The 144179-nt window shown below is 43.3% G+C and overlaps 4 protein-coding genes across 5 annotated transcripts; all 4 read right to left on the bottom strand.

Moving 5' to 3' along the window:
• Positions 1–35724: 35724 nt before the first annotated feature.
• Positions 35725–68346, bottom strand: ASB9 (ankyrin repeat and SOCS box containing 9). 2 transcript variants are annotated; one of them, XM_060001783.1, is made up of 7 exons: positions 68253–68346; positions 60271–60350; positions 49709–49816; positions 45723–45873; positions 43676–43810; positions 42021–42212; positions 35725–35849 (listed from the first exon to the last, which is right to left on the bottom strand). In XM_060001783.1, exons 1-7 carry the CDS (start codon positions 68344–68346, stop codon positions 35725–35727), a joined length of 885 nt encoding a protein of 294 aa, XP_059857766.1. The 2 variants fall into 2 exon arrangements, with proteins under 2 accessions (XP_059857766.1, XP_059857767.1); XM_060001784.1 differs by lacking the exon at positions 35725–35849 and having other exon boundaries at positions 41989–42212; positions 43676–43782; positions 45725–45873.
• A 9580-nt stretch (positions 68347–77926) lies between these two features.
• On the bottom strand, positions 77927–102828 carry ASB11 (ankyrin repeat and SOCS box containing 11). The gene is made up of 8 exons (XM_069540381.1): positions 102636–102828; positions 100572–100577; positions 94013–94092; positions 88799–88906; positions 85482–85632; positions 82388–82522; positions 81087–81278; positions 77927–78516 (listed from the first exon to the last, which is right to left on the bottom strand). The coding sequence occupies exons 1-8, from the start codon at positions 102814–102816 to the stop codon at positions 78392–78394; spliced, it is 978 nt and encodes a 325-aa protein (XP_069396482.1). The 5' UTR covers positions 102817–102828; the 3' UTR covers positions 77927–78391.
• Positions 102829–106217: 3389 nt separating this feature from the next.
• On the bottom strand, positions 106218–120012 carry PIGA (phosphatidylinositol glycan anchor biosynthesis class A). The gene is made up of 6 exons (XM_060002774.2): positions 119978–120012; positions 117263–118042; positions 112686–112818; positions 111796–111928; positions 111432–111638; positions 106218–108566 (listed from the first exon to the last, which is right to left on the bottom strand). The coding sequence occupies exons 2-6, from the start codon at positions 117978–117980 to the stop codon at positions 108300–108302; spliced, it is 1458 nt and encodes a 485-aa protein (XP_059858757.2). The 5' UTR covers positions 117981–118042; positions 119978–120012; the 3' UTR covers positions 106218–108299.
• Positions 120013–125181: 5169 nt separating this feature from the next.
• VEGFD (vascular endothelial growth factor D) lies at positions 125182–142008 on the bottom strand. Its single transcript, XM_060002670.1, has 6 exons — positions 141690–142008; positions 137133–137323; positions 133600–133748; positions 132343–132443; positions 126369–126564; positions 125182–125788 (listed from the first exon to the last, which is right to left on the bottom strand). The coding sequence occupies exons 1-6, from the start codon at positions 141883–141885 to the stop codon at positions 125662–125664; spliced, it is 960 nt and encodes a 319-aa protein (XP_059858653.1). The 5' UTR covers positions 141886–142008; the 3' UTR covers positions 125182–125661.
• Between the last annotated feature and the right edge of the window lie 2171 nt (positions 142009–144179).

The raw sequence follows: 144179 nt of genomic DNA, 5'->3' as shown, positions 1-144179 counted from the left end.
ACATGGGCCTCTCACTGCTGCGGCCTCTCCCATTGCGGAGCACAGGCTCCGGACGCACAGGCTCAGCGGCCATGGCTCACGGGCCCAGCCGCTCCGCGGCATGTGGGATCTTCCCAGGCTGGGGCACGAACCCGTGTCCCCCGCATCAGCAGGCGGACTCTCAACCACTGCACCACCAGGGAAGCCCTGATGACATCTTTAAGTAACGCTTTCAAACTGCCTCTATGAGTCTCTGAATATCCAAAAAGTCTTTATTTGTCTTTACACTTGAATGGTAGTCTGCCAGAAGATAGAATTCAAAATTCAAAATCATATCCCTCAAGTTTAAAATATATGTGGCAAGAGGGAAGGGAAGAAGAAAATGAATATTTATCTAGCGTGGGCTGTTCCGCCAGCCACTTTCAATATGCTCATTACTTTACCATCATAATAACCCTAAAGTAGAGGTAGTAGTTGGCCACTTCACATAAGTAGAAACTGAAGCTCAGAAAGGTGTTCTCCTGCCAGAGTTACCCAGCAAGTGAGTGGCAGAGATACTTTTAGTCCAATGTTGTTGGACCCCAAAGCCCGTGCTCAGAGTCTAGATGACCGCCTTCCAATAGAAATATAATGCGAGCCACATATGTAATTTCAAATTTTCTAGTAGTCAAATTCTAAAATGTAAAAAGGTGGAATTCATTTTAAGAACACATTTTATTTAGTGTAATATATCCAAAATATTATCATGTTGGCATGTAATCAGTGTAAAAAACGGATCAAGGAGCTATCTGGCTTTCCTTCTTCCTACTCAGTCTTTGAAATCTGGTATGTCTTTTACCCTTACGGCACATCTCAATTTGAACTGGCCACATTTCACACGCTCCCTGGCAACATGGGGCTAATAGGCACTGAATCGGACAGCCCAGCTCTACCCCATGCTGCTTTGGAAAGCAAATACTTTCCAACACTGATAGAAAGGATCCCATGTGGGTGATTTTTTTTCCATCCCATTTTGACATGTGGAAGTCTGGGTCTCCATGGAAATCACTTTATGGCTTTTTTGTTTTTTGTTCTGCTGATTGCAGATACACCGCTAATTCCCCCTTGGTTCTCATCCTCACCATGTAGCACAGCCTCTCCTCCTGGTCTATGCAGCCAAAAGTCAGAAGCGCCTTCTTGAAGCCAACTGTTAATCCATTCAAAAGACAGATTAAACAGTTCCCCATCCGATGCCAGCTATGTGTATTTCTACACACGCCTAACTTCCTTTCTCAGGCAAGTACCTGGCCCCAGTTCAGGCAAGGCTTTTTATCGCCCTTGGGACAGCACTGGGGCTGGGGTGAACATTTGATAGCTTTCCTTTAGCCAATCCCCAACAGTGATATGAGAAGGAAATAACACACACAGAGCAATTTCTTTTAAATCTCCGAAGCATACACCATTTCACGTCTGTCTGCCAGCATTTCCACCAAAATTAATCTCCCAGGCCCCTCACACGAGCTCCCCAGAGCCTCCTAAGTCCAGAGTATCAACAACTTAGAAACTGGAGTTTTAAATAATAAAGGATACCTTCCCTCGATGGTGCATATAACAGGTTGACAGGCTGGAACAGTGGAGACTGGATCTCAGCATTTGAGAGCTCCAAAATGCAGCCTGACTTACATGTCAGCGGGCAGAGAAGAGCTGGGAAAAGCCCAGCCAGAAACCCTTGGGATCAACAGAGCACAGCTCTGTCTTCCTTAAGAGTTGTATGATCTCTGGCGAGTCACCCAGTGTCTCTACCCCTTACTTCCTTCATCTCAACCTGAGGACCAGAATGCCTACTCCATGGGGCCGTTGGGAAGATTAAAGGATCTGATATATGTATAAAGGTTCATTATATCCTCCCCCAATAAAAGTAAGCTGAAAAATAGCTTTTAAAGCGCTTACATTTTCTTTTCTTCACCTTTAGTGAGGTGTGACTGACAGATGAAATTATATATATTCAAAGTGTACAATGTGACGATTTGACATCCATATACCTGGTGAAAGGATCACCACAATCAAGTTAATTAACACATCCATCACCTCACGTAATTATCGTGTGTGTGTGGTGAGAATGCTTAAGGTGTACTCTCTAGCTGATTTCAAGTACATGACACAGTGTTATTAACCAGAGTCACAACGCTGTACATTAGAGCTCCAGACTTACTCGTCTTGTAACTGAAGCCTGTTCCCTTTGACCAGCATCTCCCGATCTCCCCTCACCCCTCAGTCCCTGGTAGCCAGCATTCTACTCTCTATTTCTACGACTGGCTTTTTCCTTTAGATTCCACATATAAGAGATACACAGTATTCGTCCTTCTCTGTCTGGCTAATTTCACTTAGCGTGATGTAATTTTTTAAAAAAATATGTTGATGCGAAAACAATTATCTTCAGGCTTACGTTCAAATGCTGGCTCTGCTGCTTAGTAGGTTGGAGACCTTGGACATGTTTCTTACTTCTCTAAGACTCAGTCTCCTGGACTCTAACCTGACAGTCAAGGTCTTGGTCTCACAAGGTTGTCATTAGAACTGAATAAGGCAACATATGTAAAGTACTTTGCACAATATGAACCACACACTGAGAGTTCCATAAATCGAAGCTCTTGTTATAATGGATGCATGGGATGTTATAATGATAATATTTCCTTCATAATGTTTTAAGAAGCAAAGATTAATTCTAACTGATGTTCCTGGAGGAATACTGACGTCACACACCAGCATACCTCAAACTCTTAGAGATACAATATTAATAATCAACTGGCGACCTTTGGATATAAAGGCATTTCATTTCTTTTGAAAGGAACTTATTAGGACATTGGTACCTGACACATGAGACCTTTAAGACAGCCTGACTGGGACGATGTAGATAGCACAATGCCTGGGTGGCCAGAGCAGCAGACAAGCAGCCTGCTGGAGTGGTCAGTGCACGTGGCACACCCTGTCCACATTCTCCATCCTCACAACCTGTCATTTGTCTCTATCTCTTCTAGTCTCTGAGTGGCATCTGCTCACATCGCTCAAGGTACGTTTCATCCTGACCCCTTAGCTCCTGATGCCAGCTGAACCCGTTTGCTCTGACCCTGCTTGGCCATTAGCACCATATGAGTCCTGGGTGGATTTCCCTTCAGCCTCCTTATTGACAAAATGGTATTTATTTCAGCAAATCAGAGGAAGGTTTCTTATTACCTGGGCATGCGGAAAGCAAGATGAAGGTGCTGCAGAACCAGAGAGATCTCATCACTCTGGCTTAAATTAAATTTGTGCAGCAAAGGAGCAGAAGCTGGCATGTGGCAACTGATTTCAATCTCTCTATCTACCCGGTGTTTTTCTGTTGCCCCCAGAAGCTCCGAAAAAAAAGTCAATGCCATTAGCCATGAAAATGTCTCTAGCAGAGGAGCAGCTTGTTAGGGGACAGTGACAGCAGGATGTACATAAAACGCCTGATAAAAAGCAGGCTCCTCAAAACAGAGGGCTTCCCCCGGGAAATTAGGGCTGGCACGCGCAGGAGTACGCTCCATCTGCCTCTGCTACTATCGCCTGCTGCAGCCACCTGTGACCCAACGTCCCTACCTTCTAATGTGCCTCAGGGCTAGGCTCTCGCAGCTGTTTACTTCTCTTTCACATCTCCTCACGTGTAATCTCACTTTTGTTCTCTCTTCTCCTGCCCCTTGTTCATTTAATTATTCAGTTGACAAATATCTCCTTTGCACGGAGAGACCCTGTTCTCCCCATTTCTCAAAACAGCCTTCTTGGTGTACCTGCATCAAAATCACGGAAGCTGGGCTTCCCTGGTGGCGCAGTGGTTGAGAGTCCGCCTGCCGATGCAGGGGACATGGGTTCGTGCCCCGGTCCGGGAAGATCCCACATGCGGCGGAACGGCTGGGCCCGTGAGCCATGGCCGCTGAGTCTGCGCGTCTGGAGCCTGTGCTCCGCAACGGGAGAGGCCACAACAGTGAGAGGCCCGCGTACCGCAGGAAAAAAAAAAATCACGGAAGCTAATAATCAAAGTGCATATTCCTAGGCCTCTTCCAAGCTCTGCTGAATGTGCGGAGCTCAGGGACTTGAATTTGTGACCAGACTTCCAGGTCGCGCTGCGATACGCGGGCAAGTGGGTAAACCATTCACGTGGAACTCTCTAGCCACGGAATTCCTTCCTCCTACAGCAGAATCCCTCCCAGCGTCAATGAAGCCTCCATAACGCCCAGTCCCTCACACCGTAAATGAGACAGGGGAATACTAGCTGCTTTAACAGACACATCCCTAAATTTGTGGCTTAACACGGTAATAGTTTACTTCTCACTCAGACAACATTTCAATGTACTATAACCAGTCATGTGGCTTTTCTCAAAGGGGTGATTCAGGACTCAGACCCCTTCCATCTTGTGGCTGCACCGTCTTCCAGGTACAGCTCCCAAAGTGCCCTCCACGGGGTACCCTCCATTGCAACCCGCTAGAGGAGGAGTACGGAGGACCACAGTGGGGCTTCTCCTGAGCCAGGCCGGATGTGGCATTTCCCAGGAACACTGGGAAGTGGTCTGACCACGTGCACAGAGAGCAGGAGATTTTGAAGAAAAGTTATCAGTCTCTACTTCATCCAGCTCATGTCAAGACAAAAGTTCTTTTCAGCACCAGCTGACGATTGCCATAAGCCTGCCAAGCGGAAGGAGCTACCCAAAGACTTGAGAACTTCAGCAAAATGGGCGGTAACTGCTGACACCGGCAGTATCCTCGCCAAAGAAGAGAAAGGAATCCATCGATTCAATCCATTCTCCCTCTACCTCAACCTCCTGCAGGTTACTGGGACCGTGCTGGGGCCTAAAGGTGAGGTGCAGTCTTAAGGTAAAGCTCAGGATCAGACATGTCAGGTGGCCTGAAAAAAGTGACCAGCTGGAAACCTGACCATAGCTAATCGATAGGCTAGGATAGAATATTCTTGACAGACAGGAGTATTCCGGCGAGGCCTGGTCACCAAACGCGTACAATCAAGAGTCTGTCACACTGATAGAGACTCCAGAGCAAATGCAAAGGCTAGCGCCTTGAAGGCTGTGATAACATGAGCAGATATAGTAACCGAACAATCGAAACTCATTATCTGAGCCCCTTCACTCTGGGGCTGTAAAAGGACTGGGAGAGACGTGAGACCTTGGGACACTGTGATTTCAAGGAAAGAAAGAAACCTGCGCCGGATGACTTTTCATCATGAGATGGGCACGTGGAAACAATGAGAAAGGCACCAGGGTGCGGCTGTTTGATGACATTACACACTAGTGTCTTCTGGGAGGAGTCTGTTTACATTTTCACTGGACTCAAAAAGATGCTACGGCTCCATTTTGGCAAGAAACAGGGGAAAATGGGCTTTATTTAAACCCCAGATGCGGTCCACATGTATAAAGATTAACAAACCATGCTCCACAGCTACATTTTGCCAGAAATGCAGAAACAGCAAAATATAATTAAAGCCTCAGACACACGTAAATCAGCATTGCCAGCTACTCAATTTCTTGGTCAACCTATGGTTCAAGACCTAAGAGTCCTTGGCCGTAGAGATGTATGAGACAAAGAAGGTGACCTTGGACCCTTCTCTGTAACAATACCTTACATTTACAAAGAACGCTACTGTTTTTAGAGCATTATCACTTTACTTAGCAGGGTGGTTGTAAGAACAAAATCAGAAGAGGTGAGAAGTAAAGTTTTATCTTCATCTTCTGTATCACCAGCATCACTATAATCCACAACAACGCCTCCATTTCACACATACATTTGTCCTTGATAATCTTTGCTGGAAATGCCCCTTCTTATTCTCCACTTCACCCCAAACTTTCAAAATCATATCCGTATTTAAACTTCCATTAAAACTTCCCTGATCCATTCAACCTAATTATTTCCCATGGAGCTTTTGATATTATATGGCTACCTGCTTATTTCTTTGCACCTTTAACGCTTTTATTGGAATATGATAATGGATGATTGAATAGATGGATGGATTTTTGAATGGATGGATGGAGGGGCAGGTCGATGGAGGAATGGGTAGGACAGATAGAAGAGAAAGAGCTATGGAAAGGTAGAAGGATAGGTAGTGTAATATTACAGTTAAATATGTGGGCTCTGGAGTCACTGTGAGTTCCAATTTCAGCTCTTTTATTTACTTGCTATGGGACCTTGGTCTAGTTACTCAACCACTCAAGTCCTTGGTTTCCTCATCTGTATAATGGGACTAGTAATATCCTCCTCTAATATTATGATTTGGATTAATTGAATTCATTCATGTAAAGTGCTTAGAGTAGCATTTGGTATAGAAAGCCCTCAATAAACACTAGGTGCTTTTATTTTGATACATAAATAGTGAGTTTAAAACAAAACCTACATACTTGGTTTTTTCCCATTTACCAGTCTATAAACATCATGAGGACTCACTCATGCTTTGTGTAAAATTTCAAACACACCCATGAGGCTATGAGCTCCTTGAAGCAGGGACTATGTTCTGTTCATCTTTTTATAGCCAGCACTGTGTCTTACACAGAAGAGAACTGATAGGTATTTCTCAAAAACAGGATGGAATGAATGACTATTTGTTAGATTTAACTCTTAGCTGACCTAAAGAGTACCAAAAGTAAATTTAAATTGTCAACTCTCTTCACTTTCCTTCCTTAGGAATACCACTAAAAAAAACGATCTAGGGAATATGTGGTATTTGTGGAAATTAATGCCTTTTACTCCAAAAACTACTAAAACTGGTTAATATTAACTAGGAATGAACAATATTGTTGCATCCTGAAGTAGATTCCCCGAAATAGCAGATGAAGCTCCCTGATGGCTTCTTGGAACTGGTCCTATTTCCCACAAGGTGTCACTGCAGGGTGAGGGCTTTCAGGAGGAAGGGCTATGAAGCCAGGATCTAGTACTAACTAGTCCTGACTCTTCTCTTCTGAAAAAGAATGAGCTCCTTTACTGGTCAATGGGCAGATGCTCAGATGTTCCCTGAAATTACTCACCACCCCTTTCCAACTGGACAAATGAACCATGTGGTTAAGAGATGAAACACGGATGTCTGGCTTTGATAGGATGAAGTTCAGGAAATCCCAGAGCTGTCAGGACTCAGGAGGGGATGTCTCAGTTGGGACCCCATGAAATCAGGGACTGAGACAGCTTATTTGAATGAGTGAATGGGAAGAGTGAGACATGGAAGGAGGAAAAGCCAATATTGGGGTGCCTTATCAAAGTCACTGCTGTGAGGAATGGGGGCTCCATTCCACCCCAAATCAGAGAAAATGACCGCCCTGAAGAGGAAGAGGTTAGAGGATTTACACATTAGCTTCCTTCCCTCATAGTATGGGTAGTCCCTGGGGGTACTTCCCTCATATTTCTGGGCTGTGCTTGTACAAGGGCTTATTCAGCTTCCAAGGTGTCAGAAGAGACCTTGAAGCAGTATGTAGAAAGGTGTGTGCTTGAGGTGAGGCCTTGTAAGGGCAAGCTGAGTCTAGATTTGCAAGGAACATTCCAACTCAACTGCAGCTGAAATCAGTGGTAGGTCAAGGAATATGACACAGGTTGCAGAGGCATCTTCCTTTCTTTTTGTTGTTAAATTAATTTATTTTTGGCTGCGTTGGGTCTTCATTGCTGCGCGCGGGCTTCCTCTAGTTGCGGCGAGCGGGGGCTACTCTTTGTTGCGGTGCGCGGGCTTCTCACTGCCGTGACTTCTCTTGTTGCGGAGCATGGGCCCTAGGAGCGCGGGCTTCAGTAGTTGTGGCACGTGGGCTCAGTAGTTGTGGCGCACGGGCTTAGCAGCTCTGCGGCACGTGGGATCTTCCCAGACCAGGGCTTGAACTTGTGTCCCCTGCATTGGCAGGTGGATTCTTAACCAGTGTGCCAACTCAGTTGGACGTCCCCAGCTCAGTTCTTTGACAGCCAAAAATTTGACAGCCAAAAATTTCAGGCAACTGTGCTAAGATGCTTCATAAATGGATCATTTCAGTGCTAATACAAACAGCGGTGCTCTTAAAGGAGGAGAAATTATTTGAATTACAGTGATTGCTTCATTCCTGTGAATTCCCTTAGCAGCGACACAATCTGTTCACCTAAAAGGGACTTTTGAAAAGCATCCCACGTTGCAAGGCTATGCTCGATATGATGAATAAATTCACCCAGAAACATCTGTTAAGGTGCAGCTTCTACAAGGAGGCAATGATTTCTTTAAGTGTAGTGAATTACATGGAAGTACTTATACAAATACTGTCCGACATTTGAAAATCTTATCGTCCCCCTAAAGAATAAATGGCAGCAATAAGGGAAACACGGAAAGCAGACAAGGATTAACATTTACTCAAGTATTAGATATTGGTGCTTAGAGCTGTTATTTCATTGGTGCTTAAAGGGTTATTTCATTTCATCCACATGATGACTGTTTGTAATTTCCTGAATGTGCTGTTCTCTTTCTTGTCTCTGTCATTTAACATTTCCTTTTCAACCTCTCCTCTGCCTAGCTAAACGTTGCTCGTCCTTTAAGACACAGATCAGATATCTCTTCCAAGAACCCATCTCCAACTCCCTCCAGGCACCTTGTTGGAGCTCCCTCCACATCCGGTACATACCTCTGTCTATCGCACTGCAATGCACAGTTTTCCAGACCTTGTCTGCTCCCCAAAGTGGACTAGGGGATCCTTGAAAATAGGGTCATTGTCTCTGTATCTCTAGCAACTAAAACAGGAGCTCTTCCTGAGTTTGGACCTGGAAATATCTGTTAGATAGATAGATAGATAGATAGATAGATAGATAGATAGATAGACAGATTAGATAGATAGAAAGATAGATTAGATAGATAGATAGATAGATAATCTCTGCTCTGGGTGTTCTTAGCCAGAAATCATGTGTTCCCTTTCACAGCAGTGCGATGGATAATTTTATGTGTTGACTTGACTGGGCCACAGGTAGGATGCCCAGGCATTTGAGTAAACATTATCCTGGGTGTGTCTGTGAGAGTGTTTCTGGATGAGATTAACATTTGAATGGGGAAACTGAGTTAAGCAGATTGCCCTCTATAACGTGAGTGGGCCTCATCCAATCAGTTGAAGACATAATACAACAAAAAGGCTGACTCTCTTGCAAGCCAGACAAAACTTCTCCTATCTGGCTCCCTTTAAGCTGGAACATTGGTTTTTTCCTGCCTTCAGACTTGAATTAAAACACTGGCTCTTCCTGGGCCTCAAGTCTGCAGGCCTCTGGACCGGAACTACACTATCAACTCTCTTGGTTCTCAAGTTTTCAGACTCAGACTAGAACTACAATATCAGCTCCCCTGGGCCTCTGGCTTGCCTATACAACCAAGTGAGCCAATTTCTTGAAATATATATGTGCATACACATCCTATTGGTTCTGTTTCTCTGGAGAACCCTGACTAATCCACATAGCTTTTTATTGGAGTCTTTTTAAAATGTAAGTCTACCACCAATATTTTACCAAAATCATAGACTATAAATTAAGATCACTGGCTAAGAAAATTCTGTCCCAAATCTCTAGGCAAATAGTGCAAAAATGCTATATATAGAAAATGTTAACCCTGGAGACACATTCACTTAAGTATTCATTTCTTATATGACTCAGGCGTTTTGGACTCATGAGTAGAGCACTACTGTACTCCCCAAAACTTCACCGTATTCTCCAGCATGCCGAAGAGCTACAAACCAAACCCCAAAAAAACCCCGAAACCCGAAAAACATCTTTAAAAATGCCACCTTCCTGAGCCATTAAGGAAGCATTATACGACAGATTATGAGCTGCAGTGTCACCTATAATCCTTAATTTTTTCAGTAAATTGTACTTTCCACTTCACAGCACCACACAGTACACAATTCCCAGCATCACTGCATCAGCGCCTGTGAGAATTCAGATAACACGGCCACCGCGTGCATGTTAATGAGGTATTTATGGTTGGCTCATCCTTCCTTCTTTATTTACTTGCACTGACTTACAGAGGGTTTCAATTCCATGACTTTAAAAACTGCATTGTTTTGTGTCCGTCGGCTTGATACAGGCTGGCATCTCTCGGGAGACAAGAGGATATTCATCATCAAGGATCCCTTTTCAGGACTTCCCTGGTGGTCCAATGGTAAGACTCCACACTCCCAATGCAGGGGGCCCGGGTTCAATGCCTGGCCGGGGAACTAGGTCCCACATGCCACAACTAAGACCCCGCACAGCACGCATGCGTGCATAAATGCATAAGTAAATAAATAAATAAATGATCCCCTTTCTCTTGGAATGATTTTCACCTTGACTTCTAATGTAATATATTTGCTTCATTGTTCTAACATCTCTAAAAATACAGTTGCTTTCCTGTCTGAGATGGATCTCGTTACCTTCCTCTCACCTATTAACCATCAACAATGGCAAATCAAATTCTTAGATCTTTTCTCTCAATAAAATTAGATTATATGTGTATCAGTCAGGGTTTGGCCACAAAAACAGAAACCACTCTACGTATTTTGAACAGGAAGGGATTTTTTCTTTGAATTTTATTTTTATACAGCAGGTTCTTATTAGTTATCTATTTTATACATATTGGTGTACATATGTCAATCCCAATCTCCCAATTCATCCCACCACCACCGCCCCCCCACCACTTTCCCCCCTTGGTGTCCATACGTTTGTTCTCTACATCTGTGTCTCAATTTCGGCCCTGCAAACTGGTTCATCTGTATCATTTTTCTAGATTCCACATATATGCGTTAATATACGATATTTGTTTTTCTCTTTCTGACTTGCTTCACTCTGTATGACAGTCTCTAGGTCCATTCACATCTCTACAAATGACACAATTTCGTTCCTTTCTATGGCTGAGTAATATTCCATTGTATATATGTACCACGTCTTCTTTATCCATTCGTCTGTCGATGGGCATTTAGGTTGCTTCAGTGACCTGGCGGTTGTAAACAGTGCTGCAGTGAACACTGGGGTGCATGTGTCTTTATGAGCAAGAAGGGATTTGCCATAGGGAATTAGAGGCTTACACAGCTCCTGGAAGGGTCGTAGGAATGAAAGTCAGGGAAACTGATCAGGAAGTATAGAAGTCACAGGAACTGCCACCAATGACCTCAGATGCCTGCAGTCTTAAAGCGGGCAGTTTTCAGGAGCTCATCTACAGCTCTTGTCACCTGCTTCCAACCACCACAGAAAGATAATGGCTTTCCAAACTGTGCTCTCGTTAACAGAATGAAACTGGAACCCTCATGGCAAGGGATCTGGGAGATGTAGTTTCTAATCTACGGGAGAGGGGAGAGCTCAGAAGGCCTGAGACCCTACTCCGTATCCACAGAGGATATTTGATACACTACGTGAACACGTGCAGTAAAACAGTGAAGTGCCAAGGCTGCAGAGCCAAGAGTTCGCTCAGCGCTGGTAATACAAGATCTGAGCAAGAGCATTTGGCAATAATAAGCAGGAATGAATGAGTGGGAAGAGTGGGACAGGGAGGGAGGAAAAGCCAACATCAGAGTACCTTTCCAAAGTCACTGCTGTGAGAAACGAGGGCACCATGTTACAACAAAAGCAGAAAAAAGTGGCCACCCTAAAGATGGCGGGTTGGAGCATTTATACATTAGCTTCCTTCTGTCATAGTGAGGGTAGATCCTGAGGGTACTTCCCTCATATTTCTGGCCTATGCTCGTACAAGAGCCTACTGAATTTCCAAGGTGTCAGAAGAGATCTTGAAGCAGAATGCAGAAAGGTGTGTGCTTGAGGTGGGGCCTTGTAATTGCAAGCTAAGTCTAGATTTTCAAGAACTGTCCAACTTGGCTGCAGCTGAAATCAGTGGTAGCCCAAGGAACATGACACAGGTTCCAGAGGCATCTTCCTTAAGAGATCAACCCAAAGCTTCCCCTTCCCTTCACTGGTTTCTTCCTAAAAGAGTGGCCATCTCCACTTCCTCACCTACCATTTGTTGCCAACCTCCATGATCAAATTTCAAACTCGATTAAGCCAAGTTACTGTTTGATTGTCGTACTGATGACTGCCATATCAGATGGTCACTTCTCAGTTCTTATGTTTGGGAGTTGTTGGTATAAAGATGGCATTTACAGCCATGAGCCTGGGTAAGGCCACCTGTAGCTTTATGGATCATTAGGAGTGTGGTGTCATTTTGCTTAAGAGGACAGAGACAGTGGACACCCTAGGTGGTGATTGATGGGATTCTCTGAACGTCCCTCTGAGCTCCACCGTCTGTTCTTCCAACCTAGAGAAGAATGACACTGGAAGCTGCTATTTTGTGTTCTGAGGACTCTTCTGTTTCCCAGAATCTCCAAATACTTTGCTAGAGGGTACCCTGGGCTTTCATGAACAAACGTCCGAGCACAAACAGTTAGCAGCTAGTAGACTCCAAGATGGTTGCATAAACGGATCATGGTTTCTATGGTGGGAAAAGGGACCACAAGAGGTGATTAAGGAGCGCCACTCATTACAAGTTTGCCCTACTTCACAATCTGCCGTAGGTCTGGTCGGAGTCCCAATACCATCTCCCACAACCCTGTAAAATGCGCTCCCTTACTCCTCTCCCATCATTTTCACTGTCCCAACATGGCCTTTCCTTTCCACAAGGCAAGACAGATCAGAGTTGGAATATTGTTTGAAGACCCATTTATCGAGCTGCGCCCAAGCCCTGAGAATCCGCCGCCACTGCGCAGGTTCCTGAAGCTGCCCTCGCCCCACAGATAGTTAAGACTTTATTGTTGATGTTTTCGTTAGGCAAGTAAAGAGTTTTTAGGCCCATCAGTAACTACGAACTCATCAAAGATAACAGAACTTAAGATCTGCTTTTAAAACTAATGATGTGAATGTTTTAAGACAAATGAAGAATTTGAAAAACTCATTTCTACTGTCTGACGTAAATTCATGTGAAAACAGAGAGACCTTCAAGATGGCGGAGGAGTAAGACGTGGAGATCACCTTCCTCCCCACAAATACATCAGAAATACATCTACATGTGGAACAACTCCTACAGAACACTTACTGAACGCTGGCAGAAGACCTCAGACTTCCCAAAAGGCAAGAAACTCCCCACGTACCTGGCCGTGTGCCTGACAGGGTCTTGGTGCTCCGGCCGGGTGTCAGGCCTGTGCCTCTGAAGTGGGAGAGCCGAGTTCAGGACACTGGTCCACCAGAATCCTCCCAGCTCCACATAATATCAAATGCCGAAAGCTCTCCCAGACATGTCCATCTCAACACTAAGAGCCAGCTCCACTCAACAACCAGCAAGCTACAGTGCTGGACACCCTATGCCAAACAACTAGCAAGACAGGAACACAACCTCACCCATTAGCAGAGAGGCTGCTTAAAATCATAATAAGGTCACAGACACCCCAAAACACACCATTGGACGTGGTCCTGCCCACCAGAAAGACAAGATCCAGTCTCATCCACCAGAACAAAGGCAGTAGTCCCCTCCACCAGGAAGCCTACACAACCCACTGAACCAACCTTAGCCACTGGGGACAGACACCAAAAACAACGGGAACTACGAACCTGCAGCCTGCAAAAAGGAGACCCTAAACACAGTAAGTTAAGCAAAATGAGAAGACAGAGAAACACACAGCAGATGAAGGAGCAAGGTAAAAACCCACCAGACCAAACAAATGAAGAGGAAATAGGCAGTCTACCTCAAAAACAATTCACAGTATTGATAGTAAAGATGATCCAAAATCTTGGAAATAGAATGGGGAAAATACAAGAAACATTTAACAAGGACCTAGAAGAACTAAACAGCAAACACCAATGATGAACAGCACAATAAATGAAATTAAAAATTCTCTAGAAGGGATCAATAGCAGAATAACTGAGGGAGAAGAACGGATAAGTGACCTGGAAGATAAAATAGTGGAAATAGCTACTGCAGAGCAGAATAAAGAAAAAAGAATGAAAAGAATTGAGGACAGTCTCAGAGACCTCTGGGACAACATTAAACGCACCAACGTTCGAATTATAGGGGTCCCAGAAGAAGAAGAGAAAAATAAAGGGACTGAGAAAATATTTGAAGAGATTATAGTTGAAAACTTCCCTAATATGGGAAAAGAAACAGTCAATCAAGTCGAGGAAGCACAGAGTCCCATACAGGAAAAATCCAAGGAGAAACATGCCACGACACATATTAATCAAACTATCAAAAATTAAATACAAAGAAAAAATATTAAAAGCAGCAAGGGAAAAAACAACAAATAACATACAAAGGAATCCCTATAAGGTTAACAGCTGATCTTTCAGCAGAAACTCTGCAAGCCAGAAGGGAGTGGCAGGATATATTTAAAGTGATGAAAGGGAAAAACCTACAACCAAGATTACTCTACCCAGCAAGGATCTCACTCAGATTCAACGGAGAAATTAAAACCTTTACAGAGAAGCAAAAGCTAAGAGAATTCAGCACCACCAAACCAGCTTTACAACAAATGCTAAAGGAACTTCTCTAGACAAGAAACACAAGAGAAGGAAAAGACCTCCAAAACCAAACCCAAAACAATTAAGAAAATGGTAATAGGAACATACATATCGATAACTATCTTACATGTAAATGGATTAAATACTCCCACCAAAAGACGTAGACTGGCTGAATGGATACAAAAACAAGACCCATATATATGCTGTCTACAAGAGACCCACTTCAGCCCTAGGGACACATACAGACTGAAAGTAAGGGGATGGAAAAAGATATTCCATGCAAATGGAAATCAAAAGAAAGCTGGAGTAGCAATTCTCATATCAGACAAAATAGACTTTAAACTAAAGACTATTACAAGAGACAAAGAAGGACACTACATAATGATCAAGGGATCAATCCAAGAAGAAGATATAACAATTGTAAATATTTATGCACCCAACACAGGAGCACCTCAATACATAAGGCAAACACTAACAGCCATAAAAGGGGAAATCGACAGTAACACAATCATAGTAGGGGACTTTAACACACCACTTTCACCAATGGACACATCATCCAATATGAAAATAAATAAGGAAACACAAGCTTTAAATGATACATTAAACAGATGGACTTAATTGATATTTATAGGACATTCCATCCAAAAACAACAGAATACACTTTCTGCTCAAGTGCTCATGGAACATTCTCCAGGATAGATCATATCTTGGGTCACAAATCAAGCCTTGGTAAATTTAAGAAAACTGAAATCATACCAAGTATCTTTTCTGACCACAACACTATGAGACTAGATATCAATTACAGGAGAAAATCTGTAGAAAATACAAACACATGGAGGCTAAACAATATACTACTTAATAACCAAGAGATCACTGAAGAAATCAGAGGAAATCAAAAAATACCTAGAAACAAATGACAATGAAAACACGACAACCCAAAACCTATGGTATGCAGCAAAAGCAGTTCTAAGAGGGAAGCTTATAACAATAAATCCTACCTCAAGAAACAAGAAACATCTCAAATAAACAACCTAACCTTACACCTAAAGCAATTAGAGAAAGAAGAACAAAAATACCCCAAAGTTAGCAGAAGGAAAAATATCATAAAGATCAGATCACAAATAAATGAAAATGAAACGAAGGAAACAACAGCAAAGATCAATAAAACTAAATGTTGGTTCTTTGAGAAGATAAACAAAATTGATAAACCATTAGGCAGACGCATCAAGAAAAAAGGGAGAAGACTCAAATCAACAGAATTAGAAATGAAAACGGAGAAGTAACAACTGACACTGCAGAAATACAAAGGATCATGAGAGATTACTACAAATATATGCCAATAAAAGGGACAACCTGGAAGAAATGGACAAATTCTTAGAAAAGCACAACCTTCCAAGACTGAACCAGGAAGAAATAGAAAATATAAACAGACCGATCACAAGCATCACATCTCTGAAATTGAGACTGTGATTAAAAATCTTCCAACAAACAAAAGCCCAGGACCAGATGGCTTCACAGGCGAATTCTATCAAACATTTACAGAAGAGCTAACACCTATCCTTCTCAAACTCTTCCAAAATATAGCAGAGGGAGGAACATTCCCAAACTCATTCTACGAGGCCACCATCACCCTGATACCAAAATCAGACAAGGATGTCACAAAGGAAGGAAACTACAGGCCAATATCACTGATGAACATAGATGCAAAAATCCTCAACAAAATACTAGCAAAAAGAATCCAACAGCACTTTAAAAGAATCATACACCATGATCAAGTGGGGTTTACCCCAGGAATGCAAGGATTCTTCAATATATGCCAATCAATGTGATACACCATATTAACAAATTGAAGGAGAAAAACCATATGATCATCTCAATAGATGCAGAGAAAGCTTTCCACAAAATTCAACACCTACCTATGATAAAAAAAAAAACCCCACAAAGTAGGCATAGAGAGAACTTACCTCAACATAATAAAGGTCATATATGACAAACCCACAGCCAACACTATTCTCAATGATGAAAAACTGAAACCATTTCCTCTAAGATCAGGAACAAGAAACGCTGTCCACTCTCACCACTATTATTCAACATAGTTTTGGAAGTTTTAGCCACAGCAATCAGAGAAGAAAAAAAAAATGAAAGGAAAGCAAATCGGAAAACAAGAAGTAAAGCTGTCACTGTTTGCAGATGACATGATACTATACATAGAGAATCCTAAAGATGCTACCAGAAAACTACTAGAGCTAATCAATGAATTTGGTAAAGTAGCAGGATACAAAATTAATTCACAGAAATCTCTTGCATTCCTATACACTAATGCTGAAAAATCTGAAAGAGAAATTAAGGAAAAACTCCCATTTACCACTGCAACAAAAAGAATAAAATACCTAGGAATAGACCTACCTAAGGAGACAAAAGACCTGTATGCATAAAACTATAAGACACTGATGAAAGAAATTAAAGATGATACAAACAGGGCCTTCCCTGGTGGCGTAGTGGTTAAGAATCTGCCTGCCAATGCAGGGGACACAGGTTCGAGCCCTGGTCTGGGAAGATCCCACATGCCGTGGAGCAACTAGGCCCATGAGCCACAACCACTGAGCCTGCGCGTCTGGAGCCTGTGCTCTGCAACAAGAGAGGCCTCGATAGTGAGAGGCCCGCATACCGCGATGAAGAGTGGCCCCCGCTTGCCGCAACTAGAGAAGGCCCTCACACAGAAACGAAGTCTCAACACAGCCATAAATAAATAAATAAATAATTTTTAAAAAAGAAATTGAATACAATATTTTTTTTAAAAAAGATGATACAAACAGACGGAGAGATATACCATGTTCTTGGATTGGAAGAATCAACATTGTGAAAATGACTATACTACCCAAAGCAATCTACAGATTCAATGCAATCCCTATCAAACTACCAATGGCATTTTTCACGGAATTACAACAAAAAAATTCACAATTTCTACGGAAACACAAAAGACCCTGAATAGCCAAAGCAATCTTGAGAAAGAAAAACGGAGCTGGAGGAATCAGGCTCCCGGACTTCAGACTATACTACAAAGCTACAGTAATCAAGACAGTATGGTACTGGCAGAAAAACAGAAATATATATCAATGGAACAGGATAGAAAGCCCAGAGATAATCCCACACACATATGGTCACCTTATTTTTGATAAAGGAGGCAAGAATACACAATGGAGAAAAGACAGCTTCTTCAAAAAGTGGTGCTGGGAAAACTGGACAGCTACATGTAAAAGAATGAAATTAGAACACTCCCTAACACCATACACAAAAATAAACTCCAAGTGGATTATAGACTTAAATATAAGACCAGACACTATAAAACTTTTAGAGGAAAACCACTGTTTGACATAAACCATAGCCAGATCTTTTTTGACCCACCTCCTAGAGTAACAGAAATAAAAACAAAAATAAACAAATGGGACTTAATTAAACTTAAAAGCTTTGGCACAGCAAAGGAAACCATAAACAATACAAAAAGATAGCCCTCAGAATGGAAGAAAATATTTTCAAATGAAGCAACTGACAAAGGATTAATCTTCAAAATTTACAAGCAGCTCATGCAGCTCAATATCAAAAAACCAAACAACCCAATCCAAAAATGGGCAGAAGACCTAAATAGACATTTCTCCAAAGAAGATATACAGATTGCCAACAGACACATGAAAGGATGCTCAACATCACTAATCATTAGAGAAATGCAATCAAAACTACAATGAGGTATCACCTCACACCGGTCAGAATGGCCATCATCAAAAAAACTACAAACAATAAATGCTGGAGAGGATGTGGAGAAAAGGGAACCCTCTTGCACTGTTGGTGGGAATGTAAATTGATACAGCCACTATGGAGAACAGTATGGAGGTTCCTTAAAAAGCTAAAAATAGAACTACCATACGACCCAGCGATCCCACTACTGGGCATATACCCTGAGAAAACCATAATTCAAAAAGAGTCATGTACCACAATGTTCATTGCAGCTCTATTTACAATAGCCAGGACATAGAAGCAACCTAAGTGTCCACTGACAGATGAATGGTTAAAGAAGATGTGGCACATATACACAATGGAATATTAGTCAACCACAAAAAGAAACGATATTGAGTTATTTGTAATGAAGTGTATGGACCTAGAGTCTGTCATACAGAGTGAAGTAAGTGAGAAAGAGAAAAACAAATACCGTATGCTAACACATATATATGGAATCTAAAAAAAAAAACTTGGTTCTGAAGAATCTAGGGGCAGGACAGGAATAAAGACGCAGATGTAGAGAATGGACTTGAGGACATGGGGAAGGGGAAGGGTAAGCTGGGACGAAGTGAGAGAGTGGCATGGACACATATACACTACCAAATGTAAAATAGCTAGCTAGTGAGAAGCAGCCGCATAGCACAGGGAGATCAGCTCAGTGCTGTGTGACCACCTAGAGGGGTGGGGTAGGGAGGGTGGGAGGGAGGGAGATGCAAGAGGGAGGAGATACGGGGATGTTTGTATATGTATGGCTGATTCACTTTATTATAAAGCAGAAACTAGCACATCATTGTAAAGCAATTATAGTGCAATAAAGATGTTAAAAGAAAAAACAACATTTATCACCCAGTCGCTCTACCGTGTGAGTTATGACTGCATTCAAGTTCCTTATTTGGATAAGAGCTAAAAATAATATTAACTAGGAGGATGACATAGGCACAATATATTATGATTGATATATGATAGATCACTATTCGGTGATAGTGTATCAATATTTTAGCATAAGATAACTGAACGAAGGAGTTCCAAGTGTGGACGCTTTCCTGGGTGGTACCAGAGCCTTGCTAGCCTTCCCTGATCCTGGCTGCCCCTTTTTATGCACAGGAACCATGAAAACAGGAGAGAAGCGAGTAGCTTCCATGAAGCAATCTTAAGTCCAAAGTAGAGTCGTGTTTGGAAGATGCGTCAGAACAGACAAAATGGTATACCTTTCCTTCCCTTCTTTCCCTGGCCACTTTGGTCCTCCTTTGAGACGCTCGTCTCTGCAAGCCTGACGCTACCAGGCAGTTCTGTGCACCCTTCTCTACGCCAGGGTTTCACACTGTTGGCTGCTCACGGTCTAGGCCAGGGTTCCCTGTGGTGAGTGCTGTCCTGAACCCTGTAGAATGTTTAGCAGTATCATCAGCCTCTACCCCCCAGACGGCAGTAAGTATCTTCAGACATTGTCAAACGTCCCCTGGGAAGGGCCTAAATACCCGCCAATGAAGGACACCCACAGGCCCAAGACGTCAGCGAACCCAAGAGGACTCCAGAAGATTCTAGTGCATTGCAAAGGATGGAGGAAGGGCTGCTGGATTAGATGTTGGATATAAGCACTGAATTTAGATGACTGCCAGATGCGGTTAGAACCCAGATCAATAACTGAAACAGAACCTGAGGGGTGCATAGTTCTCAGCCTAGAGGGTACGGCTGAGCAAGCCTTTTCTCTTTCTTTTTTTTTTTTAATTTTTTTTGCGGTACGCGGGCCTCTCACTGTCGTGGCCTCTCCCGTTGCGGAGCACAGGCTCCGGACGCGCAGGCTCCGCGGCCATGGCTCACGGGCCCAGCTGCTCCGCGTCATGTGGATCTTCCCGGACCGCGGCACGAACCCGCGCCCCCCGCATCGGCAGGCGGACTCTCAACCACTGCGCCACCAGGGAAGCCCTTTTCTCTTTCTTTAAGTGGAGGCTTCAGCCAAAAGCATTTCTGAATAGCCGAGCCCTATAAACAAATCTCTGGTTACCTGAGAAGCGAAAATCAGCAGAGGTGCAGGTTCCCTGCTGTGTTCACGCATCTCCTTAAGCTTTCATTTTACCCTCAGCAGTAATGTGCCCAATGCCAGTCCATTTGCGACCTGCTCATGGGGTGCAGTTTCAGATTCTTCTGCCTTCACGTTGTCTGTGGCCTCTTTGGGAACGCTCCCTGATTGCTCTCCAATCATTTCCCACCCCTTTCGAGAACATTAGGTATTAATTCAAGCTTGTCAAATCTTATATGATATATTCCATTCAGGAGATAATACCTCATCAACCTTACCTGGCACTGGAAAATTCAGCTTCTCAAGATACCAGCTGTTATCCTGGAGACCTCGCATATCTGTTTGGAACAGCTAATAGCAAATGTTCTTGCTGAGCTCATTTTTTATTTTTTGCAGCCAGTAAAGTTCTATCAATTATACGTAAAGTCTACCTCAGTGAATCTTACAAAATAAAGAAAATGAATCAATTTATGACGTGTAAGTCAAGTGCTTCTCTGTCATCGCCCTAAATAACAACAAATACAATAACACTACCGCACATACATGCAAGTTACAGGATTTTTTGGAAGACGTTTTCGTGTGAAGGCTATTGTTGCTTGGTTTCCAAAAAAGAAAACACTGGACTGTGGAGTAGTCTTTGATAAGGCTGGGGGCCCATCTTTTTGGATATCTAATCAACATGACACACATCCTTTTCGTTTGTTTTAATAGTTACCGGTGTTGAAAAGTCAATCCACAGAGGCACATTGTTACAAATGGAATTAAACTTCCACAGCTCATTTTACAAGGCGCAGATAATCTTCTCTCAAAGACATCAGAATTCTCCCGAGCTGTTTGTTTGTTTGGCTTTGTTTTGGTGGTGGTGCTGCTGGGTTTTTTTTTTGTTTAATTGAGGTGTACTTGACATATAACCTTATATTAGTTTCCAGTGTACAACATAATGATTCCATATTTGTATATACTGCAAAATGATCACCACTACAAATCTAGTTAACACTCATCATCATACATAGTTACAGAATTTTTCTTGTGGTGAGAACTTCTGAGATCTGCTCTCTTAGCAACTTTCAAATCTACTCCCTTAGAACTTTCTGAGTTCAACTCCAGTTATGAAAATAATCAACAGACAGGAAGATCGTGGTCATGCGCAATCTAGCAGCAGGTTAATAACTACAGGAATTTCAGAAAAGTGAGGAACAGAAAAGGTATTTCAGAATATTTGCAAGAACTACAGTGTGATACAAAAACATCTGGGAGATCTATGGATAGCAGTGTTAACAAGTACTGCAAATACTACTCTGGTTGCCTGGTTTGTTTGATTTTTTTTTTTTCATTCAGTGCTGACCTTTTACTTGACATTTTATTTTCTTTTATATTAGAGTATAGTTGATTTACAATGTTGTGTTAGTTTCAGGTGTACAGCAAAGTGATTCAGTTATACATATACATATATGCCTGAATCCTTAATTGAAAGAAATGCTCAACTTCAGTTAGAGGTTAATGAAAATATAGATTTTTTAAAATTCAAATTTACAGGTCTCTTGAATTATATCCAGAGACTCCTAGGTTAAGAATTCCTATTCTGGGGACTTCCCTGGTGGTCCGGTGGTTAAGACTTTGCCTTCCAACGCAGGGAGTGCGGTTTCGATCCCTGGTCAGGGAACTAAAATCCCACATGCCTCAGGGCCAAGAAACCAAAACACAGAACAGAAGCAATGTTGTAACAAATTCAATAAAGACTTTAAAAATGGTTCACAGCAAAAAACTCTAAAAAAAAAAAAAAGAATTCCTGTTCTAATGGACTGACAGAGTCCATTGCAACATGAAGGGAAAAACAAAGCAAAGTCCAGAAACATTACAAAGGCAACATGATTCAGATTTCCACCTGGTATCTGCTCCTTACCTCTTTGAGATCATCTACTAAGTTTTTCCCCATCATTTATTCAGCCTTGACCTCAGAGACCCCCTTGTGTTCCCCCTGAATACAATCCTGCCCCAGGGCCTTGGCATTTGCTGATCTCCCTGCCAGGGGCGGTGCGGGGAGCTGCCTTCAGATTTCTACATAGCTGCTTCTGTCACCACCCGGAGATTTTGGCTTAAATGTCACACTCTCAGTTAAGCTCTCCCTGACTTAATATTTAGAATTGCAGTCTGTTATAGGTTATTACAAGATATTGAATATAGTTATATAGTGCCCTGTGCTATACAGTCTTTATCTACTATATATATAGTAGTGTGTATCTGTTAATCTTAAACTCCTAATTTATCCCTTTTGTAATAACCTATGATGGAAAAGAATGTGAAAAAGAATATATATATGGATATAGACATATAGATAGATAGATAGATCTGAATCACTTTGCTGTACACCTGAAACTAACACAATACTATAAAATCAACTAGAGTTCAATTAAAAAAAAAGAATTGCAATCTGTGCTATGGGAGTTAATTGCAGCATGCCTATAACTAGCCTAAGCTGTCCTTTTGAAATAAGAAATGCATCTGTATGGCACTGACCTCTGGCCAAGGCATAAAACCTATTAATTAATCATGCTGCTGTGTGACCATGGGTTTGAGGACTTTGGGAAGGTTTGTACCAGCTTGTCAGCACTGTTTATTGACAATAGACATATTAACGATCTGCGTCTGGTCAGGGTGAGACCCTCAGAAGTCTCTGTTGTTAAAGCTGGTTACACAGCAGAAATATGCATAGGGAACCAGAAAAATATGAATAACCCCAGCCAAGACTCCGTTTGGGGTTCCCTGATTCCCAGGGGTGCCATGTACACATCTATGGCTCCTGATCAGAAAGCAAGAGTGCATCGTGCCACAGCCCTTACAGACAGAGGACGATAGATCCCTATGAATGCTCTTTTCTCTAGTGGCTATTCTTCTCCTGTAATAAACTCCAGATTTGTAAGCATTTCACCGAAGTTCCTACGTGTCTTCTTCAGCAATCAAACCCTGTTGAACTGTCACCATTAGTGCGTAATTCTGACCACGACTCTCCCTCCTGCTTGTCTGGTTTTCCTGTCTCCATGGCACTTAGCGTCCTCTGACATACTATATATTTTACTTATTGACTGTGTTTATCACATTAACATATTCATTGACGGTTCCTTTAGTATTAATTTTTACAGTCCTCTCGCTGGGGAACTCCATGAGGGTAGGGTTTCTGGTCCATGTTTTTTTTTTTTTTACTGCAGTATCTCTGAACCATAACACAGCAACTGTATTTATTATTTGATGAATAAAAGAATGAACTGAAGGGGACTTCCCTGGTGGCGCAGTGGTTAAGAATCCGCCTGCCAATGCAGGGGACACGGGTTCAAGCAAGCCCTGGTCCGGGAAGATCCCACACGCCATGAAGCAACTAAGCCCGTGCGCCACAACTACTGAGCCTGCGCTCTAGAGCCTGTGAGCCACAACAACTGAAGCCCGCGCACCTAGAGCCCGTGCTCCGCAACAAGAGAAGCCACCGCAATGAGAAGCCCACTCACTGTGATAAAGAGTAGACGCCGGTCACTGCAACTAGAGAAAGCCCGCACGCAGCAACAAAGACCCAACGCAGCCAAAAATTATAAATAAATAAAATTAAATAAAATAATTTTTAAAAAAATAAGATATATCTATATACCATATCTTCTCTACCATATCTACAATATTCCATTGTATATATATACAGAATGGAATACTCCTCAACCGTAAAAAAGAATGAAATAATGCCATTTGCAGCAACATGGATGAACCTACAGATTATCATACTAAGTGAAGTAAGTCAGACAGAGAAAGACAAATACCATATGATATCACTTATATGTGGAATCTAAAAAAATAGTACAAATGAATTTATTTACAAAAGAGAAACAAGCTCACAGACACAGAAAACAAACTAATGGTTACCAAAGGGGAAGGGCGTGGGGGACGGATGGATTGGGAGTTTGGGGTTAGCACATGCAAACTATTATATAGAGAATGGATAAACAACAAGGTCTTACTCTATAGCACAGGGAACTATATTCAATATCCTATGATAAACCATAATGGAAAGGAACATAAAAAAGAATGCGTATATATGTATAACTGAATCACTTTGCTGTACAGCAGAAACTAACACAACATTGTAAATCTACTCTACTTCAACCAAATAAATTTTTTTTAAAAAAATAATGAGCTTCCCTGGTGGCGCAGTGGTTGGGAGTCCGCCTGCCGATGCAGGGGACGCGGGTTCGTGCCCCGGTCCGGGAGGATCCCACATGCCGCAGGGCGGCTGGGCCCGTGAGCCATGGCTGCTGAGCCTGCGCGTCCGGAGCCTGTGCTCCGCAACGGGAGAGGCCACAACAGTGAGAGGTCCGCGTACCGCAAAAAATATATATAAAAAAATAAGCTATTGTCATTATGTTGCCTCCACTAGGTCAGGTAAAGCGTTTGCTGAAAGGCTCCTCTAAACTGAGCGCAGCCAAACGTCCAATACTGTCCTGTTAGTCCACATCAGATGAAAACAAGCTTCCTAACTAATTTCTGAGTCATTCTTTTCATGACTAACCAGCTTATTCAGAGAAGCTCATTATGCCACGACTCTCCACTTAAAGACAGACCTTTGCTCACTGTGACAAACCTAAGATGATGAAAGTTTACAGGGAAAGTCATCTGTTTGGATGAGTTCTTCGAGCATGCTAGAGTTGGAAGTCTCACATCAAACGAACGTTTTTCTCCCTTCTAAAGTAGCTGTCGCCACAGATGTAGAAAACAGGCTTATGGTTACCAGAGGGGAGAGGGGAGGGATAAACTGGGAGACTGGGATTGGCATATCCACACTACTATATATAAAATAGATAACTGATAAGGACCTACTGTATAGCACAGGGAACTCTACTCAATACTCTGTACTGACCTATATGGGAAAAGAATCTAAAAAAGAGTGGACATATGCATATGTATAACTGACTCACTTTGCTGTACGCCTGAAACTAACACAATATTGTAAATCAGCTATACTTCAATAAAATTTTTTTAAATAAAAATAAAAAACTTAGGGAATATAAAATCCATGATGCTAAAAAATAAACAAATAAATAAAAATAAGGTAGCTGTCTCCAATCTGGACCTAGAGTGGAAATCCCATGAGACACAGAAACCCACAGCATCAGGAAACTATCTACCAGCCTCACTGAACAACCAATTTGGCATCACTACCATGGTGGGGGATGCCTAGTAGAATGGCTGCCTTCCATCCACCGTTTATTGAACTAAAGGCAGAGAGCTGCTTATTCATTCATCAGAGGGAAAGGAGTCATCATTGATCAGGCGTGGAAAAGAGAGTCCGCGTAGAGCCTTGGAATCTGAGACATCAGGATTTTCACTGATCAAAAGCTTTCCACAGCTCTGGGGTAGTGTTTTCATAGTAGCTGGTACTAGTACACATGCTTTGTTCTTCCTTTCTTCTGCTGCTAAATCCCCCAACAGCAGAATACATTTTCACTAAACCCAATTAACATAGGAAGTGATTGGATCAGAAGAACTTATTAATAAGCCGAAGGGCACAACAGGGCCTGTCTCCATCAGTAACTGCCAGTAGTAGCTAGGGGCTCTGGAGGAATTTTTTTTCTTAACTTTTTTCCATCACTGCAGTTTGACAGGTTCGGAGCATAACTGATGCAACCACATTTGAAATACGTTTCTACAAACACCACGGTTAATGTCAGTTCTGGAAAACGTAGGGAGGAAAACGACCAAGGTGATGTTCTAGTTAATAAAAACCTTCTGAGGAAACCATGTGCACCTCAAATGATCACTCTTAGCTTTGTCTGCAAGTATCCCTAGGCTATCTTTGGGTGGCAAATAACCCCAGGGGCTCTTGCTATTCAAGTGTCAGTCCTTCCTAGTAAGACGAGAAAAGTGTATCTGTTACAGAAAGTGTACCTATTGACTCGCCTTAGTGCTGTTTGTTGACCGTCGTCCCAAGGGTAAAGACTGATCTGCATTTGAGCTGCTCCCTCCATATTGTTTTCTCCTTATGACAAAGGGTACAAAGGACGACTGGCCTGGGGAACACATCTGAATCCTAAAAGAGACAAGACAATGGACCCCCTTATGACCAAGAATCTGGCACTCAAGACTGTTTCAGTAATCATTTGGTTCTAAGGAATAGAATCTACTCAAGCTAGTTTAAGTGAAAGGACAAACATCTCATGGAAGAAGAAGCCGCATAGATTTCAGGTTCCACAAAGAGAAGGAATAAAAAAGATAATTTCAAGAAGCTTAACAAGAGGCACACATGAATATTTATTTAGTCCGGTGCCCCACCATTCACTTGACACAGATGACCATTCTCTGAGTCTTTGTTTTGCTTGATTCAAACTTTCCAGAGAAGGAATGTGAGTGACCCCCGGCAAACCTCAGATCGACTATTCTAGGAATGCTATGTTTGCCTGTCTCATTACACCGGGCAAAGCCATGTAGGCCAGTTTGCCATTCTTAAGACTAATAGCAAGGAACAAGGTAAGCTAGAACAGGAAATTGGTTGTGGCAGTCAGATCCACTAGCATCTTTGCTCAGTACCCTAACAAGCCACAGGGTAGTGCTACAGCCTGCGGTTTATGTTTGAGTAATTGGCAATCTGGATTTGCAACCTGATGAAATTTACCTCAGTACATTTCATACATTATAATCACCTACGCTGGCTCTGGCTTACATGGAAACATATATCCACGCGCAGAGTTAAAGTGGCCAGTCGTTCTGTCATTTCAACCATCCAATGGGTTGATTTCACTGTGGAAACAAAATATCTATTGAGTCAAAATGTTTGATCTGGTGACCAAGAGCAGACCCAAACTGAAAGGAACAGAAAGATTTGACATGTGTATGGCAAGATAAGTTATTGTGATATTAATTGTGCTTTCTTTTCACTGTGAGGTTAATATTCTTCACTGCTAATTCGAGTTCAGGGGTCGGCAAACTTTTTTCTGTGAAGGACCTGACAGTAAGTGATTTAGGCTTTGCAGGCCTTACGGTCTCTGTCACAACTACTCAACTTTGACATAGTGCCAAAGCAGACATTGAGGATATGTAAATGAATGGGTGTCACTCTGTTCCAATAAAACTTTATTTACAAAAACAGGAGGCAAGATGGATTGGGTCTGCTAAGCATTCTTTACCAGCCTCTGTTCTAGATCATTTCTATTCCTCCTCCCTCAAACCTCTAACTCCCTTTAAAGGAATATCGCCAGAGGATACAACCCCCCTCCCCTCCTTGCTACGGTCATCAACAAATGTCTGGCTTTTAGACCTAGCTCTCTGTCTCCCTCTGAATCTTTTATGCTTGTCGTTGTTCTTGGCAATTTTCCCGCTCATGGAGAAGGTAACTCACCCTATGTCCTCACTTCTCTGTTCCTTGTAGCCTTCAGTGCCAATGATCTTTTCCTTAACCCACCCACTTAATGCGCTCACTTTTTCATAGGTCTGTCATCTCCAATAACCAAACTACCTCCAAAATCTCGATTTCCAGCCTCTCACTAACAATCAATCCCTCTTGCTCTACATACCAATAGCTCTTTGACTCACTGAGGTCACTGGGACTTCCAACCCACTGGCCGTACCACTTTTTTACTGTCTACCAGCCCTGTCCTCCTATCCCTCCTTGCCCAGTTTACACAGCAACCATACCACTGTGTACTCCTTTTTTTTTTTTAACATCTTTATTGGAGTATAATTGCTTTACAATGTTGGGTTAGTTGCTGCTGTATACCAAAGTGAATCAGCTATACGTATACACATATCTCCATATCCCCTCTCTCTTGCGTCTCCCTCCCACCCTCCCTATCCCACCCCTCTAGGTGGTCACAAAGCACCGAGCTGATCTCCCTGTGCTATGCGGCTGCTTCCCACTAGCTATTTTACATTTGGTAGTGTATATATGTCCATGCCACTCTCTCACTTTGCCCCAGCTTACCCTTCCCCCTCCCCGTGTCCTCAAGTCCATTCTCTACGTCTGCATCTTTATTCCTGTCCTGCCCCTAGGATCTTCAGAGCCATTTTTTTTTTTTTAGATTCCACATATATGTGGAATCGAAACAGCATACGGTATTTGTCTTTCTCTTTCTGACTTACTTCACTCTGTATGACAGACTCTAGGTCCATCCACCTCACTATAAATAACTCAATTTCGTTTCTTTTTATGGCTGAGTAATATTCCATCGTGTATATATGCCACATCTTCTTTATCCATTCATCTGTCGATGGACACTTAGGTTGCTTCCACATCCTGGCTATTGTAAATAGAGCTGCAGTGAACATTGTGTGTGTACTCCTCTTAACTCCCTTGTCCCCCTTTCCCAGCAGGTCACCCATGCCAGGGCTGCACCTGAGCGCTGAGTGTGGCTGGAGGAGAAACACAATCATGACGACAGATCTCAGGTGGGTACTCTGCATACCCAACTATCCTACCATGGTTCTCTGGTACAGTTAACTTTTCCACTCTTGGAGACAATCACTTCACATCTTTTCCACCCTCTGACCTACAAAGTCGCCTTCTCCTACTCACTCTTCCTGTTTCATTGGAATAATAGAAACTACCTGAGCCTGGACTTCCCTGGGCTCTCGAACATTTATGATTCGGGACTGGAGGCTGGGATTCCCTAAAGGCAGCCACCTTTTGTGTTAAGTGCCCACTTTCCTGGCTTGCATTTCTGAAACTCACTGAGGGGATCATGTTAAGTTTTCCCAGAGCTTGAAGGCAGAAGACCTAGGGTGGAATCTGTTAACATGGGGAGACATTAATTCCCCCGAGCCTGAAAGGGGACTGTGGTCTGGGGGTGGGTGCCAGAAGCGTGCGCTCACGCCCTCTTCCCACGCAACAGCTTGCTGAAGTGGCACAGCGTTGAGAGAGAATCGCTACAGGGTGTCTCGAGGGAGGCCGGCTCTCAGGCACCAGGGCTCCCAGCCGCCATCTGAGCGTTAGGTCACCTGGTTGCCACAGAGCCTCCTGTATCCAAGAAACCACGTGGGACTGGACAACAAACATCATCAGCGCCCACCTCGACCTAAGACCAGGAGGCCCTCCTTGCATGTTCCGGGTACCATAAGATGCTTGAGATCTCTGCTTAACCCTTCAGTGGGGTCCATATTATGACTGATGCTGAATTTCCAGCCAGGATGAGAGTGGTTTGGAACCAATTCACTTGAGAATTGAAAGAAATGGGACATTTCTTATATCCTATGTAGAAGGGTAAAACGCAGACCCACTACATTTGAGCCTGTACAATGCAACTCAGAGGAAGAAATTTCCACCTGAGGCTTTCGGAAGTGCATTCTTAAGTCAAACACACAACATGTGAATTGATCAAAAAGCAGGATGCTACCGCCCCCAGTTTTCATGGTCCTAGCCCAATGTTTACAACGTAAATACTCAGGCATCCAGCACTTATCTTCTAACAGAAGTATCTTCCAACAGAGGTATCTTCTAAGCCAATGAAGCTTAAACACTTAAAACATCCCATTAAAATTCCCACACAGGCCTGGAGAACCACCTGATTTCACTGTACTTTAAAAATGAAAAAGCTTTTCAAAAGGGCATAGAAAGTTGGAAAAAAAATCTCATATCGCCTGGAGCGAGCAAAGAGACCTTGGGTGGGGAGGAGAGTGAGCGGAAATCAATTTCACTTGCTTCGGCCTCACAGTGGATTTTGTGAAGTAAAGGGTAGAAAATCAATCTTGGCAAATCAGTGAGAATTTATACACTTGACGGAGTCCAAAGGTCTCGTAGGGTGTATTAGACAGGAGGACGTTCTCCTCCAGCACATCATGGGGGATACGGCGTGAAGGTTGGGCCCTTTTCTGTACTGAGGAGAGCGTGCTAAGAATGCCTGCCGCATTCCTCGTCAAGACAAGTCCGTGGCGGAAGCCAAACCGGAGCGCAACCTCCTCAGCCCACACACTCTGAAGGGTGGGACCAGAGAAAGACACAGGAAGGCCTGGAAGCTCCTGTTCCCGACTCACCAAAACAAGCCTCCAGGTTACATCCAACAGAAGTCCCCCTTATCCTGCCTCTGATGGTGAGTGCCTCTGGCATTTGGGGGCTGCCAGGCCATCTGATAGAAGAGACTTCCTGTGACATCCCCAAGGAATCAGACAGGAAAGTAGAGTATGCAAGGGAAGTTGGCCAGGGGCCAGGAGGTGGACCAGTAGCAAACATAGCTGCGTGTTATAAGCATGTTACTTGGTTTCCCTTCTGGTTTCTATAAACGGTAGTGAAGTCTCCTGTAAAACATCTGCCTGGTTGCAACTGTCCTTCCTTGTCTTGGTCCCATTCGAGCTGCCATCACAAAAACACCATAGCCTGGGCGGCTTAAACAACAAGTATTTATTCCTCACACTTCTGGAGGCTGGGAAGTCTAAGATCAAGGCAGCAGTAGATGTGGTGTCTGGTGAGGACCAGCTTTTGGCTCTTAGATGGCCATCTTCTCACTGTGTCCTCACATGGTGGAAGAGGCAATAGAATGCTCTGGGGTCTCCATTATAAGGGCACTAATCCAATCATGAGGGCCCCATCTTTATGACCTAATCACCTCCCAAAGACATCACCTCAAATACCATCACATTGGGGGTTAGGATTTCAACATATGAATTTTGGTGGGACACATTCAGTCCACAACATACCGAGATTTATAGAAGCATCGTGACAGCCAGTACAAGGGAGAGCCGCACTCACCCACAGGCAGGCATGCCAGTGACCTTGTACTTAGTGAGCAGGCTCCAGAGGGAATGGAGGCAAGGCTGAGAAGTCCCACTTCTTGGCCCCACCTAGCCCTTCCTTCATCATTGCCAAACTTGTTGATCTAGGCTTGATGTGATTAAAGGAATTATGTGGTCCCTGACAGTCCTGTATGACCTGGGGGAAGTTACCTGACCTCCCTGTGGCTGTCTCCTTAGCTGTAAAATGTATATCACAGGATTACTGTAAGTATTAAATGACTTGATGCTTGTGAAATTCTTAGAGCCACGCCTGATATAGAGTAAGCACTATATACATGTTTGATTATATAACAAAAACAATCATTATCATGTTATTATATATCGGACCTCAGATAAATTGACACAACATTGATGGTTATTAGCCATTAGTAGGTATGGTAGGCAGAATTCTGAAATGGCCCCCAAGATTCTGGGCCCCTGGTGTACACACTCCTTCTGCTAGTTATTAAATTAAACACTAATCTAGGTGCTCATTTGAAGGGATTTTTCACGTGTAATTAAGGTCCCAAATCAGGAGATTATCCAGGTAGGCCTGACCTCATCAGGTGGGCCCTTTAGAAGCAGAGAATTTCCTCCAGCTGCTCACAGCATAGGAATGCAGGGAGATGCACTCCACGGCCTGGAAGAAAGCCAGAATCCATGTTGTGCACTTCCTACGGAGGGGACCACATGGCAGGGAACTGTGGGTGGTCTCTAGATGCTGAGAGCAGTCCTCAGCTGACAGCTAGCAGGCATGAAAACAGGGACCTGAGTTCCACAGGTGCAAGATACTGAATTCTACCAACAACCAGTCATCTTGGAGGAAGACCCCTGAGCCCTGGATGAGAACTGTGGCCTTAGCCAGCACCTTGATTTCAGCCCTGTGAGTCCCTGAGCAGAGAATGCAGTCACGCCATGCCTGGACCTCTGACCTACAGAAACTATGAGATAATAAATTCATGTTGCTTTAAGCCACTAAGTTTGTGATACTTTGTTATGCGGCAATAGAACACTAATACAGCGAGAGAAAAAAAACATGCAGAACTCGCAAATGCACAGCCAGACGATGTTGTTCAAAGCCCAGACAGCTTCCCCTCCACCCTGCCCATTCCAGATAACGATTTTTCACTGACGAAATCAGTACCAAATACTCTCAGTTCGAAAAAAATTTCCTTTGCCACGCGGGGTTTGGTCCCCCGGGAAGGCATTGCTCGCCAGCATCACTGGCAGGGCAAGGCTGACCCACCTGCTTCAAGACGCAGCAAGTCTGGGGGCTCCCAGGCTGGTTCCCGTGGCTGGGGTAAGAGTTGGGTGATGTCCGATCTAAACCCGACACAGCCTCCTGACCTCATGCCGAGACCTTTGACCTAAGGACGTGGCTCCGCCTCCACTTCCAAGGCCTTCTGGGAAACTAAGCAGGGGCTTTAGGACCCAGGAACCAGAGCTCTGGGATTTCCTGAAGAAAATAGAAGGCAGGGCGTATAATGGGTAAGAGCTCTGGCTTCTGCATTGAAGTCTGGCTTCAGGCTTCCCTGGTGGCGCAGTGGTTGCGAGTCGGCCTGCTGATGCGGGGGGCGCGGGTTCATGCCCGGGTCCGCGAGGATCCCACGTGCCGCGGAGCGGCTGCGCCCGTGAGCCATGGCCGCCGAGCCTGCGCGTCCGGAGCCTGTTACTCCGCAACGGGAGAGGCTGCAGCTGTGAGAGGCCCGCGTACCGCAAAAAAAAAAAATCTGCCTTCACCACCTGTGACTTTTTGCAAATTCCTTTCCCCCTGTGCACCCCCATCTGTAAAATGGGGATACCAGAGTTGTGAAGGTTGGAAGGTAAGGCTTCTAAAACACTGGTGCGAGGGGTCTAGCCCTTAGCAAGCCCTCCAAAACGCGAGCTGTTGTTTAGCTGATTTTGTTGCTGATCAGGTCTTCTAAACTAGCCCTAATGCTGGGCTTTCATCACATTGTAAACGTCCACCCCGTGCCCCAGATCAGACAGCAGAGCACGTCTCGTTCCATTGTTTCTGAGCCCGAGTGACTGCTTAATGATTAACTACTCCAGCCTGGAACATGGAGTATCAAACCATGTCAATTAGCCCCAATATAAACGCAGAATAAAACAATCATCCTACGCTGGCCTCTTCTTGCCTTCTTCTTGTACCAAGTGGTCAGTGTTTCTACTGGATAAAACCAAGAGAATGTAGTAAACTTCCAATATGAGACTGGGCTACAAGAAATGTGTGGGAAGTTTGCACTCTTAAAACAGACAAAGTAATTAGCATTTTTAAAAGATGGTTTCACGATGCTAAAAATTTACATCCCTCATTCAGAAAGGTGGGGTTCTATTAAATGTCACCGAACCAGCTTTGATGATGGAATTTATGAGGCTGTGCCAGGTCGTGATGATAAAGCGTTCAAAGGTGTATATCACTTACAAATATAACCACATCTAGACTCATAAAAATAGACTTCCTATTTGAACAGCATCTTCTTTCTGAGCACTGCTAAGTGAAGTAATTTGAAATTTTCCTAAGTTGCAATGAGGCAGGTGGTGGTGGTATTTTTCCCATTTGTGCAGATGACCATCTATTATATGGATGTGCAAATTGGTTAACTGGCTGGAAGATCTGAGAAGAAAAATGCTGTTCTAGTACTTTTGTACAGTCCTGGGTTAAACTCAGAGAATTTGGCCAAGAGTAGATTAACATAAGCAACATTCTGTCCGATACATTTTCTATGAGAAACCAGGCTATTTAAAAAACAAACAAAAACAAACCTAGTGTTTTCAAAAAGAAAACTATAGCACAATGCCTAAGCTCCTTACTCCTTAGCAAATGATTCTCCCGGGGCTTCTCTGGTGGCGCAGTGGTTGAGAGTCCGCCTTGCAATGCAGGGGACACGGGTTCGAACCCTGGTCTGGGAAGATCCCACATGCCCGGAGCAACTAAGCCTGTGGGCCACAACTACTGAGCTCGTATGCCACAACTACTGAAGCCTGCATACCGCAGCAAGAGAAGCCACCTCAATGAGAAGCCCGCGCATCTCAACGGAGACCCAGTGCAGCCAAAATTAAAAAAAAAAAAGTTAAAAAAAAAATGATTCTCCCGACTAGAGTGTGAGATCCAGAAAGTCAGAACCTTTGCCCACATCTCCTTCACTGTGGCTACCCTGGTGCCTAGAATAGTGCCTGGCACTCACTAAATATGTCCTGAACAAATGACCTAATGAAATTAACTGAACTAGCAAGTGGTATGCTGTTGGTGTTCGTTTTCTGTCTAAATTCTGAGCAGTTAAAAATGTAAACATGATCAGACCAAGAAAGAAAAAAAAAAAGCAGGGAGGTGATATAAATTCACATTTGAATTTCTGAGCACACTGGAAGAGAAGAAAACCCAGTGTCAATGGAATTTACCACTACGAAGTTTTCATCCCTGCATGGAAATTTCCAGAGCCTATGTTGTAAACCATCTTACAATGGGTCATTTATGAGGAGGAACTGTTTTGCTTAAATGATTGTGTGCCAGCAGCGCCATCTTCTGGGTAACTAGTTGGGCATTTTAGAACAAAATTCTGGAGTCTTCTTTTTCATATAGCAAACTGAATTTAGAATCACAAAAAATTACATAGGAAATATCCTTACAGGTCATCTAGGCCATATGTCATCTTACAGGTAACGATTTGCCTTAAGTGGGTACAACATTTTCTTACTTTCTCTTGATCCAACGGAGCACCAAATTCATGTCTCAGCAAGAAGACAAACTACAGCCATCATTACTAAATTATATCACAGGTCTCATATAAACCAGAAACTGAAAGGCAGTTAAAATCCATTTGTCGAGCATCTGAACAGTGCTGTCGAATAGGAATTTCTGCAACAAAGGAACAACAGAACTTTCTGCGATGATCTATACGTATCTGTGCTGTCCAATACAGTAGTCACTGGCCATGTGTGGTTATTAAACATCTGAAATGTGGCTAATGACTCTGAGGAACTGGATTTTTAATTGTATCTAATTTTAATTAATTTACATTTTTAAAATAGCCACATACGGCTAGTGTAGGGTTTCTCAACCTTGGCACTATTGACATTTTGGGCTGGATCATGCTTTGCTGTGGTGGCTGTCTTGTGCACTGTAGGGTACTTAGCAACACCCCTGGCCTCTACCCACTGGCCAGGCATACCCTCGCCCTCAGTTGTGACCATCATAAAAGTCTCCAGACATTGACAAATACCCCCTAAGGGGAAAAATCACCCCTGGTTGAGAACCACTGGGCTAGTAGCTATTGCACTGAACAGCGCGGTTCTAGAAGATGCATGATGTGTCCTGAACAAGTGAACTAATGAAATTAACTGAACTAGCAAGTGGTATGCTGTTGGTGTTCGTCTGGTTGCCTGTCCTCACTGGGGGTAAGGGGACAAACTGACTTCCCTGAGTCTCAGGGTCTCACCTGGAGAAGGGGAGAGCATAGGACCCACCTGGTGGGGTTGCTGTGAGAGCTAAATTAGGTGAAGCGTAAAGCGTTCCCAGCTCAGGGCTTGGCACGATCAACACCATAGTTGTTATCTTAACCACCCTCTTCCAGGCGGCAGGGGGGCGGAGGGGTGTGGTGGAATTTTTCATGCCCTCCAACCAATAACACAAAAGTACTCAGTATGTTCCTTTACAAATAAAAATCTCCTTGAAAAAAAAATCTAGCCAAACTCTAATCAACCTGACTTTATTTTAAAATCCCAGTGGCCTCAACACTCGATAACGTTTGTCTGTCGTTTGTGATGCCATTCCCTTGACACATTTAAATGTGGAGGAGAAACCATTTCAGCTCCTCAGGGAGGCTGAGTCCGGTGATCTTATGATGCTGCTTGATCCCAAAGCACTTCCAAATTCTAAGGCGGCATAACTGCATCAAAGAAGGGGGCCCTGGAGAAAGATGATAAGACAAGTCACCCATGGGTTTCACTGATCTAAGACTTTTCCCTTCCTTCGTTGAAAGCATACAAGCTATGACACTATTATAAGGAAATAATATGGTGCAGCTTAAGACCATGTTCTGCTTTTTGTAGGAGGCATTTTTAGGCCATGTTCTCTCTTTTCTGGTATCTCACTGAAATGAGTTTGCTAGGTTTTGATTTAGAACAAAGACCTTCAAAGCTCAGTCTCACCAATGGAGGCTTATGGGAGCTAATTTTGGAATTACAAAAGTATGGAAATCCCAGCAATGACACGAAAATCCATGTTTAATGCCTTTCTTGTCTTTACCTTTAAAAAAAATAAGGTCATATTTCTGGATGCAAATACTTTTATAATTTAGCAGTTTTAAGATATTCAAATATAAGAAGCTATCAGTGAAGCATTAATGTTACCTGAAGTCATATTTTTTTGTTTTTAACATCTTTATTGGAGTTTAATTGGAGTTTACAATGGTGTGTTAGTTTCTGCTTTATAACAAAATGAATCAGCTATACATATTCATATATCCCCATATCCCCTCCCTCTTGCGTCTCCCTCCCACCCTCCCTATCCCACCCCTCTAGGTGGTCACAAGGCACCGAGCTGATCTCCCTGTGCTATGCAGCTGCTTCCCACTAGCTATCTACCTTACGTTTGGTAGTGTATATATGTCCATGCCACTCTCTCACTTCGTCCCAGCTTACCCTTCCCCCTCCCCATATCCTCAAGTCCATTATCTAGGTCTGCATCTTTATTCCTGTCCTGCCCCTAGGTGCTTCAGAACCATTTTTTCTTGTTTTTTTTAGATTCCATAAATAGGTGTTAGCATACGGTATTTGTTTTTCTTTTTCTGACTTAACGTTACTCTGTATGACAGACTCTAGGTCCATCCACCTCACTACACATAACTCAATTTCGTTTCTTTTTATGGCTGAGCAATATTCCATTGTGTATATGTGCCACACCTTCTTTATCCATTCATCTGTCGATGGACACTTAGGTTGCTTCCATGTCCTGGCTATTGTAAATAGAGCCGCAGTGAACACTGTGGTACATGACTCCTTTTGAATTATGGTTTTCTCAGGGTATATGCCCAGTAGTGGGATTGCTGGGTCATATGGTAGTTCTATTTTTAGTTTTTTAAGGAACCTCCATACTGTTCTCCATAGCGGCTGTATCAATTTACATTCCCACCAACAGTGCAAGAGGGTTCCCTTTTCTCCACACCCTCTCCAGCATTTATTGTTTCTAGATTTTTTGATGATGGCCATTCTGACTGGTGTGAGGTGATACCTCATTGTAGTTTTGATTTGCATTTCTCTAATGATTAGTGATGTTGAGCATCCTTTCATGTGTTTGTTGGCAACCTGTATATCTTCTTTGGAGAAATGTCTATTTAGGTCTTCTGCCCATTTTTGGATTGGGCTGTTTGTTTTTTTGATATTGAGCTGCATGAGCTGCTTGTAAATTTTGGAGATTAATCCTTTGTCAGTTGCTTCATTTGCAAATATTTTCTCCCATTCTGAGGGCTGTCTTTTCGTCTTGTTTATGGTTTCCTTTGCTGTGCAAAAGCTTTTAAGTTTCATTTGGTCCCATTTGTTTATTTTTGTTTTTATTTGCATTTCTCTAGGAGGTGGGTCAAAAAGGACCTTGCTGTGATTTATGTCATAGAGTGTTCTGCCTATGTTTTCCTCTAAGAGTTTGATAGTGTCTGGCCTTACATTTAGGTCTTTAATCCATTTTGAGTTTATTTTTGTGTATGGTGTTAGGGAGTGTTCTAATTTCATTCTTTTACATGTAGCTGTCCAGTTTTCCCAGCACCACTTATTGAAGAGGCTGTCCTTTCTCCATTGTATGTTCTTGCCTCCTTTGTCATAAATTAGGTGCCCATATGTGCGTGGGTTTATCTCTGGGCTTTCTATCCTGTCCCATTGATCTATACTTCTGTTTTTCTGCCAGTACCATACTGTCTTGATTACTGTCGCTTTGTAGTATAGTCTGAAGTCCGGGCGCCTGATTCCTCCAGCTCTGTTTTTCTTTCTCAAGATTGCTTTGGCTATTCAGGGTCTTTTGTGTTTCCATGTAAATTGTGAAATTTTTTGTTCTAGTTCTGTGAAAAATGCCAGTGGTAGTTTGATGGGGATTGCACTGAATCTGTAGATTGCTTTGGGTAGTATAGTCGTTTTCACAATGTTGATTCTTCCATTCCAAGAATATGGTATATCTCTCCATCTGTTTGTATCATCTTTAATTTCTTTCATCAGTGTCTTATAGTTTTGTGCATACAGGTCTTTTCATATTTGTTTTTATATTGTGCATTCAGAGTTGTCCCAGTGCTTCAACTCACAGGTGAAAAGTGAACTAGCACAAACCTTGCATGGGGATCCAGCCAAGTGTTTACATCTTAAGACAGTGATTCTCAAGAGGGGGGAGGGAGTATTTTGCTCCCTAGGGACACTTGGCAATATCTGGAGCTAATTTTGTTTGTCACAACTTGGGGGGGGGTGTTGCTACTACCATCTAGTGGGTGGATGACAGGGATGCTGCTAAACATCCTACAGGGCACAGGACAGGATGGCCCCCATCTGGCCCAAAATGAGCTTGAAAAACCCTGTCATAGGGTAAAGAGATGGGAAATGATTTCCCATCCCCAGCCCCTGCACTAAATTGTAATGGGAATTCCCTTTTGGTTATTAAAAACTTTTTAAAAGGCAAAGCTGTATACCTTCAAGAATCCCATAAAGCAGTAGCCCTCAAGCCTGACTGGGGGGGGGGGGGCGGGGAGGGCTTTAAACTCCACCCCAGGCATGTTGCTTCAGTTACTGTTGGGTGGGGCCTGTGCATCTGGTTTTTGTAAAGGCATGTGTCCCAGGTCACTGTATTGTGTGGCCAGGGTTGAGAATGCAACCAAAAGGGTACAGTGGCCTCTAACTTTGATACCAAGCAGGACCCTGTGGGACTCCAGGGCACAAAAGCCCTTCCGTGTCCCCCTTTTTTTTTTCCGGTACGCGGGCCTCTCACCGTCGTGGCCTCTCCCGTTGCAGAGCACAGGCTTCAGACGCGCAGGCTCAGCGGCCATGGCTCACGGGCCCAGCCGCTCCGTGGCATGTGGGATCTTCCCGGACCGGGGCACGAACCCGTGTCCCCTGCATCGGCAGGCAGACTCTCAACCACTGCGCTACCAGGTAAGCCCCCCCATTTCTTGATTACAGGAAATAGGCTTCATTCCGCCTCCCTGACCTTCCCTGAGTTCCAAGAAGCAGGTTCAAACCGATGCTAATTAGGGAATGGAGGGGATGCAGAGACAAGGGAGGAACAGTCAAGAGAAACAACAGTGCAGACTTGGGGCAGGGTCCTGGTTCCCCTCAAGGGACCCATATAACAACATATTTGAGCTGTTTAGCAGATGCTGAAGCCCCCACCAGGTGGGAGAAGTTAACTGCATGCTGCCCACAAGCACAGAGACCCCAGACCAGCTGGAACCAGACGGTTCCAACTTCACCACCAACCAATCAGAAGCATGTCCACGAGCTGATCACACCCTCCTTGAACCATTACTATAAAACTCCTCACCACCCCCTCCAGGTCGGGACACAGTTTTGAGGGCATTAGCCCGCCGTGGCCCCCTTTCCCTGGCAAAGTAATAAAGCTATTCTTTTCTACTTCACCCAAAACTCTGTCTCCGAGATTTAATTCAGTGTCAGGGTACAGAGGCCGGACTTGGCTTCAATTTCCTATAGCATCACCGCAAGCTACAGGATAAACTGGGTTGCCTCCTTCTCAGGTGATGGAAAACAAGGGGAGGTAGAAACAGACATATATACAAGGAAAGAAAGAAAGGAAATATTTTCAATCAGGTCCTCAGAGCACAATCACAAGGTCCCTGTTGAAATTTAGGGCACCTTCCAGATACGTTCAGTGTACTCAAGGCATATATTAATGAAGGATTTCCCAGTGTGCTCAAAGCATTTATTAACGAGCTGCAAAAGGCATAGTGTGGGGCAACTGAACTTAATCTCCTCTCACTAAGGCACCTTGAAGGAAGTTACTAATCACATGTGCTAGATACAATGTCAGGGTCAAGTGCCAGTATAAAGATGAATATAACCCAGATTGAGTTTTATTCATTGTTTTTCCTTCTGATTTTAAAAGAAATTAAAACATTTCTGCGGGCCCCTAAAAACATGGTGGACCCCACGCATTGTGCCATCTGTGCCCCGTCTATAGAGATACAATTTTTTGAAAACAAGAAATTGTCAAAGTACGGGCAGAGTTGCCCGGGGGTGACCCCACTGCTTCTCATAAAGGGGTTTCTATTGGACTGTTCCTTGTGCCTCGGCTCGGGGAGCACAGGCCTTGTTTGGGGGGCCCCAAGGCAGGCTATGGCCACAAGGACGCTGGGGCAGTGGGTGTAGCAGGAAGAAGGATTCAGGGGCCACTTTACAATTCTGCCCAGAGCCCTAATTCTCAGCATGTGGGGAGAAAATAACCAGATTACATGACATCAGAATCCTTCTGGGACTTCCCTGGTGGTGCAGTGGTTAAGAATCCGTCTGCCAGTGCAGGGGATACGGGTTCGAGCCCTGGTCTGGGAAGATCCCACATGCCACAGAGTCACTAACTAAGCCCGTGCGCCACAACGACTGAGCCACGCACCTAAGCCCGTGCTCCACAACAAGAGAAGCCACCGCAATGAGAAGCCCGCGCACCGCAACGAAGAGTAGCCCCCGCTCGCCGCAACTACAGAAAGCCCGTGTTCAGCAACGAAGACCCGATGCAGCCAAAAATAAATAAATTAAATCAAATTAAAAATAAAAAAGAATCCTTCTGGTAGGGAAGCCTGCTTCAAACTCCCACAACCCCTAAGACTCAACAAAGTCCACACTCTGGTAAAAAAAAAAAGCAGGTCCTGAGCTGGCTGCTCTCCACCTCTAGGGACAATCAAGAATGCAATCTGAGGGGTCTCTGCTCCCCACCCCAGCCCACCCGTGACCTCGCAGCCCAGGGAAGTGCCCCTATCCCCTTGCACACTGCTCAACCCCAGTGTTTAGTGGTTTGGGTCAGGAGTGTCAGTTTTTATTTATAGAGGAGTGTGGACTCAGTGTTGATTAACTTATTATATTGGATTGGCCAAAAAGTTCGTCCGGATTTTTCCATAAGATGGCACGGAAAACCCGAACGAACTTTTTGGCCAAGCCGATAGTAAATGTCTCCCGATTGCTGTGCATCATGAAAGTAATACCGTGTAATACTCAGTGAGTTGCATTCTTACCCACCATCCCAGAAGCCAAATGCCCAGTAGTTCAGCCCATCTGTACTGCAGTAAGACATCCTGGGGCACTGTACAACCCCAAAGACCCTTCTGCTGCATCTCTCTAAAGCACGGCTTACAAATACCCTATCAGATCACTTATATGTGGAATCTCAAATATGACACAAGTGAACTTATCTACAAAACAGAAACAGACTCACAGGCATAGAGAACAGCCTTGTGGTTGCCAAGGGGGAGGGGGGTGGGGGAGGGATGGATTGGGAGTTTGGGGTTAGCAGATGCAAACTAGTATATATAGAATGGATAAACAAGGTCCTACTGTAGAGCACAGGGAACTATATTCAGTATCCTGTGATAAACCATAACGGAAAAGAATACGAAAAAGAATGTATAAGTGAATCACTTTGCTGTACAGCAGAAATAAACGTAACATTATAAAATCAGCTATACTTCAATAAAATAAGTTTAAAAAAAAATAAAGCATGTCGTACACCTGAAACTAACACAACATTGTAAATCAACTATACCCCAATAAAATTTTTTTAAATACAGCATGTCTCAGGTAACATTAACATTTAACATTTTAAAACAATATCTGAATTCTTTGAGAGCTGGCCTATCCCACAGATGAACATTAGATCATCCAAACAGCCTGTCTCCAACATGCCAAAGAGCAGGATGGTTATTTATTATATAACCAGTACTGTACCTTGCTGAATACTAAACTATCTCAGCTCCCCACGTTTCGTGAAGGCAGAGAACAATCTTTTTCATAAGACCCGAAGTCAGAACTCGGTAAGTACCTGCCTCCTGCTAGAGCCCACAGGAGTCTATGGATTAGGGCTTAGATTCAGGCAAAGGAGAAGCACCTTCTCTCTGCAAGAAGAGCTGGCTCAGGGGGCTCTCTGGAGGCACCAGCTCCAAGGGACGGTGGCCTTCAGCATCCCTGGCCTGGGTGTCTGCTCCAAAGTCCATGAGCAGGCAGGCCAGCTCGCCACTGGACGCCCTGGCCACCGCGTGCAGAGGGGAATCCAGCCCCCGGCCTTGGTTCACGCTCGCTCCTAAACAGTCACGAGAACAACAGAGTCAGAGTCAGCAGAGTGCAAGCGCCCCCTTCTCAAAGCACTGCACCTCAAAATTCCCTAACAAAAGGGCGTCCATAGCAGGCACAGTAGTTCTCCTGAGAAAACAGGAGACGACTTGATTCCATTGAATAATATGGAGAAAATGCCACTTGACAGTGTGACTGAACGTACCACGGGAGCTCTGTGACATATGAGGTTGGAAAGCTTGCCTTTGAGCACTCCACACAGGTGTGACACATGCAAGAAGAATCCTGGTGGCATGAAAGCTGCACATTCATTATTAACGGAGCCCAAATATTAGCCGGTACAGGCCGGAGGTGAGGCTAGATGGTGAAATCTCACCTATGGCGATTATCCACATTTACACGCCGAGCAACTGCCGTGAGGTTTAAACCAGAGACTTGGGACCCTGTGATGTGGACTGTGAAGGGCAATCCATTATGGCAGCATTGTCTAGATTGGGGTGGCCAATCCCAAGATCATGGGGGAGGGGGCAAAGCCCTCCTCTTCGGGGATAAGGTAGAATTCGAGGACCACCCCCACCCAGTTCCATCCTTACACTCTCAGCAAATCCCTACCCCAGTCCAGATGCTGGTTCCCGCTGTGATGTGTGGGGACATAGGACTTTGCCTGGGCTGCTGTCCCTCTAGTAAAATGGGAATCTATGTCCAGTCAACAAATGTTAACTGAATTGTTCTTGTATTGGTCTTGGCTTTGTGAGGGGTGGCAAACATGGCCCTTTCCTGACTAGGAGCTTAAAATCCACCTAGGGTAATAGAAAAAAGAGAGGGAGAGAAGGAGAGAGAGAACCACTCTCCTAACTCATGGTAATGGCTGTCAAGTGAGTAGAAGGCAATGGGAACTGTAAGAGCATTCAGTGCAGGGCAAGATTACTGGGTTTTTAAAGAATAACCAGGACTCAAATAATTAAAGAGGTGTTGAAGTGGTATCCCAAGTGTTGAAGAAGGGGCTGGATAACAGCAGGAAGGTGAAAAAGAATGATGCGACCTACGACTTTTCAAAAATATAATATTTACAATGGACTAAAACTGGGGCAAGTTCTATTTCCAAATCAAAGAGAACTGGTGAAGGCGGCCCCAAACCTGAAGATTCAGCCCTAATCCAGCAGCTGTGCAAGTTACTCAGGGCCTAATAGTATCAATGGCCAGACGGAGGGAGGAGAAACTAATAATCACTGAGGACCATCCTGGGAGATGTCATCATCATTATCATTATTATCACTATTCTCATTACAAGTGAGAGAACTAAAGTTGAAACAGTTTAAACTAATTCCCCGTGGAAACACAGTCCATATGAACTCTGATCCTGTGCGACTCCATTGCCCGCGCTCTTTCCTCTGCTACAATAGAAAGAGCTTTCAGAGACCTTTAATTTGCTTTTCATTTACTTTCCTTGTTATGTTTTGCTTTTGGTTTTACCTGATTCCAGAAGCTTCTTGGCACAGGCCACCTGCAGGTTTTCACAAGCCAAATATAACGGGGTGCCCAGGTGGCTGATGTTACGGTCAACGTCGCCCCCATGAGCCACAAGAGACTCAATGCACTCCACGTGGCCTGCAGCCCAAAGAGGGAGAAAACAGTTACAGCACAAATTCTCGTAGCTAGGGAAACACCACCTCGCCCATGTTTTGTGTGCTTAAATTTTCCAACAACTTCTCCAGCGACCGAAAGCTATTTCCTCTATTCAGAATAGGGAATGATCTTCAACACTGTCACCAGTTAACGGGTTGACTATAAGATGGCACCTGTAGCTCTGGGTGGAACTCCACTTGAGTTTACCAGCCACGGTAAGCAACGAGCAGCCAGCCACCTTTTTCAATTGTTGGTGGCTCTGTAATCAGTCTGATTATCGAAATCAAAGTGAGCGCTGAGGAGAGATATGAAACAACAGGGACTAAAGGTGGACATGGAGAAGAAAGGGCACAGAGCGGACCGTGGAACAGGGAAGGAAAGTTACAACCTCACCAAGGGCAGGCCCTGGGACAAACAGGCCACGGTGGGCACAGGCGAGGCTTAGAGGAAGGGCCAAATCCAGCGCGAGTGAGGCCCAGTGTGGCCAGCTAGGTTTGGTGAAAGCGGAACCACTCTTCCTTGGTCTAGGACATCATACTTGAAACATCGCTCCTTTGCATCTATCTTGTTGTACCATTTTAGCTCTATGTGTCCAGTGAATATGATAACATGTCTCCTCGTGAAGAAATGCCAGTGCTTTGGGAGATAATTATAAAACGGGTGGATCCTGGGGCTGCTGTAAAGATGAGGGGAAGCTATTTTGTGAAGCCACTGTGGAAATAGCCCTCGGGGCAAGGTACGGTCCTCATGATGGCAAGGAGGAGGAGAAATATCAGAGAAAAGCAAAACTTACAATTTGATTTTTTGTCTCAGTGTTAAGAATAGCAGGAAAACTGTGACTTTACAAAAAGAATTATCCCAGATGAATAAGTTCTGGGGATCTAATGTACAGCATGGTGACTACAGTTAATATATATACTGGGCTTCCCTGGTGGCGCAGTGGTTGGGAGTCCGCCTGCCGATGCAGGGGACACGGGTTCACGGGTTCGTACCCCGGTCTGGGAAGATCCCACATGCCGCGGAGCGGCTGAGCCCGTGAGCCATGGCCGCTGAGCCTGCGCGTCCGGAGCCTGTGCTCCGCAACGGGAGAGGCCACAACAGTGAGAGGCCTGTGTACAGCAAAAAATAATAATAAAAAAATAATAATAATATATATACTGTACTTTAAATTTGCTACAGGAATAGATCTTAAATGTTCTCACCACAAAAAAAGGTAACTATATGAGGCAATGGATGTGTTAATTAACTTGACTACGGTTATCCTTTCACAATGTATACGTATATCAAGTTATCACACTGTACACCTTAAATATATACAATCTTATTTGTCAATTATACCTCAACAAACATGGGGATGGGGAGACTTACCCCAAACTGTATATAACATCTTATATTTCCAAAAATTGAAAGTTTGTTTCACTTAGCAAACTTAGGTGGCCCTGAGACAATATTCTTTAAGGCCTTAAAACAGAAGACTATAATTTGTTTTATAAAATGACTTGACTTTACGGGGTCATGGGTTCAACAACACATTCCACACATTCTGATGGATAGTCTATTATATGCCAGGCCCTGTTCCGGAAACACAGCAGTGAACAATATTCCAAATGTTCTAAAAGGGTTCTTCTCAAACTTACTTGCATCATAAATCACCTGGAGGGCTTGTTAAACAAAGCACAGATGGCTGGACCCCACCCCCAAAGTTACTGATTCACTGGGTCTGGAATGGGGCCCAAGAATCTGTATTTGCGTGCCAGGTCAGGCTGACGCTTCTGGTCCCAGGATCCACACATTGAGAACAACTTCTCCATATACCTCCTTTTCCCTCTTCCCTTCCACAACAAGATGTCCCTTGGAGGAGGGGGTGGAAAACTTAAATTCTCAGCAGATTTACCTCTCTTAGCAGCTTCGTGCATGGGGGACGCCAGATCACTCTCAGGGTGGGGACTGGCTCCATGCTGCAGAAGCAAATTCACGCAGTCCAGGCTGCCGCTGACACAAGCATTAAACAAGGGAGTGTGCCAGTCTGTGGTAACACCATTCACCTAGAAAGAAAAGCTCCAGCGTGAAGGCGGGCAGTGGGGTGTCCTGGATTCAGACCTAAGCTCCACCATTTTCAAGCTATTATTTCACTTGTCTGAGCCTTAAATTCCACAGCTACAAAATGGGGACAAAAAATAACAGATTCCCCAAGGTTGTTGTGAAAAACCGGATGAGGTATAGAATGTAATGCCAAGAACGTTCCCAGACCAGGGATTGAACCCGTGCCCCCTGCAGCGGGAGTGCGCAGTCCTAACCACTGGACGGCCAGGAAATTCCCACTAATCACCTTATTGTAAACATGCCATCCTAGACCCATCCCACACCAATCCAATTTCCCCACAGAAGTTAGAGCAACCTTTTAAAATTGTTAATGTATTATTTTTTTTTAATTTAAAAATATCACTTTCGGGACTTCCCTGGTGACACAGTGGTTGGGGGTCCACCTGCCGATGCAGGGGACATGGGTTCGATCTCTGGTCCGGGAAGATCTCACATGCTGCGGAGCAACTAAGCCCATGCGCCACAGCTACTGAGCCTGCACTCTAGAGCCCGCGAGCCACAACTACTGAGCCCGTAAGCCACAACTACTGAGCCCGTGTGGCACAACTACTGAAGTCCACGCGCCTAGAGCCCGTGCTCCACAGCAAGAGAAGCCACCACAATGAGAAGCTCGCGCACCGCAACAAAGAGTAGCCCCCGCTCGCCACAACTAGAGAAAGCCCATGCACAGCAACGAAGACCCAACACAGCCAAAAATAAATAAATAAATAAATTTAAAAACATCACTTTCATCCAAATATAGAGTGAACACAAGCCAAAGATTTTATTCAGCTCATTCATTAATGAGGGAACCAGTAAAATGGCAAGGATGGCTAAAAGGAGAATTTATATAGTCAGTCAATGCAATGCTGAAATAAATTTGCTAATAGATACAAAACTGGTTAATATCCTATAGGGCCATAAAACTATAATCGTTGGGCTATCTTTTCTAACACTGGAAATCAGACTGAAACTTACAAGTTAACATCTAACTTCACAGTGTTTGGGCTATAATTGAATGGCAAAGAGCAAAGGCAAATGCACATGCACTTTCCTCTATCAAGGAATTCTTTGGTGAACCTGTTAAACGATGATACTGTGAAGACAGGGACGTCATTCTCAGGCCCTATTTCCACGCAAGGCCAGAACTAGTGATGCATGAAAGATGTCCAGGGTGCAAAGTTTAAGGAGACACTCGCTCCCAGGGTTACAAAAGTGCTGAACGACCCTGCGAGTGAGCAGAGTTTAGAGTTTGCACCCCAGGCTCCTTTCTCGCCTCTGCTTAGTCCTGGGCCTGTTTCCAAGTTTGGGGTAAGTTTTCTTAAGCAAAATATAAACCTCTTGATGCACTCATCTATGGCTCTCAGCTGCTCTCACGACAAAGCCCATTTTCTTGGCCTGGTCGGCAAGCTTGTTTGTGTTCTGACCCCTCTCACCTGCTCTACTCTGCTGCCATAAGGAATTATTTTTTTCAGTTTTTTAAAAATTTATTTATTTTATATATTTTTGGCTGTGTTGGGTCTTCGTTGCTGCGCGGGCTTTCTCTAGTTGCAGCGAGCGGGGGCTACTCTTCGTTGCGGTGCACAGGCTTCTCATTGCGGTGGCTTCTCTAGTGGCGGAGTACGGGCTATAGGCGCGCGGGCTCAGTAGTTGTGGCTCGCAGGCTCTAGAGCGCAGGCTCAGTAGTTGTGCACATGGGCTTAGTTGCTCCGCGGCATGTGCGATCTTCCCGGACCAGGGCTCGAACCCGTGTCCCCTGCATTGGCAGGAGGATTCTTAACCACTGCACCACCAGGGAGGTCTCTAAGGAATGATTTGAAGGAACGATGTGAAGCCCCCACTTTCACTTCTAGGCCTTTGCGTTTGTTGTTCACAGGGGGTGGGAAGTCCATCATTTCCCCCAACCCCCTGTTGAGCTGACTAACTCCAACAGGTCCTTTAGGTTTCAACTGTAACGTCATTTCCTGTAGGAAGCATCTCTTGACTCCCCCTCTCCATCAGAAATAAATGGGTTAGGAACACTTCTACGTGTTCCCAACAATCCCCTTACTATTGATACTTATTACATTGTAGTGGTTTGCAAAATATGGCCACAGATTCTCTGCCCAGGATGCATATCCCTTTGCAGAGTGGCTTAGTAACTCCTCCCATCCCAAGACGGAGACTATATCTTTTCAATCCTTGAATCTGGGCTTGCCCACATGAATTGCTTTGGTCAGTGGGACAGTTAACAAGTGTGACGCAAAGCAGAGAGCTTGCCCTCTGTTGCTGCTCTTGGAATCCCTGCTACCATGTGAACAGGCCCGGGTCGCCTGCTAAAGGATGAGAGACCACGTAGAGATTTTCTGTCTCTCCAGACCTCCCAGCCATCCCAGCCAAGGTCATCATGAAGTAGCCTGCCCCAGCCCATCTATCAGCTAGCCTGAAATGCCTCAGTAAGCCCAGCTGAGGTTAGCTGAAGCAGCCAGACCAGACGAGCTGTCCAGAGAACACAAGGAACTGTGAGATCAATGGCTACTGTCTTAAGTCATTAAGTCAGGGCGGTTTGTTACACAGAAGAAACTCACAGATAAAAACAGCTATTGTAATTGCCTGCTGTGGCTGAGATACTATGCGTTAAACAAACTCATTTCCTCTCTCTTGGGCGCAGAGGCATACTACACTTGCCCTCCTCCCTGGCAGTTAGACATGGCCTGAATTCTGGCCAATGGGATACGAGCAAAAGTGACATATGTCACTGCCAAGACTGGCCCTTAAAAAGCTTCCATTCACAACCCTCCGTGTCGTTTCCCCTTCTAGCCATCTAGCATGCAGCACACGTGGGAGCCACTTGTTGAAGACAGTGGGGCAACAGGATGAAAGGAGCCTGCGTCCTTGAATCACCCTCGGAAAACAGCCACCCAACTGGGAACACCCACACTGGATTCTGAGTTGAACAAGAAATAAACTTTTATTATATGAGGCTACTGAGATTTCAGGGTTTATCTTTTGAAGCAGTTAGTGTTACATGCCGCCATTTACCTGTTTATCTGGTCGTCTCCTCATTTAGTTTAGAAGTTCCTGAAAATCTTTATCTAGAGTTAGGCACATAATAAATGCTCAGTACAGACTGGTTGAGAAAAGATGAGAAACCCATACAGAATTTCCTGATCAGATTTTCCCATCACTCCTGAGCAAGAGGGTACTTAAGTTAATGGAAGATCTACTGGTCCCTGCTTTCAAATGCAATGATTTCGTATCTTCCTTCTCTAGAATCTCATTATGTCATCCCGATTCCCATTCTCCAAATAATAATCACATGCCTTATCCCTCTCAGTCCTCACAATACCACAAAATATGCTACATAATTTTTTTTGGTATTTTCCCTGTTTGTTTTTTTTTCTCATATATAGACTCTAAAGCTTACAGGCTAAGTAACCTGTCCAAGTTTCCAACGTTAGTAAATGGTAGAGATGGTCTGGAACCATTATTCAGGTCTTATGGAGACAAACGTTATGTGTTTTCTACAATACGTCACTACCTTCCAGCCACAGAAATGAAGGCAGAAATCTAACAGTTATTTATTAATAGTGACAGTCAAAGAAAATGATAGATAGTCAGACCATGACTTTCTAGCTAAAAATGCAGTATTTCATCTACCACTAAAGTAAATAAGCTTAATAGACATAATACTTTTGAAAAAGAAAAACCTTCATATTTCAAATCAGGCTAATCAAAAACGCTAGAAAGTATTCAGAAGGGATAGAAATCGTCATTTTTCAGTCATGGTGTCTAAGGTGTGATTTGAGCTACACTTACCTGAGCTCCATGCTTTAATAAAATGTTTGCACAGGAGGGATGACCTCCGAGACAGGCTTCATGGAGCGGGGACACACGATCTGCCGTGACGAGGTTCACGAGCCACCCCTGGAGGAGGGGAAATGGGCAGAGTAAGGGATGCAAAGCAACAGTTCTGTAGGATTGGGTTTCAGTCATGAAGTCAGTACAAGACAATTCTTTTAAAAGTTGACCTGGCTCACCTATGATAAACCATAATGGAAAAGAAGATTAAAAAAAGAATGTATATATATATATATATATATATATATATATTAATATATATATATAACTGAATCACTTTGCTGTACAGCAGAAATTAACAAACACAACATTATAAATCAATTATACATCAATTTAAAAATTTACAAAAATAGTTAATCTGGCTCATAAAAAAGAATGAAATAATGCCATTTGCAGCAACATGGATGGACCCAGAGATTAGCATACTAAGCAAAGTAAGTCAGACAGAGAAAGAAATACCATACGATACCACTTATATATGGAATATAAAATAGGATACAAATGGACTTATCTACGAAACAGAAACAGACTCAGAGAACTATTACAGACTTGTGGCTGCCAAGGGGGAGGGGACTGAGGAAGGGATGGATTGGGAGTTTGGGACTAATAGATGCAAACTATTATATATAGGATGGATAAACAACAAGGTTCTACTGTAGAGCACAGGGAACTATATTCAATATCCTGTGATAAACCATAATGGAAAAGAACATATAAAAGAATGTATATATATATGTGTAACTGAATCACTTTGCTGTATAGCAGAAATTAACACAATGCTGTAAATCAACTATACCTCAATTAAAAAATAAAATAAAAATAAAAAAATAAAACCCCAACAACTTAAAAAAAAAAGTTAACCTGGCTCAAAATCTGACAGTACACTAAGGTGTTGACAGTGATGTAAAAAAAGAAACAAAAAAAGGAAGCATCATACTGCTGGCGGGGGTGTAAAATTATACAAGCACTCAGGATAACAGTTTGACAGTATCTATTAGAGTTGATGACACACATACCTATGACCTAGCCATGTGACTCTTAGGTGTACACACTCAAGACTGACTTTCAACTTGCTCTCACTCTCTCTTGTCCTCTCACTTATTGGCTCATTGTTTTGATGAGGGCCATGACAAGGAACTTAGGGCAGTCTCCAGGCAACAGCCAGCCAGGAATTGAAGCTTTTAGTCAAAAAACCCAGAAGGGGGGCTTCCCCGGTGGCGCAGTGGTTGAGAATCCAATGCAGGGGACACGGGTTCGATCCCTGGTCCAGGAAGATCCCACATGCCGTGGAGCAACTAAGCTCGTGTGCCACAACTACTGAGACTGTGCTCTAGAGCCCGTGAGCCACAACTACTGAGCTCGCGTGCCGCAACTACTGAAGCGCACGTGCCGCAACTACTGAAGCCCACGCGCCTAGAGCCCGTGCTCCACAATGAGAGAAGCCACTGCAATGAGAAGCCCGCGCACCACAACAAAGAGGAGCCCCCGCTCGCCACAACTAGAGAAAGCCCGCGCGCAGCACCGAAGACCCAACACAGCCAAAAATAAATAAATAAATAAAATAAATTTTTAAAAAAAGATAAAAGAAAAAGGGCAGTTTCTAGTGTGTGTTTAAAAAAAAAAAAACCCAGAAGGAACTGAATCTTGCCAACAGCCATGTAAGAGAATTTGGACTGAGGTCCATCCTTAGTCAAGCCTCAAGATGCCTGAAGTTCTGGTCCACACTCTTATAACTGCAGATTCATAAGTGTCCCTGACCCAGCTAAACTGTGTCTAGATTCCTGACCCATAGACACTGGGAACCAATACATGTCTGTTACATTAAGCCGCTAAGTTCGGGATTTCTTATATACCTACAGGTATATATAAGAAATACGTATACGTATTTCTTATATACGTACAGGTATATATGAGCGCACTCCAATAGCCCTGGACTAACACAGGCCAAAGCATTAGGTGAACCTCCACAGACTGAGAGGCAGAAAGTCCCGAGGCTGAGGAGCAATTACCTTCTCACTCTAGCACGCTAGGGCTGAAGAAGCAAGAAAGTGTCTGAAAGGCCCTGGGATTCTTCATCCTCTGGGAAAATGTGCTCTCCAGGAGATGGATCACGAGCCCAACCCAAGCCAAACATCAAAGAGCTCCAGGAGAGGCTCCACAGACGCCCCCCGATCTTGGACCATATCATCTATCCCTAACAGGAAGAAATCAGGTACAATAAAAGTTCTTTTCCTTAGGCCATGTCAATTAAGAGCACGGATAGTTTAATTAACATCTTGGTAATATATTATACCTTTTCTTCCCAGAAGAGTTTAAATTTGCCTAAAATCATTCCAATAAATTACTTCACTCACCATCATCCCTAACATACATTCTTCTACTTCCGTGGACATGTACAAGTCAGCCCCCTAGTCATGCTGTCCTTTGGACTTCTACCCTCTGACTGGCAAGCTCGTGCATTTTGAGATACACCTGGACATACACCTGAGTCTACAGGATCTCAAACGCAGAGCCTTTTTAGGTGGGTCTGCAAAGGGGTTCTGGGAGACTCAAAATCATCTGCTTAAAAATTAAAATTCCAATATCCTTTATACTACTTTGTCATCCCAGCTCTGCTGTTTGCAGGGAGGGATAGGACTGTATCTTCCCTTCCTTCATAACCTCAAAGTCCATCTGTATTCAGTAAATGCTTCCTGACCCTCTGACTCGAGAAGAATTCGAGTTACAGCATTTATTCCCTTCACAAGCACTGCCCATGGACTTCACAGTGTGGCATCTGCTGTCTTATTATTGTCATTATTATTTTATTACAGGCATCCCCTCAAAGATCTGTTCTCAAATCCTTTTTTTCCCCACTCTCAATGTTCTATATTTGTCCAATCTCTTCCCCACACACTGCCAGAGGACACAAGAAATTCACAGCAAAATGTTAACTGCATTTTGCGCTGTGCAACAGATCCTGAGCTGAAAGAAGGCTGTCCTTTAAAGGAATTCTTTATTGTGTTCCGTTAACTGCAGTCACCACTGCTATTTCTAAATCATCATTTAGGTGCTTATACATAAATCCAGGTAAATGAAAATGGAAAAGAGGAATTATTCACAGTACAAAAGTGTTCACCACTCGTTACACATTCACATTACAACGAAGTTCCTTTAAATTAAGTTTCCCTTTGCAAACTGCGGACTGTATTTATAGGTACAAGTATGACTTTAAATGAACGGTGGCATTTTGTTTGAATTATTGACAAGGCTGAATCATATACTATTATAAGGCAAATTCTAACCCGTTACTTCAGAGAGGGTCCAATCTACAGTGGGTTCTCAGTTAAAAAAATGAATAGCTTATCTTTAATTGTTCTATCATCACTTGTCTGTCCCCTAGTCTCAGCCTATATTCAGAAGCTCTTTCTGATGGGTCCTTGGGGTTGTATAATATCAGGGCACCCATGGGTGACAAAGTGCTTAGTACCTGGCAACTTTCTGTCCCAGCCCCAAATCATATGCCTACCCGGGCTGAACCAACTGACTACAAGAAACTGAGGCTTTATCCTTTGTCCTTCCCACAGTTATCACTTCCTTCTCTACACTCAGCAGAAAAGAAAATCATGAACACCTATGGTACTCACGTTCATCAGAACACATCACTTCCTTCCTACTTTACCAAGGTCAAAGCCATCTGATGTGAGAACTTTCTACATTCCCTTTCTCCCCACACCTAAAATCTCTCTGCATCCCTCCAGTCTTCTTTTCTCCCATTGCTCCTTTCTTTGAAGAAGAAATACATGAGTGCAGTCCAATAGCCCATGACTGCACCCGGGCCCCCCCAGCTCCCGCCACACCTGTGACATTCCTTCATCCACCTTCTCACATGCGTCCCCTGCTCTCTCGAGATACACTTTCTTTTTGCTTTCAAAGTCTCCCCATCCCTCAGTCCTGACCCTCGGCCAACCATCCATCCATGTGCTTCTTCCCCTTGCTGCCCCCTCCTTTTTTTTTTTTTTTTTTTTTTGAAAATAGTCTATCCCCATCGTCTCTACTTTTACCCCTTCTCTCATTTTCTACCAACACAATCCTGCTGATACTGCTTTTAAAGACCATCTGTGACTTCCGGAAACCAGTTTGCACTGCTCTGTCCCCCACCTCCTTCCACCTCTAAATTTGCCACATGTTCATCCTGACCTCGTGAAACCTCTGCCCTGGCTTCTAAAACAGAGTTCTACCTGGAATTATCTCCGACCTCTGACTGCCTTTTTTTCTGTCTCTTTCACTAACTCTGTCCTTTTCATCCTTAATCTCCTAATGCAGGCATTTCCTCCAGGATTTGCCCTCAAATCCTTTTCTTTTTCTCTCATATATTATACATGGCTTTCAAATGTAAATCTCGGGACTTCCCTGGTGGCGCAGTGGTTAAGAATCCGCCTGCCAATGCAGGGGACACGGGTTCGAGCCCTGGTCTGGGAAGATCCCACATGCTGCGGAGCAACTAATCCCGTGTGCCACAACTACTGAAGCCCGCGCACCTAGAGCCCACGTTCTGCAACAAGAGAAGCCACCACGATGAGAAGCCCATGCACTGCAACAAAGACCCAATGCAGCCATAAATAAATTTATTTATTTTTAAAAATAAAAAGTCTGACTCTCCATCCCCAGTACATGTTGCTAATTCCCTGCTAAGACATAACCACCCAGAGACCCAGCTCACCACATAAATTCAGCCTTTGCCAACCAAGCTCCCCTGAAAGGAGCTCCTTGTCTTGCCAGACCCGATTCTCTGAGTGGTGCCACTATCTTCGTTTCATACCTAGGACTGAGACCTCAGAGAGAGGATAGCAGAGTGATTCCCGAGTTCAAATGCTGGTACCGTCACCTAACAAGCAGTGTGACCTTGCGCCAGCTACTTCCCTCTTGAAGCCTCAATTTCCATCTGTAAAATGGGGACAATTTCACCTACCCTACAGATTGTTATGAAGACTAAAAAATGAGGTATGCAAAATGCTTAGCGCTCGGTAACTTCTAGGCAGTTATTATCTGAGATTTCTTTTCATTCTTTATTACTTAGCCTTCAATGTGCTGCCACATCCTAAAGGTCCGATGTTTCGGAATGCTCAGGATCTTTCCTAGTATCCACACCCTGAGAGCGGCTTAGCTCTTTAAAGATTGCAGGGAGCAGCATAAAACGTTTTATTCAAGAAACAGAAAAGCCAGTCCTTACCCGCTGCATGCAGTGGGACTCTACTGGGAAGGTTTATAGGGTTGTGCATTCAAATCTCCAGAGGAGCTTTAAAAAAAAAAAGGCCAGATACCCAGGCTGCATCTCAGAGCAACTGCAGTACCATCAAAGGTAGTCGACAGAGATACAAAGGCAATTAAATAGAAAAAGGTTAGAGTTTTTAGCAACGGTGCCAGAACAAAGGGACATCAATATACAACAAAAACATGAATCTTGACCAACACCTCACACCTTGTACAAAATTGAACAAAATGGACTATAGACATAAGTGTAAAATTAGAAAACTTTTAGAAGAAAATATTTGTGACCTTGGCCATATGTGGTCTTTTTTTCTGGCCTCTCTATTCTATTTCATTCATCTATCTTATCTTCATTATCACCTGGTCTTGATTTTAGTAAGTTCTTATATTTTTGTCCCTCCCAGAATGACATACAAATGGAATCATATAGTGTATAAAATATGAGTATGGCTTGCTTCGCTTAGAATGAAGAATGTCTTTGAGATTCATTAAAAAAAAAAAAAAAGGTAGTTGAATTCAGGTGTCAGCATTTTTAGGAACCCCTACCCGATCCCAGCCCAAGGGGATCCTAATGGGCACCAAATTAAGGGCACAAGATGCCCAAAGGCTGCCTTAATTGCTTCCCGCTGGCCTAACAAATTGTCATTGCTTTTTAAAAAATAAATTACTATTGAAGTGCAACAGATATAAAGAAAGGTTCATAGATCCTTAATGTAAACCTCAGTGAATTATCACAAAGAAAATCTATCTGCGTAATCACTGTACAGGTAAAGGGAGAAAGGAAAAAAATTACCAGAAACCTATGTATGTCCTACCCGAATTACTACCCACCTCTCATCGGCAAAGGCATATAGAATACTAACATCATAGAATCGTTTTCCTTGGTTTTGAACGTTATATTAATTGAACCATGAAGTATGTATTTTTGTGTTTGCTCAGCTACTTTCACTTACCTGTTTTTTCAAATTCATCCATTTTCATTGCTGTATAGGGTTCCACTGAGTAATATACCAAAATATATGTACCCATCTTACTTTTGATGGACACTTAGGCTGTTTTCAAGGTGGTTTTTTTTTGCTGTTATGAATAAGGCTGCTATGAATATACCTGTACGTGTCTTTTGATGAACACGTGTATACATATCTGTTGCATATAAACCTAGAAATGAAACTGCGGGGTTGTAGCATAGAGATATTTTTAGCTTTAGTAGATATTCCTTAACAATTTCCCAAAGTGGTTTATACAAATTTATACTCCCACCAGCAATGTATGATAGTTCCAGTTGCTCCACACTCTTGCTGACACTTGGTGTTTTCTGTCTTTCCAAATTTAATCCTTCTCATGGGAGGAACTGGTAATATAATTTCTTATTCATAATTTAAATTACTCCAATTACTATTAGCACAGGTTGATATATTTACTGAACATCTGAATATCCTCTTTTATGAAATACCAGTCCAAGTCTTTTGCTGATTTTTCTGTTAGGTTGCCAATCTTTTGTGTATTGATTTTAGGCTAAGAATATGAGTTCTTTGTGAGATATATACATAGCACAAATATTTTCTCATGTGTGGCTTGACTCATTGCTTTCAAAAATACTACCTTTGATGAACAAGCCCTTAACTTTAATCAAATCCAACCTATCAGTCTTTTTGTTCCTTTCCACATACTCTTTTTTTTTTTAAGAAGATGTTGGGGGTAGGAGTTTATTAATTAATTTATTTATTTTTGCTGTGTTCGGTCTTCATTTCTGTGCCAGGGCTTTCTCTAGTTGTGGCAAGCAGGGGCCACTCTTCATCGCGGTGTGCGGGCCCGTCACTATCGCGGCCTCTCTTGTTGCGGAGCACAGGCTCCAGACGCGCAGGCTCAGTAGTTGTGGCTCACGGGTCTAGTTGCTCCGCGGCATGTGGGATCTTCCTGGACCAGGGCTCGAACCCGTGTCCCCTGCATCGGCAGGCAGATTCTCAATGGCCTTTTTAAAAAAATTCCTCGGCTTCCCTGGTGGCGCAGTGGTTAAGAATCTGTCTGCCATTGCAGGGGACACGGGTTCAAGCCCTGGTCTGGGAAGATCCCACATGCCGCAGAGCAACTAAGCCCGTGCGCCACAACTACTGAGCCTGCGTGCCTGGAGCCCATGCTCCGCAACAAGAGAAGCCACCGCAAGGAGAAGCCCACGCACCGCAACGAAGAGTAGCCCCCGCTCACCGCAACTAGAGAAAGCCTGTGCACAGCAATGAAGACCCAATGCAGCTAGAAATAAGTGAAATAAATAAATTTATTTTTTAAAAAATCCCTGAATGTACTGGTCCTACAGGAGCTTAAAAAATACCAACGCATGAAGCCTGCCCTAGGCTAAATCAGAATATCTACAGTGAAGCCCAGGCATTGTTATTTTTTTTTAAATCTCACATTATTTTAATGTGAAGTCTCGGTAAAGAATAATTAGCTACAGTTTCAGTTTCTCCCTTCTTGGACCAAGTGAGAATTATTTTTTGTAATTTTCTTTTCTCTTTGTTATAGCCGTTTGAATGTTTGGTCTTACTCGCCTTACTAAAATATGTTTGTTTAGTTTAGCAGGAGCGTTTTCCAGTATGCTTTGATCACCTGAAGCGCTATGTAGATTGTAATAAGAAAATAGATACTCCTCATTTATGAGGATTAACTGGAGCAGGTAATTTACACAATGTCACCTTAGTTAATTCTCTCAAACTCATACAAGGTAACATAATAGATTGAATTTTTGGTCTCAATTCTTCACTCTCCTGTAGCAGTGTGATACAGTCACACCCTTGCCATGACCTCATAGTTGACAAAACGTATCAATACTTCCTTGATCCTTGAATTTGGACCTGGTCATCTGACTTGCTCTGACCAATGGGGTGTTAGCAGATGTGACATAAGCAGACTGGAGGTATTCTTTCATGGTGGAGCTTGCCCTGCTGTGCTTCAGCCTTTTGCCACGAGGAGAAAATTCCTCAGGTAGCTACTGGTGAAATGAGGATGGGAGGCGTGTGCAGCAGAGCTGTACCCAACCCACAGCTTGGAGCCAAGCTCAGTCCAGATCAGCTGATCCAAAGTCTCATTAGCAAGAAATAAATGTTAATTGTATTATGCCACTGAGTTTGGGGTGTTTTGTTACACAGCAAGATCTGACTAATACAGGTAGGTATTGGAACACTCATTTTATAAAGGCAGAAATTGAGGTTCCATGAAAATAACTTGCTTAAATAATGCAAAAGAGCTTAGATAAAGACGTGATTCCAGCTGATATTCAGTAAACACGTAAATACTAAACATAAATGAATATCAGTCCAATTTAATAAGTCATATATAAAAGCTGCAATGATCATTTTTCACCCTATCAAAAAAAGGTAAATGCTTCATTTTATCTGAGAAGCAGCTTAGCTTCATTTAGCTAGAGTTACGTGTTACTATCTGTATTTCTATTTATAAGAGGCTGCTGCTACCAAAAACAGCTTAAGATAGTGGCTTAGAGTAGTCTGAAAATCGTCTTTAGAAACTGTTTTCTCATGGGAGGATTTCTTAGTCTATATAGGTCCGTGAAATTGGAATTTTTTCAAAGCACATTTCCACGAACTACCACCTGAAATTTATCATGTCTTTTGATTGTGAATTTAGATCACAGACCACAGTAGTAACAGCAGTATATAGGACTATCACAGAGAGGAATCTCAGATATTTTTAATTGCAGTATGAATATTGCAGATATCTAAAATATCTCAAAATATACATTCATCCTACTTAGAAATTACGGTAGTAATTAGAATCACCACTAAATCTTCTTATTGAATGCATTAATAAAGAAGTTCATATATTACAACGTCACACATTTGTTTATAGAGTTCCTCTATATTGTGTTTTATGCTTTTAAAACATTAGTCTGAGAAGGGGTCCATAGGCTTTGCCAGACTATCGAAGGGGTCCGTGAACGGGCCAAGAGCGTCTAACCTAAAAGGTCCATATTGTCTCTTCAGAGAACAAAACACTATGAATAAAAACTTCACTGGAATTTTGAATGGCGATTGAAACCGCTTTCTTAAAAGCGCCTTTGCTTAAATTCCCAATAATTTCAAAACATCAAAACTCAAATTAATGTGTACTTGAAATGCCACCCAAGGAGCAGAGACACTAATATGAAACTGGGCAGAGCCATTTCTACTGGAGATTCAACAGAACTGAACAAGTCTTTGAAATTATACGATGTCGGGTTTTTTTTGTTTTTTTTTTTGTTTGTTTGTTTGTTTTTTGCGGTACGCGGGCCTCTCACTGTTGTGGCCTCTCCCGTGGCGGAGCACAGGCTCCGGACGCGCAGGCCCAGCGGCCATGGCTCACGGGCCCAGCCGCTCCGCGGCATGTGGGATCTTCCCGGACCGGGGCACGAACCCGCGTCCCCTGCATCGGCAGGCGGACTCCCAACCACTGCGCCACCAGGGAAGCCCGATGTCATATTTTAAAAGACATTTTCAAGCATTTATTTTACATGAGAGGTTTTCAACCTCTTTCAGCACTACTGACGTTCAGGGCTGGATAATTTTTTAATGTGGAGAGCCGCCCTGTGCAGTGTCAGATGCTTAATTACTTCCTTAGTCTCTAGCTACTAGATGCCAATATCACCACCACCCCACCTCATCCCTGCTCCTGCTTCCAGTCGTGACAACCGAAAATGTCTCCAGACATTGTCAAATGTCCCCTTTGGGGCAAAACTGCCCCAGCTGAAAACCACTTTTTACATGATAATTTTCAAGAACATAGTCTATTGAATAAAGTGACAGCAACTTGAATGCACTAATTTGCCCGCTATTCATTCAATAGATATTTAGTATAGAATCTATTCTGTGCGTAGAATTGTACCATACTCTACTATTATGCCAGCCTGCAAATAAAGGACAGGATTCATCTCCTTCTGCTAAAGAGGAAATTTATATCTTAATATCTGACTGTGATGTCTTTTCCTCAATGTGGTGAGCAGTAGAATGTGCTTAGTATTCACCTTTTTTTTTTTTTTTTTTTTTTTTTTTTTTTGCGGTACACGGGCCTCTCACCGTTGTGGCCTCTCCCGTTGCGGAGCACAGGCTCCGGACGCGCAGGCTCAGCGGCCATGGCTCACGGGCCCAGCCGCTCCGCGGCATGTGGGATCTTCCCAGACCAGGGCACGAACCCGTGTCCCCTGCATCGGCAGGCGGACTCTCAACCACTGCGCCACCAGGGAAGCCCAGTATTCATCTTTTTTTCCCAAAAAACTTACTTACCTGGCTGATGAGGTTCCTCAAAGACAGCAGACGTCCATGAATGGCTGCTTCATGTACAGGAGACCAATCAGACACAGTATCTGTATGGAAAAGGGAGGAGCAGGTGACATCCCGCTAATGCACTTTAGACCCAGAGGCTCATCCTTGCCCATCAGTAGAGTCTAACCGGTCTTACTGGAGGGAGACATTGGAGTCAATCAACCAAAACTCCACCAGGACTTCAGAATTTCTCCCCACTATAGATGTTTTTTGAACACCGTTTATTTGAAATGTCTAGCTAGCTAAAGAAATAACTACAGCCAGTGTCCAAACTGAGGACAAAGTGGTGGACTGGGATGACAGATTACTGTACTTCCATTTAGACGCTGGTTTCAAAGGCAAATGGTCCATTTAGTTAAATGAGAGCTTCGCTAATTACCAGCATTAGTGCGTTAAGTGGTGGTTGCCAGTCTAGTTTCCTGTGCGAAATACAAACTCTGGCCATATACTAATAGTAGTAATCATGTCATTACATACGCCATTAGGTTTGGAATCAAATCTAAACAAAACCATATTTATGGATTACCTCCCGTCCCCATATCAAGCACAAATCAGGGCTCAGTCTGACCTTGTAACAGGGACGTGATTTACCCCCAAAGGCAATGCGCCAATGTGATTAAGAGAAAGCTGTGAATTCAGAACCGCTTGACTGCTTCTGAGCTGTGGGTCCCTGGGCAGACCCCGAGCTTCAGTTTCCTTCCCTGTAAAGTCAGGACAGCAATATTCTTACCTATGGCTCAACCCCTATTAGCTACTATTATTATCCTGCCCTAACATTAACCAGAGAGTCTTGATTAGACCCCCCCCAGTCACTGCTATTTAAAAAATAGCAAATGTCTTCTCCAACCATTTGGAAAGAATACACTTTCTTAGGAAGGAAGCTTGTAAAACCCATCCCAACACGTTAAATGCTTTCCTCTCTTTCTAACTGACTGGATGTCAACTGACTGCGGCGCAGACCTGAATTTTTCTCATCTCCAGCTGCATCTGGTTTCTAGAACAAACAAAGGCAGGAAGTCAGAACGTGAGGAGGCTGGTCTGAGCTGCAGCTCCAGCTCTGCCTCTGCTCAAGTAAACACACTACACACTAACGAGGCAGGATGGTCCGATACCAGTCATGCCTCGTAGACGAACTGGTATCTCCGAAAAGCCCAGAAGACCTGGAGAACCAGGGTAAGTTTCCAAAGCCTGGCCAACACCAGCCCATCAAGGAGGACGCTAGAATGCTTTGGACTTAACACGTGTTGGCCGACGTGGGCCTGCCACCTGGAGCTATCAGTGTCCCAGAAAACCTGTCCCAGTGAGCAAATTACCATCCTTCCAGATGGATTCATGAGGCATTTAATAGAGAAGAACAAGCTGAATGAGCCTGCCTACACGCTGCCCTTCCAAGGCTTCCCTTCCGGGCTCACCAACATGCTCGACGTACCTTCAGTGACATGGCTTCTTCTAACCTCCAAAACCTGACGCTCAATAGAAAATTAGTGTCCTCACAGTATTCTCTGAGGGCCCTAGTGCTTTCAGGAAAAATACTGCTGCTTCTAGGGCTTGGAGCCTACAATCCAAACAGCAGCTCTGGAAGACTGATCTCCAAATTAGCATTAAAAGGACGACTGATTCCACCCTGTTGCTGCTAAGGCACGAGCCCATCCACACGAAATCCCGAGTGAGAAGAACCAAACGCTGGGAAAGGTCTTGAAAATCATGTGTGGGATGATTAAGTCATTTTTTCCAGCCAAGTGCTCAGCTGCTCAGAAGTATCGCTGCCACACTCAACCTTTGTGAAAGCTACCTCAGATAATTCGAGCTGACAGCCGGGCAGGTAATTTGGGCCCTAAGTTGTTAACTGTTTAGATTTCATAAAAGCGATGCAATTATCTTATCAAGTGGAGACCAAAATGGGCTTTGCTTTCCGTGCATTCATCATGGAAACATGACTCCTTCTATTTGGAGTAAATAAAGAATTATGTACTTCTCCAAGAGAGAAAAAAAAAAAAGACTACCTGAGGTTTTTGCACTCATGCATTAGGACATAGTATTTACAAAGCAGAGATGGCCTGTGTCTTCGAGAAGCATAGGATGTTGTCCTGGGACACGTGGTGGGCGGCTACCCATCTATCTACCAGCTTTAATGATTTATCATTCACATACTACACAATTCACCTCTTTCAAGTGCACAACTCAATGGTTTTCAGTAGATTTCACAGTTGTACATCCATCATCACAATCAATTTTAGAACATTTTCATCATCCCAGAAAGAAACCCCTTGCCCATCAGCTGTCACTCCCCCCATTTCCACTTCCCCCAACCCCTGGCAACCACTGATCTACTTTCCATCCCTCTGGACTTGCCTGTTCTGGACTTTTCACACAAATGGAATCATACGATATGCGGTCCTTTGTGACGGCTCCTTTCCCTGAGTGTAATGTTTCAAGGTTCACCACATTGTAGTATGTATCAGTATTTCATTCCTTTTTATGGCCAAATATTTGTATCGATAGACCAAAAAGTTCATAGACATTTGTGGTGTTTCCACTTCTTGGCTGTTATTGATAATGCTGCTCTGATTTGCGTGTACAAATTTGAGTGGCTGTATGTCTTCAGTTTTCTTGGGTAGACACCTAGGAGTGGAATTGCTGTATGACATGGTAACCCAGTGTTTAGCCTTTTGAGAAACGGCCAGACTATTTTCCAAAGCAGCTGTACCACTTTATATTCCATCAGCAGTACGAGACTTCCTTTCCTAATTGAAAGCCCTTTCAGACTAGGATTTGGTGAATATATCATAGCTTGCCAATACTCCAGGCCAGAAGAAAAGCTTAGGTGCTTCTAAAGCCAAAAGTCATCTCAAATTTATACAAAGACCTGAGCCTCAGCTGGTCTCTGAACACTTGAGTGATTAGCTAAAGACTTTAAACTGTGAAAGGTTGACATTTTTCTAGCACTGAGAGCATGAACTTTATATATAGCTCATTTAGCGAACGCCATAATTTGCAACATGGATTAATCCACACACTCTCTTTGGCTCTTGAAAACACTGACGAGATATCCAGGAGATGTTTCTCCAGGGTTTCCAGAGCCCACATCACAAGCAGGCAGTGAGCTACAAGCTCAACACATGAGCAATTAAACCCCAAAGCAGCTTTGCCTGCCTTCCTGCTGACAACTGGAGGGAACAGAATAAGCAGGAAAGGGGACCTGTTCCTGCCAGAACATGGACGCTGCTCATAGAAGGAGGCTATGGATGAAGGGAAAACTCCAGGTCACATGCCCTTTTCCACTGACCCCAATGAAGTCTTTGAAACTCAAGGGCCATTCTATCTATACAACACATCATCCAAGCGCTTGGTACATGTTAAGGATCCTTCCGCAGTACTTTTTGAACCAAGATCCATTGGTTTAACTGCCAAGAAACAGACACCAAATGGGGGTCATGGGCAGCGCCACAGATCCGTTAGTGTAGCTCATGGTTAACATGGGGCAGGGAGCTCTCCTAAGGAAACGACCCCACAAGTCCTCCAATCGGGGCCATTCAACTTACATTTCTTTTAAACTGAGTCTCCATCGAACCGTGCAGCACATTAGGAAGGGTGCCGTTTCATTTTTACTGAAATTTCTGGAATGACTTTTTAAATGTCCATTATTTCAGAAGAGATTTCAAATGCACTAATTGGTACATTCTGCAAAGAGCTATTCACGAAGCTCCGGGAGCCTGCAGTGGATGCTGGGAGTAGCACCAATCTATTCCTCCTGGGAAACATTTTGCAAGGTCAAGGAGGGAGAAGAGAGCTTGGGTTGCTCTCAGAGTGTTGGAACACTTGCTTTCAGTCTTTGGGACGTGATGGGGTGGGTTCAGTGGAGATCCTCTCCAACATTGGAAAGAGGATCTGGGTACTGTGTGAACAATTACAGTGTTGGTTGGATTCCAGGACAAATCAAAAAAGGAGGAAGAGAAACAGAGGCTCACGGCAAACAGATAAACAGAAAGGTCCATTGAGGCAACTGTTGGGCACATTGGCCCTGTCTACTGCAATTCTTTCTCCACTGCTAAAAATCCACCCTAAGAGAATGAAATGATTTCCTTTCCATGCCTGTTCTTGCCTGTCTTCTGTTTAAATGTGAATACTCCCTACAGGGTGGGCTCAATTTTGTGAAGAAGAAAATCTCCCTACAGGTGTGAGCCTGCAGGCAAAAACCTGAAGGAGAGACACTAAAAACAAGAACTCAGCGTGATTACGGGAGATTGTGAGTTTATCCTTCGATGTATTTTCCAAAGTTTCTCTGACTAGGTGTGAATTAGTTTCCTAGGGCTGCCATAACAAGGTACCACAATCTGGGGGGCTGAAAACAGTAGAAATTCATTGTCTCACAGTGCTGAAGGCTAGAAGTCTGAAATGGAGGTGTCATCGGGGCCAGGCTCTTTCCAAAGCCTCTAGGGACGAATCCTTCCTTACCTCTGCTGGTGGTGGGGGTCCATCTTTGCTGTTTCTTGCTTATCAGATGCATGCTTCCAATCTCTGCGTCTGTCATCGCATGGCATTCTCCCTGTGTGCCTCTTCTCCTCTTCTTATAAGGACCAGTCATTGGATTAAGGGACCCTCCTACTCCACTAGGGCCTCATCTTAACTAATTACACCTGCAATGACTCTATTTCCAATCAGGTGGCATCCTGAGGTACTGGGGGTTAGGACTTCAGCCTGTCTTTTGGTGGTGGTGGGGGGACACAATTCAATCCATAACAAGGTATTTTCAGGAAAACAAAGACATTCTTTTCCTGCTCCTGGGGCAGAAGAGTCAAGAATTAAATCTCTATAAAGAGTTGGGGGCTTCCCTGGTGGCGCAGTGGTTGAGAATCCACCTGCCGATGCAGGCGACACGGGTTCGTGCCCCGGTCCGGGAAGATCCCACATTCCGCGGAGCGGCTAGGCCCGTGAGCCATGGCCGCTGAGCCTGCGCGTCCGGAGCCTGTGCTCCGCAGCGGGAGAGGCCACAACAGTGAGAGGCCCGCGTACCGCAAAAAAAAAAAAAAAAAAAAAAATTACAGTTTATAAAGAGTTGGTTGCCACTGTCATACCCTTTCCACCCTTCCTCCGAAGAGGGAGGCAAAGAAAAGCCTGCAAGTGCGGGTGGGAGCAGCAAAGTTCCCCAAGAGCAACCACACCTGGGCCCTGGCTTGCCCCTGGCCCTGGCCCTGTGTCAGGGGATACGCTTCACCTGAGCTGAGTTTCCTGTCAGCACCATCCAGAAACACTCTGAGTGTTTCACATTCCACATTTCACCAAGGGCAAGCCTCCTGAAGCATAAACAAAGGCAATCCAGCTATCAGCGAGGTTCTGCCCAAGGGGCGGGACTGACACACAGTAGGGAGAGAGAGCCTCCACTTGGGTAAGGAGGGGCAGGAAGCCTGGGAGGGCTCTATGGGGGCAGTGGCTTGGCCGGGTGGAAGGAAGGATGCAGGAGTTTGCGGGTCAGATGTAGAGAAGACGGACTTGGGAGAGCGGTAGGGTCCTGGCACCCACCCTTGTGACTCCTGCTTCTTGGAAAACTTCTCTTCCTTTAGTCCCTGTGAAATGACAGCATCTGAGTCTCTTCTTGCTTCTCTGTCCAACTTACTGGTCCTACGTCCTCAACTGGAGGCCTGTCCCAGGGCTCCATCCTTGGCTCTCATAAATCAGCCATCAGACAATGTCTCCTTCTCCAGGATTTCAGCCCAGGCCCTCTGCAGAACAGCCTGAGGTGTGATTCCCAACCCGTATTCATTCCCCAGCCGGTGTCCCACCCATCATGCCGGGCCCTGGGCACTTTCACGTTCAAAACAGAAGTCCTTCTCCTCCCTCCCTCACTCTGCCCGCAAGCCAGCTCCCCTTCCCAACTTCTCTCTTGTGTAGCCCTCTGATCTGACATTTGAAAACTTGGCACATTTGGCCACCTTCTCTCCTTTAGCCCCAATATTTAATCAAGCAACATAGCTTGATTTCTCTTTCCTTTGAAGTTATCAGCCATATTTTCCCTTTCTCTGTCATTTCTGAGGCTTGACCCAGATGTCAGCTTCATGCAGTGGTTCTCAAAGTGTGGTCCCCAACCGGCACCATCCACATCACCCGGGAGCGTGTTATACAGATTCCCAGGCCTCGCCCAGACCTAGCATCAGAAGGGGTGGGGCTCAGCCAGCTGCATTTTAACAATCCATCCAGGTGATGCTGATGTATCCGAGTTGGAGAAGCAGCGGATTAGTGCAAGAGTATCTCGTAACTCCGCCATAATCCATCCTGAATGTGGCTATCAGATTAACCACTTGCAGTCTTCATTATGGCCAAGTCTCCGCTCCAGAACCAACAGTGGCTCCCAACTGCCTGGCTCATGAAGGCTAAGCTCCTCCACTTAGCTTCTGAAGCTTCATTTTCGGGTTCCATCTCTCTCAACTTGTTCTCACTAGACTGGCCAAGACACTGCACTCCAGTTGTGACTGTCCGCTATATACTGGGTTGGCCAAACCGTTCGTTTAGGTTTTTCCATAAGATCGTATGGAGGGGCCCGAACGAACTTTATGGCCACCCAATATATGCCCGGCTGCCGCTGCCCACCCACCCGGCCCTAACCAGGGTTGGATTAGGACCTTTAGAAGCCCGAAATGGTGAAAAGCGGCTGGCGCCCCGCTCTCAGGACAAAATAAAAATAAACATAAAACTACTCAGCACTAAAATAATCATGGAGAAGTCAACCGCATTACTGATTCTTCCCCGTATTGATTGGTTTGCTGCTTTAAAAATGTATTTATCAAATCCATTTTTTAAAGTTAAATTTGGTGCCACTCTGCCTTCTGCTGCTCCAAGTTCATGCTCAATATCTCTGATGACTCCAGGTCTGCCTCTGGAGATCCAAATTCTACTCGCTGCTGAGGGCTCGTCTCATTTTACGAGCCAAAGTGGATAAACGAAGGAATAAATGAGCAGTCTTGTCTGCTCAGTGAGCCAGAGAGAAGGAATTTTGTTTTTGTTTTTGTTTTTGTTTTGGCGGTACGCGGGCCTCTCACCGCCGCGGCCTCTCCCGTTGCGGAGCACAGGCTCCGGACGCACAGGCTCAGCGGCCATGGCTCACGGGCCCAGCCGCTCCGCGGCATGTGGAATCTTCCCGGACCGGGGCACGAACCCGTGTGCCCTGCATCGGCAGGCGGACTCTAGACCACTGCGCCACCAGGGAAACCCGAGAGAAGGCATTTTGTATTTTATTTCTCCTGTCTTTTCCCCCTTCAACACCTAAACAGTAGGAGAGTAGTAAGTCCTAGCTGACTGCAGAGTCCCTGCTTTTTGTCCCTTTGACCGCTGAATGTAATCATCCCTCCTCTAATGCCTAGACCCATTTTTTCAGAATCCTTTCAGTCAGCAGGTACCTGCTAAGTGCTCAGAGGAAATGACAGTTTCCCGGAGGCGTGAGGCTCTATACATTAGCAAAGATACCACGAGACAGGTGAGAATCATACCTGTACGACACTTCCCCAAAGTGTAAAAGGCTCCTTTTAAAGTGAATCAATCAGTGCTCAACGTTCGAACATCATTTATAAACCCAGCCCCACCTAAATGCCAAATACCTAAGACCTTTTAATAAATGTTTTAGCAATAAAGATGTTCCTATTTAGAAAGAACTGTAATGTAAATGATACATTTGACCCACAAAGAATAATTCTTTGGAGCTGAAGTTTTTCCTGGAGAGTAAATGGTGATCATTGACTTGGTACGGTCCACAGGACCCTGCGGAAAGAGGTGTACACATTTCTGAACAACCGTGTGAAAGATCCCAGCAAGCCGTGGACATCTGTCCAGTTACTGCCCCGTGGCCACGTCTCAGATGGAGTCACTGAAATTGCCCCACCCTTTTCTCTCCTCTCTCCTAAGCACGTTAACCGACCTCCCCAGCAGGCTGACTCCACAGCCCCTAGACTCACCCCCCATCAATGGGTTGGAAAGGAGCCTGACGTCCGGAGAGTCTCCCAGCCTCGGGGGCTTACTGCCGTTGCTGCCCCGTGGTTCACCATCCATGGTGCTCTCCTGGGCTGGGCAAGCTCCGCTTCAGTTGTTCAGGAAAAGTCCAAATTCCATGCTCCCCCAGCTCCTGGGAAATTCCAGGGCTTTGACTGGCTGGGCAGCACCGTCCTGGTCAGATGGCAGAGAACAGAACAGGGCAGGGTAATCTGAATACTACCTGTGGTCAGACACACACACGTACACACACGCTCTCTCTCCACCTAACTGGCTAGAGGCTGCCCAAAGCCCACAGCAGCCCCCCAGCCCCAAGTCTGCAAAGTTGCTGATGTCACGTCCTTTCCAAAACTGAGACCAATCAGGGAGGAAGCCTTGAGGTTCCTCAGGAAGGAAACACAGTATGTAACTCTGGGAGAGCCCAGGGTTGGGGTGTGCGGGGGCGGGGAGAAAAGCACTGGTCTGCTGCAACGTTGTTCCCCCTGCTGGGATCCGGTTGTTGTTTGGGGGTTTCTTGTTGTTGAGACAAGCCCCAGAACCCAGGAGCTGAGAGAGCTGGTTTTGCTGCAGCCCTGCTGAACTGCTTGCACAGCAACTTACACAGCACGCCCTGGCCATCTGCACATGTGGTTTCAATTTTTCTGGGAGTTGCTTATAGGAAAAAGTCTCTATATGTTACAAAAATGCACGTTTGGAAAGAACTTCTATTTTCTTCCTCTGACTGCCAGGGTTGTGCTAAATGTCCCGTTCACCCTCCTCCAAAATAATTCAGGGTTGCTATCGCAAAAACAAAAATGGATTGCTGGGCGGCAGGGAGCGCTGGAGGAGAGCTGCTATCTTTCAATGATTCGTTATAAAAGGTTTTACTTTGTGAAGGTTCCGCCTATTTGCCTTTACAAAACATTTGGGGTTTTGTCTGTGTGTTTTCAGATAAACCCTGTTTCCCCGCACCACTTGGTGCTGGTTCAGGCTGATGGCCACCCCCGGACTACCCCCCTCCTCCCCGCACCCAGCTCCTCTCTTCCAGGTAGAAAGGGATTTTTCTTCCCTATTCAGGAAGTCTCTGAGTTCTTCTCAAGCATAGCCTGGCTATGCAATAATTACAGATTATTTTTAACGCCAAAGATACAGCCTTACTGTTTTGGATTTATGAAGCCTCAGTTGACCCACGTGGTAGCCACTGTTTACAGTCTGAGGAATGTCCTTCATGTTTTAAAATGCCTTTCCACGCACACGTGTATGTGGATACACATTTACTCCTTTACATTTTCCACATAATTGTAATTAGATTATCCTATATGCTTTTTACACTTGTCTTGGAGATCTTTCCATTTCAGCAGAATAGCTCTGTCCCTTTATTTACTACTGCATAGCATTCCATAAATATTTCATGCCAAAAGTATTTCATTATTCCCCTAACGATGGAGGCAGAATGTTACCATTTTCTTTTACTACTACAAAAATACTGCAGTCCCTAGATCTCTCCATATGGCTTCCTGCACGTATTGAAACCAAGTCCCCCTAAAACTGAGTTCCTCCACCAAGTTTATGATTAACCTCTGTCCAAAATTTTATTCCCTTTCTTGTCCTGAACCTGTTCCCCTCAGACTGAGGGGTATCAAAGACAAGGGGGGATTCAAGCCATGTACAAGCCCCTGTGTCCCTGTCCTTTGAAGTAAAAGCCTTTTGCTTTAGTCTCCCAGGCCTCCCTGAGTCTCAAAAGACTGTCTCAAGAGTTAACGATTGGGAAATGTGAAGATGTAGAAACAAAGAATATTATAATGTTGTGTGGGAAAACTGGTGACACTTTAGACTATAAACCAGCTACCAGCAGAATCACTGAACTCCCAGCTCCCTAAAAGATACAGCTAAAGGTCTGACACACGTGCCTAAGCTGTTTTTACAGGAAGCAGACCTGCACCAGATGAAAACTGCTAACTGCAAGCATGTAGACCCTAGACTGGTCAAAACCTGAAGGTTGATGATGCTTGAAACTTCATCTTGATGCCAACCAATCCAAGAATTGTGCACGAGCTCATCAGGCAACCTGCAGCACCCTCCCTCACACTGCCTTTAAAACCCCTCCCCTGAAGGCCATTGGAGAGTTTGGGTCATTTGAGCATGAGCTACCCGTTCCCCTTGCTTGGTGCCCCGCAATAAACGCTATACTTTCCTTCACCACAACCTGGTGTCAGTAGATTGGCTTTACTGTACAGGCGAGTGGACCCAAATTTGGTTCAGTGACAATATGCAAGTATTTCTGGAGGCGAGATTCCTAAGAGTGGACATGCTGGGTCCAAGTTGTGCTCATACACACTTGATCATTTCTATGGAACTAAAGACACACACAAGAGTGGGTACAGGGCTTCCCTGGTGGCGCAGTGGTTGAGAATCCGCCTGCCGATGCAGGGGACACGGGTTCGTGCCCCGGTCCGGGAGGATCCCACATGCCGCGGAGCGGCTGGGCCCGTGAGCCATGGCCGCTGAGCCTGTGCGTCCGGAGCCTGTGCTCCACAACGGGAGAGGCCACAACAGTGAGAGGCCCGCGTACCGCAAAAAAAAAAAAAAAAAAGAGTGGGTACAAGTCAAACAAGAATCCCAAATGAGATCAATGGATGGTCTCAATGTTGATTTCCTGGTTGTGATATCGTACTACAGTTTTTTTGTTTTTTTAAATTTATTTTTGGCTTGTTGGGTCTTCGTTGCTGAGCACGGGCTTTCTCTAGTTGCAGAGAGCGGGGGCTACTCTTCGTTGCAGTGCACAGGCTTCTCACTGCAGTGGTTTCTCTTGCTGTGGAGCACGGGCTCTAGGCACACTGTCTTCAGTAGTTGTGGCTCACAGGCTCTAGAGCACAGGCTCAGTAGCTGTGGCACACAGGCTTAGCTGCTCCGTGGCATGTGGGATCTTCCCGCACCAGGGCTTAAACCCGTGTCCCCTGCATTGGCAGGCGGATTCTTAACCACCGTGCAACAAGGGAAGTCCTGTACTACAGTTTTGCACAAAGTTATCATTGGGGGAAACTGGGCAAAGCTATAGGAGATCTTTCTGTATTATTTCTTGCAACTGCATGTGAATCTATAATTATTAATTAATTAAGCTGTTCACTTAAAATTGAAACACTGCCAAACTGCCCTCCGGCTCTATTATTTGCCGAATTAACCGAGAAGGCCATAAGCATATACATTGTTCACTACTGCGTCAGGAAAGATTTGAAGAACAATGCAGCTTGTATTTGGCAGAGAGGGAGAAATTTACTCCCAATGTAGACTGCTGACAAGGAGTTAAACAGAGGGGTGCAGTGGGAAAGCTAGATACCATTCCATTCTTTCTGAGCAAAATCTTCATAGTAGAGATTTTATTTACTTTTCGTTAAATTCCAAGAAGATAAGGTTTTTGCATATTCAAATTTAACTTGATTGCCCGAAATGACAATAAAGAAGATTGCCAGGTTGTTGCCTTAGCACCTGGGAGGGAATTAATCACCATTTTATCTTCTCATTATATTTATAATGTTGATCAACACCTGTGGACATTGGAGGATGGGAACTGATTTTTTTTAAACTATTTAACAGCAGTTCTAGTCAGGAATTAGAAAACCACTACAAGGGAAGTTCATGCATTTTTAAGGATCTACATGGGGATAAAGTTGAATTACATGTATATGAGCTGGGATTATAGAGAAATAGGTTGGCTTACAAAAAGCCACAAGAGCAGAACAATCTTACCAGCTTCGAGTCAGTCTCTGTGTGTGTCTGCATGTTCAGGAAACTTGGCCCAGGTTAGGTAAGAAAAAAGAATTCTGGCCTGTAGCAGCAGTAAGGCCATAACCCTCTTTATCACGTGCAGACTTAACACTAGCCACTGCCCCACCCCTAGATGTCCATGGCTGACATCATTCATGGATTATAAGACTTTCCTCCCGAGGCCTTGGGGAGCCTTGACAGTCACCTCCAATCAGTCGAAGTCGGCCCAGGAGCTGAAACCTCTTGTCAATCCAGCTGGCAATCTTTCTAGCACAAAACCTTTAAAAAACTAAAGGTGCACGTCTCCTCTGGTCATTTGGAATGATCTGCTTTTCCTGCGAAACTCCTATCTGAGTTGTGCTCGCCTAACTGGCTCCGCATATGCTGAGCTGGCTGATGTCGTGACTTTAGAAAGCTGTCACTCACTCTTACTCCATCGACCAGCGCAGTAAGATTCAAACAAGGTGTGTTTTTAAACAAACTGGCATAATGCAGTATTCTTGAGGAAACAATTGGGCAAATCGAAATTGAGAGAGGGTCTCCGTAACAGTAAGTCTGAACTCTTCAAAAATGCCAGTGGGGTGGGGTAAAAGACAAAAGTGGTGGAGGAGGTTTCCAGATGAAAGGAGAATGAAGACACTTGATCGTTAAATGACATGATCCTTGACTGGGTCCTGATTGCGGACGACAAGACATAAAAGACATCAAAGCCACAACCGTGGAAATTTAAATACAGACGTTTATCGGATACTCATAGTGCATCAATATCAAATTTCCTGTGTGTGATCACTGCATCACCCGCAGTTATGTCAAAGAAGCTGTGTCCTTAGGAGATGCTCGCTGAAGGGGTCAGTACGGAGACGCGCGGGAGCGTGACGCAGGGGGAGAAATGCATGCCCCTATGTACACGTTTTGCACCAAACAGAAAAAGTTAACGCAAGCCCTACAGTCAAAAAGCTTGAGTATATATAAAGCCCACATTGCCCACTCTGCTTACAAGCCATTGTCATTCCTCATAAACCCAGCAGTCCCATGTCCCAGGACCTTGGGCTGATGGGGAACACTGTTCTCATTGCACAATTATGCAGGGTCCTAAAACAAACAAACCACAGCCTGTCTTTATCAAAATTTTTGATATTTTGGTCATCAGGGGATTTTTTCCCTTAACATTTGTATTTTCTAATATTGCACTAAAATTTTTCTCCCAATGATCACATTTTTGGTGCCCCCTTAAATTTTTTGCCTCACTCACTTCCTCCTAATCCTAGCCCCGGTGAAGAATGACGATGTCGACAGTTTACTCACAAATGATTCATTAAAAAAAATATATGTGTATAGGTATTCATTATACATGGGCTTACTCATATACATATATATTATATAGGTGTGTGTACGCACCTGCACACATACATACGTACACACACACACAAAGACATAAGCAAATGTGGCAAAATCCTATCAACTGACGAACTGAAGTGACAGATGTACAAATATTCATTGTATTATTCTTGTAATTTTTCTGTAAGCAGAAAGATTTTCAAGATATAACAATGGCAGGGGAAGAAATTAATAAATGAAAATAAAAACCTGATATACATTTTTTTATAGGTTAAACTCATGTTGAAAAATGAAGCTGCTGTTTTGAGCATGACCTGGGTCTTGTCCTGGTACTGACTCTGCTAAAGGAAGGAGATGATGTATTTCACATGCAAACGTCCATGCAGGAGTGGCCCCTGGCGAGGATTTGTGATGGGAGGAAACGTGAGGTCCTCCAGCGCCGCCCCCCCCCCCAGAGCGCCCTTCCCTGACAAGGATTCATCCCTCAGGCAATGTCTCTGAAGCGTCAGCTCTCCTCTTTGTGTTAAGCGCATAAAACTGTCTCAGCAATGAGCGTTGTTACTGAAAAAAGTATTATCTGTAAACCTCAGGTTTGTTTGACATGGCAATATTAGAAATATCAGGGAGGAGGATTACTTTGGGAGAAATGGTTCCTTAATAAAATATGAACAAAAACTTAGAGATGTTGAATGACGTACCCAACCTTTTAAATAATTTATGGGCTTTTCAAAGAGTTGAGGTTTACATCTTCAAGTGACACAGGCAAGCTTATTTTTTTTTAAATAATGGGTCAAGGCAGATGATGGATACAGTTAGATAAATGATGGATGGACAGACAGACAGACACATGGTATGTAGATAGATATATTAGATGTCTATATAGAGAGACAGATGGCATATGAACAGATAATATGTGGTATTTGGCTATGCAAATACTTTTCCCTTAAAATGATTCATTATATATATATTTAAAATTATTTTATATTATTTGAAATAGTTTTCTTAATCAGTAAATATCACTTCTGAACATCTAAGAAATAATTCAAACATTTTAAAAGATTTATAAAAAATGAAGTTCAGGGCTTCCCTGGTGGTGCAGTGATTGAGAGTCTGCCTGCCGATGCAGGGGACACAGGTTCATGCCCCGGTCCGGGAAGATCCCACATGCCTCGGAGCGGCTGGGCCCGTGAGCCATGGCCGCTGAGCCTGCGCGTCCGGAGCCTGTGCTCCGCAAAGGGAGAGGCCACAACAGTGAGAGGCCCGCGTACCGCAAAAAAAAAAAAAAAAAAAAAATGAAGTTCACACTAGTATTATTTAAAATAGCAAGAAATTAGAAATAATCTAAGTATCCAACAATATGGAAATAGCTAAGAAATATGATACAGCCATTTTGAAGGGTAGTTTCAAAGGGTTTGAAACTTAGAAAATCATTACAACATACTTTGTGGGGAAAGCAGGAATGAAAACATACTTTTATAGCAAAAATAAACAAATGAGACCCAGTCAAACTTATAAGCTTTTGCACAGCAAAGGAAACAAAACAAAAAGACAACCTACAGGATGGGAAAAAATATTTGCAAACGATGCAACCAACAAGTGCTTAATTTCCAAAATATACAAACAGCTCATACAACTCAGTATCAAAAAAACAAACAACCCAATCAAAAAATGGGCAGAGGGGGCTTCCCTGGTGGTGCAGTGGTTGAGAGTCCACCTGCTGATGCAGGGGACACAGGTTGGTGCCCTGGTCTGGGAGGATCCCACATGCCGCAGAGCGGCTGGGCCCGTGAGCCATGGCCGCTGGACCTGCACGTCCAGAGCCTGTGCTCCGCAATGGGAGAGGCCACAACGGTGAGAGGCCCCCATACCGCAAAAAAAAAAAAAAAAAAAAATGGGCAGAAGACCTCAATAGACATTTCTCCAAAGAAGACATACAGATGGCCAATAGGCAGATGAAAAGAAGCCCAACATCGCTAATTATTAGAGAAATGCAAATCAAAACTACAATGAGATATCACCTCACACTAGTCAGAAGAGCCATCACCAAAATGTCTACAAGCAATAAATGCTGGAGAGGATGTGGAGAAAAGGGAACAGGCCTAACACTGTCGGTGGGAATGTAAATTGGTACAGCCGCTATGGAGAACAGTATGTAGGTTCTTTAAAAAACTAAAACTAGAGTTGCCGTATGACCCAGCAATCCCACTCCTGGGCATATATCTGAAGAAAACTCTGATTTAAAAAGATACATGCAACCCAGTGTTCACTGCAGCTCTATTTACAATAGCCAAGACATGGAAGCAACCTAAATGTCCATCGACAGATGAATGGATAAAGAAGATGTGGTACGTATATACAATGGAATACTACTCAGCCATAAAAAAAGAATGAAATAATGCCATTTGCAGCCACATGGATGGACCTAGAGATGATCATACTAAGAAAGACAGAGAAAGACAAATACCATATGATATCACTTGTATGTGGAATATAAAATATGACACAAATGAACTTACGAAACAGAAACAGACTCAGACACAGAAAACAAACTTACGGTTACCAAAGGGGAAAGGGTGTGGGGGAGGGATAAAGTAGGAGTTTGAGATTAGCAGATACACACTACTATATATAAAATAGATAATAAACAAGGACCCACTGTAGAGCCCAGGGAACTATATTCAATATCCTGTAATAAACCATAATGGAAAAGAATATGGAAAACAATAGACATATGTATGTATCACTGGATCACTTTGCTGTACACCAGAAACAAACACAACAATGTAAATCAACTATACTTCAATTAAAAAAATACTTTTGTAATAGGATTGCTACATATATATATATATATATATATATTTTTTTTTTTTTTTTTTTTTTTTTTGCAGTACGCAGGCCTCTCACTGTTGTGGCCTCTCCCGTTGTGGAGCACAGGCTCTGGACACGCAGGCTCAGTGGCCATGGCTCACGGGCCCAGCCGCTCTGCAGCATGTGGGATCTTCCCGGACTGGGGCACAAACCCGTGTCCCCTGCATCGGCAGGCAGACTCTCAACCACTGCACCACCAGGGAAGCCCAGGATTGCTATATTAAATCAGTCAAAGAAACAAACAGAAAACCATCATGATGTACTGAAAATACACTGAAAAAAGTCACTAAAACCTTAATAGTAAAAATTAAATAATAAATGTTAGATACACACATGAATAGTTCTTTTAAAATCCTGTCACCCAGCCAGGGACCTTGCCTAATCAACTTATCTAAAATAGTGGCTCTCACCATCACTCTTTACCCTAATCTCCTTCATTTTTCTTCTTATTTCCTGACATGATGACACGTGTATGCTTATTCCTTGTTGCCTCCACTAACACATAAGCTTTTCGAGGGCAAGGACCTTGTCTTTTTCACAGCCTCAAACCGTGTCTGGCACATAACAGATACTGAGTAAAAATGTGTGAATGAATGAATGGAGAAGTTACCCTAGAGCACTTCAAATATGACTGAAATTGTGAGAAATCACACCACTTTGGGAATAAAACATTCCACATCCTGTGAAAAAAATGAAATAATCTATATTAGTGCTCAGAACCCCCCAAAGCAAGCCTTATAATCTCATCTAAACTAGATGATTCATCTGAGGGTCTAACTCTAGCTTGATGGACTGGAAGGCTCAGAGGGAATCTAAAGACTATCTCATGCCCAATCACAAATGCTAAAACATCACAACCCCAAGATGCAGGGATCTGGACTTGTTCTGCATCCGTTCTGGATCCAGAAGGCTCGGTTCTGGTGAGTGATTCACACACGCACACACCCCTACCAGAGTTCGGAGGTTCGTACAAACGATTCGTGAAATCCATGGTCCGACGTTTCAGAAAGTGAATGCCACAGCAGGATTCTAGACAGACTGAACCCCCTAGGACATCCTGGGGCTTAACACAGACTTCAGACATTCAGCAAGATGCAGGTTGACCACAAAATGCACTCTCGAGAACACTTTGAAGATAGAAAGCCTCCAATTCCTGCATATTCTATCATATGTATTTTAATTTAGCAGTATTTTCCTTTAAAGTTTCTGCCTTTGATATTATGATTAGAAAAGAGCTTCCCTCTCATGTACGTTCACGAAAATTTTATTCCAGTATTTTATACTATCGTTTAAAATGTTTTAACATTTTTCAAAAACCAAAATTCGTTTTTAGATGATTATGTGAAATAAGAATTTAATCTTTATCCCCAAATAGTTAACTAATTAAGATTAACTTATGTGATATTCCAGAGTTGTGAAAATCAGAAAAGGTCCTGAACAGTATTAACAGAAATATAATGCTAGCTACATGTGTAATTGAAAATTGGACTGTAGTCACGCTTAAAAAGTAAAAAGAAGTGAAATTAATAATGAAATATACCTAATATATTCAAAATATTATCATTTCCATGCGTAATCAACATCAACCAGGACCTCAGTAAGTGCAAGTCTCAATTAACTGTGATGGTTTAAAGTATTTGGCTTTTTTATATATAAAATAAAACACAAGAAAATAAAATTTTAGCAGAGATTTATTCATGGAAGGATAGAAAGAAAGGGGGAAGAAGGGAAGAACTAAATCAGGAACCCATCTTCGAATACTCATATTCATCCTAATCTTACCCACCCAGATTTATATGTGTCTACACGCTATTCAGAATGGTGATCCTTAATCAAAGATCATGAATCTTGAAAAACAGCCTATTAATTTCACGCTACTTCACAATTTTTTAAAGTTTCTTAACAGCAAGAGCTAAAAACAGAAAAGTTTCTGATTGCCCCTTGGTTAAAGAGAACATTAAACTAACCAGGAGTTTTCATTCCCCACGTGTGCCAGTCCATCAGGGATGTGCTCTAACTAGCTTAGCTCATTTGAGAGTCTAGCTGTTGGGTGTTACACTAGGGAGTCTAGCTGTTGGGTGTCTATACTAGGTACTCTGGGTACAGCAGGCAACAACCTGTTTATTTCCAAGTATCTTCCCGTGGACAGTTGGGACTACTGGTATAGGAGGAATTTTTCCAGTGGCTCCGGCAGATACAGTTTGTGGATGGTCTGATGACAGGTGCGACCCAAGCACTTCCGGACACACAGGCGGCACAGCTGGGAAAGAGCAGGCGGGCCTGAGGGAGGAATTAAAACGCGCGGTCACAGAGGCGGTGTCAGGAGATGTGCTGGGGCCTGACAGTCAGGCCACAGGGACCTCCTGGCTCTAGCTGCCCATGCGGCGGTGCTGGCTAGGTCCCCACTCACACTCGGCAGGGACCTCCATTCTCGCAAGGATCCCAGCTCAGCAGAGGATCTGGAGAAAGGATCCAACTCACTTAGACCCCATTGTACCCTGAACCTCAGTCTCATGGGGTCTCATGGAGTCACCGTGCCCAACCAAGGCTTTGAGTCCCGAAGGAGAGCAAACTAACCAGTGTCCAAAATATGGGTGAATAGGCTGACTGAACATTTGGCTGGGATCCGTGTCACACAGGGGCATTTGTAATAATGCCCCATTATTTCCTTACCTGACTGTATCAATAAAGATGGATGCAAGTAGACGCATGTGATTACTGGACTAGACAAAGTTTTCCTTTTCAAGAAAATCCTGTTGTCACAGCGTCTAGCACCCCATGAGAAACGGTGACTACACAGGCAAGTAAGTAGCTGCATGACACGTGGGTTGATATTGCCAAGGAGCACCCACGTGACAGAACGCTACCTGGAGGAGCAGACCATCGCCCTTCCTTAAAACCTTGGGAAGCGAGAATGCAAAGTGTCTCTCCTGTCACACAACTGAGTGACCTCTGGCATAGCTGCTGTTCATCCTTCTAGAGCAAGCAGCTGTATTTATGAAGACAGAGACAGAGGAACTTGTTTACAAGAAATATGAATCCTGGACCTGGAAACATTTTTGATGCAAGCAAACAGGAAACGTGACAACTGCTATAAACCATATTGTCGGCTAACAGTTGTTAAGTGTCCCATGTTTCCAAACTGGGAGCCGGTAAGGAAGGTCCTAATTCTTCCAGTAGAGGTTCAAATCAAAGAACAATCATTAATGACACAGACTACTGGAAATAAGCTAGACCCATCTTACTCAAAGTGACCTCAGACTGGCAGCATCAGCTTCACCTGAGAGCCTGGTGGCCGTGCAGCGTCTGGGACCCCACTGGAAGGTATACAAGACGTGGGGGCATTTTCACAAGATGGAACTGGTGAGTGAAATTAAACTCTTCCTCATTAGAAACTGTTTCAGAAGATTCAGGATTGGGGCATCAGAACATTAAGAGTGCACACTGGGGCTTCCCTGGTGGCGCAGTGGTTGAGAGTCCGCCTGCCGATGCGGGGGACGCGGGCTCGTGCCCCGGTCCGGGAAGATCCCACATGCCGCGGAGCGGCTGGGCCCGTGAGCCACGGCCGCTGAGCCTGGGCGTCCGGAGCCTGTGCTCCGCAACGGGAGAGGCCCGCATACCGCAAAAAGACAACAAAACAAAACAAAACAAAAAAAAGAGTGCACATTGGAAACTTATAGTTACCAAAGGGGAAGAAAGGGAGGGATAAATTAGGACTGGGGGGTTAACAGATACACACTACTATATATAAAATAGATAAACTACAAGGACCTACTATATAGCACAGGGACCTACACTCAATATTTTGTAATAAACTATAAGGGAAAAGAATCTGAAAAAGGATATCTATACACACACACATAATACTTATATATACACACACACACACATATATAGCTGAATCACTGTGCTGTACACCTGCAACACATTATAAATCAAGTATACTCCAATAATAAAAAAAGACAGTGCAAGTTGGAATCCTATTCCTTGGTTAGCATCCTAGACCTACTTTTTAGTAGCCGTGTAACCTTCTGAAAGCCCATCTCTTCATGCCCCTCATTTCCCGCTTGCAGCTGGGATAGCACCAGTTACTATAAAGTTCTCATGGCTTTAAAGTTTTGAGAATTCAGTGAGATGAATCTATGTTTCAGACCTAGCTCAGCGTCTGACACGTGGAAAGCTGAATAATTATTATTACTTTAATAGTCTCCCGAGCATACAAACGCTCAGAAGAGGCTCAGATAGTGTTCTCTTTCTGTAGGGACACAGCACGGTTCTCTTTAGAATCTGGGATATGAAGCCTTGTAGACGCCACCTTCCCTCCTCTAGCGTCTAGAGATGCTTTAGCCCATGTGGACATGGGCGTGGGGCAATGCAGAGCGCAAACCCACCTACTCCCTGAGCTGGAGAACAGGCAAACAACCTCACCGCTTAGTCCAGTTTCTGAAAGACACACTCCGTGTCCACCCGACCATCTCTACTCAAGTATTTTTCATTTTCCCTGAACTGCCTCCAAAAATTACAAAGCAGAGTTTTGGTCTGCTCAATCACGTGCTTATGCCAGGATAGATAAGACAGCCCAGCCCTTTCACCAAAGTTCTCTGATTATTTTCTTGTTAATGCAAACACAAAGCAACACACCAGTGGTATGTAAATGTCCCTTTGTTATAAGTGAATACGCCCAGCGGACAAAAATCCCATCTCTGAGATGCTAGGACTTGCCCCCTCCCACGTGCCACTCCCAATTAAAAAGACGCAAAGGAAAGGGTAAGAGAGTCTAGAGGGGAGACTGGAAGGAGAGAGGGCGAATGTGCCTGTGGAAGAGAAGCGGACGCCCAGCCCTTCCTTACCTTCCCGGAGCAGAAGCGCCTGCTGCGCGCCGCTTTTCGGAGCTGCCAGATCAAGTGCACTCTTGCCCTGAGCGTTTTTGCACTTGAGGCTGGCCCCGTAGTCTATCAGCAGGTGGATGATTTCCACGCTGTTCTGCTTCGCAGCAGCATGGAGGGGGGTGTCCAGCCACTGGCCGTGGTCAACATTGGCTCCTTAACAAAGCAGATGACCACAAGTCAACACCCAGGGTTAATGGAGAAACACTACGAGCCTGAGATGCGCTAGCCATCGATAAAGACATCTTAAACGTCATGACATATGTGACAAATCTTTGAAAATATATGACTGAAGCTCAGACCCCCAGCAACGCCTACTGTTTCCAAACACCCTGATGAGAAAAGTATCGAATAAAGATATTTTTAGTTATTTTAAATGCTTCACTTGCCTTCCCACAGGAACTGTGTGACAGAGAAAATTAAATCTTTGCAGCTCCTTTTACATAGTTATTTTGTTTTTTGGCAAAGGACACAGCTAGGTTTACTGGGTATTTACATTATTCTGGGCTCGAAAAAAAAGTTTTCTGAATTACTATAGGGAGTGGTAAATGATAGGGGATAAAAAAAAGACAAAAAAAATCTTAGAGACAAAAATTCTTATTTAAAGTTTCTTAATACAATCTCGACCTTTACGTCAGTGGCTAAGTTTGGGGAATCTTTAACCAAATAATACTTTCAAGACCTTTCACTTTTCCCTGGACTCTCAGTTTCTGTACATGCCTTTGAGAATTAAGCAACTAATTTTGCAGGGTTGATCTAAAGTACTCTATGACAAATGTCTGCTGTTTTTACTAGCCAGCATCTTCCTGGTAACCACACCTAGATTTCCCTCTGGGGAACCATCTCTCGTGATTCCCAGCTCATGTGCTTCCAGTGAAGCCCAACAACTGCAGTGTACACTGAAATCTAGGCCTAAGCCAGTCTGTATATTGTATTCCCTTGGCCACCATGATTGGTTCAGAAATGGGCATGTGACTTAAAAAGAGCCAGTGAAATACAATTGGTTGTTTTCCCCTAGGATTTATGGGAAAGAGACTCTTGCTCTCTCTTCAGACCACCAAGGAGAACCATACCAGGTAAATGGAGCCAATATCAAAAGAAGCAGAACTGAGAACTACAGACACTCATCTCTGAAGTTGTTTTAACCATTTAGATATCAAATGCTGTCAGAATTTTGTCCAGCCTGACAAGCACTTCGCCTCTGAAGCCATGGAAAACCAACGAGGTTAACTGGTTCTTCTCATGAGAAGACTTCTGGAAGTTACCTAATTCTAGAAGCTTCTTCACACAGTCTAGCCTCTGATAGGTGCAAGCCACATACAGGGGAGTTCCAAGGTGAGGCACTTCCTGGTCAATGTTAACGTTATTTGCCAGCAGAATCTCCATGCACTCTCTATTACCTGGTGGAACACAAGACAAGCTCACTCAAGTAAGGGAAATATTAACGATTCACAGAATTATAAGATTGCTTATCTGGAATGGGCTTTAGAAACAACCTAGATTTTTTTTTTCAGCAGGAAAAAAATTTGGGAGGTGGGGGAAATCTTAGAAATCTCCAAAATAAAAAGATTAGAAAGAAGAGCATGCCCATGCACCACCCCCTGCCCCGCTGACATTCTTCCCTGCAGCCTTGAGGTACCTCCAACCAAACTAAGGGTTCCAAGGAACACGGCTGAAATCACTCTCTATGAGTCACCGGATTACAGGCAGAGGTTACAAGACCCAGGGGAATCAAATGACTCGTGCTCTTATTACCCTGAAAAGCCAGTGCTCAAATCCAAGGCCCAGCCCTGATCCATCCATCTCCATTACAAATCTCTCCTTCTCTTCCTGGCCCATGCATGTAAGATTGGGTGGATGGTCACGCCATGCACCTCCTTATTTTGGTCAACTTGTAAGACTCCTGTGAGAATTAATAAAAAGCCTCAAGTATAGAATCTATTTAAATGCACTTTCAAGTTTAGTGGCCAACAAGAACTAGATAAGTAAGCATTCTCCTTGGAGAGTTCACCCAGTGAAGAGACAGACGTGATTAATTTGCAGAATATGAATGATTTGTTTGGGAGCAAATGCTTCTGAGGTATTGATGGGAGTTTTATAGAGAGTTGGTTCTTATTTGAAGGTTGAAATGTTTCCTAAAAAAAACAAAATCTTATCATCACTGATTAGCTTAACCAACCTTTTTTTCAGAGATGACACCAAAATAAGCTTCATCTCATCACAAATTCTGAATTAAGCACAATTATGCATTAAAATCTACAAGGCTTCCGTGAACTCCAACTACTTTACTATTGTTCACATAAGTAAATTTTATATTATAGCATTAATCTGTCAAAGTATTGACTCAGACTGACCCCTCTTATTCCTAGAGGTTTAAAGCTGTAAGAATCCAGAAATATCTAATCAGGACCTAAAACTGCCTGGTAAATTCAGTGTATCTAATAAACATTTAAAAGCATAATTCCTGGGCTTCCCTGGTGGCGCAGTGGTTGAGAGTCCGCCTGCTGATGCAGGGGACACGGCTTCGTGCCCCGGTCCGGGAAGATCCCACATGCCGCGGAGCAGCTGGGCCCATGAGCCATGGCCGCTGAGCCTGCGCGTCCGGAGCCTGTGCTCCGCAACGGGAAAGGCCACAACAGTGAGAGGCCCGCGCACCGTAAAAAAAAAAAAAAAAAAAAAAAGCGTAATTCCTGTCTTTTTTTTTTCCAAAAGAAACTGAGCCTAGCTTGAGTTAAATTTAAGTGTTCTCAGGAAGTTTTAAAAAAATGAATATATAAAAGTCAAATGATTGGCACTAATATAATAGTATCTAAAATAATGAATTTGCTATTCATCCTTCCACTCTGTGGACATTGGTCCCTCACATGTTTTTATGATACAGAAAAAAATATGTAGAGACACATGAATTCATCTGTTTATGATAAGCATGTATATACTGGAGGTATATAGATACCAAACACTCCATATATAACCATCCAAGCACTGCAGAATTACTTAATTCAAATCATTACCAACGTTCATCCATTTTTAAGCATTTGGATGGAAATACAGATAATAGATTTTTACTTCAAATCAATATTTTAAAAATTTTAAACACTTTTATACCATTTCCAAAGTAGACTATTTCCCTACAACTTAAAGGGCTTACTTGAAGTCTGGGAAATAATCAGCATCAATTATTAATTAATAAATGTTTGGTAAATATGTACAGGACATCAAAACCATAGATACACAGAGATTTGGGGGTTTTGTATCAGTTATAGTAATCCACTGCAAAAAAAAATTACCAAGTGACATGTTTAACAACCTGGGACAAAACTTTCACTATTGCCTTTTGAAATAAAGACTTTAATTCTCATTATGCCAGTGAAGATCACTGTTCTACAGTGTTCTAACTTCTCCACGGTATTTCTATTTTTTTAATTAAAAAAATTTTTTTTTCTGTTTTGGCCGTGCTATGCAGCTTGCAGGATCTCAGTTCCCCGACCAGGGATTGAACCCGGGCCGTAGCAGTGAAAGCACCGAATCCTAACCACCAGACCCACCAGGGAACTCTCTCCACTGTATTTCTGATCTCAATATAAGAGAATAACTCCACCGCTGGGTAACACAGAAAATGTTGCTCTTTGGGTGTGACCTTTGACAAATGGCGTTGGCCTTTCAATGGCTCTTCTTGTTCATGTCTAGTCTATGCATACAGTTTTAAAATTCCTTAATTTTACTCTTTCCCATCATTTCAAAAGCAACTGAGAACACAGAAATCTAGAATTCACCTCAAGGTTTCCAATGCCACGGTTTTTACAGTTGCAACTTTTTTTCAATAACTAATGACCTTGAGAGCTATCAGCTCATCTAGAGTATATTGCTTGTTGTGCAGTTACCTTTAATCCTCCATTAGAGACACTATCGGTCTGGGCTTTCAAACACTTTCACCACTTATTTTATGGCGGTGGTTGATGTTTTATGGGCTTTGGGGCATGAACTGTTCTTTTCTAGTAAGAACAGAGACATAAACACAGTACAGCTCATGGAAGTTACCCCTGCACTCCTGACTCCACCAGCTGCCGCCCAAACACCAGCAAGGAGCCTCAAGCAAGGCCTGTCGGGAGACTGAGCCCAGGAAAGAGGACATCTGAGGCAGACAGCCATTCCGTGGTTCTAAGAGCTGTGTCATGCCCCAGTGGTATTTCCTAAAGATTGAGGTATATTCAAGTTACTGCTGTGGGATTTCTAAGCCACAGCTAGTCTACTGGGGAAAAAGATTTGGGCGATCCTTGCAAAGAAAACCCTCGATGACTGATTCATGCAGGTAGGAGGGAGCCCACCAACGTTCTGTGTGCGACGCGATGCCTCGTTTACCTCTCTTCACTGCCTCGTGGATGGGTGAAGCCAGGTGCACCTCAAGCTGGGCCTTGGCTCCAAACTCCAGCAGCACGTTGACACACGCAGCGCTGCCACTGCAGCAAGCATTGAAGAGGGGCGTGGCTCCGTGAACTGTCACCCCGTTGACCTAACGATGGGCAAAGAGAGAACCAGAGGGTTTGCTATTTCTTTCTCACCATCTCCAAGTGTGCATTCCTATGTATCTGCCTGGAGAAACTTCCCACGCCAGTGAATGAACGAGGGAAGCCCGCATCCTTACAGTATTGTGGGGTTCTTTTAGGTACCAGTAGCCTATCAACTCTCACCTATAAATAGCAATAGTAGCAGAAATGAGGCCAAATGGGACAGTTTTTAAGATGTACTCAGGGGTATTCTAGAGCTTCCTAGCAGCCTCCTAGCTGTGAGGAGTGGTCCTGTATGGTGGATCAGAACATGGTCTCTGGAACAATTAGCTTGCGTTCAAATCCCAGCTCTCTCTCCTTTATGTGCTCAGAGATCTGGTTGGGATACTAACTTTCTGTACCTGGGTTTCCTTATCCGTAAAATGAGGATCATAAAAGAATCGACCTCAGGAGGTTATTGGGCGGATGAGGTGAGTTACTATATGGTAAACACCTAGAACGTTGCCTGGTGCCCAGTAAGCGTTCAAGAGACATTTGCAGGGGCTTCCCTGGTGGCGCAGTGGTTGAGAGTCCGCCTGCCGATGCAGGGGACACGGGTTCGTGACCCGGTCCGGAAGATCCCACATGCCGCGGAGCGGCTGGGCCCGTGAGCCATGGCTGCTGAGCCTGCGCGTCCGGAGCCTGTGCTCCGCAACGGGAGAGGCCACAACAGTGAGAGGCCCGCGTACCGCAAAAAAAAAAAAAAGAAAAAAAAGAGAGACATTTGCAACAATTATCTCCATGATCTCCATTTTCCATTCATATGGAGCCGACTCCCCGTGCCAATCATGAACAAACATGTCAGGAGCAAAAAGTATTGGAGAAACCATCTAGCCACAAATTTCCTTTCTGGTCCAGTACCATCCACAGAAACTGCATATGCCAAAAGGGAATCCCAAAGAGATCATGACCAGGCGAAATACACAAAGAAAATAGTCATCAACATGGTGTCTCTAACCACCCTCAGTGCCTTCTAGGGATCTGAGGGGCAGGGGAGAACCAGCACAGCTGGGAGGCATCTTTGAGTATTAGCACCAGATTGAAAAGAACATCCTGGAACCAAGGCATTCTGGTGGGGAGGCTCTGGCAGGACATGTAGGACAACGAAGGTTTGATGTCAAGCCATTCTGCCTCAACAACTAAGGACATACGCTTGTGATCACCAGGATACTAAATTTTCTTGTTTCAGAAACAAGATCTATCTCCACAATGCCAGGATAGCCCCCATTCAACTGGAAAGTTAAAGATGAGATGCTAAGATGGCAGAGACGGACAGGGACAAATATGTGTAAATTCATAAACTCTAAGGATTTCTAGGAGGTTGTGATTAATTAGATGGGGAGATGGAAGAAACAGGATGATTCCAGGCTTGGGGCTGGGGAAACCTGGAATATGTTTCACCTGGTCTCTGAGGCTGGGAATCCAAGAGAGGAGCCGCTCCCAGAGGGAAGAACACGATAAGCAGTTTCAGATGCACTGAGTTCGAAGCACCCACGGGACTGCCAATTTTGAGGAATTTTCTACTGATTGATCAACTTTCTTCTATTCCTTCTCTCACTCTGATTTGAAATTTAAATAGTATAATATTTAGTGACTGTTCCCTCATAAGATTGCCAAAGACAAGGGACTACGTCATACTCTCTGTCCCCCACAGAACCTCCCAGAGGCTCCTCTATTTCCCACCCGTGCTACACATAGAAACCCAACTTCCATATAAAATGCAAAGAAAAATCTTCGTTAGGCACTTAAAAACATTATAGCTCGTGAAACAAACAATACAAGGACTGAGTTCAAAAACGAAAGTAATGGGCTTCTCTGGTGGCGCAGTGGTTGGAAGTCCTCCTGCCGATGCACGGGACACGGGTTCGTGCCCCAGTCCGGGAAGATCCCACATGCCGCGGAGCGGCTGGGCCCGTAAGCCATGGCCGCTGAGCCTGCACGTCCGGAGTCCGGAGCCTGCGCGTCCGGAGCCTGTGCTCCGCAACGGGAGAGGCCGCGACAGTGAGAGGCCCGCGCACCGCGATGAAGAGTGGCCCCCGCTTGCCACAACTAGAGAAAGCCCTTGCACAGAAACGAAGACCCAACACGGCCAAAAATAAATAAATAAAAAATAAAAATAAAGGAATTCCCTTAAAAAAATTTTAAAAAACGAAAGTAACATCACAACAATATCTGGTGACTAAATAAAAGTCCTTGAGATTTTCAAAAGTATTAATTTCAGAATTCTATGCTGATATCTGTACGGCATACAGCAGCTCAGTCACTCCTTGAAAAGGAGAGAATTTAAAAATAAGATAAAGTTCATTGCGTAGTGTTTTTCCAATGTATTATTTATTACAAGCTCATTTAGTTTGATAATTTTGCTCAACAAAAATCGTTGTGGGTGTAGCGTGTTGAATTAAGAGTGGTTTTTGATTGCTGTTCTTTTATATTTTTTTTTTCATAGTTTTTAAAATTTAATTAAATTTTTTTGGCCGCGTTGCACGGCATGCAGGATCTTCCCCGCCCAGGGATGGAACCCATGCCCCCTTCAGTGGAAGCGCCGAGTCTTAACCACTGGTCCACCAGGGAAGTCCCCTGTTCTTTTTTTTTTTTTTTTTTGCGGTACGTGGGCCTCTCACTGCTGTGGCCTCTCCCGCCGCGGAGCACAGGCTCCGGACGCGCAGGCCCAGCGGCCATGGCCCACGGGCCCAGCCGCTCCGCGGCATGCGGGATCCTCCCAGACCGGGGCACGAACCCGCGTCCCCTGCATCAGCAGGCGGACTCTCAACCACTGCACCACCAGGGAAGCCCCCCCCTGTTGTTCTTTTTAAATGTGTTCTTCTAAATGTTTTAAAATAAATTTTCCCAGATCAGTGTTCAAATTACTTTAGCTCAAGCTGTTTTTTTTCAAGTTAGTATCACAGTTCTGAACGAATTCCGTAAATTACCTTATCTGAACGTTGGCACGGGGACATAGAGGCTGAAGAGAGGGGTAACCAGCAGTGTCTTCCCGACCATCCAAGAATATGGGCGCCGATGGGGCCAGGCCTGCGCACCCCACCGCGGGAAAGGGTTCTGGAAGGTGATGTGTCTTTACACGTTAGCGGTTGCACCTGGGCAGCCAGACCCGCGGGCGGGGATGGTACTCACGTGGGCGCCGTTCTCCAATAGGGCCTTAGCGCAGGCCACGTGGCCTCCCAGGCACGCCTCATGGAGAGAAGAGACCCGGTTAATTGTTACCAGGTTCACGTTGACGCCCTACAATTTGGAGAGAAGTAGATTAAAGGCTGCATCAGCAATAAGAATAAACGGCAAGGTTGTCGGACGTGTTTGTGAAGTGTTCACAGCCTGCGGGCACCACCTAGAGAGGAGTAGAGGCCATGACTAGGGGAATCCAAACACAGCTGGGAGCCTCGGCTTCACTGATTCAGCAAAAGCTCATTCGGTATCCTGGGCCAGGCCATGTGCCAGCACCTGGGGCTTCAAAGCTTATGACATGGGTCTCTCTCCTCTAAGAGCTTAGTGGGGAGACAGAAATGGTGGCGGGAAGTGGGGTGGGGTACGGTGGGGAGGAACCCAGCCAGAATACTGCCATACTGGAAGCATGTTCACATTTTAATTGGGGACATAGGGTATCCTTGAATCTGCCTTGGGGAGTAAGAGAAAACTTTGCAAATGAGCTAGTATTTAGCTACGGCTTGAAGCATAAAAAATTTCAAACTAGGCCGCATAGCACAGGGAGATCAGCTCGGTGCTTTGTGACCACCTAGAGGGGTGGGAGAGGGAGGGTGGGAGGGACACGCAAGAGGGAGGAGATGTGGGGATATATGTATATGTATAGCTGATTCACTTTGTTATACAGCAGAAACTAACACACCATTGTAAAGCAATTATACTCCAATAAAGATGTTAAAAAAACAACTAGGAAGGCAAAAAAAAAAGGCATTCCCTTAGGAGGGAACAGGATATGCAAATGTGGGACGCGGAGGAGGGCGAGGCAGGGCACGGAGGTGGATAGTTGCCAAATCTCTGGATCAGAAAGAGCCCACACGTGACAGAGGAGGAAGAAAAAAGGGGAAGTGGGGGGAGGGGGAAGATGAAAGGGGACGGTAGGCTAGAGACAGATCGTGAAAGGCCTTGGTTTCCGAACGGGGGTGGAGGTGGGGTGCATGTGTTATAGGGAATGAGGCGCCTTTCGAGTCTGTTAGTCCGTAGAAGGTCTGGAGCTAATACGTAGGACGTTTTCGGAAAAGCACACTGGTAGCACCAAGGAGGGCTGCTCGGAGAGGTAGGGATGTGACACTGGAGGAAGGAGCGTCATGAAGACGTGGCGATGAGTCAGGCACAGGCTGATATAGGTGTGAACAGCAGTGGGTACGGGGAGCGGGTGACAGAGTCCAGGGTTGGGGGTGTTAGAAGTGGATGTGGCACAGAAGGATGACGCCCAGGCTCAAGAGTAGAAAGTAAAGGGCTTCCCTGGTGGCGCAGTAACCTGGGAGTCCGCCTGCCGATGCAGGGGACGCGGGTTCGTGCCCCGGTCCGGGAAGATCCCACATGCCGCGGAGCGGCTGGGCCCGTGAGCCATGGCCGCTGAGCCTGCGCGTCCGGAGCCTGCGCTCCGCGGCGGGAGAGACCACAAGAGTGACAGGCCCGCGTACCGCAAAAAAAGAGTAGAAAGTAAAATAGATGATGCTCCTAGGGTTCCTGTGCCTGAGTAGCCGTGATGCTGACTGCCAGACCTCCACTGCCTGCCGAGCTCTCCGCAGGAGCAGAGTCTGGAGCCGGGGGCTTCCCCTAACGCTCCTCTCCTTCCCCAGATCCGAGCGTCTCCGCCCAGTCCTGGCACACTTGCCCTCCCCATCGTGCCGTGCTCCACCTTCCTCGCCTTGGAGTCCATTTGACAGGTGCCAGGCTCAGCCTAGCTGCCGGCCAACTTCATGCCCTGACTCTACTTTGCCCTTACCGCTTGCCCCCATGATCACCACTTTCTATCTGTGAAAGGATTTAGGTCCTGCCAGGACCCAGCCGAGTTCTGCTTTTGATTCTCTGCCTCGTAACTACCTGCTGAAACGCTCCAAAACCTAGTGCAAGACCCTGGACCCCAAACCCCAACCTAAGTTCCCAACCCCTCCCACCAGACCTCCATGGTGCTGGCCGCATCCCTCCTGTGGCCAGCAGCTGGGACTACCCACTATTGCCAGTCCCATCGTCATCTTAGGGCCTGTTTGTGCCTCCTTGGTCCTGTCCATGTTTATATCCTGAATATGACGTCATTACTCCAGAGCCGTGCTGTATATTTACAATTGGATATCTAATACAAGGAGGTTTCTTTTCCTCTTCCCATTTATAATTTCATTTTAAGAAAATAAAGAAAAAATAAGAGCATTTTAAAAAATAGTCCACAAGGAATTCCCTGGCGGTCCAGTGGTTCGGACTTGGCGCTTTCACTGCCGAGGGCCCGGGGTTCAATCCCTGGTCCGGGAACTAAGATCCTGCAAGCCCGGCGGCGTGGCCCCCCCAAAAAAAGTCCACAAGGTGGCAGCAGTGTGCTAAAGAAAAACATTGACCCGATGCAAACTCTCAAGAATCCCTGAAACTGTACAAATGTAATGTGGGACAGGCCTGAAAGCTCAGCTAGAGTGACTCACTGTCATTGCGGGTGAGAACATGGGGGAGCAGAGAGTTCAAATTATTAAGATTTGAGGTTCCCCTGCTGTCGGTGACAGCCAGTGTGATCGGCAGAAGCTCCTGACCCTTGGTTTAATGTTTTGCTCACAGCACACCACACTGTCTACGCGTAAAATAGAGTAGAAAATAAAGGAGAATAATCCATTTTTTACCAGTGTGTAAGGGTAAAAAAGTGGGGAGGTACTAAGAAAAGGCTGAAGAATTCTCCATGAAGAATGCTCTTTACACGTTGAAGGACACTATAGAAACCAACATGCTTACAAAATACAGTTAAAAATAAAGAAGTGCTAAAAGCAATGCGATATCCTGGACTGGATCCTGGAAGAGAAAAAGGACCCTAGTGGGAAGACTGGTGTCGTCTCAGTAGTCTGTAGTTTAGTTAATGGTGTTGTACCAATGTTAATTTCTTATTTTTGACTAAAGTACCATGGTTATGTATGATATTAACACGAGGGGAAGTTGGGTGAAGAGTATGCTGCAACTCTGTGTATTATCTTTGCAACTCTTCCTTAAAAGTATTCTAAAATTAAAAATTTTAAATACTAATTAAAGTATTGAGGTCGGGGGCCAAGAGGAAGGAGCTGAAAGCAAGACTTTTCACTGTGCACCTTTTTCTATCATTTTAATTTGGAAACTATGTGAATATGTCACATATTAAAAATAATCAAATCAAATAACAGTTTAAGTGCTTCAAGACAGAGGAGGAGGAGGTCGGAGGAGGAGGGAAATAGATGAGGGAGATTAAGAGGTACAAACTTTCGGTTGCAAAACAAATGAGTCACGGGCATGAAATATACAGTGTGGGGAAGATAGTCAATAACTATGTAATCTCTTTGGTGACAGATAGTAACTAGACCTATCATGGTGATTATTTGGAAATGTATAGAAATATCGAATCACTATGTTGTATAACCGGAACTAACATAGTGTTGTAGGTCAATTATACTTCAAAAGCAAACTCATAGAAAAAGAGATCAGATTTGTGGTTACCAGAGGTCGGGTGGGGGCAGTGGGGAGAAGGAATTGGATGGAGGGAGTCAAAAGGTACAAACTTCCAGTAGAAGATACTAGGGATGTAACACAGCATGATACAGCATGATAGATATAATTAACGCAGCTGTATGTTATATTATGAAAGTTAAGAGAGTAAATCCTGAAAGTTCTAATCACAAGGAAAAACCTTTTTTCTATTTCTTTACTGTTAAATCTATACGAGACAATGGATGGTCACTATATTGTGATAATCCTTCCATGATGTATGTAAGTCAAATCATTATGCTGTACACCTTAAACTTATACAGTGCCGTAGGCCAATTATATCTCAATAAAACTGGAAGGACAAAAATCAAACCAAATAAAATTTTAAGTGCTTACAAATAAATAAGCAAGTGATAAAATCAAGTGCAAAGTCCATTTGATTATTACTGGCAGTACTGTTTTCCTTTTGCCTCCACTTTTTAAAGAAGTAACACAACTCATAAAGGAGAAAGAAAGAAAAGGCACACACAGAGAGAAAAAGAGCAGTGTGTCCAGCTGTTTAAATTTCAAATAAGGAAGCCAGGTTGGGTGGTAGCTAGGCTGTGGAAAAAAGATCTAATGACTTACCTCCTCTGTACACACACAGACTCTAAAACAAAGTAAATGCACTGTGTACACTTTCATTCATCTCACAAATATTTACTAGGCCTCTAGTCATTATTCATGGTGCTAGGGATACAGTCATAAGTAAAAATAAATTAGCTTTAATAACTAAGACTTGAAGAAATCTTCCCAAAGGAGTAAGATTTACCCATTTGTCAACCTATTTCAATGTTTGCTTTTGAAACAGTGGATCACCAGGGTAGGCAGCCTCTAAGATGGTTCCCAGGGATCAAGATGGGTCCTGACTCCTGGTATTGGCTCACTGGTGTAATCCCCTCCCCTTGGACATGGGCGGGATTTACTGACTCCCATCTAATTAATAGAATACGGCAGAAGCAATCAGATGTCACTTTGGAGACAGGTTATGTACTGAGACTTCCTTCTTAGGCCCTTTCTCATGCTGTCTGTGGAGGAAGCCAGCTACCATCTTGTGACACAGCCCTATGGAGACGCCCAGGCATCAAGGCACTGAAAATGGCCAACAACCTCATGAGTGAGATTAGAAGCAGATCCTTCCCCTGCTCAAGCTGTAAGATGACTGCAGCCCTGGCTGATACTTTGAAGCCTGCAAGAGACTCGGAGCCAGAACCACCCAGCTAAGCTGCTCCTTGGCCTACAGAAACCATGAGACTCTAAGTGTTTGTCTCCAGCCACTGTGTTTCAAGGTAATTTGTTACAGAGCAATAGCTGACTTATGCAACTTCAGGGCTGCTGTTACTAAGGCACACTGGGAGAGAGCAAGGTGAGTTAGTGCAACACAGGTTTGAGGGCATCCCCCATCAGCCTCATAGGGAAACTTTTTATGAAGCAAAGGGAAACCTAGAAGGGGAAGGTTGGAATTGGACAGAAAACCAGCCAGCTCCCCAAGGAGGGAGAGGCAGGAGGAACAAATACCTGGGAGAGGATGCATCCACGTAGAATGGCTGTGCTGGGAACCAGATGGGGCCAGCAAGACCCCTGCTGCAGTCAAAGCTGATCAAGAATGATGCTTGGTTATAGCACAAGCACCAAGGATCAAGTCTTTCGTTTACTCACCTGTGCAATTAAAGTTTTCAGGGCCAGTAGGCGCCCCTGAGCTGCCGCTTCATGAAGTGGAGACCGATCGGCCCAGCAATCTGAAACACACATCAAGCTCAGAGTCAAGGTCAGGAGTCTTCTTCCTCCAGCTTGTTCATGTGCCCGCCCACTGTGAGAGGAGGTCTGGCGGAAGGGGAGGGGAGCCGGCACCACGCATCAGGTTCTCCGGTCTGCCACTCGCAGGGTGACCAGCCACTGAGGATACAGTCCATGGGCGTGGAGCGGGAGCACAGACCATCTCTCTGGCTTTAGGGGGCAGTTTTCATAAGGAATACATTTCATTCAAATAAATACTGCCCAGTGATTGAATCCGATAACTCTGAATAGGCAAAATGAAGGGCAAAGCTGGTCGATGAACTTCCCCACTTTCTTCTTTCCCCTGCCTCTCCCCCTTCACCCCTACCCTAAGACATCCTATAAGCCAGGAAGGAGACCCTAAGGGCTCAGGGAAAATGGTTTTGTTCGAAACTCCCTAGATAATTCTTTGATTTTGGTAATGAAGCCGGTCTGTTATCATAATGCAGAATGTTGTTTTTCAGATGACATAATCCTCCAACAGTTTTTGGTGGGCAGTTAGAATGTGATGGCTAAGCACTGGGCCAGTCCTGCCTCAACCACTATCTCTGCCAAAATGGGCAAGTTACTAAAATCATTTGAACCTCAATTTCTTGATCTGTAAAGTGGGGGAATCGTGATCTAGTATTTAGCAGGTTCTTTGGTCTCTGAGTAGGCCAATAAAGTATATCCATGATGTTAGGTGCTCAAGAAAAGTTATGATTAATAAGTACACGTGGTAGGGTAGTGCTCTAAGGAACAGCCTTAGAACTGCCTTACAGATGTATATTTCTTGTTAATTGCTTGTCAGGAAACAAGACTAACAAGCTTAAGTGTGCATTTGAGAAGTAAGCTTCTATTAAACATGCCAAAGGGCAATCATTTGTTTTGGAAGAAAACCTACACTGGTTTGCAAAATTGGGGCATTCTTCAAAGTATAACTGTGCTCTTCATACATTGACGAGCACGTCATACAGTTTGGGTTTAACACAAAAGGCCCATCTTGTCACCTTTTTCTAGGTGATTTGGATGGTGCTAAGAATTCAGGTTTTCCCATACCTACAACCTTGACAAAAACAATCCCAACAAATATGGAATTATGTGAACTTGAAGTAGTGTATCCTCATGGAGAGACTGAAATTTTCCAGTGGATGAGAACCAGGGCTCTAAACATTTCCATAAAAGCTCTTCTTACATTGAAACTCAATTTTTATCTTCTCTAACCCTCTGGGTTTTGAAAAGGGAGAAAGCTAGAATGAATTCTACAGGGTTGGATTGAAATTGGAACAATTAGAACAACTGGTATGAAAATGTGATTTTCAATATATGTGTGTATATGGAAAGATGGTGCCTACAGAAACATCTATGGGCTGAAGGTGGGATCTGGTGACCCATCTGGTTCTCTCTCTACAGATATATCTATATATCTCTACCTATAGACAGATATATAGATATATCTAGATAGACAGAATAGCACTGTATACTGAGAAAACCTAAACCAAGGCTGCTTAGAGAAATGGCTGACTCCGAGGCTGAAATGCCAGGACAAATGTAAGATGGGCCGCAAACATCTTGCCAGAAAGTAAGGAAGTGCTCAATGAACGATGGGAAATGTCAAAAAGTACAGAAGCTGCCTTGAAGGGGCTTCCACTGGCCAAATACGGGACGAGTTGAGCATGAAAATAAATCATGATTATACCCTAGCAAATAAAACAGGAATCTATAAGGCCTCACTGATACAAATGAATATATAAACAGGGAGAAGAGAAAGCTCTTCCTCATAGTAGAACACCAACTTCAGACACGTAGGAGAAATAATAGAATCGGCCTCAAATTATCTCCCCACAAAATAATTACATAGTTATCAAGGGAACAGGGGTAATCGTACAGTGGAACGAAATGGTAGGCACCACCTTACCCCGGGGGTCAAAATTAACCTCAGAAGCGATGGAACCAATTGACACAGTGTGCCATCTGTTGGAACACAATGAGCCACATCACATACTACCGGAGGGAACGCGGTGAAAAGAACACAGCGTTGCTGGGAATATTCCTGCTCAAAATGCATAGCCTGAATCTAATCGTGAGGACACCTCAAACCAACTCAAACTGAGGGATGTTCTCAAAACTAATTGGTCTGTAACCAGATTGAAGGAGGCTGACGAGACACAACATCTAAAGGCAACATGTGCCCGGACTGGATCCTTTTGCTATCAAGGATGTTAACTGGACAGTTGGATAGACACGAATGGAGTCTGGGCAAAGAGAAGTGGGAATTCTTTGTACCACTTTAGTTCCAAAATAAAAAGTGTGTATCTATCTATATCTAACTATATCTGTCCATCTATTAATCTATCAATCAATCTATCTATCTAATCACTGGTGAAATGCATACTTCTGATATGTAGAATACTTTTTCTAGTAAGAAAAACAGACAATTTTAACCTGAAAATATATTGCGTTTGTATGTCCACTTGTTCCTGAGTCAGTTAAAAGCTGATGAGTGGAGGATTTTTCAACCTCTTTGGACATTGATCATTTGCATAAGTTAGGAATAATGAGATAACGTACGCACAGAATCCTCAGTAGTCAGCCTTGGTTTTCTTCGACCACATCTCCATCCCATTCAATATGAAGTGTGCGCCAGACGCGTCGCCCTCTCGCCTCATCAGGCTTGGAGAGGGACAAGCACCCAGTTTGGAAGGACGGTCTTCCCCCATGGATGGCAACTCAGCGCCCTGACCAACCTAAGAAGCAAGCCCACAGCTGTGGCTTTGCTATTCTTTTGTTCTAACAATAGCCAGCCAACTGGGTCACCTGAAGGTACTCTAAGTATTTGCTTCACACCAGGATTTAAATGGCAACTTGCTATTATTAACTTAGAACAGCAACATGAAATGGCTTTATTATTTCTAAAACTTGCCTCCAAGCGGGCCGCGGTGTCCCCTTTCCTGCTGGGAAGCAGGCACCTTAACCACGATTTCATCCTGTTTCTAGTAACTTTCTGTTACCCCTCAGCCCCCTAAGACCCACGCCATCCGTACACACGGCCTGGACAGATCTCTCAAACATCACGCTGATAAAGGCGGCCCTGCACAGAAGAGGATGTGCCAGATGACTCCCTTTCCATAAAGTACAAAAGGGCCAGACTCACTTCGGGCGTTAGGAGTCAAAAGTACCATGAGAAGGGGCAGGGACTGACTGGAGGTGGGTGGGGTGAGGGTCATGCTGATAACGGGCGGTTTCTTGTTCTTGGGAGCTGGCACTCCATGGTGGAAACTCGCCCAGCTGTCCGCTTTGGGGCTTGTGCGCTTATCTGTATTTAGGGCAGACTTCAAGAAAGACATTTCAAGGCCACCAGTCTACTGGTCAGTCCGCTTTAAAACTGTTATCTCCACTCCTCTGCCCACTCTCAGGGCAGGGGATGGCCCCCTCTCCGCCCGAGGAAGGGCAGCACGTTCTCAGTTCCTTCTTGAGGTGCCAACAGCCCCTCTGGTGCCGTGGGGGTGGGGAGAAGCGAGAGGGATGGGGAGAGTCTCCCTAGCGGCCTGGAAGAGGGGACCAGTCCTGTGCACTCGGCCTCAACTGCATGTCTCACACCCAGTGCCTTTCCTACGCACTGGCACTTGGCCACCTCTCCTAGTGTCCCCCATCAGTGCAGCATCGTCTGATACCCCCAACTCCCAGCCCAGGCTTCCGAGGTGGACGCAAGCGTGCAGGCCATCTTCTGATCCAGGGAGGAAGAGGGAAGGGTGGGTGGTCCTGGGCTTCTATTTCCTCGCCACTGCTTTCCAGCTCTCTTTCTCCCTATTTGAGGAGTCACTTTGAGAACGCACCCCATTCTGGTTTTAAGAACTACTGGTTTTTCTATCCTGCCCATCCTCCTGGTAGATTGACTTGTTGGGGGGGGTGCCTTCCTACATCCCCCTTATCTCTGTAAATAACATGAAATAAATCAATTGGATTGCCTTAAATGTGGAAGTCATTTCGGTTTCCCAACTGGAAATAAAGCCACTCTCCTGGAAGTCACCTTTCCGGTCAGTATGTTCCCCAGCACTTGCTTCAAAGGACCTTGAAGGGTTTTCACACAAAACGCTTTTCCAGAAACTCTGCCACGGTGGGCTCTTCTGTTTTTCTATTCTGATTCCCAACACACAGCCTCTTGCTCTTATCATTCTTGTTTTGCAAATTGGAGCTAATTGCGAGAAACTGAGGATAAAAGTTATTTGGCGGCTAGGGAGTTTTTCCATTCCTTTCAGGAAATATGTATCTAAGATCTCCAAATAAATGAATGCTGAAGTAGCAATCAATCCTTCGCTCCTAAGGCAGTCTATTTTCAGTTATTTGGCACGCTGCCTGTGTCACAGGGCTGCAGGCACATTTTGAAGATTGTTTACTGTACAAATAGGTCTACTTGTTCCTGATGAGGTGTATGGAAAATGTTCAAGTACATTTTCATTCCCCCCTTGACTTTTTCTCAGAATGTGATTTATATCTCTAGTTCTCAGGCTCTCTGAATAACAAATTCATGACAATGTCTAAAACCACAGATTTCAATAACAAAATGGGTTCAGATGGAATATGGGTGTCTGAGCTCCAAGAATTCAAGATAAAAATCAATTATTATTTTTATTTTTATTTTTTGCAATTTTTACCCTGCCAAATTCCAACAAGTATTTGAGACGACTGGTTTACTTATTTTTTTAACTGCCTGACTGGTTATTATCTCCAGTGCCTATGAAACAATCTTTATTCGCTTTATTCAAGTTCCAAAATCATATGAAGGAATATCTTCTCCTGTAGCACTTATCAAAAAAATATAGAAAATTCAAATTTGAACCAAAATATAGGCAAGAGCCTAACAGAGTTAATGATATCTTAAGTAAAATAAAGGTAACTGGAAAAAAAACATATTACAAGAAATTTCCCAAGGTATCAAAAGTATTCTAATACAATTGAGTTAAAACGCGTACCCTCTACAACACTCAGCTCTGGCCAGGAGATGAACTACAGTCAATGAACATCTCTTTGTAATGTGTTAGAAAGAAGCTTCCTTTGAACCCATTAGGAGCAGGAGAGCTGAGCTGAAGATGACAGGTCGGGTGGCAGAGCCCCTGCTGAGTGCTGTGTGTCCCAACTTGGGAAAGCCAGCAGGCACCTGTGATATATAACCACTCAGAGGATGGGGGGACCAAGGCTTGAGGAGACAAGCACCAACACTGAACAAGGCGAGGTGGAGGACCGGGCAGGAATGGACCGAAGGAGGGAAAAAAACTGTTGACATGGCAAGGATAGAGAAAAGGAGTCAGGATGGTGAGTCAGGCAGAGGCGTGGCCATCAAATCAAGGTCAGTCCTTTGAATTTAGAAAAACAAGGACAATTGATTTTAGGCAAAACACTTAGAATAGAACACATTTTTTTTTTTTTTTGGTATGCGGGCCCCTCACTGTTGTGGCGTCTCCCGTTGCGGAGCACAGGCTCCGGACGCACAGGCTCAGCGGCCATGGCTCACGGGCCCAGCCGCTCCGTGACATGTGGGATCTTCCCGGACCGGGGCACGAACCCGTGTCCCCTGCATTGGCAGGCGGACTCTCAACCACTGCGCCACCAGGGAAGCAAAGAACTCATTTTTTTAAAGGGTACAGTAACTCCACAATCTCTTACCCGCAATTGTAAATTTCCCCCAGTTCTGAAAACCAAGTTGGAAACAAGCTCTTCTGGCAGCAAAACATGGTCAGGACTCAGGTTTAGCAAACTATTATTTTTAATTTGTATTTTCACTTAGTGTGAATATTCATATTTTTCACTATAGAAATATCAAAACGTTTGATTACAGGAGGAAGCTCCAGGTCCTGCCGGGAGTGCCACATCATATACGGTATACACGCTGCATAATGATTCTAGTATCCTCCAGACTCCTGAATCCTAAAACATCTGGCCCAAGGGTTGTCAATAAGAGATTATCAACCTGCATCTACACTTTATTTTTATCAAGTGTGATGACCAAGTCACTGTACTAAATATAGCTTCAGTTCTGGCCAAATTAGCAAAGGTTGAAAAATCATACCCCACGTCTCTCGGGAGAGAGAGTGCCTGCAGAAATATGTATGGCCTGAAGGCGGGGGCCAGTGATGCATCTGGTGCTCTAGATAGAAGAATATCAAGGGCCAATGACAATGTTTCAAACTTAAAAATATATATATATTATTGACAAATTACACAAAGAAGCCAGAAAAAACTAAGTACAGCCAACCAAACATAGCTGAACTCAATTCTGATCAGTTATTTACAAAAGTAATAGTTTAAACCACAAAGAAAGTATCGAATGATGTACTCCAGAATATGAAAAAAAACTTTCCAAAAAATTTTACAGCCAAAAAAAAAAAAAAAGATATTTAATGAGGGATGTGATGCTAGGTGCAGCTTCTAAAAGAAAAGTGCCAGGACCTATGACAGGCTAAACTCTGCCCTGGCTGAGTTTTTTACTACCTCCCCTTGTTTTTTACAACACTGACGATAGTTACAGGAACGGAATATGCTACTGGACTCAAGAAAGTTCTGAGATTTTAGTAAGTCGATTAGCTGACTTACTGATTAAATGTCACACATTTTCCCAACAAACATTTGTCTGACCAACAAGCAGCAAAGGTAATTTCTGGTTTGAGTTGAACACTTAGACAAAATTTTGTTCTTGGTTTTTAAAATGTCTAGCTTTAAATATATATAGTATCTGTTAACAGTGTCAAAAGAAAAATCGCTGTGGGAATCATGTAAAAACCACTGTTTCTGGCGTATTACTGCCTATTTACAGAAAGCCTTATTTACCGAGTCTGGATATACTCTCTACTATATACGTGTGTGGGTGTGTCAGTGGCGTGTAGACGTATACACAGCCGTCCTCACACACATACACATGTATACAGGAAATTAAACTGAGAAATTAACAGGCACTATTCACCCCACTGCTTCTTGTTAGTGATCATTGAAAAACACATTTTTGACTTTAGAACACCATGCCATTTGCAATAGAGCACCATGCCATTTGCAAATTAAATGATTATCCTAGGAGCTTCAACAAGATACTTGAGCTAAAAAATGAGGGCGCTCTATTTATGAGAATTGCATTATGGCTCCAGGTTTTGACTCTTATAAAACTTGCTTACAAGTACTTCCTTAAGGACCACAAGGGCAGAAATAATGCACACGAGCACCAGGAGAAAACGTTTTGAACACACTCTTGCTGATGCTGACTGTCGGACTTTACTAATTTAAGCCATGAGGATGATGTATCTATGAGAACGTTAAAACTGTGATGGAAACGTCTAGAAAGCCCCTGCCCCTATTTACAAATTAAATTAGAAAACAGCTTTTCAGATTATGCTTAACTTGAAATTAAGGTTACTTTAAGTCTTTTTCAAAAACCAAGTCAAAGCGACATACCTCCCTGAAACGTGTGACAAATGTAATCCCCAAAAGAAACCTCTTTCCACACTCCGAGCCTTCTGCCACTTCCCGAAACTTCGAGATTCTTCTCATTTTCCCCTGTTAATTGAAGCATTCTGATGCTCTGTCTTTGGAGGTCTTAACTCTTCGGATAAGACTGCTGTTCCCTAGTGTCCTTAAAGTTGTCTGGTGTATTGGAATCACATAACAGAAGTCTATTTTGAAAGAGAATCCAGGGTGCAAGGTGAAATGGATACTAGATAAAGAATGAGGTAACCCTGGAACCCCTGCGAACACTAAAAATACACAGGGAAATTTGGAACTCTGTTTATGAATAAATACTCCTCTATCCAGTGGCAGTCCCAGCAGTAACCAAGATATCTGATTCATTTACTTTCGTAGCCTCTCCCTACAATTAACGTGAATCATTTCTTGAAAGAAATGGAGACTGAATTCTACAAAGCAGGAGACTTTAAAACGTTTGGACCAAAGGTTGGCATTTCATATTACAATAACCTTTGTTTGCTGTGCTTTGCATGGTGCTGGGCATAAATGGATTCAGTGAAGGGTTTTTTCCTGACAGTGACAAGTGGCTAAGCAATTCGAATTGCAGATGACAGCACACACACACACACACACACACACACACACACAAATACATATATATATAGCATATATATTGCTGCTTGAAATCAAATTTATTGGTCATTCCATTTCCTGGGGAAAACAGTTTTGTTAGAATGCACTGCTAACATTTGATTACAAATATTCAAGAAGATAATCCTATAAAGTAATTCTTTTGTTAGCAGAAATGAGTTTTCCCAAAATACTCTTAGAAAGCCACTAGTCTATTCACTTCTTAAATAATAACTGCTAATGAAACTACTAATTTGCAGAAAAGAAAGCTGAAAATCCTTCACAAATTGGTGCAGTCAACACCATTTGCTACTTTAAATGATAATTTTTTAAAACTACCCACTCAAAGCCAAAGTTTAAATAAAATCTGCCTTCTAGAAATATTATTCATATGAATTATCTAGGAGGTTTCTTTTAAAGTATTGGGAACAAATTCATGTATTTTTACCTGAAATTTCACCATAGATCTCTTCTGCTATCCTAGCCGCTTCTTTTCTATTTCCTTTGACGATATAGAAATGGGTTAGGAGCGCCAAGAACACTTTAATTAAAAGCTTGAAGAAAAAAAAAGTAGCAAACATTGTAATAAAAATGTTTTTAAAGCCAAAGGAAACAGGACCGTCCTCCATTTTGGTTCACACTCTGTATAGGTTCTTGGGACTGCAAAATTTCACTGAGTTATAATCGGTATCATATGACATCTATTTTAAACCTTCTAGCTCCCCGTGTTCCTGTTACAGAGAACTGAGTTTGTAGATTCTAAGCTAACTGTGATTTGGCGACTGCATGCACTGACATTCATGGCAATGTTAAATGAACTAAAGAAACTTCCTTCAAACCAGAAACACCCAATAGTTCTGGACCTACATTCCTCAGTGTTGTTTAACAAACAGGATTCAGGTCCGAAACGTTTCTACTCCTAAATCCCAGTTTTTGCTACATTATGTTGGAAGGCAGGATTGGAAAGATAGAACAAACCTTTCAGATCCCATGGGGACGAAGCAAGTTATTTGAAGCTCATGGAAAGAAGTACTAATACATTCTATGCTCTTGGTGGGAAGTACCAGCCCCTGGAACGTTTCATTTCCTCTGCATTCTGAGGTTTACGGGAGATAAAGCCCAAATCTAAAATATGACCAGTTAAGAAAGATGATTTACTCTAAGGCAGTATTTAATAAAAGGCCCAGCTTGATGTTTTTCTTTTGGCTGCACCACACGGCATGTGGGATCTTAGTTCTCCAACCAGGGATTGAACCCGTGCCCCCTGCAGTGGAAGTGTGGAGTCTTGACCACTGGACCGCCAGGGAAGCCCCTAAAAGGCCCAGCTTGGAGGCCTCTCCAGACTGGAAGCATTAGACCACTGCCTGTAATAGTTTCATCCATGACAAAGTCCTCCGGCAACATTCCTGGTCTTTTGCTTCCCATTGTAGGTGTCAGTAAAGGTGGTGCCTCGTTCTGGAAAATGTGGGCTATAGTCGATCATGGAGGGCTTGCAATGAAATGGATGAAGATGATCTAGGTTCTGGGTGAAGTACCCAAAGATTCTGTGAATCAGTACCTTCCCTCGCTGGACAATATTCTCTTGTAACCCTGATTCTTTGACATGCATCAGCTGGCCAATACCGGTAAAATTGATTTATGTGTAATTTTCCTCACCTGGGAAGGAATAGATGAGGAAACTCTAGGTCTCCTGTTTCATTCTTGGCTATATTAGATTTTCTAAATTTCTACAACCTATTAGAAAAAACAAGCCCAAACAAAATTATAGGAGACAACTAAATCAATCTTATTTAATAAATGCTTCATGCAAAAATACGGGAGTTTCTCCTAGCACTCAGGCAAAATAGAATGACTCCCTATGTAAGAACCGCCTCCCTGTACTCTGTGAAAAGGGTAAGGCATGAGAATCAGCCTTGAGTCACAATATACAACATACCCATTTCTGTGTATCACCACGCCATCACGAGCTTGTGCGGTTTCCATTCTCAAGGACGTATATTATATAAGGTTACTTTACCAAGCTTAGATTACCTGGTAGCGTGCCAGTGTATAAAAATACATCAACACAAGTATTTCAGTTCTTTTCATGTCTCTTTCTCCAATTGTTCTGTAAGAAGGTGATCATTTACTCACGTCAGCCCAGTGGTGTATCTAGAATTACATAACACCATTCAATCTTGTTTTCGCCCTAATTTTCATTTAAAACCTCGTTGTTCTTTTTGTTTTACATACCAGAAAAGCTGGCCATGAGGGCTTCCCTGGTGGCGCAGTGGTTGAGAGTCCGCCTGCCGATGCAGGGGACACGGGTTCGTGCCCCAGTCCGGGAAGATCCCACATGCCGTGGAGCGGCTGGGCCCGTGAGCCATGGCCGCTGAGCCTGCGCGTCCAGAGCCTGTGCTCCGCAGCGGGAGAGGCTACAACAGTGAGAGGCCCGCGTACCGCAAAAAAAAAAAAAAAAAAAAAAGCTGGCCATGAGAAGGTCAACTTTTGTACTCTTTCAGAGAGACCATCTTTAGCACGTTTGAGCACTACATTTGAGATGCACGTAAAAGGCTACTGAAGTAAGGAGTTAACTCATGGTATCTTTGAAGGAGGCGAAACCATCTAGAGCTCCAGGGTTTCTCAGCCTTGGCACTACCGGCATTTTGGGCCAGATCATTCTTTGGTGTGGGAGGCAGTCCAAAAGCATCATAGGACATTTAGCAGCATCCCACCTGATGCCACTGCCCCACTCCTATCCAGCTGGAACAAACAGAAATGTCTCCAGGCACTGCCAGATGTCCCCCAGGGGGCAAAATCACCACTGCCACATCCAGTTGAGAATCACTGAGCCACAACCAAATATGAAGGATAAAGGAAAATCAACTCCCCAAAGTACTGTGAATACAAATCAAAATCTGTAGAGAACTTTAATTCTCAGAATTTCAGATTTTAAAGATCCAGCCATAGAATGATACAATTTAACATCTAGCCAGATTCTTTTGCGAATGCAGAGAAGGATAAAGAGGCCTTTAAAAATCCTTCACGAAACTAAACACAGACCTAGGATACCCTGACTGAGCCAAAAATGTTTTGGTGGAAGATAAATCAGAACATATCAACGTAGGGGACTGCTTCCAACAAAGTGGGTTGGAGAAGCTGGGCATTGGGCTGCACCCCGCAGGCCTGCAAGCCCTATACTTGCCCAGCCTCAAGACCGAAGAGTCTACAGTCAGCGACAGAGATAGCAGTGGTTTGATAGATGGGGGATCTTACACATTTGAAGCAAGGTCCTGGAGCGACACCCCACGGCGTGCGGCAGACAGCAGCTGGCAGGATGGCGGGACATGGCAGGAGTCTTCGCTACCCAGGGAAGGGGCAGATTTACCAGTTATAGGGGAATTGACGTCAGGTGGGCTCATCAGTTACCAGGGAAACCAGCAGAGGGGCACGCCCCTCACGGCTCCTTTGATAAGCTATCAGGTGAAGATGTTCTGATCTAAAGATTAGAATAATCGCTAGCTCAGGTCGGGGCAGGAACGTAGCAAGGTCAGTCATGTGAGTAGGGTAGAGGTGAAGCAGGCACTGGTCCGGCAGGGGATGGACAGAGAGCATGAGAACAGCCATCTTGGGGGGCCTGATCATACACTGGGCTTCTGTAAATGAAGTCAAAATTCCAATTTCTCTTAAAATAGCTTGCAAGATATAATGCATAATTATGTAGCTCACATGCACAGTACTGTACAGACGTATTCATTTGTCTCACGCAGTGCACTGAAAAACTCTAGTGCACTGAAAAACAAGAGTTCGGATTAGGAAACAAAGGCACAATTGAACTTGCTATTCCATGAGTAAAAGAGAGAATATTGTAGAAAGAAAAGATGACAGAGTAATTCATCAACTGAAGGATATTTCCTGTTTTTCTAACAGACTAAGCAAAACATCAAGTTGCACTGAAAAAAAAAAAACATGGGAGGTAGGGGCTGGGGGCAGTGTTGCTCAACTAGTAAATAATATTCTGTTCTTCAAACAAGACAAACTCAAGAAAAATGTCAAAATGTCATTTTGGTCTTTATTTTTGGACATGTAGCATGTTTCCATAAATCAGTTTTACATGTGCTACTTTTTGGAACATCCAAAGAAATACAATATATTTTTCATAAATTCCTCATCACTGCAAGTTCACTTTCAAATAAATGTAAGTAGCAGGGCAGAACAATATGTTTCCACATATTGACCAGTGCAACAATGACAGTTACAATTTAGGTATTCAGGAAGCCTGAAAATTAAGATTTACTAGAACAAGCAAATTTACTTCCATTTGCTAAAGGGGAAAAAAAAAGGAAAATATGCAAATTACATGTTTCATGCAAGAACTTTAAATCCTATTTATTTTCCATCTGAACTAAATGGCAATTTAATAGACAATTCTGAAAAAAAAGCTAAGAAACAAAAATAACATACAAGAAAACACAGCAGTATGCCTTTAAAAATTGCTGAACAGAATAAATTAAACCAAATGTTACAGTTTCTTGCTTTATCATGAATATTGGCACTGTTTATTTCATATTTATATAAGTCAGTTTCTACGCATAAAAATCCCAGTAAGATTTAATGGTTTGGGTCAGTCTGTTTTTCTTTAACAAAAGAACCCCTAACTTCTAGATTTTAAAAACTGCACTCTTGCATTTGTGTTTTAGTACAAAACACAAATATATTTCTTATGTATCAGTGGCAACCAATTAGTAGGTATGTTAAGATACTTTTTCAAAAGAAGTTCTGTGAATGTTGTCATTAAAAAAAAAAATCCTGTACAGAATCGCAATACTGCCAGCATCTAACTAGCGCGCCCCCAGTGCCTCATTCTTGTGACTTCACGGTCCTTAATCACAAAAACTTATTCTAAGGAGTTCAAAGAATTAATAAGACACACCATGTGGATAACTGGGGGTTTAAAAACCCATGGCTATGGGCCACAACGATTACAGTTAACAACATCCATCCACAAAGAGACTGTGTTCCTAAAATTTTCAGACTCAATTGGCTATAAACAAAACATTCTGGGGTCAAGACTTCTGCACACTGACAATACTTATCAGGCATCAGCTAGGCCACAAGTGAAGGGAAGTGACTTCTATCAAAGGGACAGGGTAGCAGCTGATTTTGAGATGGCACACCTCGTACACTGCGCTCGGAAAACAAGAAGGCATTGACAGGACTCAATTATGCACTGCGAGATGTGGAGGGTTTCTCTGCACTATCATCGACAGTGGTATCGGTCCCTAGTATTTAAAAAGCAAAAAGTATTTTCATACACACAAGCGAAGATGAAGGCTCGACCTAGGAGAATGCATCCAACAGGATTAAAGAAGAACTGAGAGTACGCCGGCGATTTTTTCCCGGCATTAAAAGCATGAGCATTTTCGGCACGGCGGATATCTTAGCACTTCATGTCAAACCTGACTATGACGAAGTGAGCCATCTGACTGATCAACAAAGAGCGAATGCACCCCCCCACCCCCCACCCCCGGTCCTTACCGCAGGAAGCATCTAGTTCAACGTTCTATGCCTGGTAGGTGCTTAAAACATGCTGGTCGCTGACAGCCCATTTTACTCAAGAAACCTGCTGATCATATGGAACACTTACTGAGCATACCCAATAAAAGTTTAAGAACACGACTTAAGTGTCTAATAAATGTAGTATGAACACAACTTAAAACAGTTCACAGAGTTGTTGTACTTCCCTAAAGAAAACTTGTAAACATCTGGTGAATGTCTAATTAATGGTAGAACATTTAAAATTGGCCAAAAAATGCCCAGAAAACGTTTGGCCCTTCAGCACCCAAAGCTCCCAAAATATAACGTTAAAACATCTCTGCTAGAGGGATTTCAGTAGTCTGAAAAATTGCATACCTGAGTGGCTTCAATGTTCTCTCCTAAATTTTAAATAAGTGCAAGGAGTTTCTACACTCAGGAATTGCATAAGTGTTTATCTTTCCTCAAAATAAAACACGAATGATAAAGAGGTAGCATAACTTACTATTAACTTTACAAAGAAAAAAAGCAAGGTTATTTTCAATAGTCTTAATAGAACTATTACAAGTGTTTCAAATCTCACAATCCAGGCTTTCTTCTACCTGGTTTTAGATACCTCGTTGTTCTCGTCCACCTTTTTCCTGTAAGGATACTGATGAGTCCAGGCACCCTTTGGCCCTGTGGCATCTACTGCAACATCGATGATAGAATCCGGAGTCACCCATCTCAGGAAAATGAGGAAGAAAAAGCTGAATACAGCCAACAAAGCAAAAATGCAGCCTGTCAAGGGGCCACACTGAGAGATGAGTCTGTCCAGTCGTTTGTCCATCGATAACACAGCTTCTCCTGCCACTTGGTCGTACACCTGGCGGGAGAGAGCCGAGAATGAGCACCGTGAGCCACAATAAACAACGACCTGCACAGACCAGGAGTGCTTTAGAGATGTCAACAGAAGGCGCGTACATTTCACTGTTGTTACAGAAATGATGTGACGAATGAAACTGATTACACTACGTATTGCCATTTGAGACAACACTTATGGAGTGCCTATTCTGGACGAAACACTGGGGTATGTATACCGTGTGGTACAAAGATGAATCTACCACGGCTCCTGTCCCCTAGGGGATCCCCATCAATATTTAACCAACTATGAGAATTCCAAAGTCCTGAGACGCTGGAGCGGCTTTGCGGGCCACCTGTCGAGGCCATATTTACTTCAGCAGTGACTCCCCAAGCAGGGAGTAAGGACTGGCCCTTTAAGATTCCTTGACTCAACTACCATCAGAGAGTTAACAATCTAGTGTGCTTCTGGGTACAGAGAGGCTCCTCTTTCCACACCCAAGTGACGCCGTGTTGCTGAGCACAAACGGGGAGAATATACAGAGACATTTCACGGATTCCAAGTAAAAGGAGCAGAAAGAGATGGGGGAAATTTTGGTAGATAGTATAGGTCAAACAGTGGCAAACAAAATAAAGTTTACTGCTGAGCATTGGTAGTAGGTGGCTTGCTTTTTTAAAGTATTGCTAAGCACTAAACTCTGAAATATTAAAGAAAAAAACAAAGGTCCTTGAATATACTTATTTCAAACTCATAAAATGGGCCGGCATTCACGTTTTTTAACTGCATTTGGGCATTACCTGTGGTCACGCTCACGTTATCAGACCTGTAAACCATCTCCTTTTGAACTCAAGAAAGTTCTGACGTGCAGAGCAAGTTCTAAAGGTCAACGGCCTCTGAAAGGTACGGGCTGTTTTCATCTAGCTCCTCTACCCCGAGGACATTGGGAATACACTGTAGTCAGAATTATATGGAGCGGTATGCTGAGACTGGCGAATTATACATGAAAAAGTATGTTTCCAGCATGAATGCTGATTTAATTTCTTGATCAATTTTTCTAAATAGCAGTTAAACTAAGGAGTTGAAAGGGATCAAACATCCTGTGTGGAACAGGTAGAATTAAAAGAGCAACTACAAACTCACCCGTGCGTCCACCTTTATTTCTAAGTCAGTTAATTCATGATCTCAAGTGACAAAATAACAATTTGCTACTAGGGAGAGAATGACAGGGAGGACAATCCATTAGGGACAAGGATTAACGTCTTTTTCGGAATGTGTACTGTAAACTGCCAGGCTGTAAAACTGAAAACAATACAGACGTCCTACTGTTACTTTAAGCCTAAATAAAAGAAAATTCGTGGTTTTTAAAAAAACCCTAATGCACTCCTTTAACACAAGCTGACAAACTGTCACCGTAGTTCTCTGCCCCAAACTTATTATGTACAACAGCGCAAACTTCTGAGATTTACACGACATTGATCAAGAAGGTAAAGGCACAATTACAGAGATGTGGTCCTCAATCAGGGTGGGTTTCACTGAAAAAACCTGCCTAACCAAATATCCCTGCCCACCATTCCCATATCCCCTCTGCTCCTAAAGGGTCACTTTAGAATCCAGCAGTGGGCACAGGAAGATGAACCGGACAGAGCCCGAAAAGGCTCCCGGGGCGATTCTGCCACGCGCTCCCAGCAGGTAATCAGTGCTGCACCCCAACTTCCAAAGGAAAACAAGGAAATGTACTTAATTCATACGGGTGGCGCGACTGCAAAACTTCTAGAAAGTGGCTATCTCAGAGCTATTTCAGTCAAAACTGTTTGTTAGTTGAAACTTCTCATGTTTCAATGCAAACTGTGTATGACGATTTTTAGAGATAAAAAGAGTTTTGTTGCATTTCCATTCAAATCGGGGCTCACCTTACGTAGGGGAATTTACAATTTAAACCAAGCAAGAAAGCCTTTCTGCTTACTCGGCTCCATCTTGCTCTCTACTTTGGGCTAGAAACTAGTTGCTCCACTGAACACAAGGAGAGTATAAAGCACTACCTTCTCCACGCTCCCAACTGTCTTTCTGGGTCACAATTTCTAAGAAGCACAGCGTTTCCATCCAGCTTGCTATGTGATAATAAGAGGCAGGAGGTAGACGAAGTCATGAGAGGTACTTAAACAAAGGGCACAACTGAGTAGAATAAATGAAGTCCTGACCTCGAAATAAGGAAGCATTTCCTACAACTGTACTCTCCCACCTAAGGGCATTAACCTATTTCCTGCACCTGTCCTTTTACCAATTTTCTACTGCTGCTTTTTATTTGTGATCCTATTGCCAACATTTGTCACGTGCTTTTTGAATTCTAACTTACTATGTTCTCAATCAGCCCAAAGATGCAAAAATCCCTCTCCTGTAGAATAATCACAGCAGCTAGCAAAAGTGACACGGGAGTTTTAGGAAGTAGCCTGGATTAACTATTTGTAACTTATAAGTTGCCACAATCGGGCTAAGCAAAACCGTATATTTTCTAATAGACTTATATGCTTTAGAATTATAAAGAGCCTCAAGAAAATGTCTAAGAGTAGATCTTAATATTAGTTTTGCCTCTAATTGTTGTGACTTCTAGAAAATTTTGTAACTCCTGCATGCCCAGTTTAATGAAAGGTCTAGATACTGCATTACTGCTATTTTCAGATGTCAAATGCAATGATTTGACTAGAAACTTAGCCTAACATATACCAGAAGTAATACAGAATTCACTTCTTTTCACTTGGAAGAGACTTCATAAACTTAAGCAATAGAGCAGAAATGGTAAACCTATATAAAAGCAGCAAGTGTGTATGTGAAACATCAAGTAAGAATTCAAGACACAATCTTCAAATACCCTTCTCTTAGCATGTGACATACTTTTTCAGTTCTCTCCGCAACATTCCTCCAGGTGTAGAAAGTCTTTACGATGTTGTGGATATTTTCTGGAGGCGGCAATGCTCCTGACTTCAGTTGGGAAACAGCTTTTTCCAATCCCTCACACAAAGATTTTACAGAAGGCTCACATAAAATGATAAGATTTTCTGGAAGTACTTCAGGAATTCCACCAACCCTGGTACTTACAACCTTAAAAAGGAAAAAAGAACATGTGATCCTCCATAATTCATCTCTCAGGAAAATAAACAATACCAATTTAAAAAAATATTACAGACTGCATCTGATTATTTTTCAAAATACAAATACAGAGACCCCAACAGTGTAATAAGCCCTCAAAGCTTTTTACCTGTAAACCACAACTGGCTGCTTCCACAATTGCCATGCAGAATGCTTCAGTAAGGGAAGTATTAAGAAAGATATGTCCTTGAACTAAGACATTTCTGACATCTTTGTGTTCTAAGGCTCCCAAGAGACGCACTCTGATTTTTGAAACGAGAGAAAAAAGAGGGGAGTAAAAATCATGCTACAAAAGAAATACCATTTATAAGCCAAGTGTGCTACTCATATTATACTTAGAATCTTACTGCTTCTAATGTTTTCCATCTCCAAAGATTAATATCACCCAACTCTGATCTAAAAGGAAGTCATATAAAGCTGTTTGGTTAAAGCTTGTACAGCTAACATATTTCTAACTTTTGTCACACAGATCAAATTTCATCTTCTCCAAAATCAGTCTGCATTCAATGAAAATGTTAATACACTTTGATGAGTAAATGTTAAAGTGTCGTTTCTAAACAGGAAAATGTTCCTTTTAAATTGATGCCTCACATGCACACAGCTCACATGTTAACTAAGTTACCGAGGAAGAGAAATGTTCGAATCTGTACATGCAGAGCAATTTACATGATTTGGGCCGTGCTATTTAAATCACAACTCAGTATGGCTTGAGAATCTGCAAACGTTTCCAATCAAATAGCTGTTTTTTTGTGCATTCTCGGGTGCCCCAACCAGGGCCCCCTAAAGTCAGATAATGTTGGGCTAACAGAAAAAATAAAATTATGAATTCCTTAACTAGGGTTCCCCATTTTATATAATTTTTCTTAAATAGGCCTTGCATTACATTTTTATGTCAAGTACATGTAGGAGAAGCAGCCCACTTAATGCAGGCATGTAGCCAAAACCAATTTTAGGTAACTGATATTTTCTCACCCAAGACAATATGGAATCCATCAATACCTGTCATGGAGCTGGTATCTTTCCCGTACTTCTTCCAAAATGACTCTCTTTGGTCCCTCTCCTCCAATTATGAAATTTAAATTGGGATATTTCTGACAGAGTTCAGGTATTATACCACTAAGCAAATCGGTCCCTGAAAACATCAAGTTGAATGTTTGAGTTATCAATAATTAACCTTAAAAAAAATTTTATCAGAACTTCTGAGAATCCACTCACTTTGAAAAGTAATATTAGCTATGCCTCCCTTACTTAAGGAGAGAAACAAATTCTCTCAAACCTTTCCTGGAATGGTGGAATCGTTCAAACTGCCAGGGGTCCCCCAAGAGTTCTTGAGGATATATACACTGACACCCATGGGTACCTTCCACACACCCAGTTCGTGGACTATTCTGTTCCGTTTCAACATTGTGTTGTAGGTTATTCACCTGTGTTTACACACCTACTGCTAAAAAATGGCATTTGAGGTAGCTTACATTTCAGTTAAAACTTTCTGCAGAGCAGGAGAGCTGACTGGAGATCTGGGTCTCGACCCAGCCTTTTTATGAGCAAACTCTGATAATGGGACTTTCCTGATAAGAGAAAATGAACAGACCGACGTACCTGAAGTCCAAGGTCTCTTTCACCTACAAAATTCTACCAGCGTTATGATTCTACTTCCTACTATAGGAAAGGGCTAAGGAGCAAAATATGACTGCTGCCTCCATTGTGTTGAGAATGCAGTTTGTACAGAGGACTTTGCAGCGAACACTAGGGTATTAGCAAAATTTGTAAGAGTCCATCCAAATCTGCTACAGCCCACTTCCCCCGAATGACAGTGAATGAGGGTGGCAGGACTTCCACTGCCAGATCATTACAGTCTGCAGAACAAAAGGGTGCATCTTGGTCCTTTTTTTTCTTTTTAATGAAACTTTCTTATGTTTATACAACCTTAGGTAATATAAAGCAGCAAAATAAATCATGCCCTACTAGTCTGAAAGTAGCAATCCAAAGTGACAGTAGTGTTGATGTTTAAGAATTTAGCTCATTAACAAGTACAAATCATACACATTCAAAAGTAAATGTAAAATAAGCCAGTTAAAGAAATGCATACACATACATACACAAGAACTGCACTTCTATCAATCTTCCCAAATACAGGCAGATCAATTATTAAAAAGATGGTAGGAGAAATAATATATATAGGGTCATTTTTATTAAATAATTCCAAGTAGGATTTATTACGTAAACTCTGCTAGTATTTTCAAAATATGACTGCATTAGCAAACATAAATTCACATGTGGCTTTTTTTTGTTATTGTTTTTGCGGTACGCGGGCCTCTCACTGTTGTGGCCTCTCCCGTTGCTGAGCACAGGCTCCAGACGCGCAGGCTCAGCAGCCATGGCTCACGGGCCTAGCCGCTCCGAGGCATGTGGGATCTTCCCGGACCGGGGCACGAACCCACGTCCCCTGCACCGGCAGGCGAATTCTCAAACACTGCACCACCAGGGAAGCCCCACATGTGGCTTTTCTGAATTATGAAAGCTTCTCATTAAAATCTTACCTATCTTTGTTTCAAGTTTATTACCAAGTCCATCAACTGGATTTTTAGATAAACCAGAAGGTGTCTTAATGACTTTTAACAAGTTACCTCGTATAATTGTTTCCTTCCCCTCCCTCCTTGCCCTCTCTCCCTTCTAATACAAAGGTTAAGAATCCATTCTTTAAATGAAAAAAGCCCAAAACCCCACATCTAGAGCAATAATCATAATTAGTAACAATAGCTACAATTACTGAGGGCTTACTATACCAGGCGGTGGGCTTTAAATGCATTGTTGTTTAATTCTGACAAGTACTTTAAAAGAAATGGAAACGATTAATATTATCAACGATCTATATTATTATTCTAAGAATAAAGGTTTTTTCCCCATAATAAGAAATGTTCTCGTGCCTCTAGCAAGCGTCCAACACAATGAAACATACCAAAGGACTTTCAATTGCCATATTCTCACAAAATGGACAAGAAAAGCTCTGATCTGAAGTGCTTCTAAAGCACAGTCTAATAGAATCTTCTGAATCTATACCTAGGATAATGGTGGCTGGGCTGAGGGTGGAGGGAACAGGAGACCTTAACTGCAGAAGAGCTCAACTCAGGCTTGTCATCTCTGTTACTTACTGTGTAACCTGGGTGAGTTACTTACCCCCTCTGAGACTCAGTTTCTTTGTCTGTTACATGCAGATAACATCTACCCTACAGTTGCTGGGAGGGTCAAGTTAGGTACTGTATCATGTACAGGCTTTATCAACTGCAGAATATAAATGTAAGTCATCATTAGCACTAGAGCAGAAGTGGGGCATGTCTGCACATGCACGTGAGCACTACTAAACCCTGCCTGAGAGCAAAACAGGCTCAATGGAAGAGGGAAGAGGCCAGGGATCCTGGGTAATAGGACTTCTGATTTATTCTCTCTTACTTAATATGTTCCAGTGGCCTTTGATATCTGGTCCAAATGAACACCTCCTAAAGAAATTAATTTATTAATAATTAATGGACCATTAATACAACTACTCACGTTTGAACTACAGATGTGGCCATTCCTTCTCAGAATGTTACTTTTTGCACAGTGCCTGACATACGGAAAGGGTTTGATAAATATTTGTTAAATGACTGAACTGAGAACAGGAAAGGCTGTACCTTCACTCTTTGGTGGTTAGCTCAGCTGGTTAAAATACCATAGTTAGTGAAGTAAAGGTAAAGGTTCAATCTTTGAACAGGTAAGTTAATTTTGCTCTGATCCTTGACCATGCACGCATCATATGCTTTCTCAGCTAGCTATCTCACAAAGGTATATTATTTGGTGAAAAAACAAAATAGGCACATTTCTTAAGTTACAACAAACACATTACCAATATCCCAAGAGGGCTTCAGAACACAGAATGCTGCTCCATTCACATCTTCTTCAAGTAAGGAATGGAAGCATTTCATTGCCTTCACCCCCAAAAACGCAGTTCAGTAGAAGTTTTCTCACCAACCTCCGCTTAGTGGATCACTGCATGGACCAAGGCTCTCCATTCCAAAGGTAAAACATCGTGGCCAAGGCCCACATCTGGATTTTAGGCCACTCCCTAGTACACTGGGACACTTCTGATCCCACCGCTGAGCTTCATGCTTACCAAGAATCAGCTGCATTTGTCCACAAATCTGTCTGATGCCTATTTTATTATATTTGTTACAGTATTTAAATAGCACAAAAATGGACAAAATGAGTTTCTGTGGAACTAAGCTGAACGGTTTGAAAAATTCAATAAAGACACAGTAAAAAAAAAAAACCTTGTCAGATTAGGGGATATCCTGAACCACTGTATAAGGTCAAAAACAAATGAAAAATCCAGAAGTACATGACTTCATGTGCCTTTAGGTTCTCACCACATTTAAGAGACCCAAACTGGCAACTGTAAGTTATACTTTTTAAAGGTGACTGTGCAAGAAGGAAGATGCAGCTCAAATCAGTGGACCAGTACTCTTAAGCCTGCAGGCCTAAACCAAATTATTGGTGATTCAGTGCATGGTAATAATATTTTGAGTAAATTAAAATATTTTAAAGGGGGACGTTTACGTATTATCTTTTTAACAATTCCCCACTTTTAGTGACAATTTTGATTGCTGGACAGGTTTTCAAATACCATCCAGAAAACCATTTATGTTTTGAATAACTGGACTGCTTCAGACTTTTAGTCAGCAAGGCTCTACAAATTCTACTGTGGCATCCATAAAGTGCTGCAGAGGCACTAAAACAATCCTCCTTGTGCACAGCAGACACATACCGAGTACAAATTGGGCTAAGTACTGTACAGGAACCATCACTGAACCTCACAAGATTACCAATGTTGCCCAAATCACACAATAGAAAAAAATTGAGACTCGGAGATGTCAAGTAGCTTGTCTTTGATCACACAGGAGGATGGAGCCAGGATCAGACTCTGGGCTATCTGACCCCCCTTTAGCACTTACGTGCCAATTCATCATTAACGTCTTATCTACGATTAAAGGAAATAAGCAAGCTACAAAACAGTAACGTGCAGAACAAGCTCACTGACTTTGAGTGTATGCATAAAAACGACAGGAAAGCTATAAATCAAACGTTCATTAGGGTCATCCCTGAATAATACAGTTACAGCTGATTTTAGTTTTCACCCTTGCGATTTTCTTAGTTTTCAAAATATCTGCAATGAAAAGAAAGGGTTATGTGATGGTCTGGGCCCTGTACTTGCTACTGCATGTGTACAGAAATTTTTAAAAGACCTGACCTATTAAACAACATCAGGTTATTGTTTTTCCTTTTAAATAACTATGAAAACATCGGGGGGGTGGGGTGGGGGGGGCTGGGGCTGCGGATAGCATTTACCACTGTTCCAGAAATTTCTCCTTTAAGATGTATAAAACGTTATTAGACCCTTCTTTGCTGTATTTAACGCAGAAGTTGTTATGAAACCATAAAACAAAACAAAAAGCCCAACAGTCATTATAACACAAATACTCAACAGCTTTCTGCAAGGAAAGAAAGGCTGTGCAGTGCATTTGTAGCTATCATTTCATTACCTTTTCTGTAAACAAGTCTGCTGACAACAACAACAGTTATTACACTATCATGCCTCCTAAATGGGTCTGGAGTGAAGTCAGTAGGATCTACAGCATTAGGAATGACGGACACTATTTCAGGATTCAGTGCTGCTCTTAGCACAGTGTTTTCCTTACTAGTGTAAGAGACACAAATTATGTGGTTTGTGTCACAAAGAGACACAGTTAGAAGCTTGTTTGTAAGCACCGAGCTGACATCAGCAAATCCAAAAAGGGAATGGTCCGTGAAGACTGTCTGGAGGCCCATTGTCTTGGCGTGGAAGAGGGCATCATGGGCCATGGCGGAAAAGGAACTATGTGAATGGATTATCGTGACTCTCTCCCGAACAAATATGTACCTGAGCAATGGCAGACTGTGAAAGAGGGTCGTGGCTGTAGATTGGTTGTACATGACTTTCAGAGGCAAGTAATAGACTTTGAGGCCATTAGTGAGGTAACGGATGCCTTTGCGATTTCCATAAGCATGGGTGACAATTATGACCTTGTGCCCTCTTTCAATCAGGCACTGAGAGAGCTGGTAAATGTGGCCTTCCACGCCTCCCATATTTGGGTAGAAAAAGTCCGACACCATGCATATATTATGGGTACAGGTTCTACACGTGGAAAGACGTCCAGGGCTGACATGGGAGAGTGAAGCTGAGGGACGCTGGCCATGCCCACCTCCTCCTCTACAGGCCATGCTGAGATGGTTTAGGCATTAGTCCTTAGAGCAACCCAGTTAAGATATGTGTCCTCTAGTACCTGAAAGAGAGAGTAAACAAGGATCTAAGCTCAGAGACAAAATACATTCCACACTCCAAATCCAGACATAAATATTCTTTTAATGTTAATCTGTTAGCTTTTCCCCTAGAAATAAAACAAAGCGTATGATGAATTCATGCATTTGACAGCATTTACTTGCTTAGTACTTACTGTGTGTCATACAACAAAACTAGACTCTGCATGTCCTTATATCTTAATTTTGCTCTAAAAATACTGTTACACATAATCTTAAACAATGTTTGTCACACCAAAGTATAGAATACTTTGCCAGGTTAACAAACCAGTTCATTCACATAATAAAACATATGGATCTTGACAGAAAAGGTTTGCTAACCCCACTTTAGAGTTTAGCCATTGACTCAATGAATCTCATCAAGTTCGCTAGCATTAAGTCTGTGGTTTACACTAAAATATACCTGGAGTTAGAACTGTCTTTTGAGAGCAGCTTTTTAAAGTGTCACCTGTAGCACATGCCACACACCTTATTTTCTCCTTCCCTGTTCAACAATGGTGATAATCAAACCATTCCCCTCATTTTCTTAAACTTTCAGTTATGTATATCTTCCCTCCATGAGTATCCCTCCCTTCAGTTTGGAATCGAAAGATAAAAACTAAACTAGAGACGGGCTGGATCTGGGGCCATTTTATACCTCTAAAGTAGGAAATGTTCAGCTCAGGGGTCCCCGAGATCATCAGCGCAAAAATCATCAACTCAATATTCAGTATGATTACAGATTCTTAGACATTTAAAGCTAAAGAGAATCTTGGAAAGTGAGTGAAACTCCTTCTCAGCTTCACAAATGAGATTTCCATGCCTCCAGAAACTCAACTATACAATGGGAAGCCATCCTAAAGGTCTGAGTTTCTGATGTCACCGCAAACTCAGAAAATGCAAAGTAACAGCTTGTGCAAAGTCTATTCTCTCCAACAAAGTCATGTTTATTTTAAATATTGTCTCAGAAATACTCAATGACTGTTTGTTGAGCTGAATTTGCTAACTACAATTCAATATTACCAAATCATAAGATTCTTCAAGTCTGTACTTTTAAGTGGCTTCACGAACATTTTCTTACTGTGGTTTGTCACCTAAACCCGAATTGCCAGTTCCATTCAATTTTAAAAGATGAATGGTAACGAAAACAGTGAGTAAAGCACCAAATGAAATCATTTAAAGTTCTGTCATTAGCCTGCAATGTTCTGTGAGAAATGTGCCTATCACGGTTATCACGCCTAACACTTTCATAAGGGCACAATCACAGAATCTTAAAATTTTAAAGTTGAAGAAAGGCTTGGAGATCTAGTGAATACCTCTCTCATTTTACGAATGAGAAACCAGACAAGTTGAGCGATCGGTCCAAGGTCCCCACCCAGCCACTTGAGCGGCAAATGCGAGACGGCCGTAAAGTCCACGGTCAACAAGTTCCTAGACAGTTATTATCAGCAGAGACTCCAGAGAAGCCTTAGGGTGACCCGGCGGGGGCTTGGGGTCAAAAGGACGGTGCTTCCACCCACCCGCCGAGCGCCGTTCCAGCTTCACTCGCTGAGGGGTCGCTGGGGAGCGCCAGGGCCAAGGAAGGGATGACCCCGCTCAGTCAGCGACCCCGGCGCAGTCAGGCGGGGTCTCGCCAGGCCCAAAGGGAGGAAAACGGCCAAAGAGCGAGCAGGAGGTCGAGGCCGGGAGTCCCAGAGCCGTTCGCCCCGCCCGCCTTAGCCGACGCGGAACCGGCTACAGCTCGGCGGCCCCAGCGCTCCCTCAGCCCCACTCGACTCCGGAGACCCTCGACCCCGACCTCCGACCCTCAAGCCGGCTCGGCTTCGCCCCCTGCATCATCGGCCACGCTCCCCTGAGGGCAGCTCAGTCCCATCTGGAAGCGGCAAGGAGTACCAGCGCGGGAAGCTCAGACACGCACTTACCAGCGAGTCCCATGGCCGCCAGTGTCCGGACCTCCCGCGGCTGCAGCCGGAGTCCCGCCCCGCTGCCCCGAAGCACCAATCAGGGGCGTCCGCGCCCGAGCGCCGCGCCCCCGGAACAGCCAATCACAAAGAGGCGCTGGGGTCACATGCAGGAGTGACGCTCGGTCCCCACCCTTCAGCGCGGGGTGTAACGTCAGCGGGCGCCTGCACAGTTGCCACTATGTTCCGGAAGACTTGTTTTCTCTGTATTGAAAGCACTAATCCTCGGTTTAACCTTTTATATGAATTCTGAATATTGAGATTCTCTAAAAATCGGCCTTGGGCTCTTGTTACACAAGCAGCCCACCGGGACCCTTCGACGGGGTAAAACCGGTACTCCCAGCGTGCCTCGCAGCAACTCTTTGGCGCTCCTGGGAGTTGTAGTCCCGTGGCCTTCGGAGGAGAATCCGAACTTAGAAAACTCACTCCCAGGATGCACCGCACTTCTAAACGCGGGTCTTGCGGACCGTCGGGTGGGTTCGCGCCTTGGTTGTCTAGGTACAGCGTCTCTTTTCTGGAAGCTTGTTCTCTGGCTTCCAATTGGAGAGACTTTTGGCTGGGAAGGCCACAGAAAGCTGGGGTCATGGTGGGGTTTTGTTTGTTATTTATTATCTGTGCCACAGCAGACCTGCCAGTTTCTTACCATTCTGGTAGGATTGCTTGATGTAGTAAATAAAATACACAAATAAAAAGTCAAGTCAAAGTTTTTAGTAATTTGAATTTCAAATAAATATTTTTTAATATGTGTGTCCCAAATATTGGGGTCTTTACTAAAAAAATATTCGTTGTTTATCTGAAATTCAGATTTAACTGGGCACGTTTCATTCTACCTGGCAACCCTCCACTCTGGAGGAAAAAAACCTGAGGTCTGACCTGAAATATCAACTCCCATTCAAACTGGTTCAGCTGGCTATGGCGGTGCTTGGCCAAGAGGCTAATGAATCACTGGAAGTGGTCTGATGGTCATCCAGCCCTCACAGTGGGTACACAGGGTTCCCCAGCCGAGCAAATGCCTTCCTGAGCGCCATCACCACCATCGTTGCCAGCACCCATCTTAAGCTTGTAGAAAGCCTGTTCATCCCTGAAGATTTCGGCTCCTTTCTGATGCCCTACCCGAACTTCCAGAGAGAATTAAATCCTCCCTCTTTTGTATTTTGACAGCACTTTGGCCATATGCTGGTATAGCATTTATCAGGTGATATTCAATTTGTTTGCCTGTTCCCCCTCACACCCCCTCCCCCGCCTTCTTCCTCAACCTGATCCTTGGAGACTTGTGTTTTCTTGGGATCTCACATGGACTGCTTTCTGAAAATTGGCATTTGTATTTGCTTGTTAAATGTCTGCCTTCCCAACCAGGGAGTAAGCAGAAGCAGGGTCTGTTCCTGGTACTAGACACTGAATACGTTTTAGCTGTATTAATGCCCGTGCTCCGCAACGGGAGAGGCCACAACAGTGAGAGGCCCATGTACCACCAAAAAAATAATAATAATAAAATAAAATAAAACTAGATATCACCTTCCCTTGAAATTCAACTCTTTGCAAATTCATACGTAAATTAGCTCCTGGATAATTTTGGAGTGGGAAGGCAATGAATTTGTATGGAGAACCCACTATCTATATATATACAAGGCACAAGGCAGGGGAAAACTGGCATGAGCTTTACCAGCAAGGAAACAAGGCAAAGTTAAGGCATATGTAAATATCTATGATAAAAGGTAGGAAGCGATAAATGTCACAAAAGAAATACAAGAAAAATACTGGGAGTTCAGAGGGAAAGAGTATTTCTGGCTGCCAGCATTTAGCTCCTGGAAGTAAAGAGTGCTCATGCAACTGCTGGGAGCAAGATTATTCCAAGAACAACGTGACCGGGGTACAGAGACAGATGCTGACTGTCCAGTGAATGCTGTTGTGCAATTTCACAGCGGGAGAGAAGGGGAAGGGTTCAGATAGGAGAAGGGCGGTATTTCCAGGGAAGGTTGGAGAAAACTGATAGAGGATCTTACTATGGAAAATGGATTTGATGCTGAGCCAGACTTCCAGCCAAGATGACATTTTCATTTAATATTTTGAGATTCCTCTCTTCTCATTGTGCTTCAAAAAGAAAAACAAGAGACATAAATGAGAAAATTCATGTTATAGCTGTGATTAAGATCCTAAATATTTCCATGTATCAGAAACAGAACCAAAGTGCAAAACGGTGATCAGAACCAAGCCACACAGGTCCTGTACTCTGTATGTGGAAGCAGGAAGACACTGACGAGGGTTCAGCTCTTGTAAAACAATAGAGACTAAAAGGTCTCCATGTGTGGCTAGAGACAGGAACCAACCCTGTGGGAGACTGTTACATGGTGGCCTTCAATGAACCATTTTCCTATGTTCACACCGTTGTCTAATCCCTTCCCACATCAACTCTAGGCTTGGCCACGTGACTCACTTGGCCAATGGGACATCAGTAAATGAGATACAGCAGAAGCTTAATATGTGCTTATGCACTGAGGCATGTCCTGTTGGAAGCTCTCCTCTTGAAAGCCAGTGGCTATGCTGTGAAGAAACTCAGGCAAGATACTGAATGATGAAAAGCCACCTGGAGAGAAGCCCTGGAGAATAAGAGTTCGTCTTGGGCATTCCAGTGGCAGATGAGTTCCCATTCACTGGTCACAGAATCAATACTTCACTATTAACTAAATAATTATTTATTAGGCACCCACTACATGCCAAGACATTGTTCCCACTCTGAGGATTATGAGTAAATGAGACGAAGTCCAGCTCTTGTTGAGCAAATGACCAAATCCATTAAGCTCACAATTTTCACCCAACTCTTCCTTTCCTTAAAAGTCTTAAAATGGATTATTTGTGTCATCTCCTTTATCAAGTATCTCAGGCAGTATTTTAATCTCATCCAACTCTGACCATTATACCATCCAATCTGTTTCCACCTCCAAAGGGTCTCCCACCACGCTGCTGTAGTCACAGATTTATGATCTGTGCTGTCCTATTAATGCATTTTCTGGCCTTGTGGCTTAGATAATCAGGGACATCATGCATCGCTGGCATTTATCGTGTTTCCTTTAAGCTCTCGGGGCTTTCTCACATATTTTTATTTTGCAACACAATTTTGTGGGTTGAAAAATTGCAGCTCACGTTCCAAAGCTATTAGTATGACAAATATTCCTGTACGATGACCAGTGAACTCTAACAAGGCAATAGGCCAGTTCCGCCACCTCCACCCTAAGGACCCGCTCCATCCCAGCCGAGACCTAGCCTCAGGGAATCCAAGTCCAAGTCTCCTGGTGCTTGGAGATGGTTGGGGAGAAAACAGGGGGCCAGGTTTTGGAAGTGGAAAGCCGGATCTCGTATAGTTTTGTCCAGAGTTCCCTATAACATCTCCATCTAAATGGCAATTGGGAAGCCAGAGCCACTAACCAAAATGTGGTTTGAGTTGGTTTTAGGGCAGATCCAGGAATCCAGTATAAGCCAAGAATTTTGCTCACAGTCATGCTTCTCTTTTGGCGGATAATCCCTTTAATATGTAAAGTACATTGTATTTTTCAAATTGTTTTCATTTATGGAGTGAAATTAACAACTCTGAGATACAGGGAGATGAGATTATCATTCATGCCTTTAGCAGGAGAGGAAGGGAAGGCACCATGAGGTGGCTTGGCCTCATAATGCAATTAAGTGGCAGAGCCTGTCCTTCAACTCAACTCTTTTCTCCTTGTCTGGGATTCGACCTCTCTTTTTAACCAATCAAGATGAGCAAAGTGACTCTAATTGAGCAGTGTCCCTTGGACCGTCTGCTGCCCCAGCTCTCAAGGGAATTTAACCAAATACTATTGAGGAGGAGAGAGTGGTAGAAACTGAATGAAGGGACAGAGCGAGAAGCTGAATGCTAATACATTTAAGAAACTAAGTTACCTGTGAGCCCTTTCAGAAGCCTGAGAATCAAACAGTACAACTAGAAGAAAGAAGGCCCATTGACATAAAGGTCATAAAGTGAGGACAAAAGGGACAGTGACAGGACAGGAGTGACTGGGCCAACACCAGTAAATGATGAGGCCATGGTAATGGCTGCACTGTGGGGACTGGTCCCAGGCAAGGTCAAGATCAGCTGTGTCCCCAGGGTAGGGGCTGAGAGCTAAGGCAAGGAAGGAAGGAAGGAAGCAGAGGGCCCAGAGCCACAGCCTCCGAGAGAACTTCAGCAAAGGACGGGAGAACCTGGGAACTGCTTAGGAACCCTGAGAGAGGAAGGGCAGGGATTTGGGACAGGATCCAACCATTCTACCACTCGGCTCTAGGAGAAACAATACAGTTTTTTGCTATGTTTATCATTCTTTATCTCCTTATTATTGTACTGCTCCAGATGGTCTGGCCTGAGAAACTTGGGTTACACAAGTTTGATCAGGACACAGTTCCAATCGCAAAGAGGTCACAGAGTAGTGGGGAGATAACGTGAACATAACTATTTACAAAAGTGTGCAATAAATGTAATAGATTATGTGTGTATCTATCATCTATCTACCTACCTACCTACCTACCTACCTATCTATGCAAGATGCTTGGGAGAGCATCAATTTTTAAGTTATTTGCTAAGTAACTTCGTTCCGCTAGAGCTGCTAAATTCCCTGTTTTACCAAACTTTTCAGTAAATCTACACCATCAACAAGTTATTTGTGGGAGTATTTGAGCAAAAAAGCAAAGGAAAAAGGCTTGTGCTCCCTTCCTGGGTAGCTGTGGAAAAGAGAGATGAATCACGAGGCCCTGAGAACTGAGATGTGAATGAGACTGATAGTTGAATAAGCGCAGAAACGTGGAGCTGGAGGTGGCCGGAAGAAATATACAGCCGCAAAGATGTCAGGGGCACCAGTGGGCTCTCCTCCATCAAGTCAAGTTCAACTGGGGGTCAAGTCAAGGTCAACTGAATCTCAAAGGAAAGACTGATGTCCAGCTGATTTGGGGGTCACATTTATTTAACCTCGTTTAGAACCTTAAACCTTCTGAGACCTATTCTTTCGGTTTCCCAAAAGTGGAGTCTAGTTTTCTTGTGTTCATGTCTCTCCCACACCTCGCACTTCTGAATTCCTTTCTCTCTGTAAAATATTTTTTTATTTAGCATAAAATTTAGAGCGGTAGCATAGTCAATAACACACGAAATTCTCTGGCTTGAATGATGTGTTTATTTTCTTTAAATACACTTAAATATGAAACAACAGACAGTAGTTTGGTAAACTCAAAACTACAAGCTGGACAGTAATCAGATAATCAGTGCTGATCATACAAATCAAAATCGGCATAAGAAAGAATCAGAATAATTCACAAGAGAGTTGCAATTAGCAAAGGACTCGAAGACTATGCGAACTGCCTCATCTGCTCTGAGTAATTAATCACATGGTACCTGTCATTCCACGATGATCAAACCTTTTTCACTCTCCATTCCTTGGTGTGCAGAGCACCTTCAGTTAGAAGACATCTGTCAGAGAGCCAGGGGATCCTCAGCTGGTGTTTAATGGAAGGTCCATCTGGATTCACCATAGTACTATGTAACGCGGATTTTTTTTCTAACACCTGGAACAGTGACAGCAACTTGGCAAAGCAGCATGCTGTTTAAAACGACAGGGATGGGGAACTGGGTGGGGATCAAGGCTGAATCAAGGATTTTCTCGATCGTGGAGCCCATGGGCGGCCCTTCTCTCCTTTGGAAAGCGGCAAGGCTTTGGACATGCTGGTTTTCCATTTGCACAGGTTCTCATGTGAAAGGGGCATCTGTCCTCACAGCTGTTACAAAAGAAAATAAACATGAGAACTCAGAATCAAGGACTAAATTCCAACGAAAAACTCTGATCTGATTTGATTACGTTTTCAAAGTAAATTTTCCAGATACATATTTGCAATGTCAATATAAAATCCTGATGGTTACCCCACATGGTTTCAAAATCTATTAAAGCACAATTGCTAACTTCTAAGCGGTCTATTCATCAGTGAAGTTCTTGCTATATAAATCCAATGACATCCCCTTCCTCAAAGAAAAAAAGCAAACATATGTGGATATATACTGAGAGAGAGATTGAGCTAAAGAGTCAGCTGATCTGAAATAATAATTGTTGAAATTTCATCAACTTTAGTTTTTGCTTAAGATCCATAAGCCAACAACAGTAGGCAGGATTTTCTGGATTTTACAGTCAATCATCACTCTATATACTTATTCCGTAGTTGCCAAACCTCTGTTTTACTATCAAAAAGGGGGCTTGGCACTGAACAGTAAAATTGGCTTAATAAGGAATCCCACCAAATCTAAATGGTATTTACATTAAATGTCAATGGGCCAAATTTAGGCAAAAGTGCAAAAGTCATTCACCTGCAGGTGTCTGGGTGAAATATCTTGTGCTTCTGGCAGCAGCTCTCCAGAGTTTCTCTGCACTCAATGCAACTGCAGTTTTCTGGGTGCTGGATGAGATCTCTGGGACATGGCGTTTTACAGACACACTCACAACGATCTTCATCAAACTTCATGTGTGGACCGCAGAGAGCCAGCTCCTGGAGATGAGCGTGATCTAAACGGAAAAAGTGTTGGTCAAAAAACACACCTCACACCTTCCAGGCTATGGGTAGAAACAGTGATGTATTTCCCCACGGCAGATCATAATACTAATATAAAGGATACAGCAGTGACAATGAACTTTGATTCCACAGACATCTGTCGGAAAACGTGATCAGCTGAGAGAGGAGGGTCTGAGAGGTCTTTGACACACTTAGCTGACCGATATTTCTTCTAGAAAATATACAAAACAACTGGATAACTACTACCCCATGTCCAATTCTGATCATCGAGTTGAAATTCATTGCAAAAAACAGAGGAGACAGAAACTTTGGAAGAACTTGACAATGTCACCTTAGCATTCTTGAAAGGCTCGGAGGAAAGTTAAGTGTTGAGTTTCTTCCCCAAACCTGCTTCTCTCCCAGTGTGCCTCACTTAGTGAATGGTACCATCACTCTTGACTCACCCGCCATGTTGAATCTAATTACCATGTCCACCCAGTTCTGCCTCCCTGAATTTATTCTTTTGTATCATCACTGCCACTGCCTCAATTCAGTCAGTACCTTGTACTTTTTGTGCAGATGGCACTCATTCACTTCAACACAAGTTTTATCCTTTCAATCCATTCTCCACAATATCAAATGCAAATCTAATCATGTCACTCTACTGCTTTATTTTTTTTAATTTATTTATTTTTGGCTGTGTTGGGTCTTTCGTTGCTGCACGCGGGCTTTCTCTAGTTGCTGTGAGCGGGGGCTACTCTTCGTTGTGGTGGGCGGGCTTCTCATTGTGGTGGCTTCTCTTGCTGCGGAGCACGGGCTCTAGGCATGAGGGCTCAGTAGTTGTGGCTCGTGGGCTCTAAAGCGCAGGCTCAGTAGTTGTGGCGCACGGGCTTAGTTGCTCCGCGTCATGTAGGATCTTCCCGGACCAGGAATCACACCCGTGTCCCCTGCATTGGCAGGCGGATTCTCAAGCACTGCGCCACCAGGGAAGTCCCTGCTCTACTGCTTTAACTACCTTAAAAGGTTCTCTCTTCCCCAATAAGAGTCAATTTCCCCACCAAGACATAAGAGACCCTCCATGAGCTGGACCCTATTAACCTCCCAGACTCATCTTCTGTCTCTCTCTCACGTATCCTATGTTCCTCTATACCAAATTATAGTACTTTCAGTTCTCGTGATATGTCAGGGTCTCTCAACCCCATGCTTTTCGCCTTGTCGTTCCCTTTGCTAGTCATCCTTTCCCCCGATACCTTTCCCAACTTCAAATTTAGTTAAGTGCCCTACCCTGTGCATATTTCCATTCTGTCCTTTCTGGTACTGCTTACATTTGTCTGTTTATTTCTCTGTTTCCTCTATTAATGAAAAACTCCTAAAGGTTATAGGGATCAGGTCTCATCGTTCTGGCATAAAATAGGCACTTGAAAAACATTTGCTGAGTTTATCTGTTGTAATAAAAGGGTCCTGAAGCAGGCCGATATATGGAGATTCTGAAGAATCCCATCTAGCATTCCAAGACATTGGGTTAAGGCATATGGTCTTGCCAATATCTGGCCCTTAATGATATATCAAAATGGCAGTCTCATGTCATCCAATCTCACAGTCTTAACTGCTCTGTGACTGATGATCTTTGAGGGCTCCTGTGGAATGCGTATTGAAAGGCTAGATCTGAGGATCCTCCATTCTGAATTGTGTGAAGAGGAAGAGGGTAAGCTTTGTAAGCCATATGCAGATGCCAGATGTCACTTTGGGGCAAGACGAGACTAGACAGAAGCGCCTAAAAGATTTGCATGGATCACTAGGTGGCAGTAGAGATTCACTTAGAACACTTCAGGCTGTCCCAACTCCATTCTTAGAGCCGTGGTTTAGGGAAACACAGTCTACCGGGTATTTGCTGAACTTCAGCAAGGTAGCTGGCAGTGGCTGACCTCGATCCTTATAGATAAGTTGAAAGTGACAGAGAATGGACGTAGGAGAGCTGAGTGAAGCGGTAACTAGCTAAGGGTGATACCCCATGTATTGTGTATCAATTTCAATCCTAGGGAAGTTGATGATGGGGTACCGACGTGTTAGGTCCTCAGCCTTGTTCCATTTATCATTTTAAATCAATAAACTGATGGAATTTTTCCAAGTAAATTCTTGAATTTGTGGGTATCTTGAAGAATTTAAAATCCAGAATCAGGACTCCCTAATTTTTTTTCTTTTTTTGGTATTGTTACTTTTCTTGTTTGTTTTTTAAAACAGTTTAGAGCAATGGCCTGAATCTAACAAGATGAAGTTAAATTGGACTTGGATTCACTAACTCACATATGCTCATCCAGGGAAGAGAAGTTATTATAGAAAAGGCAGCTGGCTTAATAGCCACGTGTGTGGGAAGAAAAAGTATTTAGTGAACAGTAAGCTCAATATATGTCATCAGTTTGATGAAGCCACTGGAGAAGTGACCATGAACTTGGCCCATATTAACTGAGTTGCAAGAGATGAAAATGAGAAGTGATCAGAAGTGATCCAGGCTACCCCATGCCTCTCACTTCCATCATTGCCACAACTTCCTAAAAGGTCCCCTTCCTCCTTGCCTGCCCCAAGCCAACCCATCCTCTTGTACACTGTCACTCGGTTGATTTTGTTAAAATTCTAACTGGTGCTGTCACTGTCCGCTTAAACCAGTTGAGTGGTTTCCTTTTGCGTTTAGCATCACGTCCAAGCTCTGGGACACGCTTTACAAGGGTCCCCTGTGAACCTCCCCAGCTTCCTCTCTCACATCTACCCAGCCCCCTCCCGTAACGTCCCCACCATGCTGACCGTCTTCCAGCAGCCTGACGCGCTGCGGTCTTTCACTTCCAGCTCTGAGCGCTCATTTTTCCCTGGCTCAGAGCACTCCTCTCTTTCTCCACTACTCTTCCCGCCCTCAACACACATGGGCGCCGGCTAAGTCCCTCCCCAGGAATTACCTTCAGCAGAAAGAAGCTGCCTCACCCAAGGTTATATCTCCTCTCTGAGGCAGCCCACATCCAGTGACGAGTCCATAGGACCCAGCCCCTTTGCCTCAATTTGAGGCGTCCCCCCACGGGCTGTCCCAGTTTCAGCTCCCCACAGGCTTGGCTAATGCCTCTCAGCAACTGCAACACGGTTCACCTTCTCCCTCTGCCCAGTCCTGCCCCCGACCCTTCACCTTTGAAAGCAGTCCTGCATGTAAACCTCCAAAGTACAAATCTCTCTCCCAGGAGCTGTGTACCAGGAAAAGCTTGATTAGAACAGCCTTTAAGCTCTATGTATACAGCTTTCCACGATAACTTCCTTTTTAAAAAAATTTTTATTGGAGAATAGTTGATTTACAATGTTGTGTTAGTTTCAGGTGTACAGCAAAGTGAATCAGTTATACATATACCTATATCTACTCTTTTTTAGATTCTTTTTCCATATAGGTCATTACAGAGTATTGAGTAGAGTTCCCTGTGCTGTACAGTAGGTCCTTATCAGTTATCTATTTTATGTATAATACTGTGTATATGCCAATCCCAATCTCCCAATTTATCCCTCCCCCCCCTTCCCCCTTGGTAACCGTAAGTTCGTTTTCTACATCTGTGACTCTATTTCTGTTTTGTAAATAAGTTCATTTGTGCCGTTTTTTGGATTCCACACAATAACTGTCTAACACATTTAAAAATGGGTCACATGGAGAAAGAATCAGACTGGTTTTACATGGTTCTATAGGGTAAAGCTGAACTAACAAGTTGATGCTCTAGAGCTGGGCTGTCCAACATGCTGGCTACGGGCCCGAATGAGCATGAAATGGCAAGTGTGAATTGAGACGTGCTCTAAGTGTAAAACACACACTGGATTTCAAAGACTCAGCACAAAGAATGAAGGGTATATCCTTGATAAATTTTATATTGCCTGCATGTTGAAATGAGAGTATTTTTTATATATTAGATTAAGTAAAACATTAACATTAATTTCATCTGTTTCTTTTAACCTTTTTAATGTGAGTACTATAAAATGTAAGTTGCATATGTGACTCTCACTGTAATTCCACTGGACAGCACTCTTCTAGACAGAGAGAGAGACAGATTCAGGTTCAATATAGTTTATTAGCAACAAGAGTGTGCCCAGCGTAACTGAGCTGCCTCAGTGGGTTTGTCAAGTTTCCCCATGACTGATGCATCTTCTAGCAGGGGATGGCTGAAGACTTGGTGGGAAGGATGTACATGGCATTCAAGATTGGCATGGGCATTTACAGAGTTACTGTATGACCCAGCAATCCCACTCCTGGGCATATATCCAGAAAAGACAAAAACTCTAATTTGCAAAGGTACATGCACCCCGATGTTAGCACTGCTTACAATAGCCAAGACATGGAAGCAACCTAAATGTCCATCAACAGAGGAATGGATAAAGAAGATGTGGCACATGTATACAATGGAATACTACTCAGTCATAAAAGAGAATGAAAGAATGCCATTTGCAGCAACATGGATGGACCCAGAGATTATCATACTCAGTGAAGTAAGTCAGAGAAAGACAAATATCATGATATCACTTATATGTGGAATCTAAAAAAATGATACAAATGAACTTATTTACAAAACAGAAACAGACTCACAGACATAGAAAACAAACTTATGGTTACCAAAAGGAAAGGGGCGAGAGGATAAATTAGGAGTTTCGGATTAACATAAACACACTACTATATATAAAATAGATAAACAACAAGGACTTACTGTATAGCACAGGGAACTATATTCAATAACTTATAATGGAAAATAATCTGAAAAAGAATATATATATAAAACTGAACCACTTTGCTCTATACCTGAAACATTGTAAGTCAACTATACTTCGATTTTTAAAAAAGATCTGCATGGGCATTTAAGCTACATGAACTTTAAGATTCCCTCAAACCCTGGGCTGAGCTTTCATGAAAACACTTGGAAGCTGAGAGACTGAAGCACAGGGAGTAGCTTGTTATTTACAGTTTCTAGGACAGATTCCTTAGAGCTTAATCCTTACTAATCTTGCTTGTAGATCATAGTTGGAAACAAGCAAGGTTCAAATTGCATGATTCCTTACTATCTTTACAGTGGAATCACGTCAAGTTCTCTCAGAAGTCAATAAAAAGTGGATTCACTTTCAGCCAGATGTTCGTAATCAAAAATCAGAGCATTGTGAGTTATGTGCAGTGACGAGAGCCTAGCTCATCTGGTTCCCAACTCCCCTGAGCCCAACAGCTGTGTTTTGCTTTACTTTGCCCTCGTTTCAGAAGAATTCTTCTCTTATTCCCCATTTTTTTCAAATTATTGGCATGTTTTCCCATGACACAGTTGAAAGAAACCAACACGTCCAAAATGACCTTACATTCCTGTAGGACTTTTTATATAAATAACTTAGTAAAACGTGGTTGACTCGTGTTTAATTCTGAAGTGGCTTTCATTAAAGTTTATCATCCCCTTTCAAATTCAATGTTTTGGGATGCTCTAATCATTTGGGTCTTTAAGATTAAAAAGCAGAATGATGCATTGGTAGACTTACTATATAATTATAGCACAGAGGTCTCTGGAATCTCACTGCTTCTATCACTCTTAGCCGTGTGTCTAGAAAGTTACTAGACATTTTGGTGTGTCCATTTTGTAATTGTAAAAAAAAAAAGGGATACTAATCATACATTAGGATTATTGGGAGGATTAAATGAGTTGATACATATAAAAGGCTTACAAGATCGCTTGGTCAGTAAATACTAGCTGCTATTGTTGTTATTATCATTATTACTATTATCATTTCACCACTGCTATGATTACCTTCCATGCCGGCGAGTGGATTCTCCTCCTGTAAAACACATTTACACTTGTTGCTGTCCCAGAGCATGTCAACAGGACAGAGTTTCTTGGAATGGGAACAGCTAGGAGGAGAAAACAATAAATCAGATTTTAAAGCTTTCGAGAGCAGTCATACCTTTGGAACAGTTTCTAAGAAACGTTGAATACATTTCTGAGTGGAGAACAGTGAAGATTTTTAAGGAGCTTAATTCATATTGATGAACAGCATGTTATTAGATAGTAATTCTGTAATTACAAATATTCTCTGTGGAAACGTTTGGAAACCAAACTGTAATTTTGGAAAGGTATAATCTTTTTAAGAGGATTGGTGTTAAAAACTATGTAAATTAGCTGTCAACAGAGCTTATTTACCCCAAGTGAATAGTGTTCTAACATAGCTCCTGAGCAGTATGTCTGTAACACGGAGATAAGAACATTGGCCAGGACAGCAGGAAAATCTTGAGGATAAATGTTCCTTTATTACGAGCTTTCTTTTCTACTTGGCACTCACACAGTGCGTTTACTCCTTTACTTGTGCAAGATCTAAGTATCCAACTCAATTACTCTGTATTTTTATTCAAGAGTTGTGATTTGCCCTTTGTTTCTCTGTAGTAAATTCTTTTCCCCCAAATCAATGATTCTTACCTTTGATTTCAGAACACTTGAGGGTGTCATAATTTGTCTCATAAAGAATCACAAAATACTCACAAAATGTCTAGTCAAATTAAATTTAAGTCATTTTTCATTTAAAATAATATTTCCCATTTGGTCAACTTAAGAGGAAGGCTTAAAAAACTACCAGAATCAGATGCACACCGTTGTGCCGCTCCCCAGTGACTCCAGGAGCCTACTTTCCCCCTCCTAACTTCGGGACTTAAAGATGTAAACAGCCTGAAATGGGTTTTATCTAATGCTTGTTCTGGAATGAGGGAACAGATGCCAAATCTGAGTCTGGAGTAGAGTTTTACAGCTGCATCAAACTAGGCATATTAAGAACAAACGTGCCCACAGCTTGACATGCTGAGTTCAAAACCACTGAACTTTCTGATCCTACTGCAATATACATGTAACACCTCATAAAAAATATACTTGCCAAACAGTTATTACCCGTAGATCTGGGTTAGAACCTAAAAGACAAGCTTGAAGAGAGAGCGATGACTCTGTAATTAATGAACTATGCTCCACACACAGCTTTAGCCAAGGCAAGAACAAGCATAAAGAAGTGTAAGAAATGCTTACCGATCTTCTTCGGGGATCTGGACGGATCTTCTAATAATCGAGTACGGATGGCGGGGAGCTGTTGGCAAGCACTTACAACCTGTATGGTTGGCAACTTTAACAGGCACTAATTCAGGTACTGATGTCAAAGGTACTGATATCTCAAAGAGCTAGAGCAGAGAAAGAGAACTATAATACATATTTAAAAAAATAAGAATAATTTCTACAGTCTGCATTTTTGCCTTTGTCCTGTACGGTAATGACATTAGCAAAGTCGTCCATTAAGAATACACTACCAAACGTAAAACAGATAGCTAGTGGGAAGCAGCCGCATAGCACAGGGAGATCAGCTCGGTGCTTTGTGACCACCTAGAGGGGTGGGATAGGGAGGGTAGGAGGGAGGGAGACGCCAGAGGGAAGAGATATGGGAACATATGTATATGTATAACTGATTCACTTTGTTATAAAGCAGAAACTAACACAGCACTGTAAAGCAATTATACTCCAACAAAGATGTTAAAAAAAAAGAATAGAGCTAATATGCAAACTATTATATATAGGATGGATAAACAACAAGGTCTTACTGTAGAGCACAGGGAACTATATTCAATGACCTGTAATAAACCATAATGGGAAAGAATATGAAGAAGAATATATATGTGTATAACTGAGTCGCTTTGCTGTACAACCGAAATTAACACAACATTGTAAATCAGCTATACTTCAATAAAATTAAAAAAAAAAACAGAACTAATAAGGCTAAGGGCTGGCATGAAGGAAAGAATTCTGGGCTGGGTGTCAGAAGACCAGGGCCTTAACCAACTTTATCAAGTATTTAAGTTCTGTCAAATCTCTTAAATTTTTGGTGTCCCTAGAACGCTTGTAAAATGGTAACCTTGTAAAATGTTCCCTGCTCCTGCTTTAAGTCTGAGTGTGAATTGTAAGGATTAAATGAAATTATAGCTATGAAGTTTCTTTGCAACCATGGTGAACAGATTACTGTTCAAAACTATTTACTTATCTCTTCCCATGCCATCTCCATTGGAGGAATACAGTTTTCTGTTCCTTGACTTTGGACTTGGCCATGTGACTTGCTTTGGTTGACAGGACATTAGCAGACATGACACAAGCACAGACTTGAACTGTGCGTGCATGCATTTGCTCTAGCCATGTGAAGAGCATGAGCTGGCAGGCTTGCTGGTCTAAGGGATACGAGACACAGGGACCAGACCGGGACTCAACCTGCAGCTTGCCACCAAGCCCAACTGAGCCCACTCTAAACTAAAGGAATCTCAGATATACGAATGAGAAAAAGCCATCGTTGTTTGAAGCCACTAAGTTTTAGGGTGTTTATTATGCAGCATTATATAGTAATAACTGACTGATACAAGACCATCATGCCCAAACAATGAGAGGTAACATGAATATCATTCCATGTTTCTATATGCTAGCCCCTGTTGTAAACACTTTTATATTAATTCATTTACCTTTGTAACAACATAATAGGGAGGGTTTTTTAAATTACCCCCCTCCAACTCTACAGGGGAAGAAACAGATGTACAGAGAGGTTATATAACTTGCCTAAGGCCATATAACTATTGACCGGAAGAGTGGGGATTTGAACCCAGGCAGTCTACTCTAGAGCTAGAGGGGATATTCTTAAGAATATGCCTTATTACTTTTTGCAGTGAAATTGCTGTGACCAGAGGAAGCAAGATGGGATCTCCATAAGTAAAATTTACTTGCTGAGAATATCAGTTACTTTGTTTCTAGAGAGGCTCTCTGATGTATGGATGCATTTCAACTTGATTTGAATGCTCTGTCCATTCAATCAGCATTCCATGTAGTCCTTACTACATAGAGTCTTCATTTTATTCACTTAGTTTCTAAGATGTATTTCACTGAACAGTCCATAACTTTGGGATGAGAGGTAGTTTTTCTTTAAAAGAAAAACCACTATTACAATGTTCAAATATGCATATTTGGAAAGAAAAACTGCTGTACATTTACACTTAAGCACATTCTTTAAAACTACTCATTTGTCGAGGACAGCAGTCAAAATACTCAATTATCCATTGTTAAGTGGAAGCAATCCATTAAAGTTGTGTTTAGCCTGACCTTTTTATATGTAATGGCACGTCCATGAGTCTAAGTAAGCGGGTGTTTTTAGGAGTGTTTATTTTGCATGAACTTCATCTTCTTGCGAAATTTTTCAGCTATACTCTAGGGTATAACACGGTCATGAACTAAAGTCTCTTACGTTAACGTTATGCAAGCTTTGTTTCCACTCACAGTTGATGCTTAGCCATACTTATGTCATTTTTTCCCCTGACTGTCAAACAGCAGAGGTCAGAATTTTTACAAGTTCCAAGATTCTCTAAAAGAATTTAGAAAAAGAAACTCTTCAGTTTAAGGGATATTTTAAGTAGGGGGGAAAATTAAGGATAAGTTAACCTAGTATCAAACAAATCAGGATTCCATTCTTTCCATCCAGTTAAGATAATTACCTAACATGGGTATATTCGGTGCATGGCTAATTTTATTGTGCTACCTCTTTTCACGATCATGAGGCTAGATTGTAGAGGCAAATGTGACAATTAAATGAATATACCGATATGCGTGAGGAATTTGCGACACAGAACCAAAAGGAATGTAGTTTGACTTACAGCTTTTTAATGTTTTGCTAAGTTTGTTATTACTGCTCTTCTATGCCACGTTTATTACATTTCCCAACAATATGGTAGCGACAGAATCAAAAACTTATCTACTGAGCAAAAGGAATTTTATAAGATGGAGAGGGAAGAATTATTTCTTTCATGGGAACTGGAGGATTATTTTCAAAGGTCTTTTGTGCTAGGTATTTTCCATTTGCGCCTCCGGAGACGCCATCCTCTTTCCTTCCTTCCCCACTGGGCTGTATCCCAGGATGCTGACCTCCATGGAATGCATCCATAGGCCCTCTTGCCCCCCACCCGCTTGCCGGGCTAAGGGCTGGCAGGGGCTGCCCCTCCTCCAGCCAGTCCTGCAGCCCGCTTCTCCATTTCCTCTCTCGGTTCCCATAACCGCTCCATCCTCTTGCCTCTTCAGTCTAAGGGTGGGAACAGCTCTCCCTTTCTGCCAGCTCTGGGTACTTCACCAGCCCTTTCTCCTTCCCCCACCCTTCACTGAACTCTTCTCAATCACTCCATTTGAACAACACGGAACCTAATGAATACACAAGTCAGTGTGGCTATCTTCGTTCCTTTAAACGTCTGTTCTAGTAACTTCTATATGATTTTCTGATCCTTGACATTATAGCATCAGAGAGACAGCAACTGACAAGGGTCCAGGCTTTGGAGTCACCTGGATTTGAATCCCAGCTCTGCCACAAGCTATCTCTTTGAGCCTCCATTTCCTCATCTATAAAGGAAGATGATAAGCTACCCATTTAGCTTATCTCAGGGTTCAATGAGATGACACACATAAAGCATTGAGACAGCGCTTGGCAATCAGCTGAGCTGTAGCTGTCGACACGATCAGCGTCAGGGCTCCGGGGAGGGCTGATGTCCTCATACCTGTTTGGAAACGTACGAGGTGCTGCTGTTGACACAGACGAGGCTCTCTTCATTGCAGCAGCCGCCACACCGGAACACGTTCACGCAGGGGGGCTTGAAGAACGTGTCAGTGCTTCTCCCCAGCTCGCCGGCCACTTCCACGCACGTCTCTCGAGGGCTGCACTGCGTCCTTTGCCATTCCTCATCTATAACTGCGGAGAGGCAGCTCGTTGGGCCAGTGGAACAAAGGGCCCTGACATGCCCACGTGTGCCAGGGTTACACTCAACACCGTCATTCTCACATGTGCAGCGCTTGGTGATTTCACCAGACGGGTATTTGGGGTCAGTCCTTTAACCAAGGATTGTCTGCAGAAAATTTACAACCAAAATCTGCGTTCCTTCCCATTTATACGATCCCTTCGTAGACTCTAATTCTACCTTCCGTTGGTGATGAACACCATGTTCTGGATATGACTACACTGGGTACATCTGGAGAAGCCTGCTAATAAGGAAGTAAATAGAGGCACATAAAGCAATGACATGTAAGCATTATTTATTAAGCAATTTACAGGACACAGCTGGATGGCATTTCTGCTCCTTGAAGCCAGGTGTGGGCAGGTTTTTGCACCATTAAGAAATACGTTTCGGGAATTCCCTGGCGGTCCAGTGGTTAGGGCTCCATGCTTTCACTGCCGAGGGTGCGGGTTCAATCCCTGGTCGGGGAACTTAAGATCCCACAAGCCGTGCAGTGCAGCCAAAAAAATAAAAAATAAAATTAAAAAAAAAGAAATACCTTTCTATTGGTTGCTTAACTAACTATATACGGCAAACACATGAATGAAAAGTTAAGTGGGGGCTTCCCTGGTGGCACAGTGATGAGTCCGCCTGCCGATGCAGGGGACACGGGTTCGTGCCCCGGTCCGGGAAGATCCCACATGCCACAGAGCGGCTGGGCCCGTGAGCCACGGCCGCCGAGCCTGCACATCCGGAGCCTTGCTCTGCAACGGGAGAGGCCACAACAGTGAGATGCCCGTGTACTGCAAAAAAAAAAAAAAAAACTTAAGTGGAGCTAATCTTTCCTCAAGTCAGAGTGTTCTTACTTGCAAATGCCTGATACTGATGTTTCTATCAAATGATGAAATAAGCTGGTTCATTTTTTTAAAAATAAATTTATTTATTTCTGGCTGCGTTGGGTCTTCATTGCTGCGTGCGGGCTTTCTCTAGTTGCGTTGAGCGGGGACTGCTCTTAGTTGCAGTGCGTGGGCCTCTCACCATGTTGGCCTCTCTTGTTGCGGAGCTCGGGCTCTAGGCACACGGGCTTCAGTAGTTGTGGCACGCGGGCTCAGTAGTTGTGGCTCACGGGCTCTAGAGCGCAGGCTCAGTAGTTGTGGCGCACAGGCTTAGCTGCTCCGCGGCACGTGGGATCCTCCCGGACCAGGGCTCAAACCCATGTCCCCTGCATTGGCAGGTGGACTCCTAACCACTGCGCCACCAGGGAAGCCCAAGCTGCTTCATTTTGATGAAAGGAGCAATATTCTGGCCATTCTAGCTAATTTGTGGGAAACAGGAAAAAGAAACAATCCTCGGGGAATCAAAAAAGATTACATACATTCTTGTAAAACATACTCGCCTTTCTCTCAAAGGTTATTTTTTTAAATTAGATTTTGATGCTATGATACTTAATGCTGCATAGCCTTTCTATGGACGTTTTTGGGAAATGATTCAATATTATGATAAAGACAATATTTAAAGACTTTCTTTTAGTTTGTCATGGAATTGTAGAGTTGATTATACACTGGGGTGGAGGGGAGTGGTGAAAACCCTTAGTGGTTGGCAGCTTCTCATCTGACCCTCCATCACGCCCACCTCCTGGTGTTCACACCCTGTATAGTCCCCTCCTCTGCTTGTGGGCTGGACCTAGTGACCCGAATGTTATGAAGAGAACACAGCAAGAGCGATGGGGTGGCACTGCCACGATTAGGTTAACAAAGACTGATTTCCATCTTGCTGGCAATCACCAACTCTCGCTGGCACTCTTTTGCCTTCTCAGCTTGCAGGCTTGGATGAAGCAAGCCATCATGTTGGAAAGGCCCACATGGCAGGGAACTGAGGGTGGCCTCTACCTAACCGCCAGTGTGAAGCTGGGACCCTCAGTCCAACAGCCTGTCTGGAACTGAATCTTGCCAACAACCTCTGAGTGAACTTGGAGGCACATTCGGCCCCAACTGAACCTTGGGATGCTGCCCGTGACCCAAGATGACACCTTGACTGCAGCCTCCGGAGAGACCCTGAAGGAGAGATACCAATTGAGGCTATGTCTGCAATTCTGACCCACCGAAACTGTGCGATAAAAAATGTTGTCTGAAGCAGCTAAGTTTTGGGGTAATGTGTTACACAGTGATAGATAAACTCTTCTCCATTTTTACCCCATCTTCAAAAATTTGTAAATGGTCTCTGCCCAGATTCTGAATTCCCATATATGTGAACGTGTTTCTACCAGAAGGGATAGAGAGAACTTCTATCTGGAGGATACAGATAAAACATTATTGTTGCAGATCTGACGCTAGTCTCTAAATTATTCTCTTAAAACATCTTTTCCACAGCCTTCTTCCTTTTCCGCCCATTAATCTCAGATTTCCTCATATGATGCTTTCTTCAATCACTGAAAACACAAAATATGTTTGGCTGGCTGAAAAGCACTGCATATACTATACAATTTACCTAAACTCTGTTTTTTCATCATAAAATCTACTAGTCCAAGAAACCGCTTAAAATGCCTGATTATGAATATTTATATACAGAGTCTGAAGGTTGTAAACATGGGAGATAAATTACCCAGTTAGGTACTATTTAATTCACTATTATTAATCATAAATCCTTGAAAAAACAAGTACTCAAGTTATAAAAACATTCCTTGCTTAAAATGCTATTTAAATGTTGCTTTCTATTTTCTTTTTTATAAAACTAAGTTTTCAAAGTCAGAACATTGTGTGGAACTATGACCAATGACACCGAGCAAAGGCTTCGTATCTCTACTGTCATTACTACTGCCCAGCAGGACTGTTCTTCCTCAGGGAATTACCCTGAAATCCATGAGGGAGAGTTAGAGCAAATTATAATTGGGATACCACACCGATTTAATTATTTGCTGCTTCTAACTTACTAAGTAACTTTAGATGATTCCGCCCCCCCCCCCCCACGTAACAAGAGACATTTCAGAGTTGGCAAATTCCATATTATTTATGTTTTTTAAAAATATTTTTAAAAACTTTTTATGGTTTCCTTCTTAGAAAATGTCAATTTCGACATGAATGACTTTTTAAAATCACCTCCTCTTGGTTTTATGGTAATGCTTCTCTATCTCCTTCTTCACAGAGCATCTCCAGGCTTGCCTCAGGCCTTCAAACACGTAATCTGGTTAAGGCCCTGAATGTCCAGATGAGGTCTGATCCCTTTACTTTCATGAAGTCCTTGCTCATTCACCACACAGAAACAACTAGAGCTTCAGACCTCTGGCTAAATTGGGTTCTAGGCCATGGTTCCAACCATCTCAACTCATTTAGACACAGTCATACAGACGCACACCAAGCATCCTCTTCACTCCCGGACTCTGGTGCTGCTAAGGTATCGATCCCACCTAGGCACAGCCTTCCCCGCAGCCAACAATATCGTCCTTTTACAAACGGAAGAAAATAAAGGTAACTCTACAGAGAAAGAAAAGAATAATTTTGGCTGAGCAGTCAATTTAAATTATGCAATAGCTACAATCCGATACCAGGTAATCATATGTTCATCAAATCTAAAAGGCTAAATCATCAATGCCACGGTGGTTTCTTGTGCTGTTTTGACACATCATCAAAAAAGTTAAATGCCTAATTGGAGGCCGCACAACTGTATTTGGCAAGCATGTCATTCATCATAGGACAGTACATACAGACAATAGTTTGCTTGTAAACATCCTCCAAACCTTACTACGGAAGAGTCATTCTCTTTATTTCAAATCATGTTATTTTCTACTCCAGCGTCTGGATTCTTTTGTCTAGAGAATTTCCCCCTCCGTTATTCTCCTAGTAATACCAATATGCATTATTCCAACTCAGCTTTTAAATTCTACTTTTCATTTTTACTTTAAAAAAAATCACAGAATTTTGAAGCCATAAAAAAGCTATACCTAATCTATTGGTTTTTATCCATGTATGTACGGCCGTAGAATGCTCCTTATTAATGAATACCCAGGTTGTTTTATTTTTTAAGTAAACTCAATTATTTTTTTTTCTATTAAGAACAGGCTTTCTGGGTTCCTTTTGCCCTCACATCTCTGAGTTAAATATATTTCCATATTGGGAAGTGTTATGTGGTGCTGAATTTTTGATCTCAAAATCATATTGGGTATATTTCTCTGTGGAGTAAACCCAGGAAACCAGGACTCTCCGCTAACACTGAAGCTATGAAACCAAAGATCCCCTTGTTTTTTTCTCCCAGACATGTGCCCGCCCTACTCAAACTTTTACAAGAAGTTGGCGCATTTGTTACTATCTGATAAAGAGGAAGAATTGGCCTCCGCACGCACACACCTACCTTTTAGCGTCTCAATGTCATAGAAAGTGGCCGCAAACCTGGTGGACCGATGGGATGCTGAGCGAGAGTCCGCGCTGGTGAGACTTTTGAGCTTCAGTCGGCATCTCCACAGCTTCCAGTCCTCGAAGTGGGTGATCTGCAGTAGTTCCTCCAAACCCGAAGCCGCCCTAATCTGCTGCTCAGATCGTTCTAACATTGACCGGGATGCCCGCTTAAAGCGAAACAAAACAAACAAAAAAACTGGCTTACAGGCAACTTACTCAAGTTCTAGTTTGTCTTGATAATATTCATTGCTAACACTTACAAATGTAAGTAGAGCTAAGAAGAAACTAGATTATTCAAATGGACACCAGTACCTAGGAAAAATGACATCTAGTAGTTTTGATTCACATTCTGTTCATTTATGATTGATGGAATGACTTATTCCCCCTGCGTTCTCAGAACACTTAAAGACAGTATCGTAGTGGGTTGAATGGTGGACATTTAAATGACATGTCCACGTCCTAACCCCCAGAACCTGCAAAGATGACTTTTTTTTCGGAAAAGGATCTTTGTAGATGTAATGAAGTTAAAAGGATCCTGAGATGAGGTCATCCTGGATTATCTGGGTGGACCTTAAATACAAAGATAAGCATCCTTATAAAAGACAGGCGAGGGAAGACACTGACACAGAGGAGAAGGATTTGTGAAGCCAGAGGCAGAGACTAAGGTAACGCAGCCACAAGCCAGGGGTCGCCTGAAGCCACCAGAAGCTGGAAGACTCAAGGAATGATTCTTTCCAAGAGCCGATGGAGGGAGGATGGCCCTGCTGACACCTTGATTTTGCAACTGGATTCCAGAACCGCGAGAGAATAAATTTCTGTTGTCTTCGCCATCAAGTCTGTGGTAGTTCAGTATGGCAGCCACAGGAAACTAATATAGATTTTTAAATCACACTACTTTGTGCAGGAGCCAATGACAATTGTTTTCATCTGTTATTTGGGACACTGACCCACAAAGTCTTGGGGACCCTGCCTACAGTCACACAAGAAGGAAAGATTTTAAGAACCTGATAATCTGAATTTGCTGACTTCTAACCCTCTGAACTTTTTTTTCCTTTTTAAACCTGTTTACTATTCCAAACACATGATTTTTTTTTCTGAAAAAATACACTTCTAGAGCTTATGTTGAAAACTTCCTTCCCACACAGTTGCATGAACTGTACTGACTGATACAACCCATGGATTTATGGGGAAAAAAAAGACTTGGCTGATAAAAGATTTTCAGTATGCAGTCGAATTGTTCAAAATTAGGGACTTGGTTACATAATGATATATGCATACAATGAATACTATGTGATCGTCAAAACCAATGATGCAGATGTATACTGGACAGAAGGAATTGAGTCCTCCCTGGAATGTGCTGGAGAGACAATAATGTAGTCTGTCTATGGTTAGGGACGTGGATTTTCTCCTGCTGAGCCTGTGGTTACTGAGTTTACGTTCTGCTGTGTGGTTTGCATACGCATGCTGAGGACTTTTTGTTTTTAGAGCTGGGGTGAGGGAAGGGAGAGAGGGAAGAAACAGTGTAGCTGCAGGACGGTGCTGAGACAGGAAGGTGGAGCGAGAGGTGAATGTCAGCTGACAGGGGGAGGGGCAGAGGGGGAAAACGGAGATGCGCAAATGGGACTTCCATCTGGACACTGGGTGGTGTGATGTACATCCTCCTCCACTGCCCCTCAAAAACTTTAGTTAAAATCTGTATCATTTAGCAGTGTTTTGGGAGTGGGTTTTTTTTTTTCTTCCTTTAAAATTTGTATTGGAGTATAGTTGCTTTACAGTGTTGTGCTAGTTTCTGCTGTACAGCAAAGTGAATCAGGTATACGTGTACATATATCCCCTCTTTTTTGGATTTCCTTCCTATTTAGGTCACCACAGAGCACTGAGTAGAGTTCCCTGTGCTATACAGCAGGTTCTCATGAGTCATCTATTTTATACATGGTAGTGTATGTATGTCAATCCCAATCTCCCAATTCATCCCAACCCCCTCTTTCTCTCCTTGGTATCCATACGCTTGTTCTCTACATCTGTGTCTCTATTACTGCTTTGCAAATAAGTTCATCTATATCATTTTTCTAGATTCCACATATATTGTTAATATACGATACTTGTTTTTCTCTTTCTGACTTACTTCACTCTATATGACAGTCTCCAGGTCCATCCATGTCTCTGCAAATGGCACAATTTCATTCCTTTTTATGGCTGAGTAATATTCCATTGTATACATGTACATCTTCTTTATCCATTCCTCTGTTGGGGATTTTTTTTTTAAGCTATGATGATGGATACCGAGAGTTGTCCAGAAGTGGGTGTTCAAAAGAGCAAGTGTGGTCCCAGTCATGTATGATACAGTTATATGTCTTTAAAAATTATGTGTGTGTAATGTACATTATATATACATATATATAATTAACTATGGTTAATCATATATATCAAATTAAATATATACGTA

Source organism: Delphinus delphis, chromosome X (assembly GCF_949987515.2).
Source record: "Delphinus delphis chromosome X, mDelDel1.2, whole genome shotgun sequence".
Taxonomy (NCBI): Eukaryota; Metazoa; Chordata; class Mammalia; order Artiodactyla; family Delphinidae; genus Delphinus; species Delphinus delphis.
This window is presented reverse-complemented; position numbering and strand designations above follow the sequence as displayed.

Bases quoted from the DNA above. Each gene is read 5' to 3' on its own strand.
- ASB9 (XM_060001783.1), bottom strand. From the start codon at position 68,346: ATGGATGGTGAACCACGGGGCAGCAACGGCAGTAAGCCCCCGAGGCTG. The intron at 42,213-43,675 runs GTAAAACCAAAA...GTGACTGTTTAG, and splicing joins CAAGAAGCTTCTGGAATCAG to GAGCGAGCGTGAACCAAGGC. The intron at 35,850-42,020 runs GTGCTTCTCCTT...ATCTTTCTCCAG, and splicing joins GCTCTTCTTGCAGAGAGAAG to GGCCCCCTTCTTTGATGCAG.
- ASB11 (XM_069540381.1), bottom strand. From the start codon at position 102,816: ATGGAGGACGGTCCTGTTTCCTTTGGCTTTAAAAACATTTTTATTACA. The intron at 82,523-85,481 runs GTAAACGAGGCA...GTGTTCCACCAG, and splicing joins CCACGAGGCAGTGAAGAGAG to GTAATAGAGAGTGCATGGAG. The intron at 78,517-81,086 runs GTAAGGAAGGGC...TTCCTCCCTCAG, and splicing joins GGCGCTTCTGCTCCGGGAAG to GCCCGCCTGCTCTTTCCCAG.
- VEGFD (XM_060002670.1), bottom strand. From the start codon at position 141,885: ATGTTAGAACGATCTGAGCAGCAGATTAGGGCGGCTTCGGGTTTGGAG. The intron at 137,324-141,689 runs GTAGGTGTGTGC...GCCTCTCCGCAG, and splicing joins TGACATTGAGACGCTAAAAG to TTATAGATGAGGAATGGCAA. The intron at 126,565-132,342 runs GTAATCATAGCA...TTTTCCGTTTAG, and splicing joins TCCACTCGCCGGCATGGAAG to ATCACGCTCATCTCCAGGAG.
- PIGA (XM_060002774.2), bottom strand. From the start codon at position 117,980: ATGGCCTGTAGAGGAGGAGGTGGGCATGGCCAGCGTCCCTCAGCTTCA. The intron at 111,929-112,685 runs GTATTGATGGAT...TTCAAAAATCAG, and splicing joins AGATACCAGCTCCATGACAG to AGTGCGTCTCTTGGGAGCCT. The intron at 108,567-111,431 runs GTATGTCACATG...CTCTCCCGCCAG, and splicing joins TTGCGGAGAGAACTGAAAAA to GTGTACGACCAAGTGGCAGG.